Below are 121,896 nucleotides of genomic sequence, written 5' to 3' on the forward strand. Positions count from 1 at the left end.
GTGAAGGCCCTTGGGATGTTTTGATGTGTTGAAGGCACTATATAAATGCAAGCTGTTGTTTCCATTAACGGTGGGCCAGTGCCGAAATGCACCAGTCCAGTCCAGCCCAGTGCTGTCTAGTGAATAAAACAAAAAGTCAAACACGGTGGTTGCAGTGTCCTGGGGGGTGGGGAGAGGAATCAGTGTCTGGCAGTGGCTCTTGTTCTTTGAATGTTGAGTCAGGAGAGCATTCTTGCTCCTCCCGGTTCCATATTCAGGTAAGTATATTTTAAAAATGTATTTTTTTGATGGCCGGTTATGGCTGCACGTTGACCTGGTTTTCTTGAGTGCTGCCTCAAGGCAAACCAATCTTGCCCCTTATTTGCAAATGCATAGGGCTGAACGCCTGTTTTAGGCGTGGGCAATGCACGCCAATGTTTTGGCCTTTATCAATAGGTTGTACGCAACCTTCTCTTGCAAGAAAGAAGGGAGCGCGTTAGTGGCAGTCTTGTGAGCTGTTTTGAGAATGTGCTTGTCATGGCCAAATAGTTTTTATGTTGTGCAAGATGTGAGGTGTGGGGAAGTGAGGATTGCAATAGTGGTGAGAATAGGAAGTGAAGGGTGTGTGAGTAGGAGGAGAAGGAGGTGAAGTGAAGTGTGGTGCAGTGATTTTAGGAGGGTGACGGGAAGCTGAGGGGAGGAGTGATGTGAGTAGTCTGGCTGCAGGTGTGCAGGTATAAGGAGAGAGTAATTGATGTGAGAAGTAAGATCCTTACCTTGACAAATCTGGTAAGGTCGTTGAACTTTGCAGCTAAGCTCCTGATATTGACCTCCTCTGTGACCTCATCCCACTGGTGGCAGAGGTGTTGCCTGGAGGGCTTTCTGCCCGCAGGGGGAACAGGGTCTCCCTCCTCCTATCCACCACCTGGACCAGGGTCTCCAACGCTGTATCAGAGAGCCTGGGTTCTCTCTCTGTACCTCTTGCAGCCATTTCTCCACTTGCAAAATTTCCCTGCTGTCTGCAGCCCCCTTTAAGAAGTGTTGACTGCCTTTAAGTGGTGTCAGCGAAGCCCAGTTTCCTCATCGCCTCCCCCCCACCCCCACAAATGGGCATGCAGCCAATGAACAGTGAGGCTAGAGCTGGCTGCAAGCCAGACTCATTATAATGAGCTATCTGCACAAATTTCCCGTTGTCCTTGCGTCCACGTAAACAGGCGTGTGCAGCACATGCCCCACCCCCTGCCGGCCCGTTTTTACACGCGATTGAATTTCTAGGTCTCTACGTCCTATTTGAATCCCGACCGACAGTAGTGTCACCACAGGGTGATTTCGATGCACTGTCCACATCGATGTCGTTGCTGGGTACCTCCACTCACAGACTATTGCATTAACTTTAAAAATCCGCTATGAAGTGAACTGGAATGATCAAGAGGAGCTGTAGGTTGTTTATCTGCTCTAAATGGCCTGTGCAGGCTTTCAACATAGCATTTGCCTCTGGGTGAGTGCAATAAAATGCAGACACATCAATTGCACTTTACAAAAATCACAAAATAACCCAATGCCAAAGTTAGATTTAACAGTGGAAAAATCGATTTCTTCTAATCTCGATCTGTATTTAGAGATGACACATCTGTAAATCTTATTAGTTTTGGTGTTGTCTGAGTGTTGAGGCATCCAACCTTCCAACCCCGGCCATACTTAGAGCTGAAAACTGTTGAAATATAAAGCGCAGAGAACATGACGAGATGGCAAATTTCTTTAAACAGTTCATTGTTTGGTCTTATTAATTTTAGAGTATTTCATAGTTTGTCCACATTCACCTGCAGACCCCTTGGCAAAGCTTAGTTTCCATTTCATAGGCCTAGGGTTAGGTTAGAGAAAGGTAGAACAACATTGCAAGGTTTTATGGGAAGAAAATTGTGAAGAAAAACGTTGCCCTAATTCTAGCTGTGGTTAAGGTGAAAGGTCACTTTCAGTGGTAGTTTTCTTTATGGCTCACTGAGCAAAAGTGTTGCTCAGCCTTTGAGGCCAGAATTTCATAATCACTATCCCTCCATGCAAAAATTGCATGTGTGCTCAGTGTAAGTGAAGTGGATTCCAAATCCTTCTCATGGCCACCAGGAGGAACTGTGACAAAAGAGAATAAATTCCATTTATCATTGAATGCACACATTGTATATCCTATCATACAATTTCCTGATTTTTTTTATGTAGGAAGAAATAAGCCGACCTAAGAACAACAAAAAGATATTTTTATCTGTGAGGAAAGATTAAAGGAGCTTAAGCTCTACAATCTAGAGAGAAAGTGGTAAAAGAGCAACCTCACTCTAAGTGTGGAGCAGATCGACAGGCAACACATTGTGACAGGGAATCTTGGGCCTTCTATCTGCTACTGTTATTAGTTTTACCTCACCAGATTCCTTAAAGTGCACCGTTTTCTAATTCTAATCCTAATAGGGATCGTAATCAAAATAGGGATAGGGCCATTAGGGATGCACAAGATAAACTCACAGGTAACGACAGTGAAATGGCAGGTTTGCCTCAGTATTCACCAGGGAGACTAACAAAGTGGGCATGATATTAAAAGAAGAGATCAAATAAGATATAAAACATTTAAAATAGAAAGGGAGGAGATAATTGATAAACTAATCAAACTTAGAGAGGATAAAACCCCTGGTCCGGATGGACTGCATTCGTGAATATTAAAAGAAGTTAGGGAGGAGATAGCAGAGGCACTATTATATATATATAAAATTCATTAGAAAAGGGAATAGTGCCAGAAGACTGGCGGACAGCTAATGTTATTCCTATGTATAACAAGGGAGATAGGACAAGTCCAGGGAACTATAGACCCTTAATGTCGGTGGTAGGAAAGATAATGGGATCTTTATTCAAAGATGTAATGGAAAAACATCTAGAGAAATAAAATATAGTAAAGAATAGTCAGCACAGATTTCAGAAAGGAAAGTCATGCTTGACCAACCTTATTGAATTCTTTGAAGAAGTAACAGAAAGAGTAAACAAGGGTAATGTAGTAGATGTAATATATTTGGATTTTTAAAAAGCCTTTGATAAGGTACTGCATTGTAGACTCATGATTAAGGTCAAAGCATGTGGAGTGAGGGGACAGGTAGCAGAATGGATAACAAGTTGGTTACAAAACAGAAAACAGAGAGTAAGGGTTAGGGATAACTACTCAGACAGGCAAAAGGTAGGAAGTGGTGTTCCACAGGGACCACTATTGTTCACAATTTACATTAACAATTTGGATTCGGAATCAGAAGTATAATTTCAAAATTTGCGGATGACACCAAATTGGGGGGAATAGTTAATACAAAGGAAGAATGTGTCAAAATGCAAGAGGACATTAATAAACTTGCAGAATGGGTGTCTAATTGGCAAATTAATTTCAATATAGATAAGAGTGAGGTGGGAAGAATAAGGAGGCACATACTACTTGGATAATAAGCATCTAAATGGGATAGAGGAGCAAAGGGATCTAGGGGTACAGATACACAAATCATTAAAAGTAGCGACGCAGGATAATAAGGCCATAAAAAGGCAAACTAAGCACTGGGGTTCATTTCTAAAGGGATAGAAGTGTAAAGCAGAGAAGTTATGTTAAACTTGTATAAAACCATGGTTCGACCACACTTGGAGTACTGTGCACAGTTTTGGTCTCCATATTATAGAAAGGATATAAAGGATTTGGAGGGGGTGTAAAAAAGATTCGCAAGGATGATACGAGAACTGAGAGGATGTCATAGAATCATAGAAAGGTTACAGCACGGAAGGAGGCCATTCGGCCCATTGAGTCCATGCCGGCTCTATGCAAGAGCAATCCAGCTAGTCCCACTCCCCCCCCCCTATCCCAATAGCCCTGCAAATTTTTCCTTTCGAATGCTTATCCAGTTCCGTTTTGAAGACCAATTTTGACTTATCAGGAAAGGCTAAACAGTCTGGGCCTCTTTTCTCTATCAGTGGGCTAATGTTCAAAAATGAGCATCCACCGAGATGGGATGTGTAGTTACATTATTCCCACTTTATTTGTATGGGATATCCATGTATGTCCCTGTTGTAGGTGCAATCATCCCCATCCCAGGAAATATCCTGGGTAATGCAAAGGGGTAGAGACCTAGCTTAACAGGTCTCCACTCCTTTTTTGCCCTTCTTTGTGCCTGGGAACTGAGGATGCCCTGAGCACAAAAACAGAAGAAAATTGTCCCTCTCTTTTGACTCATTTGTAATCCAGTTGCAGGAAGCCAGATGGGGTCATTCATTAAGATGTTTGCGAGTCACATTAAATAAATGTTCAGTGATGTCACTGATGCAATTGACATTAACCTGCCAAGACTCTGCGCTACCATGGCAACAGCAAAGGTTGATGAGATTAGACTTCATCTCACCTGACTACACTGGGCAGATTATAGGGTGAAAGCATAATGAAACTCATAGACCTGGAGGGGAGTTTTCATTCACACTGGAATTCTTACAAAAGACAACAACTTGCCATTATATAACACGATTAACGTAGAGAAACACCTCAAAGGGCTTCATAGAAGTGAAATAAAAAAACTACGGCCTAGAAATTTGGTCACGCAGCGCCCATTTATCGGGTGCTAAATGGCCTCCTAACCCCCCAGTAAGACAAGCAGGAAGTGCACGTTCGTTATGAGCTGGAAGTACACTGCCTGCCATATTGGTAAAGGCCAAAATTGGCATGCAGTGCCCACACCTGAAACAAGCGTTAGACCTTTTGCATATGCAGATAAGGGGCCTAACGCCTGTTTGAGACCTCCACTGCAAGATTAGTTTGCCCTGAGGCAGGCTGGACTCAGGAAAACCAGGCCTCCATGCTAGGAGTGCTCCTCCCGACCTCACATGCAAAGAACGTGGGCAGCTGCTTGTCACCTCTCCCCCATCCGATCACCGCTGGACCCCCCCAATCACCGCCGCTCCTCCCCCCGGATTGCTACTGTTGCCCCCCCCCCACCACGATCGTCACCCCCCGCCCCCGATCGCCGTGCTCCCTCCTGATCCGGTCGCCACCCTTCCTCACTTACCTGAGGCCCGTTGCAATGCCAGCAGCAGCCCGCTTTCCGATCACATTTTGCCAGTGAGTTGCCTGCTACTCTCCGCAGCTCACCAGCTCGATGGAAGTGAGGCCTGAGGTGTACTATCGGGATGACTTGGGCCTCACCATTCAGGCATGTTCCCTGTGCGCCCCACCCCCTCGCGCATCCAAAAACTTCTGGGCCAGCATCTGAAAGGATAAGGAGATGGATTCTTCACCTGAAGTGGGTGAGGACACAAATTTTTGTCAGCCAATAATATTCTCCAGTTGGGGTGGTTCTAGCCTGGCTACATCAGACCAGGCTAAAGTGGTCCAGATTACTGAGGACCCTGATCTTTTTTTCAAATGGTAGATTTTCCTACCTGTGCTGCTCAGGAACTTGAAATTGTTCTACTATAGCATGGATAAGTACACCTACCATTTGCATGTACATGCCATGTGCTCCATAGCACACGTGTTTGCATTTACATTAATGAATGTGATTAACTGCTATACTGCATCAAGCTGAAGATTAATATTCAAGAGTTTGGGGTAACCCAGCTGTGTTGTGAAAAAACAAAAATAAACCAAATCAGGTTCTAAATGGTGCAGATTAGAGGAAGTCTAAGAAGTGTTCCTGGCAATGGTGATGCATAAATGGGCTTTTGTATTCATTCTCACTTTCCCATTGACTTTAGCACTGCTGTTAGAGAGCCACCACTGCTGCTTAGGGTCACTGGGCCAAGTCAATCTAAAACGATAAGAGCATCTGTAACTCACCTATTGATCTCAACCTTTCAATCCCAATTCTAGCATCCGTTGGGAACAGGCGGATTTTATTCACAGGACAGCAGTGCTTCCTGCTCCATGGGTTCTGGTTCCATCATCAGTGTCGGCTTCACTCTGTTAGTAAAACAAAAGAAAGAAAAGACTTGCATTTATATAGCGCCTTTCACGACCTCAGGACGCCCAAAGCGCTTTACAGCCAATGAAGTACTTTTGAAGTGTAGTCACTGTTGTAATAATTCGTGCAGGGTTCTAGTTCATGTTGTAAGTTTTATTCTGGATCAGAAACCACACTGCTTACACTCCAGAATGGAATTGGTAGCCCATTATTCCAACCGTATCTCAGATATAAAATGTATTCTTTATGGCTCAATCTCTAATTTAGAAATCATACAAGACCAAGTCATTCTGAAGCACTTTTTGTACAGTTCCCAAAGAACACTATGGAGAGTCATGTGTATAAATGGAGAGTCATGTGTATAAATGGACCTTTTGTAATATCATCTGTTGCAATTGGGAATATGCAAAGGCTCCTTGGGGGCATTTAATCTTTATACTCAAAAGACAGTTTGGGACTAAAGTTATTCCATTCTTTGAGAACTGTAACAGTATGTCTGTGCTGTGGCCAAAAGTCAAAACTAATGGAATTCAATTAGAACTGGAATTTTTTCAAAGGACATGTCATGCATCTTCTGTACATTGTTCTCAGTCGACAGTCAGCTCCTGTTAAATGAATAACCCATTTTACACAACACATATTTAGATATTTTCCTCTGATATTCACAGTAAAATATTCGTAAGAATGTCCTGAGATACAATTTCTTAGATACTGTTAATTGTGATGGCAGATTTCCAAGAATAGAAGCCAATTCATGTTACAATAACTTTCAGCTTGTTAGAATTTGGTGGAATGTGGAAATAATGTAAGCCATGCAACATTTCAGAAAGATGCCTGTGTGTGAGTTGGACTTAAAGCTTGGTAAAATGTGTAATATGGCTAAACAAAAAGAGTAAATGTTCCTGCAGGAAATATAATGGGTGCAGAGTGAAAATTATTTGGAGTTTTCAATTTCTATTCACTTCTCAGATATTCACTTAAGTGGAGTTGCCTGGGTTTTGATTTTATGCTTTTTCGGAATATCAGTTTACAAGAAAAACATTGATTAATGGGAAAAAAATGGCAGTTTGTCAGAAACCAAAACACCCCTTTGGTCCTCAGAGAGCTAAAAGCTTTTCCAAGTGGACAGCCATGAACTGAATGTTTTATGATAACTTGACATGAAATCTTTCACCCACGGAGTAGCCCTTAAATATTTAGCATAGTTTACTTTCAGGGTTCTTAGTGGATTTGAAGAATTTAAGTTGCACAACTTAAAAGGAGAAGATAAAACAGTTACATTCGTGTTTCTCAAAAGTTGATAAGAATGTGATTTTTTTTCCCCATGTAGGAAAATATTAATTTAAGTCTGTACTCATAATTATTTAACATATTGATTTGCTTGTTAGTCATTTTGATGATACAGGGCAATTACTCAAAATTTGGCAATAACTAAATCACCAATGTTTCTCATTAATTCTGAAACGAGTGATATTGGTAACCCTAGACTGGAGACCTCCCAAACAGTATCTGACTATTATATCTTTAACTCTTGAGACTAAGTTGCTGAATTATGTTAAATTATGGATTGGCTCTTAATTACACATTTTCTGTTATGTTTGGGTTCTGTGAAATGGCTACAAAGCCAGCTGAAAAAGTATTGGGGAAATGGCTTCAATCTAAGGTGTAATCGTGGAGTTGGGAACCCCACTTGCAGCAAAGTGAAGTTAGAGGTCTACAGCGTTGAAGAGGGAGATGCCCAAGAAACTTAAAAAGATTAGGGAGACTGTAATTGGCACTACTAAAATTTGCAATTTTGACAAGAATGCCTTGTATTGAGCATTTTGGAATGCTTAGGTTTGAAAACACAGACATTTAAACCCTCTGCAAGCTATAAATGGGGCATAACTATAGCATTTTTTCAAAAAAAACATATTCTTCTCCCTCTTGCAAAGGGAGTGACTTATTGTGGGGCACAGTTGTACAAGGTCTGCCTACCCGCCAAACCTTGACTAGGTGACCATTCTTCAGCTGCGAGCCTGGATAATGTGGATCAACAGGCTATTTTCCATGAAAGACATAAAAATTGAGCCCGATCCTGTTCTCAGTTGACATACGTACATGTGCAATTTCTGTCAACGGTCACTGGATATCGACGAGGATTGGTAATTCTGTTCTCCACCCCCCCTCCCCCCCAGTTAATTGTTGTGCCCCACTGTTTTTTTGGTTGAAACCAACTAACTCAGCGCAGGAAGGGAACTTTGGATCTTCCTGGTCAGTATGGTTTAGTGCATTTATTTGCTAAACCATCAGGGAAGCCACGTGAGGTCTTTTTAACCGAAGGCGTCCAAGAGCTGGATCCACGAATAACTGGACAACCTAGATATTTATAGTTGCGATTTCAAGAACCAAGTCTTGTTAATGTTTAAAATGTACGACACTGTAAAGAATTATTTTAAGTATGTTCATGATTTTGAACAAATCTTTGAAACCTCCCCTTAACCTTCTCTGTTCTAAGGAGAACAACCTCAGCATCTCCAATCTCTCCATATGTCTGAAGTCCCTCATCCCTGGTACCATTCTAGTAAATCTTTTCTGCACCCTCTCTAAATCCTTGACACCCTTCCTAAAGTGTGGTACCCAGAATTGAACACAATACTCCAGCTGAGGCCTAACCAGTACTTTATAAAGGTTTAGCATAACTTCCTTGCTTTTGTACTCTATGCCTCTATTAATAAAGCCCAGGATCCCATATGCTTTTTTAACAGCCTTCTCAACTTGTCCTGCCACCTTCAAAGATTTGTATATGTACACCCCCAGGTCTCTCTGTTCCTGCACCTCCTTTAAAATTGTACCATTTAGTTTATATTGCCTCTCCTCATTCTGCCTATCAAAATGTAGTTGATCAAATATAGTTCCTTTAACTTAAAGGTTTGAAGATAAATCTACCAAAGTGGCAACACAATGACACAAGTTATTGGGGCACCAAATTATGAAACTTCAGCTTGATTTTACCCCGCTCTGTTAATTCCTTGATCAAAACTTCTTTTATACTAGAGGAGTGCAGCTGACAACATACATTTGGTTCTCCCTCTGAAAGCTGGACTCCATCATATAAATAACCCAACGTTCAGGGAACTGATGACATTGCAGACCAAAAATATGTGAATTCTGTCTGCTTGTTTTAGTAAAGTAAACAAGAGGTGCTGGTCTCTCATGTTGGACATCCAGATCTCTGCATTACACAGCAGAGTCCAGCATGCCTACAGAGACCAACCCCTGATTAAGAATAGGAAACTAAAGTACAGAGGTCATGCTTCTAAAACAGGATCAATTAGTCAGTGCATAAGGACCAAAGTTGCATTGCTCTGGAGAAACATGGGGATAGGAATTGGTCCTCATGGCATATGTTTTCCAGGTGGAAAAACAGGGGCAAAAAAACCAATGTTTGTTGCAACGTCCCGCGCCCGATCTGTGCCTGCGTTACAGGCACTACCATAATGGTAAAGGCGACTTTGCAGGCATCCCGGGTGGCCGCCGAAAACAGGGGTTAGGCCCACTGCATGGAGGTGATTTTAAACCCCAAAAACGGGTGGGTTGGGGCCAGGGGGGAGTTGAAAACAGTTGTTTTTTGGGTTGCGTCTGCAACCCGGCTTTATTTCTGGGTTTAACGTCGGTGTGGAAAAGTACAGGCTTCCCACTGGGAATGCCAAGTCCAAAAATGTTGGGGTCTCCCCTCCTACAGTACATAGAATCATAGAAAATTTACAACACAGAAGGAGGCCATTTGGCCCATTGTGTCCCGCCGGCCAAAATGAGCCACCAGCCTAATCCCACTTTCCAGTGCTTGGTCCGTAGTCTTGTAGGTCACGGCACTTCAGGTACACATCTAGGTTCTTTTTAAATGAGTTGAGGGTTTCTGTCTCTACCACCCTTTCAGGCAGTGAGTTCCAGACCCCCACCACCCTCTGGGTGAAAAACATTTCCTCAGCTCCCATCTAATCTTTCTACCAATCACCTTAAATCTATTGACCTCTCTGCTGAGGGAAATAGGTCCTTCCTATCCACTCTATCTCGGCCCCTCACAATTTTGTACACCTCAATTAAATCACCCCTCAGCCACCTCTGTTCCCAGCCTATCCAAACTTTCCTCATAGCTAAAATTCTCCAGTCCTGGCAACATCCTCGCAAATCTCCTCTGTCCCCTCACTAGTGCAATTACATCCTTCCTGTAATGTGGTGACCAGAACTGTACGCAGTACTCAAGCTGTGGCCTAACCAATGTTTTATACAGTTCCAGCACAACCTCCCTGCTCTTATAGTCTATGCCTCGGCTAATAAAAGAAAATATTCCATATGCCTTTTTAACCACCTTTTCTACCTCTCCTGTTACCTTCGGGGATCTGTGGACATGCACTCAAAGGTCCCTCACTTCCTCTACACCTTTCATTATCCTCCCATTTATTGTGTACTCCCCTGCCTTGTTTGCCCTCCCCAAATGCATTACCTCATTCTTCTCCGGATTGAATTCCATTTGCCACTTTTCTGCCCACCTGACCTGCCAATTGATATCTTCCTGCAGTCTACAGCTTTCCTCTTCACTATCAACCACACGGCCAATTTTTGTATCATCAGCAAACTTCTTAATTGTGCCCCCTACATTTAAGTCCAAATCATTAATATATATCACAAAAAGCAAGGGACCTAATACTAAGCCCTGTGGAACCCCATCGGAAGCAGCCTTCCAGTCACAAAAACACCCGTCGACCATTACCCTTTGCTTCCTGCCACTGAGCCAATTTTAGATCCAACTTGCCAATCTCCCTTGGATCCCATGGGATTGTATTTTTTGACCAGTCTGCCATGTGGAACCTTGTCAATAGCCTTGCCATTACAACATCACATGTTGTAATGCATATGGGGGGAAGAGGTGATCATTTTTCATTCTTTTTATCTCTTCCTTGACATGATTTTCCCCTTATCTTATTTTCTCCTGCTGCATAAGTGATGTTGTCCAAAAGTACATGGCAGACAAATTTAAAGAGGCATCTCCATCCTGGCATAATTAGCTGCATTTTATCAAGTTTGAAAAGAAAGATGTAATTGTGTCAGTGGCCAATATGTTGACTTTGAAACTATATTTTTGGATCATGCTGTTCCAGAAATGAGCCTGCCGGTAAATCCCACCAAAATGCCCCTTTAAGCAAAATAAACATAGTGTAAAATTAATGAAAACCGAAGTTCATTAAACTCACCATAGTAGAAGCCTTTCAAAACAAATTATTTTATTACCCAATTTTACCTGATGGTCCAGTTATCTGCCTGCTAGTGTCCCACTTGTGCTTCACTCCATCACCAAGACCACCTACTTCCACCTCCTTAACATCGCCCATCTCCGCCCTTGCCGCAGCTCATCTGCTGCTGAAGCCCTCATTGATTCCTTTGTTACTTCCAGTCTTGACTGTTCCAATGCTCTCCTGGCTGGCCTCCCATCTTCCACCCTTCATAAATTTTTAGATCATCCAAAACTCTGCTGCCCATATCTTAACTTGCACAAAGTCCCATTCACCCATCACCTCTGCGCTCACTGACCTACATTGGCTCCTGGTCCGGGAAGGCCTCGATTTTAAAATTCTCATCCTTGTTTCCAAATCCCTCCATAGCCTCACCCCTCCCTATCTCTGTAAACTTTCCCAGCCCTACAACCCTTCGAGAACTCTACTCTCCTTCAATTCTTGCCACTTGCGCATCCCCGATTTTAATCGCCCCACCATTGGCGGCCGTGTCTTCAGCTCTGGAATTCCCTCTCCGCCTCTCTACCTCTCTCTTCCTTTATGACGCTCCTTAAAACTTACCTTTTTGACCAAGCTTTTGGTCACCTGTCCTAATATCTCCTTATGTGGCTTGGTTGTCAAATTTTGTTTGATAATGCTCCTATGAAGCACCTTGGGATGTTTTACTACGTTAAAAGTGCTATATAAATGCAATTTGTTGTTGTTTGGAAAGAAAGAAATCAGGGATTTTTGCTTGAACTTAATTTTATAATTCAAATAAACAGGGACAAAGTCACAGGATAAGGGGTCGGCCAATTAAGACTGAGATGAGGAGGAATTTCTTCACTCAGAGGATTGTGAATCTTTGGAATTCTCTATCCCAGAGGGCTGTGGATACTGACTCATTGAGTATATTCAAGGCTGTGATGGATAGATTTTTGGACTCAAGGGGAATCAAGGGATATGGGGATCGGGCAGGAAAGTGGAGTTGAGGTTGAAGATCAGCCATGATCTGACTGAATAGCGGAGCAGGCTCGAGGGGCCGTATGGCCTGCTCCTGCTCCTGTTCCATATGTTCTTATGTTCTTAAACCTCACTGCAGTAAAAACAAACAGTTTCTGCGTCCATTAAATCAGTCAGTGTTTTACATGTCTGCACACACTTGATGTGTTTGCTCCCTGACCTGGAAAGCTCGATATGGGAGGTCACTCAGTTACTTGCAGCGTTCTTTTGTTTAACTAAGCAGTAATGAAGATTTATGCAAAGGGTAAATAATGCATACAAATCACTTGTCTCACCAAATGGGTAAAGGAAGGACTGAACTTTGTGTCACGCAAGGTTTACTATTGAAATTTTGTGTCCAATAGACTGATATTTTATTTATATTTGAACACAACAGGGTAAATTCACTGATCCTGTGTTCCCAGTGGGAAACCGCACTCAAAAGGAGCAGGGTTTGGAGAGTTGGTGCCCTTCTTCAACTTGTACTCCCTTCAAGTGTGGCTCACCAGTGAGATCTTGAGACCTGTGATTTTACCCTAATCACTTGCATTGCATTAATTGTTTCCTAAAATATCAAGTAATCATGTACAATAATGTATCACAGGACAAGAGGTAGTGTATGAATATGGTAGTGTAATGTTTATCGTACTGGACTAGTAAGCCTTAGGTCATGAGTTCAAAGGCCACCAAACGAGGCAAGTTGTGAAATTGAATTCAATAAGTCTGATAATTTGTGGACTTGCCCCAGGAAAATGACAATGTTGTAAAAACCCAAAGAGGGAAACCTGCCATCCCTACCTAGTCTGGCCTACATGTGACTCCACTCCCACACTACATGGTTGACTAAATGCCTTCTGAAGTGGTCTAGCAAGCCATTTAATTATAAAAACAATTCCTAGATGAAGATCCACTGCTTTCTCAGGGCAACTATGTATGCACAATAAACGAAGCCTTACCAATGCCTCTTGAGACCGAATAAAAAGAGCAGGCACAATATTAGCAAGCTTCGGTACAAAAGAAGTATAGTTAAAAGAGTGCATGAGGAAATTTGATCTGTTAAACTAGTGAGGTGAAAATAACATATAAACAAATTTCACCCTGATTTATATATCAAAAACGTAGGCACATCTTATCAGGTTATTTACTCCATTGTATTTATAAACGGTCCTGATCATCTGACCCTTGCTAAACGTAGGTGATGCTGACAATGTGGAAACGTTCCATATCCCTCACTTCGATGAGCAAAATTATAAACTCTCTTTAGAGCAGAGAAGGTCAAGGGGAGATTGAATAGAGGTGTTCAAAATTATGAGGGGTTTTGATAGAGTAAATAAGGAGAAACTGTTTCCACTGGCAGGAGGGTCGGTAATCAGAAGACACAAATTTAAGGTGATTGGCAAAAGAAATATAAGGAGAATATTTTTTATGCAGCGAGTTGTTCTGATCTAGAATGCACTGCCTGAAAGGGCAGTGGAAGCAGATTCAATAGTAACTTTCAAAAGCAAATTGGATATATACTTGAAAAGGAAAAAAATTGCAGGGCTATGGGGAATGAGCAGGGGAATGGGACTAATTGGATAGCTCTTTCAAAGAACCAGCACAGGCACGATGGGCCGAATGGCCTCTTTCTGTGCTGTATTATTCTATGATTCTTTGAACTTCTGGGGAGTATCATAACTTAGTTGTGAAAAAATGTTAAAGTAGAAAATGTAACAGGGACAATGTTAATGATGAGTTTCAAAGTTGTTTCTGAATCCAAAATGTGACATTTGGATTCTTTATCCCTAGAATTTATTCAGTTTAGACTAGCTTGGGGTTTGGACATTACCTCTGTCCAGGTAACTGCAGAGGTAGGTGTTGTGACAAATAATGCTAGAAACTTTCTGAGAGACTGACACCAGTAACTCTCAAAATCAAAACTTTTGAATATTGAAAGCTAAAAATTGAGTGTGGCAAGTCTAAATCCAATCTGAATCGAATCTTCATCCAATCTGAGTTTAAATTTAAACTTTGGGTTCAGAGTTTTCTGGTGCTTTGATACGAAGAAATCAGACTTTGGCAAATACTGGTGGATGACAATAATTAAAATCTGTCATGTGGTCTGGGCTGAATTAGATAGTAGGACTTCTGGCTCTGTGTACATACTGGACATCAGGAAATTCTGGGATTAGGCAATTTTCTATGGTTAGTTAATATTTATAGACAAAAACAAAACATTCTGCTTCAAGCCAGCAAAAAATGTTACAGTTAGCTAAGGCCACAAGTGACATTACTAGATGATTCCAACATAGACAGCTTTTGACAAGATAGACACAGATGAGGAAGGCTATTTATATATCTCCATGAGCACCCCTCTCAGTGGCTTCATTTCAGAACTGAAAAGCCTATGTATTTCCAGTCTTTCCTCATAACTTTGTCCTCTAGCAACAAGGATCAGCCTCTTGGCTCTTCTGTGTATCACCCCTGCGGCATGAATGTCTCCTCCTGGCCCCACAAAAAAAGCTTACCATTCTGGGGCCTCTTTGGCTGCATTGCCAGTAAAACTGGTCGGACAGTGCATGGCCCACGATCTGACCAGTTCTGCTCTAAAATGGCAATCGGGGCTCTATGTGTCTCATAGGACTCGGATTTGCGCATTAAAAGGGGCCGAGTGCCTGAAACAGGTGGGCACTTTGACCGCCCAGCTGTAGGCCTCTGTCAAAATGTCGGAGGTGGAAGCATCAATGTTAATGGGATGGTAAGTCTACTAGCTCCATTTTGAGAACGTTACTATCCTGTTGATGTCGATATCGTGGAATTAAAATCGACCCCAATGAGTGAACAGAGCAATGATTACAATGGATTATGACTTATTTCGTAACGCTGCTTGTAAAATAGAAAATAAGAAACATGTTCTTGTTAGTGGGCTAAACATAACATTTATGACCAGTAGTTCCTCTGAACTTGATTGGCAGTACCTTAACAAGAAACTGATTCACGCCTCCCTCACGTCCCCAGGCATCTCCGGTGAAGCGAGGGTAAATGTCAGACCACTGCCACACCAGCAGCAGGCCTCAGCTAGGTCCTGGGAGGAGGGCTTTCAATCAGGGAGAAATTTGATTTTATGTTATTTTCACTCCTGCTACTCCCGGTTCTTTTTTTGAATAAACGGACTTTTTTGTTGCCCTGTTGACCTGGCGCCCGCTCCCCCCAGGGATTTCTAGAATGGGTCCTAAAACAGGCGCTCGGCCTCTTATTAGCATATGCAAGGGGCCTAACGCCTGTTTCAGGCTGACGCAAGGGACGCCTGTACAGTGTTCGGACCAATACGATGTCAGATGTGCTTTTGATGCTGTTCAGGGGCAGGAAGTTGCCCCCCTAAATTGGACATGTCAAGGTCCAATTTCATCACCTCCCCCGCTACCTTTTCCCTTACGAGATCTTCCACACTGACTCAGATCATGTGTTTCTGTGTCCTTTGTTTCCTAGCTATACAGGAAGCTAAGAGCTTGACCACGGACCCGCCCCTACCTTTCCGTGTCCAGGGATTGGCCAATTGAGCTGCCAATTAATCTGACTACTGCCATCCGAGGCCAGGATTCTCTGGCAACTAAAAGCAAAATACTGCAGATGTTGAAAATCTGAAATAAAAACAGAAAACGCTGGAAACACTCAGCATGTTAGACAGCATCTCTGGAAAGTGGAAGGTAGGATTAATGTTTCAGGTTGCTGACCTTTCATCAGAGCCGGTTCTACGAAGAGGCCATAGGCAGGAAATTTATAATTGTGCACGCTCCTTCCAAATGCTGCTCTCCCCCACCTCCCTCCGTGTCCACTGGTAGTATATTTCTATGGGTTGTATATTTCTATGGGGTGTATATTTCTATGGGGTGTATATTTCAATGGGTGACACTGCAATGGAAAATTTTGATTTTTATTTGGGTTTATCCACATTCAGCAAATCAAGTAGACTACCACTTTCCCAAAAGTTAGCCAGCACTCCCCCTTCATCGATACATCCTTCCCCATCATGGAGGTATTTTTGTTTTAGCCCCATCCCCCAGTTCACAGGGGCACATTCCTCCTTAAACTTCCTTCCCCAGTTCACGAGGCCTTTTTCCCCTCTAATCTGCTCCAATTCACAGAGACTCTCTTTCCCCCAACCTGTCCAGTTCATAGAAGCACCCCCCCAACTTTCTCCCCAGTTCATTCCATCATTCTCCCTCTTCAACCCTCCCAATTCACAGAGGCGCTATCCCCATCTAACCCTTAATTCACCAGTCACTAGTGATGGGAAGGGAAAAATCTGCCAGGCTTCTTATTCCTGACTGCTATATAGTGTTCCCTACTGGAAAATGCATATGTGTGTATATCAGCTGGGGGCAGAATCAGGCTGCCTCCTAAGGTAGAATAGCCTGCTAAGAATTACTATTTATATTTACACATAAAGAATGGTGACTTGAGTGAGTACCGGAGAACTGCCAACACATATCCCAGCATGAGTCAATCCTTTTAAAAGAGGATGGGAGATGGGGGAAGAAAAGTGTCCGCATGAGTCGGGGGAGGGGAAGAACCATTCAAAATAGAAACTTATTTCACCATGAATCTGGGTGCCACAAGTTTTTTTAAAATGTGCTACAGGATTTAATCATGAACGTAAATGTAAAAGATTTGGGGTTCGAGGTGACTATATCCCCAGTGCAGCCCTAACTAAAAATCAACAAACGAAGCACAGAGTATAGGTCGAACCTGGGCCCTTTCTGGTCCATATGACTCAGTACTTCACCATCAAGTTCATTTACCCACTGGGGCTGGTCAGATATAAGGCCTTTAAACTGCCGTACATTGTTTTAATTTATCTCTTCATATCATAAACATAATATTTTTCAGGCTAAAGTGTAAATGGAAGGCCTATCACTTCTACTGAGCCCTTCTTTTCAGTTGTTGTTTCCTTGGATAACCCAGTAGAGAGGAAGATTGATGGGGAATTGGAGCCATCAGTGTTTGTGTCATCTTATTTGGTGGTACAGCACTTTGATGCACCAAAAGTACTGCTCCACCAGGCCAGCTTCAGCTGTTTGACTTCAACACAAGAGTTCTATTGTGACTTACTGCTATTTGAGCTGTTTCAAGCTTATTGTTCTCTGAATTGACTCAGCATGTTACAATTAAATGGATCCTGACTCACTCCCAATTCAGAATGGGGCTAACTGTGCATGCTGAACACAGCATCAAATACAGTTCAACAAAATCTCAGGTCAGTTTGAAAGCAAAACGGAAATGTTTGAGGTCACAAACCCACCCCCCCTCCGCCCAAGACTGAAAAATCCTTCAAATGTTACTGAACTTTTCAGAGGTTTGATGGAAACCAAATGGGCAACTTTACTTTGAAACATAAAATTCCCTCAGTATGGGAATCATGAATTATTTTGACACGTTGGCATAGTAAGCTATTTCATGTGACAGGAAACATTATACTTGTCTAACTATTTCATTACATATTGTTAATGAATAAGGTAAACATTTTTTCTAACTCTAGGTTGGTTATTTTAGAAAATATTCTATGGTACATGTTAAAAAGCACATGTTTGTGACTGAATGCCTTAATCTGGAAAATTTTCTTTCTCCAGTGGTCATTCTTCACGATGGATCAGACAGCGACTGTTAGCAGACTATTGATCACGGGATATCGCAATCAATTGCTAGCCTGTCCTCATCGATCTACACAAAAACATTTACCAGCAGAGTATCATTGGGTAGTGATTAGGAGTGGAAATCTTGGCTGATTCCTCTCCCTTTTTCTCACCAAGGCAGGGACAATAAGATGTATGTGTCCTCGCCCATCCCCAGCATAATCCTTGGCTGTGATCAACTATTTCAGTACAGCCCAAAGATTGAACTTTCAACCTTTCTGTTCTGTATATTTGCATAGTATACCAGGTAATGCATTACTACTAAGACTTTCGAGAAAACCATTTTTTAAAAATTAAGGGTTAGTTGCATTTGAACGCAAGTATTCAAATTTAATCTGAAATGCCTCAATTTAAACCACTTAAGTATCAGCTCAGCTCAGTTGGTGGTACTCTCACCTCTGAGTTAGAACCCACTCCCGGACTTGTGCATATAATCTTGGCTGACACTTCTGTGCACTACTAAGGGAATGCGGAGGTGAAGTTGCCTTGCAGATGAGACATTAAACTGAAGCATTCAGTTTAGGTGGATGTAAAAGATCCCATGGCACTATCCGAAGAAAAGTAGGGAGTTCTCCGATTCTCCTGTCCTTCCCTCAACCAACACCACCAAAGCAGATTAACTGGGCATTCATCTATTTTTTGGGACCTTGCTGTGCATAATTTGGCTGCTGAGTTTGCCGATATAACAACAGTAATTGCATTTCAAAAATAATTCATCGCTACACATCTTGAGGACATAAAAAAGGTGCTATACAAATGGAAGTTCTTTCTATTCACTTGTCGGTTCAGTTTGGCATTCAGTCGCAGGACAACCCTAGATTCTAAACTTACTTGAATTCCAGGCGGGTGTGGGTGGGATGAGGTTGACTGAATTAAATCATTCTGATTATTTGCAGGTTTGATTTGGATTTGACTTTTAGCCTTGGCACCGCCGTCACAGAACTGTGCCTCCCGGGAGTGTATCTCGGGAAAGTGCCCGCCCCATGTCCATGATTATCCATTCCGATATGTTCTCCAGGCAGTCACGCTTCTGTGATGGGAGCACTGAAACAGAAAATGTACCCTGATGTGCAATCTGATGAAGCAATTGGCACATGCTTTGGAAGAAACTCTGCAATTTTGAAATTGTTCATAAAGTGAGTGATTCTAATGTGTTTGTACAAATCATAACCACCTCGGGTCAAATGGGCGGTAGAGTCAGCCCATAGAGGGTTTTAATTCAACCAGGAGAGGCCCAAGTGATTTCCATTCAAGGAGGAATGGAAAATTGGCTGGTGAGGGATCCCTTTCTGCATTTGAAAGATATTTTTGGCATCCACACAGATGTCTGCAGGATATACCGTCTTAATAGCGTGGATGTGGAATATTTCCTTTTGGGGACTCAATGATCAAAAAAACAAAATGTGTGCTTATTGGGCACATTAGACTTTTGAATTCTTGTATTCAAAAAGGAGATTGTTCCATGTTTTCTATCATTTCATTGTTTTATTCTGAATGTTTTTCTTTTTAAAGCTATTCAGTTTCCCATGATGTTTGAAAAAATAGATTCCTTTATCACAACCTGGCTGGGGAGGGAGTTGGTGGAGATCAGACATTTCCTCACAGGGAGGAAAAGAAAATTAGAGAAGCTGACCCAGGCAGATCCTGCATCGCTCCTGCTATCCCATTACTGAGCTGCATTGGCAAATTAAAATGATTTCATATTTAAGAGTATCAAAAAGCAATTTACAATTAATGCATTTATTGTTAATTGCTAGATTAGCCTTATACATAGAGATCAAGAAGTGTCTTAATTTGCATTTTAAAAAGTCACTGATATTAGACATTGCTGCTTTGGGGTTATTTTACAGAATCATTTTATGATTTTCATTCATGATTTTATTTCTAAGAGTAATTCACGGGCTGAACAGGCTCAAGCTGCGTCTTGGTATGTCAATAGGTCTCCTGTTTCCTGCACAAAACTATTTGGGCACAATTATTCACATCGTAAAGCATGTACAGCAACAAGTGTCCCTGCTGTGCTTCCCCACATGGGCTTTTACATCTCCTCCAGTCCTTCATCCTGTGCTTTACTTCAGATGCTTATAAACAGTTCATTGTCTGTCAGTGCCTGTGTTTTCACCAGATAATGTCGTGCTAAGAAGCACTCACTATTGCTTTGCTGAATCCTTTCTTCTGTAAACAGACCAGGAGTTCATTAAGAGTGCATTTATATAGGCAATACATTACACAGTAATGTGTGACAACTGAGGTTGAGAGTGGCATTATTCTGTACTAGTTGTCAAATCTCAGTACGGCAGCTCTTAACGACTCACTTTTCCTGTAGGGATGTTCACTACACCAAGCCTGTGAATCGAGGCAATCTGAATTTGGGCAGAATTGCGGGTTTCTTATATTAAGTCATAGCTCCCATGTTCAGTGTGTACCCAAACATCCCAATGGTTCCATAGCACTCAAATCATTTTTCATTTTCTGACTTTTAGCTGATGATGTCACATTAACAACTCTCTGGCTCCACATTCGATATATTTCCACACAGACCACTTGAGATTTCTCTCTGTTCAGCTTTCTATACCATATGGTGGGCTGAATTGGCCGTTACTTATTATTGGGAAGATATTTGTTTCAAGCTGGCCTTGGATGTGCAATGTCCTGTGTACAGTAATGTGAATACTATTTGAGAACTGACGAGCAGGCGACAACAATATATGTCACCACATGTCAGTGTTTTGATTGGAAAGGAGCTGAAGAGTACCCTGAAAATAAAGCATCCAGAATATAAATTGCTAAAATTAGCATTTTTGTACATTTTGTGTGAATACTCTCCTAATGCCAATTTTTAAAGTTTTAAATCCCCTGAAGACACTGATGCATGCAGGGGTATGGGCACCAGCTACTCTCTGGTACTATAGCTAAGAAGCCGTTCTTCATGTGTAAGCCAGTGAGTGCCAGGCTATTCAACAGTTAGGGGCATCACAGCTGAACCTAATCCTGACTTAGCTAGCGTTCACACACACACACATAGGCTGGGAAATTCCTCGGAGTTGCTCCTGCTTCTCCGGCGTTATTTCACTGGAAGTGCGGCGGAAACCCCGCTTATGTGTATGAACGGGGGCATAAACTGACGCTGTAATGCTGTCGGAGCGGGAGCAGCTCTGAGGAACTTCCCGGCCATGCACTTTCCAGCAGGGGTCATTGGATAGAGATCAGGAATGGGAACGCCAGTGTTTTTCTTCTTTAGCCTAGGGGTGCTGAGACCAATTGTACTAACCTTTCTGCCTCCCCATTTGAGGGCAACTAACTCAGAACAAATCAGGGATCAAACCTGGGATTTTTCTGGTCTATATGGCTCAGAACCACACCAGGTCACGAGGCATGTAAGCAACTTTCTAAATGAATGTACAAATGGACTACAGACATACAGGTAACCTGGGGGAAAGGGAAAGAATTGTGATACTGTACTTCCAAAAAAAAATCAGCTCTCAAAAGGCAAAGCATCATGACAATTGCAGTTTTAGATTATTATTTAGTGCTAATGTACCCAAACAGCAGCATTGGTAGGGCTTGATTGTATATATGATGGACCAGGCCAAATCTAGGTCTCTCTCCCCTCTCCCTCTCCCATATTGTGCGCTGCCTGTGCTTCTGCTTATGTATGCATGATGGCTGTGAATTTTATTTGTTTGTAAAAATCATTTTTAATGTACTATAGGTATAATACATTCAAAGTACAGATATGTCCTTCCATAGACTTAGACCCAGTCCTTAAAAGTACTGAAAGTTAATTGATTAATTGAATAATTGATTAATTAATTCTGAAAGTCACTGGTGCTATTTTCATGCAAAAGCAGTACAACTGTGAAGCTTTCTACAAGATATAATGGAGTGCTTCATATCCAGATGGTCATAGGTTCAAATCCCAGGCTGACTGACTAACATTTGGATCCACCTACAGTGTTGGAAAATTCTATTCCCCAACTAGTTGAGGAGAGTTCCTTTCCAGCTTGGGCTGAACTGAAAAACAAAGCAACACTGCCAGTTTGCATATTACATCAGCCTGTTTATCTTTCCATCTCTAATCCTCCATTGTTTTTATGTCTGCTTTCATGCTGCATCTGATCTTTAGTGCCCCGTTGCAAGTCCGCTCTCTCTACTCACAAGCTCCTCATCTTATACCAGACGAGAGCAACATATCAGGCAGAGAGTAACTTTTAAATTACATGTATTCTGCTGTCCACTGTCCATGTCGTTGGGGATTTGTATTCGTTCTCGGATGGGCATTGAAACTAAATTCATGTTGGACCAAAGCATTCCACTGAGACCAAGGTAAAAGGAGATGACAATGCTTACCTTGCCATATGAGAAATGGGGGCCCTCTCAGCCAATCACAGGTTTTCACAGCAGGGAAGCCTATGGCCTGGTCTAGACCATTTTGCCTGATGGTAATGACGTGGATGGAAAGAACCTCATTGGGACAAATTCTAAATTATGCAGCAGTCTATAAAAGCAATGTCATTTTGCAAAGACATTTTCTCAAAATCAAAGTATTCCACATTATCTATGGCACTTGGAGTCTGCTGTCAGTTTTGCAATATCTATAGTCGTAGTATCACTAACTTTATCAAAGGTTTTTGTCCATCTCCAATTTTCTCCTCTCTCCTCCGCCCGTTCCTAGAAGCATTGACTGTTTTCTGTAGTATGAATGCATGGGCTCCAGTGATACCTCACTCAAATAGCTGTTATTCATGTGAGTGTCATCAGGCTTTTTAATAATTGGAGACAGCGCAGCCAAACCTGATTCTATTCTCACCTGATGTCCGTAGGTGCACACATTTCAGCATGGCTCTCTGGATAGTGATCAGGTTTGGCAGCCCTGGCTGATTTTCCCTTCCCAGATCAGGGATTCAGGCTGATTGAAGTACACTTACTGCTACCTGGGCTGAGATCAGCTAACTTAGCACAGATCGGGGATTAAACCTGGGATCTTCCTGGTCTGTATGGCTCAAGTACTCACTGGTCTGAATCACCAAGAGGGCAGAGTAAAAGGTTTAATACAATTGTTCAAGAATAAAGCTGTAATTCAGCAAAAATCATTGACCCAGACACAGGGAGTCAAAAAGAGCAAACCCTCCAGAGTGGGTGGGAAATCCGGAATGATCCAGTAGCCCTAAAATAATGTGGCCGCTTAAAGGTAAGTAGGGAGACAAAAATTCTTGTAACCTTTAAAAAAGCTGAAAATAGTTTTAAATATTTGTCAGCCTTTCTAAAGGCTGAATGAGGTGGCAGAAAGAAGTGGCATACAAAACAGAAAGGAAGATTAAACTAGTTTCAAGGCACAAAGTGGAATCTATGGGCAAGTGGCAGAGTGGCCCTTTGTACAGGTGCAACTCCTCTCTGGTATTCATCTAGGCCAAGTCCTACTCCCTGTTTGATGGTTGGCAATTTGATGTGCTGCTGTATAAGGTGGGTGCGAGGAGGGCGTGCCCTGTAGGACACTCCAGGACACCTTTCTCACAAGATGGCGGTGCATCAGAACTAGCAGGAGATAACAGCCAGGGTCTACGCAGTATCTGTAGGATCCATAAACAGATGTAGGTGAAGACAACATACTTTAAGGAACCAAGCAAAGAAAGACTACCCAACAATACCATGTACCAGGCAAATGATCCAAGATTGCCACAAAATGTTGCCCATAAACATGTTTCACACTCAATGCTCACACATGCCAAGTCATCCAGTTATTTGACTGCATCTAATACGTACCCATACTTCAGCACGACACACATTCAAGCTGCAAACTTACAATTGCCACATACTAAGGACTTTCTAATAGAAACATGGTCATTTAATAACCCTGAGATAGGCTTCAAATTGGGCTTATAACATGCAATTTTTTGAAGATGCAGCAGTGCTATGATATTGGGCAGCCATGTTATGCTTTACAGTGGGAAAAGACCTGAAAATGCTGGCAATGTTGACCGACGCATCAGTCATACGTTTAATCCATGAAGGGTAGCTCATTAGCTGAGATTGCAGTGCTAGCCAGGATTGAACCAGACTCATAACTGTTGAGGATGTGGTAACTCTGCTAACTAGTGCTGCTCCTATATTCCAAGTTGGCTGCAGGTGTCCTTGCTGCAGATCTCCTTGACATGCCTACTTTCACCTTGTACCAGCTCAAGCATGAAATAGTGTTTTTGAGGCACATTAAGGAAAAACTTACCTCAAGGAGTAAAAAGAAACTGGGCACCAATTTTTTTTTCTCACAAAAGTATTATGAATATAAATATGGAAAAAAAAATTGTTAAAATTACACTAAGCATTGCAAAAAGGATTGCAAAAGAGCACATGCAAAGACTGTTCTCGACCAGCGTGCAATCAACCAGCATGCTTCCTTTGTTCCCATTCCAAATGGGCACTGAAGACAAATAGATCAAATCTGTGGCAAATCCTGCAGAATTGTGTGTTCACATTTTAATATCAAACTTGGGCATATAATGAGATCAAAGTATACCAGGTAATGAGGGGAGTGGCCTGCCTTACCAATTTTTCAGTCCTCCTGCATTTAATGGTGAAACTGCTCTCTTGGAGATCAGGATCAGAGAATCACTGCTTTCTCCTTGCCGTCTTCATTTTTTTCCCAGGTTTTTTCCCACTGTTCCAACAAACGTGCTGACTCTTGCAGGGGTACCATTGTACAGGTGCAACTCCTCTCTGGTATTCATCCAGGCCAAATGGCTGTTCTTTGCAAGTGGTGTCAGCAAGCTACTTCACCATAGGCATCACAACACAGGGCGATCCCATCCTCACCTGATGTCCACATGTGTTTTTCAGCAGAGATCATTGGATAGTGATCAAGAATGGGATCTTTGGCTGATTTGTTCATCTCCTCTCTCCCAGAAGTGCTGATACAAACAGTATGCTTCCTCTCGTGCTATTTTAAAGTCAATTTTGCATTAGTGGCAATGCCTTTGTATCATTTTTAAAAATACTACAGAATAGACTCAGGATAAAAATATGACTGCAAATGGTAATATTTTCCACACCTTCGATCCAGTGCAAAATAAATGTGCAGCAAATATATAGGTATATACCACTTGCAAAGCAGGTATAGTACATTGCTGTGAAAGGTATGCATTTTTACAAAAACGTTTTTTAAATTATGAAAAATAAACTTAATTATGAAACATTGTTTCTTAAAAAGCATGTTGTAAACACTAAAGGGTTGATTTTTTAAGTGTTTGGGATGTGACTCAAGCCTTTCCATTTTAACTCGTGTTTTATGGTGCATTTTCACACAATCGAGATGAAGCAATCCTTTTCTTTCATTTCTAGTAAATGCATCACTGCATCGTAATTTCCATTGCTTTTCTGATTAGTCAAGTGGAACTTAATTTGCAATTTGAAAGCATGTGCAGAAAATCACCTATGAAAACACTGAGCTGAAGACTTCTAAATGATGCAAAACTGTAACATAAGAATTGTAATATTATCACAGTCATTACAAAGTGTAAGGGAGGCCCCGTGCCAGAAATAAATTGAAGTGAGTAATGTGTTCCTGTTATCTAAACATCCCTATGCAAAAAAAAAGCATCTTAGACAATCACGTTCCAGCTTGCAGAAGCATGTCTTCCAGGTGCTAAGAAACCAAGTCATTAATTCGACAGCAGCTTTCTACAATTAATATAATACAAAACAGTTGCAAAATCTAGTCATTACTATACTTTCTCTGTTTATAGAAAACACAAGGTCATAGTTGTTGTTTAAAGGAGAAGGAGATGGAAAGGTTTGTGGGAATACAAACCTTACCTTCTCCAGCCGCTTGCTAGGCTGCGTTCCTGCCCGAGGGATAAAATCGACCCTCTTATTTCAACCAAAGGATAGAAGGCTAAAAATTATTGTTGGTGAGATTAGCGGACAATTTAAGTGACATTCCCTGCCTGGTATTTAAATGCATTGCGTTTCCTTTAAAATGGTGGACAGAAGATATCCTGCAAATATCGTTGAAAGTAATTCGAGAGAATTTTAGAATATTCGTCTGAGGATTGGGAGTATTACCAGGGGTATAGTATTACAGCTTGAAAACAAACCTTCCATTTATATAGCACCTTATTATGTCTCTCAAAAACCTCTCAAAACTCTATACATAAAGTGAATTATTTGTTGTTACGTGGAGAAACACAGCAGCCATTTTCCACATAGCAAGATGAATGACAGATAATCTGTGGTGAAGGGAGAAAATGTCAACCATGACACTGGGAGAGCTTCCTCAAATAGTACAATGGGATTCTTAACACCACCTGTGCCACCAAAGGGTCGCAGTCTCTTATATCTGAAAGATAGCACCTCCGACAGTGTAGCATCTTAGTTAAGCTGTTCAAAAACTGGAATGATCTCAGAATTGGTAATGCTCTCACTTGTGACTCTGAGGTAAGAGTACTACTAACAGAGCCAAGCTGACACTGATGATGGAAGCAGGACTCGTAGAGCAGGAAGTGCTGCTGTCATGCGAATAAAATCTGCCTGTTCCCAATGGATGCTAAAATTGGGATTGAAAGGGCGAGGTCAATAGGTGAGTTACAAATGCCCTTATCCTTTTAGATTGACTTGGCCCAGTGACCCTAAGCACCAGTGGTGGCTCTCTGACAGCAGGGCTAAAGTCAAAGGGAAAGTTAGAATCAACACAAAAGCCCATTTATGCATCAAGTGGACAAAAAGACACCATTGCCAGGAATGCTTTTCCTGGTTACTATCAGTATCAGCCTCCAGCTTATTGATAGGGCAACACAGCAGAAGCTCTGTACTCCCTCTAATCTGTGCCATATGGAACCTGACCTGGGAATTTCACCAGACGGTCACTGGGTGTCACTGTCATTCCTCACCCCGATGCACAGAGCTATTCAAAAATACAGTCATTTTCAGTTTTCCTGGAGCCTTACAAAAAGATATTCATGCATTGTGTTCGTGACACCTTACAATATACTGTATTAAATGCAGTGACACAGCCCAGCTAGAAATCTCAAGCTAATTAAAACACACAGTGACATTTTGCAGCTGAATTTTTTATTTTTTGTTGTTGCTAAATGTATTTTTGTGCCTGTACTGAGTGGAAAATCCTTATTTTGCTAATGCAAAACACACTGTCACTTTTTTTAAAAGCCTTTAATGGCTTTGATGGGACACCACAAACAAATTTTGGATATTTAGGTTCTTGCCAGCAACAAAATAGATCTTAGATATTTCATCCAAGGATTGCATTGCCAGTTCATTTTAAAATAGCAGTACTTAAAAGAGATAGAACATGCTGGGACCACACAGCAGGTCAATTGGCAACTGAAAGAGAAAAGATAGTTAACCTTCAATGGAAATCACAAGAAATGTAGCAAGTGGAGTGGAGGCACTTACCTGTTGGAGAGGGGTTGGGGGGAAGATTTGAATTGAGAGTCAGTCAGGAGTGCTCTCATATCTCTGAATGGTTAGCTTAAAAATGTCAGTAACAGCAGCAGGCTCCCTGCCCCATCTTTTTGGCCCAAAAATGGTACTTAGCACAGGAAACCTATCGAAGAGGATGAAGTCTTCTGGTGGATCAGTGAGATGAGGAAAGTCATGGGTTCAATCCCCGACAAAAACAGAAAATGCTGGAGACACTCAGCAGGCCGCTCAACATCTGTGGAGAGATCAGACAAGTCAACGTTTCAGGTATGGACCCTTCCAGAAGCTTGCTACCTGAAAGGGAAGGAAAAAAAGGTTTATTGCTAAAGCGCCAAATGATATGGAACTGAGGTCTAGGACAGCTCTGAAATAAAGTGAGCCAGTACTGCTGAAGAGGTCGAGTGTGTGCATGTGACAACGCACGCTGGAGGGGGAGAACCTCATGAAACAGCGAGAGCAGTCGGCAGAGGAACATTGAATATCACGAAGATATCTGTGATCATGATTTGAAACAGAAAGGGTGAAGCTCGAGTCCATGTGGAGTGAGCCAGAGCTGGAGACAGGTGCTGAGAAACATGTGACTGTGAAAGCAAGTCTTAGAAAATACACAATCAAAAACAAGAATGGAGAGGGATAGTAATGAAGGTGAACGGGGTAAAAAAAAAGGCAAATGGAAATCATGTTGAATTGAGGAACAGCACATCTTTATTTTTCAAGTTGGGCATTCCTGATGGAGAAGTGAATTACATAGGACCAACAAAAAAACAAAACAAATGCAGATGCTGGAAATCTGAAACAAAAATAGAAAATGCTGGAAACACTCAGCAGGTCAGTCAGTCGCTGTGGAGAGAAGAGACAAGTTAACGTTTCAGGTGTGGATCTTTCAATCCCCAGCTGAATTAGCTGATCTCAATTGGGACAGCAAATGAGAGCGTGCAATAGGTCTCAGTGCCCTTGTGTTAGGGAAGGGAAAATCGGCCAGTGTTCCTGCTCCTGACTGCTATCCAGTGGCCTCCATTGGATGTGTATGTGGGTATTGAGTGAGGCTGGGATCAGTTGTGATGTCCCTTGCGTCCCCCACCCCCGGACTGTCAAAGGTGTACACATAATGGGCATTTAGGTGAGGTACAGGAGGATGCCTGACACCTGTGGAATTGTACCCAGCACAAGAAGAATGGGAGAAAGTTGGCAAAGGAAAGGAAGAAAAAAGGAAAAACCTTCACAGTTAGCAGCAGAACTTTATACTAGAACTCACTAAAAGAATTGCTTGAAGTTGCTACCAATAATATTTAAATAAAGGAATCTCTCCCTGATCCCAGATAATCAGGGTCAGTAGCAGAGGTTCCCAGAGGGGGCAGCCCAGCACTTAGCCAGGATTAAATGCTTATCGTACCAATGACAGTGACCACTAGTTCTTCTATGTGTGTGAAAGACTGTCAGAACTTATTGATGGCACTCAGGAGTTATGGGCTTCGTCACACTCACACTGCAATATCCTTCATCTCAGAATGGCGAGAAAAAGCACAGTTACCATTATCAGAAAAGCTTTAAGCAGTCTTAGGGGATAATTTTAACTTAACCCACCGGGTGGGGAAGGGATGGGTTTGGGTCAGCTGCCTATTTTACAGCCTGCCCGACTTTACGCTCCATTGAAGTCAATGGAAAGCATCATCGAGTGAAGTGTAAAACGGGAATTTAACCCAAACCCGCCCGGTGGGTTAGGTTAAAATGACCCCTTTTTGTTCTGAATTTTATAGCTAATGACATGGTGATTTTAACTTTATATCCTTGTAATGTTGTTGGTCACTACAGCTTAGGTCATCCTTTTTTGCTGCTGGAAACAACAAACTGGGAATTTGAAAACAGAACGTGATAACATCACCACAGAATTTCAATGTTATTATCTCATGCACATCTGTTACAGATGCCTCTCTGTTGGAAATGGCCTGATTCAGGGAGTTCAAACAGCATGTAACGTAAAACTTTTAAAATGAGATAAGCTTGATTTTTTTAAAAATGATTAACATTGGTAATAAAGGAGTGGACTATGGAAGATTAAATTCATTATATAATTTTGACTGGTGAAGATCTAATTTTATAATGTCACATGTATCTGTTAATAGATCATTATTCTCAGCAACAGAATTCAGAGTGACTGTCACAATAAAAGCTATATTGAAGTGAAGTGCTCTTTATCGGGATGAGTCCCAAACACAAATCAATTTGAATTGAACCAACTCAGATTTATTTGGAAAGATACAAATTTTAGCGCAGTTCAGATTAATATTAGAATGCTGCTACTCTAGTAACAAAATCGGGGCAATTTTCATCTCATTACCATCCTTATTTTTGTTCACAAATGGGGCAGTAGTGGCCTGAAAATAAAGTGGAGGCTAGTCCCGCCTACTAACCGCTGCTTTTATGTGTGGTCTGATTTTCAGGCAGAGAGGAAATATGGACGCCAGAATTCCTGTCGGAAACAGGTGGGAGCCTCATGAGTACATACTGATAGGGGTCAAGTGATGTTATTTAGACTCTGACGCCATTTTCCGCCTTCACTACTTGACTACTGCCACTTCCTGTTCCCACCTGGCACGTTGGGAGGCGGCTATTTGGAGTGATATTTAAAGGCATCCTCAGTTGCTCTCAGGTAAAGCTGTCTAGAGCTTTTGCAGACACTTTTCTTGCAGTAGGCTGTGAGTTTTGGCACCTTAAACGATTTGAAAGTGATTCTGGTTGCTGCTGCGGGTTCCGAACTCATGTTGCCTGCTACTCCACAGTGTTGCTGCTCACTCTGCCACACAGAAAATGCACTTCCCCTTTAAGCTGCTGCAGCAGCCGTTGAGGAGCAGCCGCACTGCTCGATTCCCCCCCCGCCCCCAAAATCAGCGAGCCGGTAGCTAGCCTATCGCATGTTATGGGGCAACCTGGAAAATCACGTGTCGCCTGCCAACTCCTCAGGGCAGCCGCTGCCATCGCCTCGCCCGCTGCCTGTCTGTTTAGGAACATAGGAACAGGAGTAGGCCGTTTAGCCCCTCGAGCCTGCTGTGCCATTGAATTAGACCATTGCTGATCTGCATCCACCTTTGCCCCATATCCCTTGATACCCTTACCTAACAAAAGTCTATTGATCTCAGTCTTGAAAATTTCAATTGACCCAGCATCCACAACCTTTTTGGAGGAACGAGTTCCAGATTTCCACTCCCTTTTGCATGAAAAAATGCCTCCTGATTTCACTCTTAAATGGCCTAGTGTGCACAGTCTGGTCTCCGTATTATAGAACTGGTCTCCATACTATAGAAAAGATATAGAGGCATTGGAGAGGGTGCAAAAACGATTCACAAGGATGACTCCAGAACTGAGAGGATATGCTTATCAGGAAAGGCTGAACAGACTGGGGCTCTTTTCTCTAGAAAAGGGAAGGTTGAGGGGTGACTTGATAGAGGTCTTTAAGATAATGAAAGGGTTTGATGGGATAGATCTAGAGAAAATGTTTCCACTTGTGGGGGAGTCTAAAACTAGAGGTCATAAATATAAAATAGTCACTAATAAATCCAATAGGGAATTCAGGAGAAACGTCTTTACCCAAAGAGGGGTAAGAATGTGGAACGTGCTACTAATAGGAGTAGTTGATGTAAATAGCAGGGATACGTTTAAGGGGAAGCTAGATAAGCACATGAGGGAGAAAGGAATAGAAGGGTATGCTGATAGGGTTAAATGAAGTATGGAGGGAGGACGCTCATGTGAAGCATAAACGCTGGCAAAGATCAGTTGGGCCGAATGGCCTGTTTCTGTGCTATAGTTCCGATGTAACTTGATGTGCCATCTTGTTATGGTGAGGAAATAGTTTCTGGTGAATCTATCCTGTACCCCATCCAAGGCCAGTATATCTTTCCTGAGGATCGGTGCCCAAAATTGAATGCAGTACTCTCAATGGGATCTGCCCAAGTCTCTGTACAACTGAAGCATCACTTCTACACATTTGAATTCCAACCCCCTTGAGATAAAATTTATTTGCCACTCAGACACGAAAATTGGCCCCCAACTGTCGATAAACAGACAACGTTCTGTTCTAAGCTTCTGCTGTTGGGTTGGACGTGACTGTAAAATAAATGATCCCATTATGATTTTTTCATTTATTTGTTCTATTTTAAATTGAGGTGTTTTTCTGGTGCATTTAATGTCTATACTGCTTCAATAGATTTGCATCCAAGATACCCAGTGCTTTTTGAGGGGAGGTTGGGTCAGATGTCTGATACATCTATGAACGTGCTTCCCTGGCAATGACGGAGATTGTTAACTCCACAGCATTCTTTTTGCATAGGTCATGGTGATGGAGAGGGAAAATGCCCAGCCACTCTTTCCCAGGGCCTCCTGGGACTCCTTATTTCCTTCAGTCTGTCAATCCTTCTTCAATCAGCAGGCTTTTAGAACTCTGTGTTTTTAATTAATGCCATTCTCTCTTTAGTAGCTGACAGAGGCTATAATCTGAAGCCATAGCTCATGATCCAATATTAAATTCCCCAAACTGGGCACAAGAGAGAAATAATCAGGCTCACACTACTAGAAGGGTAGTGGTAGAGAGTTCATTTGGCGTTGTAAAAACTTGCTTTTGATTTGTAGCCTTCACAAGAAGGAGACCATAGTACAGTCTTGGGAATGTCAGCAATAGAATCAATGCTTGGTGCTACTGTCATCCTTTCAGGGACAATAGTAGCAGATGGGCGGTGGAAGCAGGTGACCAATTGGACACAGAGGAATCAGGCTGTGTGGCTGCTAGAGATGTTCAGAATTTCATCTATTATCCTTAATCAGTTTTTGTAAAGGGAATTAGGCACAGCTGTCATGTGCCTCTGTGTTGTACACAGTGACAGATAAGGGTGGGTGTCATTTGTGCATGTTCTTGTACTTCTGTATTTCTGGGTACATACCTTCGTGATAAACTAAGAATGGCTATAGAAAGGGGGAATCGAATTCAATGCATAAGAAAACAATTGAAAAGAAAGAAGAATCAGAAAGATGACAAGCATCAGTTTTTGTAAAATTGTGCTATGTGAAGAAATATTAAAGCAATTCATGTTTTATATTCAATTTTTAAAAGAATATAAGATTCTTATATAGTAGGGTAATGTGGGAAGAAAGGCAGATGGTGAGAAGCTTTATTAGGGGGAATGAGGATTTAAAGAACAGTCCTATATCTAACAATATTTGTTAGAACAGACTGACAGAAACCCGGGAAACATTATATACTGGAGTTAAGTATCTGAACGTCAGCCACATGCTTTGTTAAGTACTGGTTTGAACCAGTTCTACAGATACTAGGGCTGAAAGTCTGCAGGATGGGAAGGTTGGGGAGGTGGGGGGTTTGCGGGGAGGTGGGGAGAGATCATCCTGGGATAAATCTTGTGATGCACCTGCCGGGGTTCTGTCGCTGACCCTGTCAAAGTTCATGGGGTCAGAGGAAGTCCCTTCATTACCATCCTATCCTGCTGGTGAGCAGCTGCATCACTAGGAGTGCATCAAGGTCAAATGTCTTGTCCTACAGACTGGGAAGTCTGCCACAATTTGCCAGTTCTGGGGGCAGGGGGAGGATATCCTAGTTCTCCCTTAACCCCCAGGAAATAACCTAAAAGTGGTTCTAGTGCCCCCTTTGTAAAGAGGATGCAGTTAAATGAATTTTAAAAGGTATTTTTTACTTCAGACCATGTTCCCTTCATGAACCCCCAGTTAAGGCCCAAATCCACCATTTGGCTGACCAGTATGCCTACTCTGATCAGATGTACCACCATGTTTAAGGACCTAATGAATTAGTTGAGTCAGAGACAGCATTACACTATGGTTTTATACAAAAAACAAACACACCTGATTGTCACAGTTTCTGCTTGTACTCTTTAGACCTTCCAACTTCCTCAAGTTTTAGGAGAGTGATGTGATGATAACGCTAGTGTCAAATTACATCCCTTTAAAAGATCTTTAAAAGAATCTCAAATATGTAAAAACAATGAAATAAAGAAATGGGATTTTATATTCACAAGTTAATTATATTTATAACTGTCTTTTATTTAAATCAGGTTTGAAAGTGCTTTTCTGTACCTTCGCTCCAACCCCCAACCTTGAGAACAAGCAGGTGGCCTGGTCTGGAGACTCAGCCTACGGTGCTTTTGAATCAGTCACTAACAGGTGCAGAAGGCGAAAGTTGACTTGTCCTCGGACTTTTCTTGCTCCCCCCGGGAAGCACCTTGACTCTATTCAGCACCTCCACAGTAATCTGTGTGTCTGTTCACAGCCACTTAGAATTGTACGTTGAAAGCTAAATTCCAGAACAGTTACTACAAGAGAACTTTTCTTTAGTTCACTGTAATATTTATCAGTTCTGGAGAATGCTAGCGATCGTTATCAAATATAGGCGATTGGAGAAAGAACGAAGGAGACAGATGATAGTTCAGAAATGTGAGTGGCCCACTGTAAATAAGAATGCATTAAGAGGACTGATTCTATCACCATTATTTAGTTCTGGCTGATTCACAGCACAAATGTGGTCGTACTGATGCCTTAATCCCTTGAGATAAGAGGGAAATACAAACTAATATTATCTCTCTTTGAAAATGGCTAAATCTTGCAAGAGCTATATAAAGGTTCAAGTTTTTAAAGTTAAACTCCATTCTGACCCTTCTTACTGATATTCTTTGGCCTGGTTCCAGGCTCATCCTTAATAATCATTCTTCTTCTCTTGTGATCATTTTAAACTACAATAATTATGCTACATACACAGAAAATTGGTTAAGGTGATCCATAATCCTTGTTTACTTAAAGAGACATGAGGTAAGCCATCGATACCACTGTTATTGTGTTTCTGTATCATTGCAATAAAATGTAAAGATCCCAAAGTCCATTGGGTGGGGGGGTGTTCATCCCAGTGTAAGTGCTGAGGTATGCCTGCTCACATAGTCCATCTTGGAGTTGGGGAGAAGAGCTGTGAGTAGTGAGTCTTTGGCAGTCTGGGGGTGCATCCAAGGTATCATTCCACCAAAGAGGCTAGAAATGTCAGCTGAGGCTTTATTGGACCAGAAAGGTGCAGGTTCTCCACCCCTCCCTCCCCCCACCCCAACCCAGAAAGGGAAAAGGCTGCCCTAATGCTCCCCTGTGATGGGGGAGCCACTTATAATACATGAAAAGAAATTTGGCCTCTCATCTTCAGGGGTTCAGGCCCTAATCATTGGCTGGACCCTCACATCTGACCATCAGTGAGGTATGTCCGGTCTCACCAAACGTACCTGTGTCAACCCCACTCTTGGTCATGACTGAGGGCAGGGACACTTGGGGAGTGATTTTAAATCCCAAGAACGGGTGGGTTGGGGTCGGGTGGGAGTTGAAAATAGTTGTTTTTTTGGTTGCGACCGCAACCCGGCTTTATTTCCGGGTTTAACGTCAGCGTGTAAAAGTACAGGCTTCCCACTGGGAATGCAAAGTCCGAAAATTTTGCGGTCGCGACCCAAAAAAACAACTATTTTCAACTTCCACCCGCCCCCAACCCACCCGTTCTTGGGGTTTAAAATCACCCCCTTGAACTCTCAACTTAGGGAATCTGCGTTGTTGTTTGTCCTCCCACATAAACAATTCTCCTAATGCCATTTGCCCGGTCTGTTCCCATATCCCTTTTTTACCCTTTCCTTCAACCATCTATCTAATCTATTCTCAAATGCTGGTATCGTCTCTGCTTCAACTCTTATAGTGAATTCCACAACCCCACAACCCTCTGTAAAAAAGTCTCTCCTACTCTCTGTCCTAAATCTCTTGTCCTAAAGCCTTGTGTAAAGTGGTCATGTGTGGACATCAGGTAGAGGCTGATTAAGCTTGGTTGTGATGCTCCCACATGAAGAATGGACACCAGGGTGAGATACCAGAGGGCTGCTGATACTTACGAAACCTTAACCCTAGCAAGAGTTGGCACTTTCAAGATAGGAGCAGAGAAAGCTGGAAAAATATTCAATGAACAAATACTAAAGTAAATTTCGATAGGTTTTGATCATTTTCTATAAACCGATTAGAAGATACACAGATTAGGAATGGACTCATTTCATATAATCCATTCAACGTAGCTTTTATGATGCAGTTTGTGTGTTATGAAAAGAATACATTTACTGCGCTGATTGAACCTTTTCTTTTAAAGCATCACAATAAGTCAATCTGTGCACATTTACTTTCTACTTTGAATAAACAGATGGAAGGCATGCTGTAGGTAAATAAAATCTAAAATGAAATTATTCTTCTAATTATTGATATTTTGATTGAAAATCAGCATCATTATACTTTAAAACAGCAGCTCTCTTTCAATTAAGAAAGCAACATTTGTTTGAAACGAGGTTTTAAATAGACGATAAGTTTAGTTTTCAATAACATGAGCAAATGGTCCTGGCTACATTCTTGTGAGAAATGGCAAATTTGGAGATCGGGCTGGAGTATTCATAGACTTTGACCAATTTCACGAACAGGTCTGAAAATGGGCGCAGGAGCTCCATTTCAACATTGAGATGAGGTCTGTGCTCACTTCAGGCGGCCTCCATTGTCACTTAAAATACAGCCCTGCTTAATGTAGCAGTGGCCCGAGCTCCCGCACAAATCGGGTACCGGCCTTCCCACTGCTAAATTTGACATGGCGCAATGATGACAAATCGGGCAAAATTGGGCACAACAATGCTGAACTTCTACCTCTTTGAGTGTCCAATGTTGACAATGTTAAACATGATGAATTAAAACATGGGGGAATATTTCATCTGTGTGATATGTGTAATGAAATCTTAAAACTTGTTTATAAGGGACCAGTTTATGAGTTTGTAGTACAAAGTGCACAGAGGAAATCTTCCCCCAGCGAACCTGAACTCCTTTAAATTGTCTTTACTTTGGTGGAGTTTTTTTGTAATTTCTTCCCTGAATGGGAAGAAGAGGCAACGTCTGGATTTAAACAAATCGTTCAAGTTGGGTTTTTATTTGGTGGAAGGGGAGGGAGGAGAGTGTAACTGTTCATTATCCACATGAGTTGTGGGTAAAACAATACATCCACAGACATGATCACAATGTGTGTGTATGAATGAGGAAAATATTGCATTTCACAGATCACGTTATGTATACCCTGATCACTTGGAAAGAAATCTAACCTACAGTTCTACTGTCGCTATATGTTCTTCTAGGTCTAACTGTGAGTAATGAAACTATCGGGCTTGATTTTAAAACAAAAGTGTGGGTGTTGTGGGCGGGGCGGGGGGGGTGCAAAGAAGATCTTGTTTCCCAGGAGCAGGCAGGAATCCAGTCGTGAATGGTGGTGGACAATTAAACAACTAACGGGAGGAGGAGGCTCTGTAAACATCCCCATCCTCAATGATGGCGGAGTCCAGCACATGAGTGCAAAAGACAAGGCTGAAGCGTTTGCAACCATCTTCAGCCAGAAGTGCCAAGTGGATGATCCATCTTGGCCTCCTCCCAATATCCCCACCATCACGGAAGCCAGTCTTCAGCCAATTCGATTCACTCCACGTGATATCAAGAAACGGCTGAGTGCACTGGATACAGCAAAGACAATGGGCCCCAACAACATCCCGGCTGTAGTGTTGAAGATTTGTGCTCCAGAACTAGCTGTGCCTCTAGCCAAGCTGTTCCAGTACAGCTACAACACTGGCATCTACCCGACAATGTGGAAAATTGCCCAGGTATGTCCTGTCCACAAAAAGCAGGACAAATCCAATCCGGCCTATTACCGCCCCATCAGTCTACTCCCAATCATCAGCAAAGTGATGAAAGGTGTCGTCCACAGAGCTATCAAGCGGCACTTACTTACCAATAACCTGCTCACCGATGCTCAGTTTGGGTTCCGCCAGGACCACTCGGCTCCAGACCTCATTAAAGCCTTGGTCCAAACATGGACAAAAGAGCTGAATTCCAGAGATGAGGTGAGAGTGACTGCCCTTGACATCAAGGCAGCATTTGACCGAGTGTGGCACCAAGGAGCCCTGGTAAAATTGAAGTCAATGGGAATCAGGGGGAAAACTCTCCAGTGGCTGGAGTCATACCTAGCACAAAGGAAGATGGTAGTGGTTGTTGGAGGTCAATCTTCTCAGCCCCAGGACATTGCTGCAGGAGTTCCTCAGGGCAGTGTCCTAGGCCCAACCATCTTCAGCTGCTTCGTCAATGACCTTCCCTCCATCATAAGGTCAGAAATGGGGATGTTCGCTGATGGTTGCACAGTGTTCAGTTCCATTCGCAACCCCTCAAATAATGAAGCAGTCCGTGCCCGCATACAGCAAGACCTGGACAACATCCAGGCTTGGGCTGATAAGTGGCAAGTAACATTCGCGCCAGACAAGTGCCAGGCAATGACCATCTCCAACAAGAGAGAGTCTAACCACCTCCCCTTGACAGTCAATGGCATTACCATTGCCAAATCCCCCACCTTCAACATCCTGGGGGTCACCATTGTCCAGAAACTTAACTGGACCAGCCACATAAATACTGTGGCTACAAGAGCAGGTCAGAGGCTGGGTATTCTGCAGCGAGTGACTCACCTCCTGACTCCACAAAGCCTTTCCACCATCTACAAGGCACAAGTCAGGAGTATCATGGAATACTTTCCACTTGCCTGGATGAGTGCAGCTCCAACAACGCTCAAGAAGCTCGACACCATTCAGGACAAAGCAGCCCGCTTGATTGGCACCCCATCCACCACCCGAAACATTCACTCCCTTCACCACCAGCGCACAGTGGCTGCAGTGTGTACCATCCACAGGATGCACTGCAGCAACTCGCCAAGGCTTCTTCGACAGCACCTCCCAAACCCACGACCTCTACCACCTAGAAGGACAAGAGTAGAAGGCACATGGGAACAACACCACCTGCACGTTCCCCTCCAAGTCACACACCATCCCAACTTGGAAATATATCGCTGTTCCTTCATCGTTGCTGGGTCAAAATCCTGGAACTCCCTCTATAACAGCACTGTGGGAGAACCTTCACCACACGGGTTGCAGTGGTTCAAGAAGGTAGCTCACCACCACCTTCTCAAGGGCAATTAGGGATGGGCAATAAATGCTGGCCTTGCCAGCGACGCCCACATCCCATGAATGAATAAAAAAAAATCCTGGCTCCAACATGCCTAAGAACGCATGTGACCCAGAGTCATCTGTGTGTGCACGCTGCTCCCGAACCCGGAAGTCATTTACCCGGACGATATTTAAAGCAGCAATTGAATTATTTAACCTAGTTTAAAAATCCGAAAATGCAATTAGCTATGAAGGCAAGCGATTTCAATGCTGCCTCAACGTGTTTCTCGTGCTGTGTAAAACACGCCATGGGAAACGAGTCGTGTTTCAGCCGGCAGCCATTTGGACATTTAAATCCCTGTTTGACAGGTGGAGATAAAAGGTGAGTTACTGCAGCAGGGCACTCAGTTCTCTCAGGCAAACTTCTGGCTGGGAGATCTTTGTGTTTAGACTGAAAATTCTGGTTTACACACAGAATTGTTCTATTTACACATATTTACCAACTTTTTGGACCCCCTCAAACTGACACCATCAGGATGGAGGGCACAATGGCTGCATTCACCAGTACATCCGAGGATGAGCTACATCACCATCCTCGCCAGGCACGGTGTGCACTTCCACCACTTGTAGCTCTATACACAGTGCTGTGCCACAGGGACCTGCACAATAGCATAGAGGGGAACAACAGAGGGAGCGACGGCGCAGGAGGCACTACCCTCATCAGAGGGTCTACAGACCGAGGCTCAGCCTCCTGGACCTCTCTGAGGAGTAGTGCATATGGAGGCTGAGAGTGAGTTGCCAGGTGGTCGCAGACGTCTGCAGCCTCCTTTGTGATGAATTGCTCCTGGCTGGGCCTGGCGGCATCTCATTACCCGTAGCTGTTAAAGTGACCACTGCCTTCAACTTCTTTGCCTCCGGATCATTCCAGGGTGCCACTAGTGACATCACCGGCGTCTCTCAGTCGTATGCACAAAAGTGCATAATGCAGGTCACCGATGGTTTATTTTGCAGGGCCTTGCAATACATCGACTTCCCCATGGACGACCTCAGCCAGACGGAGAGGGCAGTGGGATTCCACTCTGTGGCTGGCTTCCCACGTGTACAGGGTGCAATTGATTGCACGCACATAGCAATCGGAGCACCTCCACATGAGCCAGGACTGTTCATCAACAGAAAGGGTTATCGCTTCATCAACGCTCAGCTTGTTTGTGATCACCTCAAAAGATTTCTTCATGTGTGTGCCAGATTCCCTGGCAGCTGCCATGATTCGTTCATTCTGAGAGAATCCAACATCCCGGGCTTCTTCCATGCATCAAACAGCCTTAAGGGCTGGCTCCTCGGGGACAAAGGATAATTGAACATGCAATAGGACTGCTGAAGATGAGATTTTGTTGCCTCAATTGTTCTGGGGGAGCGCTTCAATACGCACCAGCGAGAGTGGGTCGTATTATAGTAGTGTGTTGTATCCTGCACAACATGGCGCAACAGGGAGGGGTACCGGTTGATGAGGCCCCAAGCCCACAACCAGCATCCACATCTGCAATCAACATTGAGATGGAGCAGGAGCAGCAGGTGGAGGAGGCTGAACACATGGCCAGAGCAGCGGCTCACCTGGCAGCTGGTTTGGCCAGGGAGTCACTCATATGTGAACAGTTCTCGTAAGATCAGAAAGTGAGAAGAGTCGAGTCCTCACACCACCTGGAAAGAGCAGCGCCAACACCAGCCACCCCCCCCCCCCCACCCCACCTCCCACCTCCCACCTGCACAAAACAGTCCTACAACTACACATACACCCACTGTAAAGTGACCCACTGGGTGGCATCAAGTGTCGCTGTTCATGATGAAGCACATGAAAGGGCCCTATCACAAAAGAAAGTTAAGAATGGGCAAGACGTGGCAGTAGTGATGAGAATGATAATATTTAATGTGAATATAACAAAAACCAAATATAAATGGAAAACATGACAATCTGTCAGACATCCTTGTGCATACCCTTTGTGATCACATATGCTTAACCTTTCTCTTCCTACTACTTCTACGTGGTGCATTCCCTGTGGCTGCAGCAGAGGTAGTGGCAGGTTGCTCATCCTCATGGCCGGAGTGCTTAGATGCTTTCGGCCTATGCCCCCTGGGTTTTAGAGCCCGTGAGGGCCTCTCCAAAGACTGCTCCACCTGCACCTGTGCAGGAGCTGACTCGGCCACCTGGAGAAAAGGCAGTATTGTGGGTTCTGATAGAGAGCTGGGCAACGGTTGAGACGTGGGAGCGCTTTGAGTGGCATCCCCACTTCCATGTCTCCTTTCGCCACAATCCCTCTCCTGGATCAGGCCCACATCACTCCTACCACCCTGCTGGAGAACAGTTTGGAGGACATGAATGATGCCTTGGAAATCCAGTTGTAAAGTTTCTGTCTGCCTGTTTAAGGCAGCAGAATGCTGTTCACCCTGAGTCCGAATGGCCCGTGTCAGGGCCTGAATGGATTCATTTGTGAGTCGTGCTTGAAGCTCAATGGAGGCTAGCCTTCTCTCTATCGCATACATTCCCACACTTACCTGTGACACTATCTCAGACATTTCAGCAGTTACGTGTGACACTTTCTCAGACAGTTCCTCACGTCCCTGTGACACTCTCTCAGAGATTCCCTCATGTCCCTGTGACACTATCTCAGAGATTCCCTCACATACCTGTGCCACCATTCCACTAATGCAGGAGTTGGATTCCCCCATCCTCTGCGCTATTGTGGACAGTGTGCGTGGCACCTGTTCCAGTACCTCGCAAATCTGCTGCTGTCCATGATCATATTGAATGGCGGAGCAGGCTCGAAGGGCCGAATGGCCTACTCCTGCTCCTATTTTCTATGTTTCTATGTCTCTCGATCATTCTCCTTTTAAAGGATGGCCCCCGGGGTTCAGCATCTACGTCCAGCTGAGCAGAGCCTGGATCTGCAGGGCCTCCTGCTCTGCATCTGTGAGGACCACTATTTGTTGTGGACCCCCTCCAGTCCTCATCCTCTCATGTGCACTTTGTGCTCTCTTCTCCTAGAAGGGGAGAAAGTACAGACGTGTGAGTGAGTGATGGTGAAGTGGTCAGCCGATGAATGCATTGCTTTGGGTGAGGCTGACCATGAAAGAGGTGCATCAGAGAGTGAGTATGAGAGAGAGCCATCACATTGGATGAGGATTGGGGTGAATGGTAGTGGTGGGGTCACAAGTGGGGAGGTGAGGAAGTGCTCAGGAAGTGAAGGTAATTTGAGGATGAGCCTTAAGTGGGTGTGAGGAGTGATGTGATGGAGTAATCTTGGCAGTACAGAATGAGTTGGGGGGGTTGATGTGCAACACAGAATGCAGGAGAATCAGTAAGTACTTTTGCTGACCTAGTTAGGTCATTGAACCGCTTCCTGCACTGGACCCAGGTGTGGGATATGTTGCTCCTGCTGGTGACCTCCTCCGCCAACTGGAGCCAGCCTTCTTGGTGGCAGAGGCAGGGCGCTTCCTCCTGTCAGCCGGGTAAAACAGTTTCCTCCTTCTCCTCACCTGAAGTGAGGCATCGCCAAATCCTGGAACAGCCTTGCCCCTGTGCTGCTCCATTGGGTCTTCTTGCTCTTTGCTCCAGCAAAATCCATTGGAGCAATGGCCCTTTAAATCTAGATACTCCAACTGACAGCCTGTCATGGGGGTGCGCAGTCCGCCCACTGCGCAGCTTTCGGACGGCAATTCCGGAAACAAGATTGATGGCCAACAAAATTAAGTTGGGATCGTGTGGGGAATGGTAAGTTTTAATTATTTGGGTTTGCCGCACGCCCATTGACCCCCCCCACCGCTGCCATCCCTCCGGCCTTTTAAAATCAAGCCCATCATATTTATATCACATGCTTTTAGAAGAATGTGCAATGATTATCCCTTACACTAATGCAATTACACAACTACGGGATTGTCCGTACAGCTTTTGTATTTTTTGATTTAATAGGGTAGGAAATAAAATAACTGCTTTATGTGTCACAAGTAGTAAAATGATATTGGGAATATTTGTCAGTAGCAACAGAGCTGGGAAACACCAGTCCTTTTACAATGGGCAGTATTCTGGTTTGTTAGAAATATTCAACTACCCCTTTGTTCTATTGACTCTTACTTTTGTTTCCCTTTAAATGTATTTAATCAAATCCCCTAATGACTTGTAAAATAGTTTTGTTGAAATATAACAGAAATTTAAATGTGAAACATTTCTTGTAGAGCATTAATTTCAGTACAGACCAATTTTGCAATTCGGATTTGTAAAACACAATTTTCCCTTTAATAATTGTACCAGAATCCTCGTGAGTGAGCAACACTTCATCTAGTCTGGGAATGTATGTCTTAGGTTGCATAGCTCAGGGTTAATCATTATTGCACACTGAACTTCATGTAATCACCAATCTATCTGAATGAGTGGAAATATCACATGCCAGATCAAAGCTGTACAGGCTAAAATAACTGCTGTATTTATTTATTTACATATTAAAGAATACACAGAAGCTTAAAAATTAGGCAGAAGCTTTCACAGCTCCTGGCAGTAAATTAAAATACATAAAGCCTGGTAAAATTCATATAAAGAGCCCTTTGCTCTCTCAGTTTCTCTCTAGTAGAAGAGTCTTCTGTAGTTTTAAAGACACAAAACAGTCCAATAAACATTTCTCCAGCAATATCTTTCAAGTTCTGAGCTTTCCTCCTCATGGTATATGTAACATCAGCCTGTGATATGGAGTTCTCCCTTCTGACATCTCAAGTTCAGAAGGGACGGGAGATCTGCCATCACAATCCAGCGTTAGATTAAATTTCTCCTTTGAAGTGGCCTTCCAAACAAATCTAACAACATTGTCCATGAGCAGAATAATCACATTCAAGGCTAATTCGTCCCATTGTTTTCCAGATAAAGCTCACATGAAATCATCCAGTGCATACACTAAATGCAATAATTTAGATGTCTAACCCAGTAGGATACTTTCATAAATAATACGAAATCCAGAATTATATGATTTTTTAAAAGTAATTATACCACCCTCACATCAATAACACACCATACAAAGATTAACCTTATTCAAGACAATCTATCTTCCACACATGATGTTAATGTAAATATGATACAAGAATCTGTTCTTTAACGATTGATCAAAGGTCCAAACTGACAATCTATCTTGTCATCGCAAATTAAAAGCTTTTAACGATGCTTTGTTTAGTGGTTGCACTAGTTGCTTGGCAGACTATTCGACATTGATCTGCCATCTTATCTTTCAGAAAAGAACAGAATTCATTTCAATTCTGGTTGTAAGAGAATTTAACAATATACACAATCATAGCAGCACAAAATTATTTTTTCTTGTCACAAACTGTAAAGATCCAGGGAAAGGGATACTCCATCTAAAGACTAGGTAGCTACAGGATTTTCTCAACTTGATTAGTATCTAGACTTGAACTGTGAACTACAAATGAATTTAACTACTTATAAATGCAAGTTCTTTCTTTCTTAGATCGGATCAGTCTGAGCAAGGGAGCCAATCAGGATTTTTTGTCTTTTAAAAAATTTGTCCTTGGACCCCACCAATACGACCCACGTGTACCCTTGTGGAGGATGGTAGTCCTGGTCTTTGTCAGCATACTGGCCACCAACGATACGCCAGATTGCCATGGCCTGGACTTGGAACTCTTGGTTTAGGGAGTCCTCATCCCCGGCCATCATTTGCCTTGTAAGGGATGGACAGAAATTCCACCCCTTACAAGTTGATACAAAAATTGATAGAAACAGCGGAGATCCAATGTTTCCTTGGGGTTTTCATTGGTCTTCCCTCAAGTTACAGCAGGAGGTCCAGTAGAATCCCTGTGGAGTTTTGGGGCACTTCAATTTACTTGACCTAAATCTAGTGCACTAGGAAAAAGTCAAGGTACAAAGCTTCCAAAATCACCAAAAAAAGATTAACCAGTTACTTTTTGTGGGATTTGGTTGTGTGCAAAATGGCTGCTACACTTACCTGCAGGGCTAATTCAGCAGTCCTGTACAGCTGGAAAGTAAGAGCACAACCAGTGAAGAGGGAGCGAGCAGGCCCTGTAGAAATTTCCTACTGGAAATTCAGTGCTCTTCTGAAGTGCTTGAGCCCATTTTGTGCCTTAATCTCATTAAGGACCTGGATTTGTTGCAAAAAAAATTTAACACAATTCTGTAGTATTTGCTCTATTTTCCTTGTGAGCCTATTTGGAGTGGGAGCAGGTGAAACGCCAAAGAAGAAGGAGCTCTTAAATTCCACCAGCTTTATATGTTATTTTTTGAAATGCTCGAGGAGCCTTCCTAGTGTTGTTGTTTTTATTAGAGGTTTTTACATATTAGAAGGACCAGAATATATCTGCCAATGAATGAGGACAATGCCTCAGCTTGGTCCAGATCAGTAGACATTACAAAATCCAGTCCAATAATGGTTGCAAATAGCTGGTATAAAAATAGCAGAGTGATGCAGCTTGTTGCCTGAAAAGTGATTCTTCTCTCACTGCTGGCTTCCAAATCTCCCTGTTGCAACCTTTCTTGCCTCTCTTTATTTTATCAAAATTACTGTGGTCATTGTCGCTCGAAATTTTCCTCTCTCATTTCTCCTACGCTCCAAATGTACTCTTCTATACACTCCTCCTCTTGCATACATCCTCACTGCATTGAATTCAAGAGTCATTGCACGGCCTTGTGAGCTAACTCTTTCCCAGAACCTCAGTGCTTTGAAAATGTTTATGTCCCTGAGCTTCCTTAGTCTTCCCTTCTTCCCACAATCTACAGCTTATAAAAATCAATCTTGGCATCACCCAGCCACTCCTCTCTAATTCTTTTCAACCTTAGTGGCAATCTGCACTCTGGGTCTTGGTCCTTCACCTCGGTTTCTCAATTTAAAAATGTGGAGTCAGGGGACTCTAAAACCTGGTCCTAGCTCCAAGTTCACTGAGGATTGATAAATAACATCACACCTCAAGGCCAGATCTAGTATAACTCACTTAAACTCTACAAAATGGCAAAAGCATAGTGAAATGAAGCAATAAAGATATTTGCAACATGTAAATGTTCATTCTGCAATGCTGATTGTTAAGGTAATTCATTTTCTAACCTTTGATCCTTTATGATGTCTGCTTTCTTTTAGCTAGATCGTGTGTTACCATGGTAACTCAATAATCCAACAACATTTGTTGCAAACAATTTTTTTACTGGATTAACAAGACTGCTGGGAAAAGAAAAATCAGCTCATGCTGAGTATGATCCACACATTGTTCTACCAGATTGTCAAAGCCTGCGAATAAATCCCTTTGAGGACTACAACTGCCTTTTTTCACCAAAATAAATCAAAGTAAGTTAATGCCACCAAGACACAAATAAATGAATGCTGAACAAATAAATATTCAGTTGACCAATCAGGCCCATCTCTACATTCCTAAAATGCACGATAAATTACAGTTTCAGGAATAGCACAGCTGTGAATCAACACTGATTAATGTGTATCCAGGAGTGATTACAAGACAGTAATCTCGTTAAGGAGTTCAGCATACGTTGTAAACCGCAAGAGTGAAGCTCAAGCATTTTATAATCGTCATCTAAACTCCAAGGTTAAATTACAGTCTTGCAGTCAATACTGTAAAGCTTGTGAATATTGTTTGACTTCATTTTTGATCTGGTCTTGTTGCCATGGCTGACTCTGATGGACAGCACACTCTGTGGCTTTGGTGCTCGTGATATTCAGACTGATTAACAATTTTAATATGATTACTGCAAAATTATAAGGACTTGCACAACACCAGGTTATAGTCCAACAGTTTTATTTTAAATCACAAGCTTTCGGAGCTTTCCTCCTTCGTCATCTCAGGTTATCCATCCAGAATGACCCTATATTCCCTTTACTGCAATGTCTAATTGCTTCTTAAATGATTCCAGGGTTTTTGCATCCAGTACTCTATCCGAAAGTTCATTCTATCATAGATTACTCATTGCATGAAGAAGCACTTCCTGATATCAGTCCTAATTTTTCCTTTTACTAGTTTAAACCTGTGATCCCTTGTTCAACTCTCAAAGTTTAATTTAAAGTAATTTTCTGGAGTTATCTTTTCCATTCTGTTTACAGTCTTGTACACTTCTGTAAGATCACCTCTCAGCTGTGTCCTTTCAAGGCTGAAAAGCCCAGGTTTCTCCAGTATTTCTGAGACCATTACTGTCCAGCTCAGTCATTAATTTATGAGCTACATTCTTTGATTATACTGCCCCTCCTGGTTTGGTATCATTTATAAATTTAATTAATTTGCACTGAGTTTGTGAATCCAAATCAATGAATCCAAAGCATTGATGTAAATTAGAAACAGTAGTGGTCTGTAAGATGTAGCCTAGAACACCTATGTATTCCAGCCTGCTTTTCCAGCAGGCCAAGAAGTCCTTGATTAGATCTAGCAAGCTATCAATCTCCCACAATTAGCAGCTATCAATCTCCCACGATAGCCAGACTAAAAAGATTACAAACAACAAGATAAGACAAGGTATAAAACAGCACAAGAAACTCCAAATGTTGAGGCAGAGAAGGAAGAGTCCTCCCAGCAGAACCGAATAATATTGGGCCCGATATTACCATGGCGGCAGGTTCGCAGCGGGGGGGCGATTGGGCGCGTGGGTAACACGCCCGGTGAAATCAGTCTGCCCCGCGCGCAATCGCAGGCTAATTGGATCCACTTACCTGGTCTTCCGGGTTCCCCACTGCTGAGCTGCGCGGCGGGCGGACTGCGCATGCACAGTAAGGTCTGTCAGCTGGAGGAGCTCTATTTAAAGGGGCAGTCCTCCACTGACTGATGCTGCAAGAAATAGGAAAAATTACAGCATGGAGCAGCTCAGGGGAAAGGCTGCTCCCAGGTTTAATGATACCTCACTCCAGGTATCATTGGATGGGGTGAGGAGGAGGGGGAGGACAGAGATCTTCCCCCCGGCGGGTGGGAGGAAGCGGCCTGCTTCTGCCACCAAGAAGGCCTGGCTCGAGGTGGCAGAGGAGGTCACCTGTACCACCAACATATCGCCCACCTGCATACAGTGCAGGAGGCGCTGCAATGACCTAAGCAGGTCAGCCAAAGTGAGTACACTTACTCATTCCCCTACACTCCGTCTGCCACATTACCGCCCCCACCTCACATCTCCTTCTGCACTGCCAACACTACTCTGTCACATCACCCCTCATACCCACTCAAAGCTCATCCTCATCTTACCTGCATTTACTCACCTCGCCAGTACTCATCCCGCCACTACCACTCAACCCAATCCTCATACAATCTCATGGCTCTATCTCATACTCACCCTCTCGTGCATCTCTTTCACAGTCAGCCTCACTCAACCTGCCACTACCTGTGCTGCAGCCACAGGGCATGCATCACATATGTGCAGTAGGAAGCGTAAAGCAAACGTGTCGTGAGCATGAAGGGGATGCACAAGGGTGTTTGAGGGTTTCTCATGGTTTTTATTTATATTTAATTTCTGAGCAACTCACATTACATATTATATTGGCACCACTACTGTCACGTCTTTGCGAATCTTGTCTGGTTTGTGCAATAATGCCCTTTCCTGAGGATCACAATGAAGACCCGCAACTGATGACACCCATTGTGTCACTGCAGAGTGGGTGTAGGTGTATTTGCAGGGCTCTTTTGTGCAGACAACTGAGAGACGTCGGCGATGTCCCCGGTGGCACCCTGGAAGGATGCGAAGGAGAAGTTGTTGAGGGCAGTGGTGACTTTGACAGCGACAGGTAAGAAGATGGTGCTCGGGCCAGCCGGGAGCAGCTCAGCATGAAGGAGGCTGCAGATGTCCACAACTACATGTCGAGTGACTCTGAGCCTCCGTGTGCACTGCTGCTCAGAGAGGTCCAGGAAGCTGAGCCTCGGTCTGTAGACCCTGTGGCGAGGGTAGTGCCCTCTGCGACGCATCTCTCTCTGCGGTTGCCCTCCCTCCTGCTGTGTAGGTCGATGTGTCACAGCACTGTGTTGTGGAGCTCCACGTGTCAGAGGTGGACGGCGTGGCCGGCGAGGCTGGTGATGCTGTTCGCCCTCCGAGGAGGTCATGACTGCAGCTACGGCGGCCCCCACCCGGAAGATGTACATCTGAGGGGGTCCGCAAGGTAGGTACATGTGTCTGGACACCGGGGTAAGTGTGCAAGTTGGTGAATTTTATTGTTAGGAGGAGGGTGGTGGAGGCCAAACTTTGTCCAAAGTGACAGAGCGGCCTCCTGCAATGAATGAGGGTCTCCCCCCACCCCCCCCCCCACCTGTCAAATGGACCTTTGCTGCCACAGGCTGATGGCTGCAACATGTCCATTTGAACTGGGAGTGTTTCCCCCAGTACGGGAAACAGTCCCAGTTGTTTGTAAAATCCCACCCCTCCTGACATATCTCCTTAATCAGGTCTGTTAACGACCTGAAATACCTAAATAAATAGCTTAAGTGGCACCCCGCCGGCTTTAATTGCCGGTGGGAGTCCCACATGCGGGGGCTGCGCGCGCATGTCAGCACGTCTGTGGGAAACCCGGAAGTGGGCGGGTTGGAGCTGGGCTCCCGCCCCACCCCGGGATTCCCCGATTTTCGGAGCCCCCCCCCCGCCAGGAACGCACCCGATTGTGGGTGCTAAAATCGACCCCATTGTGTCTGTTGTATTAATCGCTGTAACTTGTTGAAGTACGAGGCCGTTCTTGAGTTTAAGGATTGTGCTTTGCTAGTGAGTCAGCTTGTTAACTCTGTGACTGCTACGTGTTCTTTTAAATCTATTAATAAAATATACTTGCTACACACCATAGTGATTCGGTCTCCTTCAGAACCTCTTACAGGTCTCTACACCGATCCCTGGGATGCTCCACTCAGTATTTCCCACCATCCCAATGTAACAAGTACTCATTGTTTTTTACCTTCAGCCAATCTCTAATCTGTACCCAAAATGTGCCCTGAATCCACACAGTTTTGATCTTAACTAATTGCCTTTAACGTCAAATGCATTCTATTGTAGAGTTTACCACAGTTTGCTTGGGATGTTATTCCTTCAAATAAGTCAAGGTAAATGGTCAGGCAGGGATGATGTTTCGTCATGCATATGATGTCATTGTGTTGCATGTATATAATCCAAATTCAAAAGCTTTCCAATAAGTTTAAGAGTATGGTAATATCCTTTAAAAATATTATATATCTCTAATGGCACTTCAAAATCTCCATCTCTTTCACAAAAATCCTTTGATAGAATATTGGGAGCAGAGTGTTCAATATTAAATGATCCTTTCTTGCACTGAATAAATGTTTATTTGCTGGTGTGTATTCTCTCCCTTGAGGTTATTTCTTAATTAAAATTGAGTATTTGATGTAATTTCAGGACATTAGAGCCAATATATTATCTGATGGTGATTATAATAAAGTTCATATCAAAATTCCATATTATCACTGGATGAAATTAATAAACAAATTCGAAATGATTAAATTATGCCCAGTATTTCTTCCACAGATTGTCAGCCCAGCATCAAAAGCAGTCTGCAGCCTGCTCGCACACTCATGTTTCAAACCTTGATGAGAATACAGCTTTCTGTTTTTCCAATAAACACAACAGGAAAAAAATATTCCGGAGGGAAATATCCGAGTTCACGCTACTGGCAGGTAGCTTCGCCCACTGGCCACAAACATCAGGAAACGGTAGGCATGATGCCTAGAGTTTTCCCCTCATTAACTGAACGGAAAATTGTCGGTAGTACATCCGTGATTTCCCCATATGTGTAGCTAGTGGTCGGGGATCTCCACTATATTGTGAACTTAGTAAATTCACCCTTTTGTGTTTCTGTACACCTCTGTAACACTACTTTATATCTTAGAAACATATAGGAGACTTTTGCACCTAGGAGTGGCCTCAGATTGTTATCGAATTTCTACTTCTTTTTCCAAACATTAATCATTTTTCACTTGTGGTTGCTTCATATGTGTCTTTGAATCATCTGAAACTAGCAATGAGGTACAGGCAGTGTTATAAATTAATTGTTATTTGGAATCTTTTCACTGAGATCTCAGTTACTCACATTAGCTATAATACCTTCAGCAGAAAATAGTAAAACATTTATTACAATTCGAGTTTGTGATAATTAAGTTTTAGTGGGGAGAATGTATCTTATTTAGCCCCAGCGGCTCTGTTTTCTCCCTTTCTCTCCTTGGTAGAGCAAATTCTGGTGTTAAGTCGAAGGCTAAGATTCCTCTGGCAAGTGGATTGGTAACCAGAGGTCATAGATTTAAAATAATTGACAAAAGAACTGGAGGGGAAAACTTGAGGAGAATTTTTTTCACACAGAGGGTTGTTAAGACCTGAAATGCACTACCTGAAAGAGTGGTGGAATCAGATTCCATGGGAACTTTCAAAAGGCACTTGGACATGCACTTGAAGGGGACTAAGGGAACAAGCTGGGGTGTGGGACTAAATTAGACAGCTCTTTTAAAGAGCCGGTACAGGCATGACAGGCCGAATGGCCTTCTTCTGTGCTGTAAGATTCTATGATTCTAAGATCACAAATCTACAATGCTTCCTTTTCAGGAGTACTCAATTACAAATGAAAATTTAAATAATATTTTGGAACCAGCCTGATGGATCATAATTGATCTTTATGGTCCTGTACATTCCTTTGTAATCTGTGAATATATGTTTGGATATGCATTATTCAATGTACCGTGCAATGAGAGTTCAATCATCACCTGAATTGCCTTTGTTATTGTTGCTGATATGTTGTACAACTAATTCTGTGAATGAAATTTAATAAGGAACAAGACATGTTGATTTTTTCTTGTCACATAAAAACTAGCATTTGTTCTGTCACCTATTTAAGGGGAACTTTTCTGCTTTGGCAGTCCCAATGCATGGCAAGAGTGCATGACAGGAAATTCCACACATCTTCAGCCAATGATTTTCCGTCCATTAAAATTAATGGTCGGTAAAATCACAGGCTGGGAGTGCATAATTCCCTAAAATGAATTGGAATCCCCTTTAAGTCTCTTTTTTTTCACCCAAGTCTGTAAAAAGATTTAAGAGCGGACATTTCCGTCACGGTTTTCAGCATCAATTGGAAAACAAAATTCACTGTTGGTTTTCGATAAAAGCTGACTCGGCCTAATGTTTTTTTGGCAAGAGCCCAAGCCCCCCACTGTGGTACTTTTATACACTGAAAACTGCACAATGCTGTTAGTTGATTATTTCTAACAGAAAGAATTGGCCTCAATGCATTCCCAACCTGAATCAAGTATTTGTGTCCAAACAGGGGAGAGAACAGATTGAAATCAAGGCGATCCAAAGTCAGTTAATTTCTTTTCACAGAGATCATAGTTGTGGTTAAAATTCTTTCTATTTTTATTTACTGTTCTGAAAGAAGAAAGCTGCTTTCATTGTCTCTGTGAGGTATCCTGTGTTTAACAAATTGCAGGTGCAAGTGTAATGACAACAATACTCTCTGTTTAGCCACTGTAAATTGAGGTAAGAAAACACTAAAAGGCCAATCTTCTGTCTCCTGTTACAGCTAAATTGGTTTCTTGCCATCCTTCTGCAGAAAGATTGCTCCAGTTGCTGAGCGATACAGCTGAATGACCCCTACTGTGGCATGAAGAGTGAAAGTACCAGCCTTATTCTTTGCCTCATTCTGTGGGACCCAACCAGGTGCCAAAAAGGGTCAGAAAAGTGCATTCATTTTCCCACTTTTAAGATTTTTTTTTTAGCTGGGTTTACTTCAGGGTGTTGGTAGCCAAGTTTCACAGAACGCTATAAAAAGTTCACTGAACCAGCAAAACCATAGGTTTAGATTATTAAAAATGAACTACTTCAAACCCACAAAACAAACCTCAAAGGTACACAAAATAGAGTGCAAACTTACGACAGAAGCTGGCAGGCAAGGACTGAAGGTTGTTTTTATTGGAATCTTTTAAGTAATTTTATGTTAAAGTGATAGAAATTTCTACTAAAGCAAATGTGTAATTTGTTACAAATAGAATTAATGAAAGGAAATATGAAGAAAAGGTGAAAACAGGAACATTTATACATTATTGCCAATTCTTGTCATATTGGAAAACCCTCTTTGGGAGAACCAAATTCTTCCTTAATCCAAATCCCTCTCTCACCTTTACCTCACACCTTTGAAAACAAATAGTTCAGTCTTAAATGCAACAGGCTTACTGTTGTGTTTGGCACTGTAACTGATCTATTTTGAACTTGTGTTGCATTTTGTCTTGAAAAATGTAAAAGCAGAGCAGATATCAAAAGATATAAATCACTTTCATGAGGGGTAAACTAGCATTATTGGAAGAATCATCCCATTTTCAGTAATATTCGTGGGTGTGTTTACTTGTTTAATTTTCATCAACTGGTTATTTTGCTATAAACTACTTTTATCATTGCTGCATCTCATTAATCAGAGGCATAACTTATTAGAGCAAATAAATCATCAATTATTAAGCCAATTACTAGGGATTGGAGCTAACTAAATAAACCAACCAGACATTTTGCACACCAAATACCAATATAATGAACAATTGAATGTTTTGGTCAAGTTAATGGAACGTTCATTTCGTCAGCAACTGCCTAAAAACAGTGGAGGAATAAGAGAATGAGGTATTACCCTTTGCAAAGAATAAATACTAGCAAAGAACCATTACTTTGGCTCTAACTGGACAGCAGTGAGCAAATAATCTCAGGCTTAGAAAAGATGTTGGGCTCGATTTTACCGTCGGGTTTCCTGTGGGTTTCCAGCGGGGGGGGCCCGAAAATCCCGCTATCCAGTCAAGTGACCGGATCGCGCCACGATCCCGCCCACATCCGGGTTCCCCGATGACGTGCGGGGGTGCGTGCGTGGCCCCCGCTGGTGGGAATCCTGCAGGCAATTAAAGCCAGCGGGATGCTACTTGAGGTTATTTATTTCGCTTGTTCAGGTCATTAACTGACCTGATTAAGGGACTGTGTGTGATTTTGGGGAAACATGGGACTGTTTCACACACTGGGGGAAACAGTCCTAGTTGGACGTGTTGCAGCCGTCAGCCTGTGGCAGCTGCAAAGGTCCATTTGACAGGTGGGGTGGGGGAGACCCTCACCCATTACAGGAGGCCGCTCTGTCACTTGGGACAAAGTGTGGCCTCCACCACCCCCCTCCTGAGGGTCAAAGTCACCAACCTGCACACTCACCCCGGGGTCCGGAGACATGTGCCTACCTTGCGGACCCCCTCAGATGTACATATTGCGGATGGGGGCCGCCGTAGCTGCAGTCATGACCCCCTCGGAGGGCGAACAGCATCACCAGCCTCGCCATCCACGCCGTCCACCTCTGACACGTGGAGCTCCACAACAGAGTGCTGTGACAAATCCACCTGTACAGCAGGAGGGAGGGCTACCGCAGAGAAAGACACGTCGCAGAGGGCACTACCCTCGCCACAGGGTCCACAGACCGAGGCGCAGCTCCCCGGACCTCTCCGAGCAGCAGTGCACACGGAGGCGCAGATTCACTCGACATGTAGTCGTGGAGATCTGCAGGCTCTTTCATGCCGAGCTGCTCCTGGCTGGCCCCAGCACCATCTGCTTACCTGTCGCTGCCAAAGTCACCACTGCCCTCCACAACATCTCCTCCGCATCCTTCCAGGGTGCAGCCGGGTACACCGCCGATATCTCTCAGTCGTCTGCGCGGAATAGCCCTGCAAATACACCTGCACCTAGTCTGCAATAACACAATGGGTGGCATCAGTGGTGGGTCATCATAGTGATACCCAGGAGCGGGCATTATTGGACACAACAGACAGGATTCGCAGAGACATGGCAGTGGTGGTGCCAATATAATGTGTGATGTTTGTTGCTCTGAAATTCAATATAGGTAACACCCATGGCAGACCCTCAGACACCCTTTTGCATCCCCTTCATGCTCACGACACGTTTGCCGTACGCTGCCGACTCCACATATGCGATGCATGCCCTGTGGCTGCAGCACAGGTGGTGGCAGGTTGAGTGAGGCTGGCCGTGAGGGAGATGCACGAGAGGGTGAGTATGGGATAGAGCCATGAGATTGAATGAGGATTGGGTTGCGTGTTAGTGGCAGGATGAGTACTGGCGAGGTGAGTAGGTGGAGGTAAGATGAGGATGGGGTTTGAGTGGGTATGAGTGGTGATGTGACAGAGTAGTGTTGGCGGTGCCGAAGGAGATGTGGGGTGGGGGCAGTGTTGTGGCAGACGGAGTGTAGGGGAAAGACTACGTGTTCTCACTGTGGCTGACCTACTGCGGTCATTGGAGCGCCTCCTGCACTGTATGCAGGTGGGCGATATGTTGGTGGTGCAGGTGACCCCCTCTGCCACCTCAAGCCAGGCCTTCTTGGTGGCAGAGGCAGGCCGCTTCCTCCCACCCGCCAGGTGGAAGATCTCTGTCCTCCCCCTCCTCCTCACCCCATCTGATGATACCTGGGGTGAGGCATCATTAAACTGGGAGCAGCCTTCCCCCTGGGCTGCTCCATGCTGTAATTTGTTCCATTGGTTGCAGCATCAGTCAGTGGAGGACTGCCCCTTTAACTAGAGAGCCTCCAGATGACAGATCGTACTGCGCATGCGCAGCCCGCCTGACGCGCAGACAAGCAGCGCGGACCCCGGAGGAGCAGGTAAGTGATTCCAATTAGTGGATTGCCTGCTACGATCGCGCGGGCAACCCACTAATTTCACCGGGCGCGGAGGCCACGCACCCGAAACCCAAACCGCCGGAAACCCGCAGGCCTGCTAAAATCAGGCCCGTTGTCTCTGGCATAGGCTATCAGTTGGACGTACAGTGATTACATCAACTTTACTTGCTGCTGGGAAGGTCATTGTTGTTATGAACGTCTATGCTGCTGGTTCTATCTAAGATCCAGGGAGTGATCATGTGGAGATCTTTAATTCAATCATGTTCAACTGCACATATGAAGCCAATGAGTCTTCAGCACATAATCTAGGCTGGCACTCAGTGCAGTAGTGAGGGAGTGCTATACTGTAGGAGGTGCTGTCCTTTGGATGAGATGTTAAACTGAAGCTCCAACTGCCTTCTCAGCTGGATGCAAAAGATCCCATAGCACTATTCGAAGAAGAGCAGGGAGTTCAGCTGGTGTCCTGACCAACATTTATTCCTCACTAAAACAGATTATCCGGTCACTTATCTCTTGCTGTTTGTGGGACCTTGATGTGCGCAAACTGGCTGCCACGTTTCACTACATTACAACAGTGACTGCACTCCAAAAATACTTTATTGGTTGTTAAGGGCTTTGGAACATCCTGAGATCATGAAAGGTGCTATATAAATGCAAGTGTTCTTTCTTTTGTCTAATGATGCTGAAATTTTGAGTGAAGTTGATGTTGAAATTCTCAGTGAAATTCTATCAACTGTTTATTTGCATTACTCAGCCTGTTTATTTAATTGTCTTAAAATTCGAGCATTAATGGAGAGGAAATAGTTGTGGCAAACAAATTTCAACCAGCCACTGCACCAGCCAACTCTCTCCTGGAAGTGATTATAAACTAATTTAAGGAGTTATTTACAGAATACCACAGATGCTTTTTGGTGTTGTACATTTGTGAAAGCTAATCTTTTAAAGTACAGTCACTTATAGCGAGTGCGTTAACGCGATTTGCCTGCTATACGTGCTGGGTGGTAAAACCAAAAAAGTAAGTAATCAACATATTTTTAAAAAACAGGAAATCTCACTCAGCAACTGCCTCTCCTAATTGTTAGCAGTTGCATCCAGAATCTCATCACTAAGATAACTGCATTTTAACGAGGCATAAACAGCTGATTGAAACTGCTTGAGGACCCAACTTTGCCTGAAATCAGCAAAGCCTTTTAATGGATAAGTGCTTATTGAACTGCCCTAAATAGCCGGCGTGCTTAATACGTCATACATGGTGCCTTTGTAATAGACTCCTATGGTAATGATAAATAGTTAGCGCCATTTGCCCGATTTAGGCAGCTACTCTTGATAAGCATAGATAGTGTAAGTGGGGGGGGGACTGTATTTAGAACTGAGAAAGTCCCTGTTGCCCAGTTAGTCACCGACATGATGTGGCATCGAGTTAGGATTCAACCTCACCTTGGTACTCACACAATGGGTACCTGACATCAGCTTGAGCACATGATTAATGGAAATTTACTCAAAGGGAGGGGAAACTGGAGGCCATATCACCCCACGCAGCTCTTGCACATCTCCCAGTGACTGGTTCAGAGCAGCACTGGCACAGGTCTTCCTGATTGTGCAATGGCACAAATGTGGTATGAGGAGGAGGAAGGAGGGAGGAACAAAGATGAAAGAAGGAAAATAAAGGAGGGAAAAGGAAACATACAGAAAATTTATTTTTATGAGTGTTGTATAATTTAGAAAATTGAAGAATTGGAAAGCAGGAAAGGATGTTTCAGCACAGAAAGATTTAAGATTTGCAAGCACTGAATGCAGCCAGCAGATTGTGCAGCCCTATTTAAAAAAACAGAAAACCAAATGAGCTACAAGCTGCTATAGGAGATCTTGGCAATGTGTTGAGGCCGTGTAATCAAATGGCATAAGGTGTGACAATCCTTTGTATATCCACAGATCATTTCTTTCTACCAGCTGTAGGAATACAATAAGACCTGCATTTTCAGTATGCAGCAATAAGGAAAAGGATATAATTGCTTTTCAAAATTTGATGCTAGTTGAATCATTGTGCATTTTTTTCACGTCATTTGGGGAACACATGCTAACGCAATGAGTATAGCTGTTCATGCTTGAATAGTTTTCCACATCTGGGATCAGGATTTGTATCGACAGGGATCTGGGAGAGGATAATCAGATAAAGATGCTGGCCCTGAAGAGGCAGGACACGATCCCGCCAGAGTTTTCGGGGTCAGTGGGAGGACACCTCATTTGCATGAGGCTAACGAGCACCCAAACAGCCATAGGAACATTTCAGGCAGCCAGCTGACCTATGCTGGAAACTCTAGTGTCTGTTCATTATCGGGAGGACACCCAGGCTCCCCCTTGCCCCCGGAGATCTCGTACACCCCTCCCTAAACCCCTCTGTAAGGGGGCAGATAGTGGAATTTTTAAATAAAACAGATTTTACTCATCTTTGGGAGTGCAGACCGCTTCCCCGATCTGGAGACCCCCACCACTCCCTTCCAGTGGCGGTATGCCTCATTGCACTGGGAATACCAACCTCCAGTGTTATGCAAGGTCCTTAATGGGCCAGCATAGGGAGTCCCTGCCCTGGCCCTTCCCCCTCTGACATGGCCAGCCTACGTAAAGGATGGACGGAGGCTTTGCCTTTTACAAAACCAAGTGGGAATTCCCAAATAATGTCAGGCCCCAGGAGTATGTGGTTCCCAGCTTTTTTTCAAGCCATTCCTCAGGAGTTACAGGAGGAGTCCAGTGCAATGGCCAAAGGAATTTGGTCCCATTATATTTTGGGATAAATTCTACCCTACTCCAGATTTTTCAGTTCCTGTATCTTAGATCACTCTCATACGGGAATTCACAACTCCCTAAACCTTCCACAGTATCTGCGCTAGCCTTGCTATCTAGGTAAGCTTTTGGTAACATGCCAAAGATAACTAACAGAACAACTTTTCCATTGATTATTTTAGTTACTGGAATTATCCTGCATCTCCATAGGATCCTTCTCCCATCTTTGATAAGCAATAGAGCATTACAGCATCAAACCTCAGTTTAGGTTAAAGCTATTAAGCAAATTAACAAAAGATGAATAAGTAAATAACTAATAATAATATAATACATATGTATGTTTATAATAGAAATCCTTCTTTCATAGTCCCATGAAGGGAAAACAATAAAAGGTTACAATCTAAATGCTAAGCTATTCTTTTATAAATAACTTCTATATATGCAATGTTTCTTTTCTTAATGTATATCCCACTGCGAGAGCTGTGCTTGTCTGAACTAATTCCCTTGGAAATTCTAAACTGACCCCTCTTCAGACTGGAACAGCTACAACTCCTTAAATATCCCTCAAAACAATTAACAGGACTTCCTGGATTTCCATAACTGTCAAGCACATCCAAAAAAAAATAACTGACTGTCATACACATAATTGAACAAATCACACAATCTGTGTTTGAAAGTAACTTGGCTCTTACCTCAAGCATCCCAGATAACCAATGAAACTTGCTCACCATGGTTGAAAATGGTCCACTAGCAAGCAGAAATAGTACAGCAAAATGCATACAAAGCAATGGTTCATATCACACTGCTTATTTTTGTGCTGATTTGCGTCAGTGCTAAAGGGTTACCACGAAATATTGACTTGACAGGTTTTCATATAAAGTCATGAGAAGCAGGTGGCACATTGATACAATTACAGCAACAAGATCTCCACACAGACAATTTTCTTGTCGGGGGGGGGTGTATGTTTTCACTTCACATACTTCAAGGCTTCTCACCAAGGGACAAGGACACAAACTCTCACAAGTGGTATTGACAAATTTCAGAGACAGGCTGCGTTTACTGTCAGATGCAAGACCACAAGTCCATAAGGAAGTAAGAAAAAGAAACATAAAGCAAAATATAGCACGAGATTGATGAGCAGATGTTCTGACCGAGCAGTTCTCACAGTTGATCTATTTCCTGTGATTAAAAATTGAAAGTGTCAGTGATATTGTACCTAGGGGTTATGCTTGTGTATTTGCATGCATGTTGCGGGGAGCTGCACATTGAAATAGTTGCTCTATTTGGCAAATGTAATCCAGTTTGCAGATAGATACTGACAACGCTGCTGCAACATGTGCAGGATGGGTGGAACTGCTAGCACCAGGTGCATTGTGCTGTGCTGTGCTGTGTGGTGCAAGATGGATGATATGATCTCCACAGTTCCTATGGTATTGTGATCTTCTTTGATACAAACTGAGGGATTCATAAATTGCAAAGAAATAGAATGGCTGATAACATACTAAAGCAACAGCTGTGTAATTCATAGGGAGTAACACTGTAAAGCTTAGGAATATAACTCTGAACTTAATTTAATTGTACCAATGTAAATTATTCATCCACACTGTTGTAATATGGCCTGGCTCTAAATTTCATTGTACCTAAATGACAGATAGAGTTATAAAAATATTAATGTGATAGAAGGAAAACTGTGCAAATTTTTGCCCAATAGTACAAAATATTTCAATGCAATGTATTTAACATTTCTATATGAACCATAACATTATCTCTATGAAAGTGTAGGAGATCACATTTGCACATTTATATATGTGAATACAGATCACATTTACACTGGTGTGAGATCATATTTGCACTGTGTTTTACAGGAGATGCCCTCTGCTGTTTGTAGGAAAATATTTGCTTTATAATCACCTTTACAATTGGCAGGGCTATCGTGATAGGGGATTCAATTGTAAGGGGAGCAGATAGGCGTTTCTGCGGCCGCAAACGTGACTCCAGGATGGTATGTTGCCTCCCTGGTGCTAGGGTCAAGGATGTCACGGAGCGGCTGCAGGGCATTCCGGAGGGGGAGGGTGAACAGCCAGTAGTCGTGGTCCATATGGGTACCAAAGACATAGGTTAAAAAAAGGGATGAGGTCCTGCAAGGTGAATTTAAGGAGTTAGGAGATAAATTAAAAAGCAGGACCTCAAAGGTAGTGATCTCAGGATTACTACCAGTGCCACGTGCTAGTGAGTATAGGAACAGGAGAATAGACCAGATGAATGCGTGGCTGAAGGGATGGTGTAGGAGGGAGGGATTTAGATTGCTGGGACATTGGGACCGGTTCTAGGGAAGGTGGGACCTGTACAAGCAGGACGGGTTACACCCGAGCGGGACCGGGACCAATGTCCTCGCGGGGGTGTTTGCTAGTGCTGTTGGGGAAGGTTTAAACAACAATGGCAGGGGGATGGGAACCTGAGCAGGGAGACAGAGGAGGGGGAAACAAGGATAGAAACAAAAGACAGAAAGGGAAGAAGCAATAGTGGAAGGCAGAGAAAACAAGCGCGAGAAACAAATAGGGCCATAGTGCAAAATAATACTAAGATGACGAGCAATCTTAAAAAGACAAGTCTAAAGGCATTGTGTCTTAATGCGCGGAGCATTCGCAATAAGGTAGATGAATTAACAGTGCAGATAGATATTAACGGGTATGATATATTTGCGATTACGGAGACATGGCTGCAGGGTTACCAAGGATGGGAACTGAACATCCAGGGGTATTCAATATTTAGGAAGGACAGGCAAAAAGGGAAAGGAGGTGGGGTAGCGTTGTTAGTAAAGGAGGAAATCAATGCAATGGTGAGGAAGGATATTGGCTCGGAAAATCACGATGTGGAATCTGTATGGGTGGAGCTAAGAAACACCAAGGGGCAGAAAACGTTGGTGGGGGTTGTCTATGGGCCCCCAAACAGTAATGGAGATGTAGGGAAGGGCATTAAACAGGAAATTAGAGACGCATGCAAGAAGGGTACAACTATAATCATGTGTGACTTTAATTTACATATAAATTGGTCAAACCAAATTAGCAACAATACTGTGGGGGAGGAATTCCTGGAGTGTGTACGTGATGGATTTCTAGACCAATATGTTGAGGAACCAACTAGAGAACAGGCGATCCTAGACTGGGTATTGTGCAATGAGAAAGGATTAATTAACAATCTTGTTGTGCGGGGTCCCTTAGGAAAAAGCTACCAATACATGATAGAATTCCTCATTAAGATGGAGAGTGAAGTAGTTGAATCCGAAACTAGGGTCCTGAATCTAAATAAAGGAAATTGCGAAAGTATGAGGGTGAGTTGGCTATGATAGATTGAGGAACTTTACTAAAAGGGATGACGGTGGTTAGACAATGGCTAATATTTAAAGAACGTGTGCAGGAATTACAACAATTATTTATTCCTGTCTGGCGCAAAAATAAAACAGGAAAGGTGCCTCAACCGTGGCTTACAAAAGAAATTAATGATAGTATTAGATCCAAAGAGGAGACATATAAAATTGCCAGAAAAAGCGGCAAGCCTGAGGATTGGGAGCAGTTTAGAATTCAGCAAAGGAGGACAAAGAGATTGATTAAGAGGAGAAAAATAGAGTATGAGAGTAAACTAGCAGGGAACATAAAATCTGACTGTAAAAGCTTCCATAAATATGTCAAGAGAAAAAGATTAGTGAAGACAAATGTAGGTCCCTTACAGTCAGAAATGGGGGAAATTATAATGGGGAACAAAGAAATGGCAGAACAATTAAACACATACTTTGGTTCTGTCTTCACAAAGGAGGACACAAATAACCTCCTGGAAATGTTAGGGAACCAAGGGTCTAGTGAGAGGGAGGAACTGAAGGAAATCAGTATTAGTAAAAAAAATAGTGCTAGGGAATTTAATGGGGCTAAAGGCTGACAAATCCCCAGGGCCTGATAATCTACATCCCAGAGTACTAAAGGAAGTGGCCCTGGAAATAATGGATGCATTGGTGATCATCTTCCAAAATTCTATAGACTCTGGAACAGTTCCTGCAGATTGGAGGGTGGCAAATGTAACCCCACTATTTAAATAAGGAGGGAGAGAAAAAAAAAAAGAATTACAGACCAGTTAGCCTAACATCAGTAATGGGGAAAATGCTAGAGTCTATTATAAAGGATGTGATGACAGAACACTTGGAAGGCATGAACGGGATTGGACAAAATCAGCATGGGTTTATGAAAGGGAAATCATGCTTAACAAATCTGCTGGAGTTTTTTGAGGAGGTAACTAGTAGAATAGATAGGGAAGAACCAGTGGATGTGGTGTATTTGGATTTTCAGAAGGCTTTTGATAAGGTCCCACACAAGAGGTTAATGTGCAAAATTAAAGCACATGGGATTGGGGGGAATATACTGGCATGGATTGAGAATTGGTTGACAGACAGGAAACAGAGAGTAGGAATAAATGGGTCTTTTTCCGGGTGGCAGGCAGTGACTAGTGGGGTACTGCAGGGATCAGTGCTTGGGCCCCAGCTATTCACAATATATATTAATGATTTGGATGAGGGAACTAAATGTAACACTTCTAAGTTTGCAGACGACACAAAGCTGGGGTGGAATGCGAGCTGTGAGGAGGATGCAAAGAGGCTCCAATGTGATTTAGACAAGTTGGGTGAGTGGGCAAGAACATGGCACATGCAGCATAACGTGGATAAATGTGAGGTTATCCACTTTGGTTGTAAAAACAGAAAGGCAGATTATCATCTGAATGGTGATAGATTGGGAAAAGGGGAGGTGCAACGAGACCTGAGTGACCTTGTACACCAGTCGCTGAAAGTGAGCATTCAGGTGCAGCAAGCAGTTAGGAAGGCAAACGCTATGTTGGCCTTCATTGTAAGAGGATTTGATTACAGGAACAGGGATGTCTTACAGCAGTTGTACAGCGCCTTGGTGAGACCACATCTGGAGTATTGTGTGCAGTTTTGGTCTCCTTATCTGAGGAAGGATGTCCTTGCCATGGAGGGAGTGCAACGAAGGTTTACCAGACTGATTCCTGGGATGGCAGGACTGATGTATGAGGAGAGATTGGTTCGACTAGGCCTATTTTCACTAGAGTTTAGAAGAATGAGAGGTGACCTCATCGAAACATATAAAATTCTAACAGGACTAGACAGACTAGATGCAGGGAGAATGTTCCCGATGTATGGGGAATCCATAACCAGGGGTCACAGTCTCAGGATATGGGGTATGCCATTTAGAACCGAGATGAGGAGAAATTTCTTCACTCAGAGGGTGGTGAACCTGTGGAATTCTCTACCACAGAAGGCAGTGGAGGCCAAGTCATTAAATACATTCAAGGAGATAGATATATTTCTTAATGCTAAAGGGATCAAGGGATACGGGGAAAAAGCGGGAACAGGGTACTGAGTTAGACGATCAGCCATGATCATTCTGAATAGCAGAGCAGGCCCGAAGGGCCGAATGGCTTACTCTTGCTCCTATTTTCTATGATTTCTATGATTTCACTACATGTAGCAAACAGAGGAAATCTTCTCCCTCTGCATTTCTAAATGCAAAGCTGCCTTTGCTCTATAACTGGTCAATGTTTAAACGTTTCCAATATCGTCCAATTGCAGAATGTTTCAATAAAAATATGGCTATCAATAGACTGAATTATTATTATTTTTTAAATTACCAGATGCTGTTAGGATTGAATTGATGGTGCCATTGTAAAAAGAACAGAAAAAAAAACATGACTGCCTCAAATATGCTGCCAGGTTTCTAGGATTAGATCAGTGTGTTTTGTATGTAATTTGGACACTGTTGCTGTTACACACAACTTGAGCTGTTCCAGACACTTATCCCAAAATATCTAGCAGAAAAAAACAGAATGCATTCAGTGTGTGTCACTGTTTGGATTGAGTGGTTTCAATTATAGATTATATTAGATTAATTTATGTCGTTCATATAAAAGAACCTACACGAGAAGAAATGGGAAGGTCAGAGAATTCGTATTAAGGGATTTGCCTGGTGCTCCATCCAGTCCGAAGTCCTTGGCCATTCTTAATGCAAGGAGCAGGCACGGTACATAAACAAACATTAGAGACCACATCTGTGTGCAGTACTAAAATACCAGTGTTAAATCACTCTGATATTTTTACTCAATTAGTTTATGCGCTGGATGCCACAAGTTGATATTTAAATAAACCGCACATATCCCTCTGTGCATACATATGTAGGTTAGATGTATAACAGAGCTCACCCCTTCAGTGTTCAACTGAGAAGTGGATGGTTGGAAATGTAAAAGCCTAGTCAGCATAAACCACTTTGCCTTAATGCTGAAAAAAATACATCTCCAGACAATTCATGTAACTAAAGGTTTTTTTAAAATGTCTGAATGATGTTCAGATTTAACAGTGATCAAAATTGACAGTCTCTGCATTTAGTGTGTTAGCATGAAAAGAGATTGTGGTTCTACGTTTTATAGCCCTGCCGGGAGATTTCTGATTTAATCACTATTAATGTACTCAATGAAGATCAGTATATTATTTATGGCTAGAAGTTAAAGTCAGCTGCAAATACAGGTAACAGTAGTCAATTCCTCCTCTTTGCAGGCATTTAAAGTTTTTAGCCTTTTCCTTCTTCAGCCAGGAGAGTGTGGAATGCCGCAGCCATTGGCTTATCTTTCAGAGTTGCAAATGTGTACAAGCCTCCTAGCCCAACCCAGCCAAGTATTCTTTCTAAGCTCCCAAACCCTGCCATCTATGTTGGATATTTTAATAGCTGTCACACCACCTGGAGTCAGGTCAAAATGGAGTTGACCTATTGGACTGGACCTCGGTCCATGACTTTCACCTCATCCATGACCCAAAATAACTGGGTACTTTTCATTCTGCTTTATGGAAGCAAGACAACTCTCCTAACCTCACGTGGATCACCAGCACAGGCAATCATCCATTTCAAGGTATAAGCCGTGTACTAAAAAACTTTCCACACAGTCAATTTCTTCCGATCATATCAAAGTTGGAGTGGCCATACCTACCGTGAGTACCAATAAGAACCTTTGCTGGAACTATCAGAAAACAAATTGGCCCACTTTCACACAACTCACTGACCGTTATCACTTTTATCCCCACAACATCTCTATTGAAGAAGCTTACACGTGATTCGCAAGAGCCGTTTAGGCAGCTTGAACGCTTCTAGAAGAGGAAGATGGAAGCAAGCTACCACAAAATTAAACATGTCAAGATCCTAATCAGAAACATTGGTGCTGCTCAGAAGCCCCCAACACAGCACCATCACCCAGTCTCTCCAAATAGCATTGTTATCCACCTGATAAATGTTGCAAAGGCAGATAAGGATAAAAAGGGGAGGTGAAGAGGATATGGTAACAATAAAAATAGTGCATGCTTTGCCACTGTGGCCAGTTAAAAACTGTAGGCAATATGCTTGCAGGCTGTACCCATTGGCAAGGGCTGCCTGGTTTCTTAATGCACTTCCACAATATCCTTCACTTAGCTATTAAATGATTAGACTTTCACTCGGCCATTAAATGGGTAGACTTTCACTTGGTTATTAAATGCTTAGAATGGTTAACTATTGAACGGTTAACACTTAGACTAACATGCTTGACTTGACAGTCTATGTAAATGCATTGTAATTTAAAAAAATTATGTGACCATTCTTCATGTGTGAATCTGGATAGCGAGTGCCAGCAGACTGTATGACTGTAGAAAGCATCCCAGCTGAGTCCAATCTTGTCCTCAGCCAAGATCCACTCATGTGCACCCTCCAGCAGCAATCACTGGATAGCAATCAGGAGCAGGAGCTGTGCCTGATTTTTTCAGGAGCTCAGAGGCCAATTGTAGCGGCCCCTACCTGCTGCCTTGGCAGAGATCAGCTAACTGAGCACAGACAGGAAATTGAACTTACGACCTTCTATCTGCATGGCTTAATACAGCGCCTTTGCCTACCAGGCTAGTGGGGGAAATATCCTCTAAGACTGCATCTCTAGCCATTAAATGCATTGTAAATTCACGTCAGCATATGGGGAATACTTACTTTGGTGTGAGTTGGACAAATTGTCTGAATTGTAAGTATTAATTATTTGCTCTTGTTGGGAAAAGAAGAAAAACGTTGTTTGAAATCAGTAACATTCTGGTGGAAAACAAATTCTCCATGAAAGATAAAAATCTTATGAATCAATTTCACTACTTGTATATGACTTATATGCAGACTTTTAAAATAATCTTCAGCTACCAAAAAGATCCTAGTAATAAATTAACTAGAAGACTTTTCACACTATCTGAGGCTTTCATCAGTTACAATGAAAATGTCATTCCTCCCATTGAAGGCACTGGATAACATTGAAGGTCTTGAAGATAATTGTGACAAGTGTGATGTATTAGAGAAAGAATGTCATCATGAAACAACCTCTAGCTGTTTTCTGATAAAGTGGGAACAGGCATCTTTACATTGTAGCAGAATTTTGTAACTAATGAACATAAGTTTCAAAGCTGAAGGTCCTTGGCTCCAGGCTCCCAGAGTAGTCAGAAACGGATCACTCAAGAGCAGACTTATAGATTACAGCAAAGGGCTTTCAATGCGCACCCTTAGTAATGTAATGAAGAGTTCATTATCTGTTGAATGAGCACTTTTCAGACAGTGAGATAAGAAAATCTCATGAACTATTGGCTGGGCTTGAGGGTTATAATGGTAAACTATTGTACAAGAGTAATAGAAAGAGGGTGAAATGCCCAAAATGAAGGCCAATAATTTTCCAATTACAGTCTCATTAATTAACTCAATTCAAAGTTGCTTAATTTAAATTATCTGCTAGTTTGATTTTTTTTGGATCTAAATTGCCACTTTATTGGATAATTCAATATTTTCTTCCCTCAAAAAATGGCATAGACTCTATGGGGTAGAATTTCCTTGGGCGTTTTCCAATCTCCTGCTGTAACTTCAAAAGAAGATCAACAGAAACCCTGGAGAAATGGCTGTTTATGTTGTTTCTCTGGGGTTTCTGCCGATCTTCTGCCCAAGTTATAGTGGAAGAGCAGAAGAACCTCTGCGGAAATTACTGCTGTATAACTTGGAATTGCTGTTAGTATTTTGTTGCAGCCTTAGGCTGAAGATTTTATTTTTAACTGGGTAACGTTTTCCCTCATTTTGGCAAGAACTCAGTCCTATGCTTTGGGATTTCACCAGCTAACAATGCCAATCCTTTCTCACTTAGCTACTCAGCGAGAATTAACAACCAATCCAGGAAATTGGCCACGGAGGTGACCAGCAGGTGACTTATGGACTTTTGTGGCCTCAGACTATAGGGTGCTTTTAAAACACAGCTGGATACCACGTTGGAGAGTTAGAAAACAACAGGGATGAGCTTTTCTGGGCTAAATGGCCTTTCCTCGTCCTTGCTTTTTTCTTCTGTAGTCAATTATTGCCCACACGGAGGAATCTGCAGGCTGCAGCTACAGGGGTAACCTTTAAACAGGAACCAGATGTCTACAGTAATAAGATGTACCCATAATTCCTGGCAAAATGCCATGACAACCCCGGTAACCTAATACAGCATGCAAGAAACAACTGAAAAATGATGCCAGTAATTAGAGAATACCTCAAGGCTTTACCGCTGGGTTTGGTCCACCTTTAGGGCTGGAAAATGCAGGCTATTTCCTTTGTTCGTTTTAGTACAGCTTCACATTTGTATGTTATTTCAGAAACTGCAAAGAACACATGAAACGGACACAGTTCAGTAAATGTTACGCTGGATTTAATTCAGAAATTCAAGTCAAATAAGCATGAGCTCCGTAAATAACTAAATATTTGTCCCCCAAAAAAATATTTTTAAAGTGCAAAGCGAGCACAATGCAGCAATGAAATCGTTAAAAGAAAACAGTTTGGGAAATTTTACATTGTTCACAATTTTTCCAAATGTGCAAGGAGTATGTCGGGGCAGGAATGGAATACACGCAAAAGTGTTGGCCTGTCACCCACTCGCAGAATCAGATGCTGATATGCTTAAGCAAGATTTAAAGAGAAGGGGGAATGAGTAAGAGTTCTATTTGTATTCTTGTGAAAATGTTAAAAGCTAGGAATAATATTCTTACACTCCTCCCCAAGGAATGCTGTGGGCCAGGACTGCATTTTTCTGGGGGTGTTGATACAGCTGTGGTACTTGTGCTGGGGAAGATTTTGTAAACCATCCAGAGCTGGGTATATTTGTGTAACACAAAACTACCTTTAAACTCCCTTGTAGGTCACCACATACACTGAAAGTCAGATCACAGAACTGCTGCTGTGGTGAAGGCACCAGAGCTTCTGTTACTGGGCTTGAAACTGGTGAAATCTAAGGCACTGACCACATCAGGCGTCTATTAATTTCAATGTGTATTACACTTCCGGTTATCAGACTGGCATGTATTCAAATTTCCACTTGAAATTAATCAAGCTTCATAGATCATACCATTTAACTCAATAAATACTAACGTCTAGTAAACCAAACTTTTGAGAACCAGGATAAATTTCCTGTGTCTTGAGCTGCTTCAGGTAACCAAAGATTTAGGAAACTTGATGCCATTTTACTACCCCCTCTTATCATTAGGGAAGAAGGTGGAGACAGAACGAGAGTCAAACTCAGCAGACTTGCCAAGTACGATCAGTTTAAGTGAACTAAGTTTTGTTAGGGCTTGGAGAGGAGATTGAATGTTTTTCCAAAAGACAATGGGGGAGGAATTGGTCCTGTCGAGCCTGTTTTTTGGGCACAAAATGCATGTTGGAGGCTGCTGAAGAAGAGGTAAGTTTTTCTTTTTTCGCATACTTGAATGTGGAGCATGGAGGAGCAACCCTGATCCTGCTGGCTCCACAGCAATACTGCGGGCCACTGCCGGCCTGCCCTTGACCCCCTCCCGTTCACTTCCCCCTTCCAGGACTTACCTGCGGGCCAACTTGTTCCCGAGCTGGCCATTTTTTGGAAGCCCCTGATTGGCGTTGGCAGCTCGCCGATGTTTTGGAGATGTGATCCGGGGCCCAATCTGTAACGAGCCTCAGTCGTCCGTATTTGGGCACACGTTCTAGACACGTTGTTGATTTCGGGTCGGTTCCCAGCGATAATCGAATTTCTCTGCCATCATGGCAACACTGGAAATAAATTGAAGGGGGTATTGTGTTCATTCAGCATAGTTGAACAGCCATGAATCATTTAGTCATAAATATACCACATGCAAGAATTGCAAAAATTCTTTCCAGACTTTTAATGCAATCGTACATGGCAAAAAAACAAACAAAAAAATGGCTTGCTAAATGTTTAATGGAATTGAGCTGAATTTTCCAAACAAATTGAACTGCAAGAGGGAAACTTAGATTGAATCACATTTGGAGACCACAGATCCAAAACTTTGGATTCCAACAACTGTTTTTCAAATCTCCAAGCCCAAAGTTCCGATTCAGATTCCTTATTAATCCATTTAGAATGCAGTTTTAAGTTTCATCAGCTGTGACATCTTTTGTTGCACCTATCGAGAATGGGCAGTCATGGCATCTGAAGTTTGACTAAAGTAAATTGGATAAATTCAAAAAACAAACCCAAATGTGGATCAAGTCAAAATGAATTGGAATCTTAACCTATCATCAACATAGATTTGGATTTAATGGCAACTCTGAAACTCAATGTAAACTAGTTAAATTTACAGAGGATACCAAACTAGGAAAAGCAGTGGAATCAAAGGAGGCAGCCCAGAAACCACAGAAGGAGCTAAACAAAATGTGTGAGTGGGCCAAACAATGCTTTTAATGTAGACAAGTGTACAGTATTGCAAATAACAAGAGAGAAACAAGAGAGACATTCAAGTGGGGGAGGCAGTGCAGAGATGAGCCATGAAGCTGATCTCTCGTGTCAGGAGTTTGAGTTACGAGGAAAGATTGGAGAGACTTGGGTTTTTCAGCCTGGAAAGTTCTTGTCTGGGAGCTGATCTTATAAGAAGTAAATGGTATGAAAAAGGTGAATCCGGAATACTACTTTAAATTAAGTATAACCTAGCAAGGAGTCAACGCCTTCAGAAAAGGTAGGGAGGGGAGAAAATTGGTAAGAAAAATTACTAATAGGGACAGTAATCCTTCATCTCCACTTACAAATCCATTGAACAGCACCTCCTGGACAATTGATCTCAAACAGACTTATGAAACAGTTGGCCTGAAACATTCTAGATACGCCTCCTCCAACACCTCATCTCAGATGGGCTAGGTAATCCTCCAACAAACTCAACTTCAAATCGAAAGGAGGCCCTGATTTGCACTCAGCAGACATCAACCTCAAGCTCAATCAATGAACAGGGATTGCCAACCTTAAATTTATAGATGCCAATCAGGAGCTGTCAATCATCCCTTAACTCTCTACCATCTCAGATGGCTAGATACTCCTCCTCCAACACCTCATCTCAGACAGGCTAGATACTCCTCCTCCATCATCTTATCTCAGACAGGCTAGATACTCCTCCTCCAACACCTCATCTCAGACAGGCTAGATACTCCTCCTCCATCATCTTATCTCAGACGGGCTAGATACTCCTCCTCCATCATCTTATCTCAGACGGGCTAGATACTCCTCCTCCAACACCTCATCTCAGACAGGCTAGATACTCCTCCTCCATCATCTTATCTCAGACGGGCTAGATACTCCTCCTCCATCATCTTATCTCAGATGGGCTAGATACTCCTCCTCCAACACCTCATCTCAGACAGGCTAGATACTCCTCCTCCAACACCTCATCTCAGACAGGCTAGATACTCCTCCTCCATCATCTTATCTCAGACGGGCTAGATACTCCTCCTCCATCATCTTATCTCAGATGGGCTAGATACTCCTCCTCCAACACCTCATCTCAGACAGGCTAGATACTCCTCCTCCAACACCTCATCTCAGACAGGCTAGATACTCCTCCTCCATCATCTTATCTCAGACAGGCTAGATACTCCTCCTCCATCATCTTATCTCAGACGGGCTAGATACTCCTCCTCCATCATCTTATCTCAGACGGGCTAGATACTTCTCCTCCATCATCTTATCTCAGACGGGCTAGATACTCCTCCTCCATCATCTTATCTCAGACGGGCTAGATACTCCTCCTCCATCATCTTATCTCAGACGGGCTAGATACTCCTCCTCCAACACCTCATCTCAGACAGGCTAGATACTGCGCCAATACCTCATCTCAGACAGGCTAGATACTCCTCCTCCAACACCTCATCTCAGATGGGGTAGGTGCTCCCCTTTAGTACGTGATCTCAGACAGGCTGGGTACTCCTCATTCAAAATCTGCTCTTAGAAAGGCTGGGTACTCCCTTTCCAGCGCAACCACCCGACAGGGATCCAGGTGAACAACCATTGAGAACCCCAATGATTAAAGACTTACAAACATTATCAGGTTTTCCCTCCTCCCTTTAAGTTAACTTCAGCAAAGTGTCTTGACCATTTGCCTTCCTTAATTTCTCTGGTGGAGTACAACATGTGTCATCAGATATTTAGTAATGTGGTAATGTCATCACAGCACTGAACATATCTGTTGTTATAATGATTCATTTTATACTACCTAAGGAAGGATATACTTGCCTTAGAAGTGGTGCAACGAAGGCTCACTAGATTGATTCTTGGGACGAGAGGGTTGTCCTGAGAGGAAAGATTGAGTAGAATGGGCTTATACTCTCTGAAGCTTAGAAGAATGAGAGGGGATCTCATTGAAACATATAAGATTCTAAAAGGGCTTGACAGAGTAGGTACTGAGAGGCTATTTACCCTGGCTGGAGAGTCTGGAAATGGGGTCATAGTCTCAGGATAAGGGGTCGGACATTTAGGACTGCTATGTGGAAGAATTTCTTCACTCAGAGGGTCGTAGATATTTCGAATTCTGTACCCCAGAGGGCTGTGAATGCTCAGTCATTGAGTATATTCAAGACTGAGATTGATAGATTTTTGGACTCTAAGGGAATCAAGGGATATGGGGATCGGGCAGGAAAGTGCAGTTGAGGGAAAAGATCAGCCATGATCTTATTGAATGGCGGAGCAGGCTAGAAGGGCTGGATGGCCTACTCCTGCTCCTATTTCTTATGTTTCTTGTGACAATGAATACAGAAAATCTGCATCTACTGTGGCATGACCTTTCTCCACTGGCCAACATATGGTATTTTGGCTGAGTTTTCAGGGTGTTCCTTGAACTTGGCCTGATCCAAAACTCTTCAAAATGGCAACACTACTTATTTAATTGTTTTGTGAATTCTTAGTAGCGTGAGGAAACTATACTTCTTTGACCACAGAAGAAATTAGATATTTTCAGCTCAAATCCAGCCCCGTGTGTACTGGTTCAAAGATAACAATTGACTGGCGATTAGACAGAAAGAGTCATGATGATAAGAAATTACGACTTTTGCGCTTCCAGCCCAAGACTGAAGTCTACAACAAAGAAAAAAAAAGCCTCTTCCAACCAGAATTTGTGTCTTTCTCAGTTGAATCCTTTTAACCTACTTTACAAAAAAAAACAGATTTAAATGGTCAATCATCTCTTGCTGTTTGCTGTTTATGGAATTTTGCTGTGCACAAAATGGCTGAGGCATTTTCCTACATAACAATAATGACTGCACTACAAAAAAGTAATTCACTGGATCTGGGGTGCTTTGGGACATCCTGGGTAATGTGACAAGGTGCTATATAAATTCAAGTTCTGTTTTCTTTCTTTCTGTGTATTTCACAGATATAAAATCCAAGTCAATTTTACCCCTCCCCCAAAAGGAAATTAACTGTTTCAGTTAATTATAGTGATTGACAAACACACATGAGTTATATTGAGGATGAATTGAGCTAAATATGGTGAAATTTCCAGACGGCTTTCCACCTAAAGATAAACAAGCTAATCGAGTATTTAGCAGCCATTCACTGCCACTTAATTGCTGCAGTGAAAACATTTATTATCTGGAACTGAGTGCAGCTTTCTTTGGTTAAATATACGCCAATGACAATTAAATACACTGTTGAGGAAATGTCTGTCAGACTAATATGATTGAGAATTTTGTAATGATTATTTTTAAAAGTTTCCAAAAATAAAACTGACACCGTGAAATGTTGATTGTGTAACTGAACTCCAGTGATCAATGAATTTAACCAAACAGGCCTTTAAAAATTGACATTTTTAAAGACAGCAATATTTATATATATGGATATAATATATATCTATATCTCCAAAGGAAATAGCCTGGAGATGTTTAAGCTTGCCAGATATAATAATATTGTTACAAATAAGACTGTTTTTCCAGTTGCTTCACTTGCCTTTATTGCGATGGCCTTACTCTGAAGCCCAGTAGTCTCCATTACACAGTGGACAGATGGTGTAATTGTGACCCATGTGATACAAGCTCAACACAAAATTGCCTTAGTGTTGCCATTTTCACATTCATGAACAATTAAACGCCACAATCCAAAGGCAATGCAATTGATGATAACATTTAAAGCAATGTAGCAATCTGACATTGTCCCCCAATCATAAAAACATACTTTTTTTTGAATGCATCGCTTCATTTTCAGAATGGCTTCAAATTTAAAACTGATTGTGGCCAATTCTGAAAACATAAAAATTAAACCCTGTGATGGATCTTTAATTAATTACTAGTTTGGGATATTTCCTACCTCACGCAAAGTGCCAGTTATGTGGTGGCTGCATTCTGATCCAACTTGACTGTTGTGGTCTGACTTCCTATAAAATTGCACAATCTTGCTCCCCAGCCCCGTGTTGTAGACTGGTGATATGAACAGGCCATCTCCATGATTTCTTGTGAAATGACCACAAAAAAATGAAAAAATTGCCATTGTAACTATCTTGCTGCAAACGTTAGTTTTTGTTGATCAAGTAATAAGTTTAAGCAATAGGCTGGAATGTTCTTTTTTAACAACAACAACTACAGCTTGCATTTATATAGCGCCTTTAGCGTAGTAAAATGTCCCAAGGCGCTTCACAGGAGCATAAACAAACAAAATTTGACACTGAGCCACATAAGGAGATATTAGGACAGGTGACCAAAAGCTTGGTCAAAGGGGTAAGTTTTAAGGAGCGTCTTAAAGGAGGAGAGAGAGGTAGCAGAGAGATCTTGGCCAAGGCAGTGGCGTGGGCACGACAACTGACCAAAGTATAGATCTCCATTGGCCACATGTGATTTCCTAGTTAGGAGGCTGAGGATTAACTTTTTCCCAGGTTTTTACCATTGTCACTTTTGATTTATTTGCTACGAGACACATGGACGTGGTCTGAGGTTACCTGAGGTTACTTGTCCTCTGGGCCCTGAAATTCTGCATGGGTTCTCCCAATCTGCTGCCATAACTTTAGCAGATGATTGGCAGAACCTCTGGACAAAGAGCTAAAAATGGCTGTTTACCCTGTTTCAGGATCAGGAATCCAATCTACATCTTCCTAGTCTATATGATTCAGTACTACAGTAGGTTAGCATTTTTAATAGGAGGACTCCATTTTTAATGACATTTTTTCATGTGATTTTTGTATTAATCAAGGTAAGGGATATTAGTCCATTCCATTTTGTGAATCTAGTGTCAGCATGAAGTACTCTCAGATCAGGTATGGCATGGTTAGATGCAGACTACAGCTCCCTATACTTTAGGTTGATAATGTGCTTCAGCGCTAATCTCAAGCAGCACAGTTACTGCACCAGGGTGACATTCTTCCATTTCCCACTCCAACCGTCCTATTGCCTCTGTGAGTGAAATTGTTAATTTGTGCTGAATTAAGGACAGTTATGAGCCCACTGGAAACTGGATTGAGATTGAGATTGCTGGAACAAAGAGTGTTCAAACACTGTCTTGGCTTGCGTCAAGTGTACCTTCTGGTGATACCGTGCATGGTGGCATATCCATTAAAACTGTGGAGAAATCAGTGGCTCCCGGCAGCAAACTGGAAAAAAACGAAACAAGGTGAACAAAACCAGCCTGTCATTTTCCCTGCTTTTGGGGTCTCACACTGACGATATTGGAGAAGAATGGCCTGCCTGCGGCTCTGCCAGGATTTCCTGCCATTGAATGAAGGGCAGTGGGTCAAGCCACAGGCTGACATTAGAGCAACCACATATCAAATGAGACATTACTGAAAGGAAAGGGAAAACTGATAACTAGGCCTTGGACTCTGCACAGACTCTGCGACTCTGATTTCTGTCATAGTCTCCATTCTCAAAAGAATTCCTGCAGGAGGTTTCCTGAAAACACCAATACTTCTCAAAGTGAAGACAGATGATATTTAGGGCAAGGACGTTGTGACTTCAGGCATTGCTTGGAATACATCCGCTGAAATTTGGCACCTTATACATCTTCAAAAGTGCAAAACAATCCAACAGATATAAATGTTAATTCTGAGATTTCCCTACAAAAGTATCTTTAAATATAAAAAGATAGTAAAAAATTCAGGTTAGTCCAAATTTATTAAAGTCAGCATCTTTGACAAAAGTACTAGATAGTGACCTTTTTATCACTGCATAATAGTTCCCAGGTATGTACTTTCTAGTAGGATATGTACTTTTCAGATACAAAACCCTATCTCACTACACTGTTGAACAAGCAGTGCAACAACAAGGTGTGCTTGTCCACTTGAAGTACTTTTCGATCTCAGTAGATAAATGAATACTTGCATTTATGTAACATATTATCACGTTGAAACATCTCAAATGAATTACTTTGGAATGCAGTGACTGTTATGTCGGCAAATGCAGCCATCATTCTGCTCAAGTAATGTCCCACTAACAGCAGTGATCAGTGCTTGGGCCTCAGCTGTTTACAATACATATCAATAACTTAGATGAGGGGACCGAGTATAATGTATCCAAGTTTGCTGACGATACAAAGCTAGATGGGAAAGCAAGCTGTGACGAAGCCACAAAGGGATATAGACAGGTTAAGAGAGTAGGCAAGAAGGTGGCAGATGGCATATAATGTGGAGAAATGAGAAATTATCCACTTTGGTGGGAAGAATAGAAAAGCAGAATATTTTTTAAAAGGTGAGATACTAAGAAATGTTGGTAGTCAGAGGGATTTGAGTATCCTTGTACACGAGTCACAGAAAGTTAACATGCAGGTGCAGCAAGCAATTAGGAAGGCAAGTGGTATGTTAGCCTTTATTATAAGGGGGTTGGAGTATAAGAATAAGGATCTCTTGCTGCAATAATATAGGGCTCTGGCGAGACCATACCTGAAGTACTGTGTACAGTTTTGGTGTCCTTACCTAAGGAAGGATATAGTTGCCTTAGAGGGACCGCAACGAATGTTCACTAGATCGATTCCTGGGATGAGAGGGTTGACTTAAGAGGAGAGATTGAGTAGAATGGGTCTATATTCTCTGGAGTTTAGAAGAATGAGAGGTGATCTCATTGAAATGTATAAAATTCTTAGAGGGCTTGACAGGGTAGATGCTGAGAGACTGTTTCCTCTGGCTGGAGAGTCTGGAACTAGGGGTCATAGTCTCACAATAAGGGGTCAGCCATTTAGGACCGAGATAAGGAAAAATTTCTTCACTCAGAGGGTCGTGAATCTTTGGAATTCTCTCCCTGTGAATGCTCAGTCGTTGAGTATATTCAAGACTGAGATCGATAGATTTTTGGACACTAAGGGAATCAAGGGATATGGGGATAGGGCGGGAAAGTGGAGTTGAGGTAGAAGGTCAGCCATGACCTTATTGAATGGCGAGTGGGCTCGAGGGGTCTACTCCTGCTCCTATTTCTTATGTCAGGTACATGCCCAGTTATTCTGTTTTCAGGTGGTACTGGTTGATGGATGAATGTCCACAGGCTTAAAAATGCTCACTTTAATGTAGTAAGAAATGATTAGTGGGACCAAAACAAATAGTGGGATAATGTTCCAAGGAAGCAACATAACTTGAGACATACCTGAACCCCTTCAATGTGGTATTGCCTTATAACAGCCTATTTGTTATCTTCTAAATAATGTACATTGAATGTGTACTTTCCCTGTAATCTGCTACAGGAACACGACACTGTACTGGAAAATACTAATCACATGATGCTGTTTCTCTTAGGTTAGTTTCATCAAATGTGGTTATACCCTGAAACCTGGACAAACAGGTTAGTGCTGGAACTGTGTCATTCCATAACTGTGCTGGAATGCTGCGCTAAAGCACTACTGGAAATAGCTACCTTTTAAAAGGTGAAATAATTTCAGCAATTTTGGCGTGCAGCCTACATATTCTATATACTGTACCACCATTGGCCAGTGTGGGGACTCCAAGGTGGTGGCAAACATGCAAATATATTATAACCCTTTTTTCTCATGATACCATTGGCCCTGAAATCCTGTGAGGGAATCTCCCGTTCACACGGTTTCTCTGGAGGTTCTGCCGACCTCAGTTAAAGTGAGAGACTGTGAGAACCCACACAGAATGCCATTGTTTTTGAATAGGTCTCAAGGACATGGAGCTAAATTTCATTGTCCTTCTGACACTGAAAAATTGCATTTGGACAGCACTACTGGAAGTCAATTGGGAAACGATTTTATTAGGGCTGACATAGTTTTGTGTTGTGCTGCGACACAGAGGGTAGGGGCAGGATGAGTATTCATTTGGTGCCAGAGGCATCTTGACTAGGATTTTGGTGCCATGCTCTCCTCTGCACTCTGCAGAACATGGTACTTCACTGCCATTATCTTGATCCTTTTGGCAAGTAATTTATATAAACATTGTGTGACATCCACCCTGCATCCCATGGTTCAGGGTTGTAAACACATAAGTGCCATTTTCAGCAGCATTGTTTGTTTGTTGTGATCACTTTAGAGTTGGGACGAAAGCATCCTCTTGAAGATTGTTGCATTGTGAGAGATCATTTTCTCCCAGCGAAGAGATAAAATGAACTTAACTTTTCACAGTCATTTCAGCAGCGCAAAATGGGGCTTTACCTCTTCAAATAGAATGCAAATATTTGACCCACAATCCATCATCACTGGCATTAAGAAAAAAGGTAAAATAAAATTAAGGTCACAGCCTTCATTGAATATTTTATTAAAATTATACCTTTGAAACTGCTCAGATGCAAGTTATTGTTGAAAAACAGTATCACTGGAAAGTTTGTGTCAGATATACGTTTCTGCTCCTCGTCCCCGTTCCTATAGTTTGTATACAGTAGACAGATTAGTGTTGAGACAATCTCTTTATCATTGCTGTCTTTGCCATCTCTAGTGTTGAGGTCATTGTAGTTCACAGTTTCCATTAGGGGTAAGCAGCAAATCAATACCTGAATTTGTATGGGATTAGAGTTCAGATGCTTAAATGAAACCAGAATTTTTGTCAAGTTCAGATATACAGTACACCGAAATCTTGGCGAGTGAACGGCCTCACCCTGCACAGCAGAGTCAAACAGGCAATTTCCTTCCTCACTGGGGTCATGCATTTCACAAGATGGTGAAGGTGAAATTAGTATGTTTTAGACCTTCTGCACATCAGCAGTGTTGCATATTTTTCTGATATGGATCTCCATGGTTTGATAGATGGAGCTGGAAGGCGGTTTTCAAATTATACATAATCATTTTTTGTCATTGTCGATTTATCAAAGTTCTTTGCCAATCACATGGGAGGCCTATGCTGGGTTTTGTGACAGATTCAAATTCTCGGGTGGTCAGTATTTGTGAATGTATTTAAAGTCCCTTTTGCCTAGGCTTTAGAATACATTTGAATTCCTGTAATCTTGGGAATATGCTTAAGTTCCTGGCATATTTGGTTTGGGAATACATCCGAGTTTCTGGACTGGCTGGACTGGAGAGTATGCCTGAGTTCCCTAGTGGCCAATGTAAGGTTTTTCTGTTAATAACCAGGCCTTTATTTTAAACTTTCAATTCAGGTTTAGACCATCTCAATTTTGAATGGAATCAATTGGTCTGAGTGCTCACCCATTGTTCCCATTAACTTCAAACATTAAAAGTCCATGTCTTCCACTCATCCCCATTCCATCCCAACCTCAGTTTGGGGGAATGCCTTTGAGGTTCCCGAGCTCCCTCTGAAATCTCGCTAAATATGACCCTTTTATAGTTTTGTACAAATACAAGGCCACATGTGGTCCCACCAAGCAGACATCCAATAGCAATCGATCCCAGGGGGATCATTTGCCGTTAGAACTGGGCTCTTTATTGATGAAGCAACTCTAAGTTATTTCCTCGGATCTTCAGCCAGACTGGCCTGTTGTCATCTCTCTACAGAACAGCAAGGAGCTACGCTAAAATTCTGGCACTTCCACAGGATGGTCATCCATATAATGTTGCTACTGGTGCAAGTGGCTACCCCTAATTTTTAAATGACCCCATCATCGGGATTTGGGATGGAGTTAAGGAGAGGACAAAGCAGTGGGCATAAATTGTGCCCTTCCACATTTCCGGCTGTGCCTTCTACCTCTGTAAATCAAAAGTAAAGTGTTAAATAAAAAGTAGCATAAAATGTATGTTCTAGTGTTATTCATTATGGTGGAATACACAATGAGCAACAATCCAGTATTAAAATGTTTAAGAACTGTAAAGCTAGGACAATTATAAGACTAGAAGTAGAATTCTTACCTTGTAAAAGGCCTTGGTTCAACCAGATCTAGAATAGTGTGCCCAGTTTTGGTCCCCTTACATAGTATGAGATATCGAGGCCTGGAAAAGCTCCAGAGGAGGGGGAGCTGATTGGCACCTAGTTTAAGGGCTCTTAGTTAACAGGACAGGCTTAGGGAACTGGAGCCTTTTATTCTGAAAGCATAGACATGAAGAGATATGATTGAAGTCTTTAAAATAATGAGGGGATTTGATTCTGACAGGTTATTTGAGCTAGATAGACAGAGGAGGATGAGGGGGCATCAGTACAAGTATGAAAGCACAGAGTTAGGGTAGATGCCAAGAAGTATTTCTTATTGCAGAATGTTGTTGATTTCTGGAATAGGTTGCCGGTACATGCGGTGATTGTGGATTCATTGCAATCCTTCAAAAGGGAAATGGACAAGTTCCTGCAAGTGGAAGGCATATCAAATTATAAAAGGTGGGTGGGTTAACTCAAAGAGCAATTTCCCAGAGCTTTTTCCTAAATTGGCCAAAGTTTTTTTTTCTTTCTTTACTCTCCCAGGAGATTGCATGACTGAAGGGAGGGGGAGTTAATGGGGTTGATTTTAGCACCCGCGATCGGGTGCGTTCCTGGCAGAGGGGCTCCGAAAATCGGGGATTCCCGGGGCGGGTCGGGAGCCCGGCTCCAACCCGCCCACTTCCGAGTTTCCCACAGACGTGCTGACATGCGCGCGCAGCCCCCGCATGTGGGACTTCCGCCGGCAATTAAAGCCAGGGGGGTGCCACTTAAGGATTTATTTTGGTATTTCAGGTCAATTACAGACCTGATTAAGGAGATATTTCAGGAGGGGTGGGATTTTACAAACAACTGGGACTGTTTCCCGTACTGGGGGAAACACTCCCAGTTCAAATGGACGTGTTGCAGCTATCAGCCTGTGGCAGCTGCAAAGGCCCATTTGACAGGTGGAGGGGGAGACCCTCACTCATTGCAGAAGGCCACTCTGTCACTTTGGATAAAGTTTGGCCTCCACCACCCTCCTCCTAACAATAAAATTCACTAACTTGCACACTTACCCCGGTGTCCAGACACATGTATCTACCTTGCAGACCCCCTCAGATGTACATCTTCCGGATGGGGGCAGCTGTAGCTGCAGTCATGACCTCCTTGGAGGACGAACACGATCACCAGCCTTGCCGACCACGCCGTCCACCTCTGACACGTGGAGCTCCACAACACAGTGCTGTGACACATCCACCTGCACAGCAGGAGGGAGGGCAACCGCAGAGAGAGATGTGTCGCAGAGGGCACTACCCTCGCCACAGGGTCTACAGACCGAGGCTCAGCTTCCTGGACCTCTCTGAGCAGCAGTGCACACAGAGGCTCAGAGTCACTCGACATGTAGTCGTGGACATCAGCAGCCTCCTTCATGCCGAGCTGCTCCCGGCTGGCCTGAGCACCATCTTCTTACCTGTTGCTGTCAAAGTCACCACTGCCCTCAACAACTTCTCCTCCGCATCCTTCCAGTCGTCTGCACAAAAGAGCCCTGCAAATACACCTACACCCACTCTGCAGTGACACAATGGGTGGCATCAGTTGTGGGTCTTCATTGTGATCCTCAGGAAAGGGCATTATTGCACAAACCAGACAAGATTCGCAAAGACGTGGCAGTAGTGGTGCCAATATAATATGTAATGTGAGTTGATCAGAAATTAAATATAAATAAAAACCATGACAAACCCTCAAACACCCTTGTGCATCCCCTTCATGCTCACGACACGTTTGCCTTACGCTTCCTACTGCACATATGTGATGCATGCCCTGTGGCTGCAGCACAGGTAGTGGCAGGTTGAGTGAGGCTGACTGTGAAAGAGATGTATGAGAGGGTGAGTATGAGATAGAGCCATGAGATTGTATGAGGATTGGGTTGAGTGGTAGTGGTGGGATGAGTACTGGCGAGGTGAGTAAGTGCAGGTAAGATGAGGATGAGCTTTGAGTGGGTGTGAGGGGTGATGTGACAGAGTAGTGTTGGCAGTGCAGAAGGAGATGTGGGGTGGGGGCGGTGATGTGGCAGACAGAGTGTAGGGGAATGAGTAAGTGTACTCACTTTGGCTGACCTACTTAGGTCATTGCAGCGCCTCCTGCACTGTATGCAGGTGGGCGATATGTTGGTGGTGCAGGTGACCTCCTTTGCCACCTGGAGCCAGGCCTTCTTGGTGTCAGAGGCAGGCCGCATCCTCCCGCCCGCCGGGGGGAAGATCTCTGTCCTCCCCCTCCTGCTCACCCCATCCAATGATACCTGGAGTGAGGCATCATTAAACCTGGGAGCAGCCTTTCCCGTGGGCTGCTCCATGCTGTACTTTTTCCTATTTCTTGCAGCATCAGTCAGTGGAGGACTGCCCGTTTAAATAGAGCTCCTCCAGCTGACAGACCTTACTGCACATGCGCAGTCTGCCCGCCGCGCAGCTTAGCAGCGGGGAACCCGGAACAAGAGGTAAGTGGATCCAATTAGCCCGCGATTGCGTTCGGGGCAGACTGATTTCACCGGGCGCGTTACCCACGCGCCCAATCACCCCCCCGCCGCGAACTCGCCGCCCTGGTAATATCAGGCCCAATGTGTGTGTAGGTTGCACCATGTCGGGATAGGACAGATTTAATGGATCAGTTGATCTTTTCCTGTCCTTTTCCGTTTGTTGGTATAATTCGAGTAGTATTTAGCGTAGAAGGTAGGCTATTCATACTTTGAGGTAGATGAGAACAGAGGAAACGAGGAGATACTTTCAAATAATCAACATTTCATTAAAATGCCAGCAAATGACTGAGAGTAGAGATGATGATTCCTGCCCACAGGATTATGATAAATCAATGCCACTTTATGACATAGAATGTACTGATTATGTGCAGATGGAGGTTACAGCATAGTTATGAATTGGACAAGTATTAATGTTGTGCTGTTTCTGTTTCACAATAAAGGCAGTACTGAATTTCAATCAGTACCCATCAAGTGATTTTTCCAGTAGATGTTACTAAATGTGTACATAAATCCAAGCCCTTCTATAAAAACATATACCTCGTTAACCAGCTAGCTGATATTTTTGTCTGTGACAAATGGGGTTACATAGAAACATAGAAAATAGGAGCAGGAGTAGGCCATTCGGCCCTTCGAGCCTGCTCTGCCGTTCAATATGATCATGGCTGATCCTCTATCAATACCATATTCCCACCCTCTCCCCATACCCCTTGATGCCTTTTGTGTCTAGAAATCTATCTATCTCCTTCTTAAATATAATCAGTGACTTGACCTCCACAACCTTCTGTGATAGAGAATTCCACAGGTTCACCACCCTCTGAGTGAAGAAATTTCTCCTCATCTCAGTCCTAAATGTCCTACCCCGTATCCTGAGACTGTGACCCCTCGTTCTAGAACCCCCAGCCAGAGGAAACATCCTCCCTGCATCCAATCAGTCTAGCCCTGTCAGAATTTTATACGTTTCAATGAGATCCCCTCTCATTCTTCTAAACGCTAGTGAATACAGGCCTAGTTGACCCAATCTCTCCTCATATGTCAGTCCTGCCATCCCGGGAATCAGTCTGGTGAACCTTCGCTGCATTCCATCAATGGCAAGTATATCCTTTCTGAAGTAAGGAGACCAAAACTGCACACAATACTCCGGGTGTGGTCTCACCAAGGCCCTGTATAACGGCATTAAGGCATCCTTGCTCCTGTCCTCAAATCCTCTTGCAATGAAGGCCAACATACCATTTGCCTTCCTAACTGCTTGCTGCACCTGCATGCTTGCTTTCAGTGACTGGTGTACAAGGACACCCAAGTCCCTTTGTACCTTAACATTTCCCAATCTATCACCATTTAAATAATACACTGCCTTTCTGTTTCTCCTTCCGAAATGGATAACTTCACATTTATCCATGTTATACTGCATCTGCCATGTATTTGCCCACACACTCAACTTGTCTAAATCGCCTTGAAGCCTCTTTGCATCCTCCTCAAACTCACAGTCCCACCTAAGTTTTGTGTCGTCAGCAAACTTGGAAATATTAGATTTGATTCCCTCATCCAAATCATTGATTTATATTGTGAATAACTGGGGCCCAAGCACTGATCCCTGTGGTACCCCACTACTCACTACCTACCACCCTGAAAAAGACCCATTTATTCCTACTCTCTGTTTCCTGTCTGTTAACCAATTTTCAATCCATGCCAGTATATTACCCCCAATCCCATGTGCTTTAATTTTGCACACTAACCTCTTAAGTGGGACTTTATCAAATTATCACATTGGACTAATGAAGCGTGAACCTATGACATTATTTTACTGAAGTTTAACAAGCACTGAATGCTGCAGTTTATTATTGAACTAAGTTGCATTGTAGAGGTCAGACACATGGCTAAAATGGATTTGAAAATCTGTGATCAGTGCAGTGTTTGGTGTGGTAGAGCTATGACGACTAATTTATGTGGTAATCAAACTGCATTGATTATTTTAATAATTACAGTAATTAACTACCCACATACAATGTTGAAGGCAGCTGTGGAAAACTTTGTGGTGCAGACTGGTCTGCCCTCTTGGCTGCGAGAGGAAGCATGACAGCATGTAAAAGACAGCTGTGTGGATCCTACAGGGGGAATAGGGGAAGATATAAACAAAGGAGCAATGACACGTCATACACTGTCCCTCATTCAAAGCTGGGTAATGGTCACGTTGCACAAGAAACAAATAATATTATAACCCTTGAGCCCAGGAGCATTTTGTTAAATCTGTGGAAATAGCCAGACCATGTGAAAAACTACTCCATACTTTGGCTGAAAAATAATAAATGTAAATGCCCAATTCCATGAATGGGTGTGTACAATATTTAAGCGACAAGTTTGTGCTGTGCAGCTGCCTGACCACATGTCCAAGGCTTTACGTGGTACAGTATCAGACATTATGGGAGGGATTTTAACCCCCCAGGACGGGTGGGAGGGGGCGGGGGGGGTGTTAAATTCTGAAAAATCAGAAACCCGACCCCAACCTGCCTCAAATGCATCCACTTCCGGTTTAACTGGGGCGGGTTGGGGGGCGGGCGAGTGACATGTTCTCGAGAGGCAGGTCAGTTATTTTAAACATGTTAATGAGGCTGTATGCCGCAGATTTTAACAGATTTTTACATTTAACGGCTGTGGGCCGGATTTCCCAGGGCCTGGGAAACTCAGCAGCTGATTCAACCGGATTCAGCAGGTAAGTGCCCTTTATAGCACTGCTTATGGGCCAGGAGGAGCAGCAGTGGTTCTCCTCAGCCCCCCAAGCAAACCTGCCACGGTCGGCCTCCCTCCCCACGATCCGCCGACCCCCCGATGATCCAAAGCCCCCTCCCATCTCCAGGCCAACCTGCGATCCAATGCCACCCCCCTCCCTCCCTTCTCTCCACTCCCTGGCTGCAGCCTTCCAGCGCAGGCCTATTCATCCGACTGCCAGCCAGCCTCTCAATCTGGTTGGCTGTCAGCTGGGAAACGGAGAGAAAAAATTCAAATGAGGTCCTGCCGTTAAATTCGCCAGGACCGCTGCGTTCCTCGTATTTACGGGTTCCCCGGCTGCTACTACTGCCACCTCCCCCCTGCTCCCTCCCTGCCTCCCCTTAAATATCGGGGCCTGTTGTTGCCTGATCTGGAGAAGTACAAGATTTGCAATCAGAGCCCAGAAATTCCTGGGCAGTCTGGTATTAAGCGGCTCTGGGACGGGATGCAACTTGTGTCCACTCCGTGTATGTGTTCCTGACTCGGTCCAAAATTCCCAGGATCAAACTCGTTTTCACATTTTGGGTGGGTGCCTGCACAATTTACAGTGTAACTGGGGTGCTTACCTGAGCTGGTGGGGTGAGGGATATCACCACAGCACCTTCACTGTAAGTGAACCCATGTCAGTCGATAAAAGTCCCGCTTTAAATTTGCTGCTACCTCAACTGGAAAACAGCACTTAAAGTAAAAACAGACCCCACTTTTGCCAGGGTGAGGTCCTGGAACCCTACTCTCCCTACTGATGCAATCATATGTAGCGTTGTGGGCAAGGGAGGCACAACTAGTGGGATTTCTAGTGGATGATATCATGCCGCCAGTCCAGCCTCTTGGTCAACGAGACAGACGTGTGTAAAGCCCACTCCACCACCAGTCCGCAGGACACCTACTAGATTGGAAAATCTAGGCCTCCGATTTTCCATTCCCTGCTCCCATCTGATGAGGCTCTGCTCCAGGAGTGCAGCCTCACTGAATTTGTTCTACAGCTTTCTCAGTCTATGCACTGTGGATTCTTTTGCCTGAAAACTCTTGACTCTGTTCACACAGAGGGCAGCTAAAAGTGGTAGAAGTGCCTGTAACAGACCTACAATGGCAATAGGTCATTGTTGCTCGGTAGAGTACATCTTTATCAATGGCATTGTAAGTCAATATGCATGAGATAATTTTCTTTGTGTATAATATACACACACACACACACACACACGCACGTACACATTTACACATATATTTATTTCCTTTTGTAATTTGGCTGGTGAGGCAGTATTGATTGTCCATCCCTAGTTGCTCTGAGGGGATTGAGTGTTAGCCATGTACTGCAAGTAAAAGGTTTTCCTTCCCTGAAGGACATTAGTGAACCAGTTGGGTTTTTACAATAATCCCGCAACTTTTATTGATCATCTGATGCCAGCCACAAATTATGAAATTTATTGAATTCAATACATATTTAGAGACAGAGAGAGAGAGAAAGAGTGTCCCTAGTTTGTAAAACATCTGTAACATCAGTGTAAAGGAATTCTTTCAGATTTGAGAGGGCAGTCTTTACTGCTTACTCTTGGGGGAAAACACTGCTCACTTAACCCAACGCAGTTGTATAGGAATAAAACCGTAAGAAATATGGAAAGAGAAGAGACAGATCTAGAGCACTTCACCATATCACGGAGTCTGATCAACATAATTAACCTATTGGGAAGAGGTGACTAATCAGGTAGGTTTGAGTGAATCTGGAGACCGCACTCACAAACCTGAGCGATCTGTTCCCCTTAAAAGTAACTTGGTCTCATTGTTTTCTTGAAGTGGAAAATCTGATAAAAGTGAGGATTTTCCAACCAGAAGGAAATGACCTGGAGGCGATCGTTTACTTTGTTTTTTCAGTGCAGGATTTGGATGAAAATGGAAAGAAAACAGAGACCGTAGACTTCCTTCATCCAGAAGACAGAGGCAGGAAAGGGCTCAGGTGGCAGGGTCAAAGTTCATCCTGAAGTGACGCGAACAAATGCAATCAGTGGAAGGAAGAAAATGGACAACCTTTCTCAAAAGGTTTTAACTCTGAAATAGATGGGAGACCTTTTTGCAAGGTACTCATAATTACAGATGATATTGGATATGGCACAATATTATTACTAGGTTAACTGAAAAGTCTCATTTGTAACATTTTAAACCAGCTTGTTTATTACTCTTGTTTAAAATCTACTTAAAGTAGTCAAAATATATTAACCAAGTGTAATGCAGTCACCCAGTGGCCAGTGCTATTTACACAGCAAGGGCCAGGTTAGATTACGGTTCAAATAATAGTCAGAGGTGGAAATAGCAATCATAGACACAGTCTAATTATTTACACACATTGAATTGACTCTCTTCTGAAAATGCTATCACACTTACAATATACACCCTGGGGTGAACTGACAATGTTTTTCCAGGGTTTCCACGGCTCTTCTGCCAAAGCTACGGCCGATGAGTTGGAGACCTCTGTGGAAATTCCACACCCCCCTCCCAATCTTATGCTAACTGAACACATCTACACATCAGACACCAATCAGAATAGACACTAAGGGAAAAGTAGCCTGATAAGATTTTCTGTTGAATACATCTCTCCTTCCCCCTCTGGGATTAACCTTGAATGGCCCACTGTCAGCCTACCACTTGGGCTTTGGGTTACTTCCCCACCAATTTCACATGGTCGGTCGGCTTAGCTTCAATGGAGAAAGAATGCTGAGCATGCAGCTCTTCTCACATTCCCATCCCCAGGTGTGCTTGTGGCAACCTCAGAAGAGGTTAAAGGCTTTGCTGCCTTCACAAGGCCATTCTGCATTAAGATATGGACACTCTCAGTGTTCTGCGTGGTTCTAATATTTGGGATTCTTTTCCTTTTTTGTTTTTTTTGGTCTTCCCCGCCATGGTTGTTGAGTCATTCTACTTCATTAATCTGTGCTTTCCCACTCCCTCCAACCCCCAAGAGAAAATTATTATCTCACCTTAGGGTCTCCTTTTGACCCACTGAGGGCCCATTCAACATTAATCCACCATGCTGCCATTTTAGAGGGATCCATTTGGTCTCAGATTAGAACATAGATTTTTGTGGCTGCAATAAATACTGGGGTTGAATAATGGTCAGGGGGAGAGGGAGGGGGGAGAAAGGTCAGTTCCAATCAACTTTACAGGCTCAAATGTTCAGATATTTACAATTTTCAAAGCCAAAGATTAATAACCAATGCCAGTGTGCAAGTCTGTCTCGCCTGCTGGAGAACATAGGTATAATTCCCCATTTCCTCACAGAATTGGTTGTGAACGGATGCAAGTTTCCCCCTGAGCTACCAAGGATAACAGATACCATGGGGGTGATTTTAACCCAAACTGCCCGAGGGGAAATTCAAAATAGCAAAAATTGACTGACCTCCTGTTTCTGTCGGAAACCTGCCGACCACCATTTTAACTCAGGAGCCGACTGTGGTGGCAAATACACCCGCTAGAATCAAACCGGTGTCCCATTAATAAATGTGAATCGGAGTCCTATTATGTAATTGCACTTCCATCCGGTGATGTGTGCGTGCTTCCTGCCTGCCATATTGGGGCCTTATTAGGCCCGTTAGCACATGAAAAATGGGTGGCCGAATTTCTAAGCCCTCATGTCTTCTTAAGAATACCCATTTTGTTTCAAATTGGCCTGATAGAAGCAGTAATACAGCCTTTTTTTTGTTCATTTTATTTTGCCAATAGCTATATTGGATTGAAAATGTCTCTGATTGCAGACTCTCCTTCAGAGCCGCTTGGATGATACTAAAATCAGTATTCACAGCATGCTGGCGATCGCTGGCTGTAATTGTCTCTGAAACTGCTATTAGAAAAGCAATTTCTGACCAATTCTGAGGGATTCCTCAGCTTCATTCTATTTTTTTTTTAAACAATGCTTGGATTAGGCGGAACATTCAAGTGTAATCTGTCACGGCCTGCTGGTACTACAGTGTGCGCACGGAGGAACCGACAAATCTTCAGAAGCTCTCTGAAGCAAACACGGGCAATTTGGGGTTTGAACCTCGAAATCTAATTGGAAAGCTCTTGACATAAATCAATGAAAATTCAGATATGGGGAATTTACTGCAAATCCCTTTGCCTGTGAACAGATTCTTGGCTCTACCTCTGTACAGATCAACTGGACTTGAATTAGAGAACAAAGAATGATGATCTGTATGCTTGCAGGTGGCTCTAGTAAAGCAGATCTGTTCTGGATAGTACCGATGGAGCTTGTTTGTATATTTTTTTGTACTAATGCCTACAGGCTCCTTCCACGTCCCGCATATTATCCTAAAACCAGGTTAGAGCTATCGATCGTAGACCTGGGTAATGAGCCATCCCATCATTTATCATTATGTATTCCGTATTGTGCAGATGTCCTATTTGAAACCAATGTCTTAGACTAATAGGATTAACACTAGCGAAATATTAGCTGTTTTTGATCAATGGTGATGGAAACACAGTTGGACACTGAAACAGTATCCGATCCTCTGCTGGCTGGCCGGTCTTTGTGAGGCAGAGGTCAGAGGTCAGGGTCATGCCACCACTTATCAGACAGTGTGTGAGCAGTGCCATTTTACAACACAATTCTGTTCGGAAGCACAGAAAAGTTAATAGGCTACAGCAAAAATAACCAACTAACAACAGCACACCTCTCCTGGCGTCTCTAAGGATTTCAAACAAGAAAGCAAAGCAAACATTATAATTACATTCAGTAGAGTCTAAATAATGAACACATAGAACAAATAAAAGACTAGCAAATTGTTTCTACATTTAAGTAAGAGCCCCTGACTACATAACATGAAGTCACAAGTCTGTTATGTTCTGTTTGTCCCAAAGTTATTTAAATGTGGTATCACACAGCTCCCCTGCTTCAGTAATGAATAGCTGAGCCATACAGACCAGGAAGGATATTGGTCTAATCCCTAGTCTGTGCTGGGTTAGCTAATTTCAGTTTCCGTGATGGAGGGGTTGCTACAATCAGTTTCAGACCCCCTAAGGTAGGAAGAGGGAAAATCTTTCAAGTTCCTGCTCCTGCATTGTATCCAACGATCCCTGCTGGGTGAGGATACAGCTGGCCTGGCTGTCCCAAGTAGCCTAAAGAGGCTGTAGATGCAGACATGAAGAATGGCCATTACTGGAGAGTAATCTGTTCCCATGTAACTGTACCACAGCAAAATCCTTGACGAAGGTGGGGGAGAAAATTAGTGGGAAAGGATGAAACAAGAAAGAAAAGTATCACACCTGGGACCCAAATAATGCACTATTTATACAATGGGCAAGGAACTTGATCGTTCAGTAAAGTTCATGTTCAAATGCTTAATGCACTCATACTACGTTCTCCTGTGTGCTATTTTTAGATGGGCAATAACCCATTTAAAATAAACAGTTAACACCTGCCTAAAAATAAAACAGGGGAACATAGTATGATTATGCAAAGTGTTCATACGTGAACTTTGTCAATCAAAACACATGGGCTGAGATTTACTTTAGTAACAAAGGCGGATAAATGGAATTAAGATACAGATCAGCCATGATCTAATTCAATGACGGTACAGGCTCGAGGGGCTGAATGGCCTACTCCTGTTCCTATGTTGTCCTAACACCCACCAATGTGAAACCACTGCTAACCCACCACAATTCCTTCTCAGAACCCTCATTAACCGTGTTGATGGTTTGAAGGTCAGAAAGCTGCCCTTCATTGGTTTACCACCACTGTCCCAATCTGCCCAAAAATAGAAAGCCATTTTAGGAGGTGGAGAGAGGGGAGATCAGAGGAATGGTATTGGGGGGGGGGGGGCGGTGGGGAGAAGCCAAGACCAGCACTTTGGGAAACAGGGGTGAGAGAGAAGTCACGGGAGCACTTGTGGGGGAGGGACTGAAAGAGAGAGGAGAAGCTAGCTTACCGAAGGGGGTGGGGGGAGGGGAAGGGGAAGGGTGAGAAACCAGGAGCAGCACTATTGAAAGGTGGAGAAGCTGAGAGCAGAGCTTGTGGGGAGAGGCGAAACCCAGGAGTAGAACTTGGGGGAAGCAGAAAAAAACTGGGAGCATTGCTCCAGGGAAGCTGAATCTGGTTGGTCTGTTGAATGCCAGAATGCCAAACTGTTTCAAATTAACCAGAGTGCAACCTTTCTTATTATAAAAATTCTAAATTTTACAGGGGAACATACCCTTAGAAATGTACCTTCAGTTGGAGGGCAACATTTCGAAGGATTGTTACAATTCTAAATTTGCTGTCGACACCCTGATTGGACTGTCCTGTAGTCAATAAAATCAAGCTTGAATCCCTTGTTTGCTTTTAGGTCTTGCTTTTTTGAAAAAAGAAAATGATTTATAGTTTTTCTCCCACTAATAGGTTAAGTTTTACAATATCAAGAAAAATCGTTAATTCCCAAAAATTTCATTTTCACATCGTTCACCTGAGGAAGGAGGTAGCCTCCGAAAGCTTGTGAATTTAAAATAAAATTGCTGGACTATAACTTGGTGTTGTAAAATTGTTTACAATTGTCAACCCCAGTCCATCACCGGCATCTCCACATCCCAAAAATAGCAGCTAGGGAGTAGTTTTTCAATTTCAATAAAATTGAGCAGCGATCCTTTCCTTCTTAGATGAAAAATATGCAATGTCAATATCCACTGTAGATTGTAAAATTCTGGAAAATGAACCAAATAAAGTGTCAAAAAATCTAAAAGGCCCCCAGACACCCCAAGGAGCAAGAGGCAATCTTGTAGTTGTTGCGTGTAAAACCATTACCATTGTAATAGTAAAACTATTAAACATTACCTGGTTCCATTCTTATCTATCCAGTTGTAGCCAGAGAATCACCTCCAATGGCTTCTCTTCCTAACCTGGAGTCCTCCAAGGATCTATCGTTGGCCCCCTCCCATTTCTCATCTACATACTGCCCCTTGGTGACATCATCCGAAAACACAACATCAGATTCCACGTGTATGCTGACGACACCCAGCTCTACCTCACCACCAACTCTCTCGACCCCTCCACTGTCTTTGATTTGTCACAATGCTTGTCTGATGTCAAGTACTGGATGAGCAAAAATTTTCTCCAGCCACAAATTTCGTTCCCTAGCCATCGACTCCATCCCTCTCCCTGGTCACTAGGGCTGAACCAGACCATTCGCAACCTTGGCGTCCTATTTGACCCTGAGATGAGCTTCCAACCACACATCTGCTCCATCACCAAGACTGCCTACTTCCACCTCCGTAACATTGCCTGTCTCCACACCTGCCTCAGCTCATCTGCTGCTGAAACCCTCATCCATGCTTTTGTTACCTCTAGACTTGACTATTCCAATGCCCTCCTGGCCAGCCTCCCATCTTCTACCCTCCATTAGCTTGAGGTCATCCAAAATTCTGCTGCTTGTATCCCAGCTCGCACCAAGTCCCATTCACCTATCACCTCAGTGCTCGCTGACCTAAATTGGCTCCTGGTCCGTGAATACCTCGATTTTAAAATTCTCACCCTTGTTTTCAAATCCTTCGACGGCAGTGCCCCACCCTATCTCTGTAACCTCCTGCAGCCCTACAACCCTCCGAGATCTCTGCGTCCCTCCAATTCTTGCCCTTCTGCAGCCCCGATTTTAATCGCTCCACCATTGGCGGCAGTGCCTTCAGCTGCCTTGGCTCTAAGCACTGGAATTCCCACCCTAAGCCTCTCCGCCACTCTACCTCTCTCTCCTCCTTTAAGACGCTCCTTTAAACCTACCTCTTTGACCAAACGTTTGGACACCTATCCTAACATCTCCTTATGTAAGGAGTCTTACAACACCAGGTTATAGTCCAACAGCTTTTGGACTATAACCTGGTGTTGTAAGACTCCTTACATTTGTCCACCCCAGTCCATCACCGGCATCTCCACATCATCTCCTTATGTGGCTTAGTGTCAAATTTTATTTGATAATCGCCCCTGCAAAATGCCTTGGGACGTTTTACTACATTAAAGGCGCTAAATATATGCAAGTTGTTGTTGTTGTTGAGTGTGTGAAGAGTTCAATACAAATCTTAATAATAAGATATGTCACATTTGAAGAAGTCATTCTGGTCAAACTAGTTATTCAGATCACATCAATCAACTGCGCCTAACAAAAGGTAAAGACTTGAGGCCATCAATGTGGTTATTTGGTGTCCTATTTCCTACATTTCACTCCATACCCAGAGCTGGAAATATTAATCCTTTTACCCCTTTTCGGTGATTCATGGAATTCTGAAGGCGCTCTCTGTAGGGCTTTAAATTATACTTATTGAGATATCATCCTTTTTTTTGTTTTTGCCTTGCCCACCCCCCTCCCCCACCCACCCGACCCATTGTGCCCATATCGTTCCCTGACCAAGAGGACAGATTCAACCAGCTTTTGGGAGGTGTGTGAAAGTGGCCTGCTGTGACTTGCTCTTTGATCTTTTTTTCTCTTCCCTTCCCATGGGGAAGTGCCTGGTGTCTACTCCCAACAAAACTAGGAACTCACTACGTGGAGGCATGTGCAGAAGTGAACCTGCATCCAACCCTGTGTGGTGCAGCATGTGGATACACAGACACACTACACACTGCCAGAACACCTTCTGAATCAATGCTATGCTTTCATTTACTGGCATCTGTTCCATGTACAGTTATTCATAGCGTGGCACACCAATTTTACTAAAATTAAAAGCTGACTGTATTAACAAGCACGAATTATCCGCAAACTGCTTTTCTTTGGCCCGTTCACATTCATTTTCGAATATCCAAATGATATTCCAATTCAGACAATCTGAAAGCACCTGTTTCCCTTTAGGAAAATTACACCACAGACGCTCAGGAATTAAACTGTGTGCTGTTTCGGTTCAATCTGTGCGTGTGTAAGGCTGTTTTGGCAACTAATGCGGTAAAATAAACTCCACACCTACATCTTTCTCTCTAAGGCTGAGGCAGATGGTTAATACATTTGAGTTTTATTTTCTCCAAATTTTGTGCTTGTTTCTGACTATTTGCCTGTGGTACCTTTACTCATTTCTGCTTTATTTTATTCATTCTCAGGATGTGGGCATCGCTGGCAAGACTGGGTTTTATTGCCTATCCCCAGGCAAGCCCTTCTACTTGAAACACTGGTAGTGGTTTGATAAAACTGAATGACTTGCTGGGCCACTTCAGAGTTAACCATGTTGGTGTGGAACTGGAGTCACAAAGAAGCCAGACTAAGTAAGGACGATAGTTTTCCTTCCCTAAAGGACTGTAGTGAATTTGTTGGGTCTTTACGACAATCCGACAGCTTCATGGCCACTTTTTACTGAACCATCTTTTAAACAAATATTTACAGATATTTTTTTAAAATTCAGTTCAAATTCTCAAACTGCCATGGTGGGTTTTGAACTCATGTTCTCTGGATTATTAGTCCAGTAACATAACCACTACACCAATGTACCCAGTAATTTGCTGTAATACATATATTTATCCAGGATGATGTTCTAAGAGAGCTTGTTAGTGTCATATTCACGTCAACTAATTGATAGAAAAAAGACAGAAAAAGCTGGAAATGGATAGCCGGTCAGTCAGTACCTGTGGAGAGAACAGTCAATATGTTGGCCTCATGCCCTTCATCTGTTTTTCTTTCAGATTTCCAACATTTACAATATTTTGCTTTTGTAAATCTAATTTAGAGTTTGTTTGCGGACCTATGGATCTGATTACACATTGGGAGTTTAGCTAGTCTATCTTACACACATAATAACTCACAAACTTACACAAACAAGACATCAATGTGAAAGGCAAACGAATGAATACAATTTATAAAAATTGAACTCAAGGGGTGGCGTAGGTAGAGGTGTCCTGGTGGCTCAATGGGGAAATGCACTCCCCGTGTGGTTCTGCATCATCCTGAGAACGTTCGATCATGGTTTGTGCTGATAGCTGATGTCAGCTGGGAAAGTGATAATATTACTGCAATTGGCCTCAATGTCCCTGAGCTAGCAAGGGGGAGAGGAATGGAAAATCAGCCTCTTGATTGCGACCTAATGGCTATCCTGTAAAGACAGGATCTAGATGTGCTGTGGTGGTTGCCATTGTCAAATAGCCTATTGACATTTACGGGGAAACTTTCTAAGACCCTGTGGTCCTGGCAGGGCCTTGCATGCAGACAGCGCTGGTCAGGAAACTGCAGGCATGCTCACCGCACCCCCCTACCGACTTTCAAACCATCTTGGCAATACCAGGATTCTTGCAAAATCTCGGCATTATTGTCTAAGTTCAGGTGCAAGGATTACCCATTAGCTGAAGGGCTGAGCACGGTAGGCATCTGTGGAGTTGTATCTTAGCACGGATCCCCGCCTTCAGAAGAGACATGGGTCACTGCCCTCAGGAGAGATGGGGTAAGGGGAGAGGAAACATGGGTCACTGCCCTCAGGAGAGATGGGGTAAGGGGAGAGGAAACATGGGTCACTGCCCTCAGGAGAGATGGGGTAAGGGGAGAGGGAACATGGGTCACTGCCCTCAGGAGAGATGGGGTGAGGGGAGAGGGAACATGGGTCACTGCCCTCAGGAGAGATGGGGTAAGGGGAGAGGAAACATGGGTCACTGCCCTCAGGAGAGATGGGGCAAGGGGAGAGGAAACATGGGTCACTGCCCTCAGGAGAGATGGGGTAAGGGGAGAGGGAACATGGGTCACTGCCCTCAGGAGAGATGGGGTAAGGGAGAGGAAACATGGGTCACTGCCCTCAGGAGAGATGGGGTAAAGGGAGAGGAAACATGGGTCACTGCCCTCAGGAGAGATGGGGTGAGGGGAGAGGGAACATGGGTCACTGCCCTCAGGAGAGATGGGGTAAGGGGAGAGGAAACATGGGTCACTGCCCTCAGGAGAGATGGGGTAAGGGGAGAGGAAACATGGGTCACTGCCCTCAGGAGAGATGGGGTAAGGGGAGAGGGAACATGGGTCACTGCCCTCAGGAGAGATGGGGTGAGGGGAGAGGGAACATGGGTCACTGCCCTCAGGAGAGATGGGGTAAGGGGAGAGGAAACATGGGTCACTGCCCTCAGGAGAGATGGGGTGAGGGGAGAGGGAACATGGGTCACTGCCCTCAGGAGAGATGGGGTAAGGGAGAGGAAACATGGGTCACTGCCCTCAGGAGAGATGGGGTGAGGGGAGAGGGAACATGGGTCACTGCCCTCAGGAGAGATGGGGCAAGGGGAGAGGAAACATGGGTCACTGCCCTCAGGAGAGATGGGGTAAGGGGAGAGGAAACATGGGTCACTGCCCTCAGGAGAGATGGGGCAAGGGGAGAGGAAACATGGGTCACTGCCCTCAGGAGAGATGGGGTGAGGGGAGAGGGAACATGGGTCACTGCCCTCAGGAGAGATGGGGTAAGGGGAGAGGAAACATGGGTCACTGCCCTCAGGAGAGATGGGGCAAGGGGAGAGGAAACATGGGTCACTGCCCTCAGGAGAGATGGGGTAAGGGGAGAGGAAACATGGGTCACTGCCCTCAGGAGAGATGGGGTAAGGGGAGAGGGAACATGGGTCACTGCCCTCAGGAGAGATGGGGTGAGGGGAGAGGGAACATGGGTCACTGCCCTCAGGAGAGATGGGGTAAGGGGAGAGGAAACATGGGTCACTGCCCTCAGGAGAGATGGGGCAAGGGGAGAGGAAACATGGGTCACTGCCCTCAGGAGAGATGGGGTAAGGGGAGAGGGAACATGGGTCACTGCCCTCAGGAGAGATGGGGTAAGGGAGAGGAAACATGGGTCACTGCCCTCAGGAGAGATGGGGTAAAGGGAGAGGAAACATGGGTCACTGCCCTCAGGAGAGATGGGGTGAGGGGAGAGGGAACATGGGTCACTGCCCTCAGGAGAGATGGGGTAAGGGGAGAGGAAACATGGGTCACTGCCCTCAGGAGAGATGGGGTAAGGGGAGAGGAAACATGGGTCACTGCCCTCAGGAGAGATGGGGTAAGGGGAGAGGGAACATGGGTCACTGCCCTCAGGAGAGATGGGGTGAGGGGAGAGGGAACATGGGTCACTGCCCTCAGGAGAGATGGGGTAAGGGGAGAGGAAACATGGGTCACTGCCCTCAGGAGAGATGGGGTGAGGGGAGAGGGAACATGGGTCACTGCCCTCAGGAGAGATGGGGTAAGGGAGAGGAAACATGGGTCACTGCCCTCAGGAGAGATGGGGTGAGGGGAGAGGGAACATGGGTCACTGCCCTCAGGAGAGATGGGGCAAGGGGAGAGGAAACATGGGTCACTGCCCTCAGGAGAGATGGGGTAAGGGAGAGGAAACATGGGTCACTGCCCTCAGGAGAGATGGGGTAAGGGAGAGGAAACATGGGTCACTGCCCTCAGGAGAGATGGGGTAAGGGAGAGGAAACATGGGTCACTGCCCTCAGGAGAGATGGGGTAAGGGAGAGGAAACATGAGTCACTGCCCTCAAGAGAGATGGGGTAAAGGGAGAGGGAACATGGGTCACTGCCCTCAGGAGAGATGGGGTAAGGGGAGAGGGAACATGGGTCACTGCCCTCAGGAGAGATGGGGTAAAGGGAGAGGGAACATGGGTCACTGCCCTCAGGAGAGATGGGGTAAGGGGAGAGGGAACATGGGTCACTGCCCTCAGGAGAGATGGGGTATGGGGAGAATAAAATTACAATCACATAAAAATAATTTGGAAATTTAAGCGAAACCAAGGAATAAAACTTCACAAGCCTCTTTGTGAAATGTGAGGGATACACCGTTTAATTCTTTGCTACTATTAATGTCTCTCATCTTCCACCAAGAAATGATGGAACATCTGACTTAAGAAAAAACATTACGCTTCAAATTCTATCCTTTCTTCAAGCTGCTGCAAATGAATCTTCCTCAAAGCACTTCTTTGTAATTATTATCTAAGAACTATCTTCAAGGTCCTTTTTTGAATCAGTTCTAATTTTCTGTTGGCCTTGACTGATAAATTGGAATTCCAGGCCTGGCAAGTTTATTCCAGGCAGAGCCTAGTAATGGTTTAGTAAAAATATAACTCTGTTTCATTAAGATCAGTTCCATTTGAGCTATGGAGATAAACTAGTCTATTATTTGCTTTCCTGCACCATGAATTGATACAAGAGTTTCATTTTAAATCGTTGGATGCCAAGATGTCCAATGTGTTCTAATAATTAAGAAGAAATAGCACTTTTTGAAATGTTTGAAAAGGACACATTCTGTGCAAACGCACAAAAAATAATGGAACATGTTTTGATATGTGCATACTTACTGTAATATTTCCCTGTTTTATAGATGCTCTTAGCTACTTTAATTAGAAATGTACACCACCTTTGTATTGTGCACTGATTTTTCTAAATCGGGCTAACTCCTTACCTGTGTAACTAAACATTTCATTTCATTCATATAGTGTGGATATGGCAGTAGTTAACTCCTGCTTTTGATTTTTCTACAGTTCAGAAGCTTGCTGATGCTCACTGTCCAAGCTCGTACATAAGAATTGGACACTTAGGCAAAATAACTCCAGGCTATCAATTCATCCTGTGCCTGCCCAAAATTACCCTTTTTTCCCGTCTTGATTTTCTACCCATGTTCTTTTCTTTTTTGAAGGAGGTGACTCATGGCAACTGCATACCACCGACAGTCTGGCACCTTTCTCAAGACCTTGCTGAGTGACTATGGGCAAGCTATTCAACTATGAGGAGCATCACATCCTACCCTCACCAAACACCCACAAATACTCTTCCATCAAGGGTTATTGGATAACAACTAATAGTGGGAATAAAAATAGAAAATGCTGGAAACACTCAGAAGTCAGGCAGCATCTGTGGAGAGAGAGACAGAGTTAACGTTTCAGGTCGATGACCTTTCATCCAAATAGTGGGAATCCTGGCTATTTTTATTCCTTCCCACAGCCCAGGTCTGCTGAGATGAATTGTAACACTCCATATACTGACGCTTCACCTGGGAAAGGCTAGTAGAGAATAAGAAAGCTGCTTGTATTGCACATTTTGGTTTGCCTGTGTTTCAACAAAAGGTATCCCTGGAGATATGAAAACCATGACACGTGCTGAAAAAATTGAAAGAGAGAGCTGAAAGATTCGGAATGAAAAATTAGTGTGAATGTATCAGCACTCTCAAAAAAGCCTGAAGAGGATGAGAAGAAGAAGGAATGGGTTGGAATTAGGACCAATTCAGTGGGAGCTGGTGATGTTGTACAAGCAAAGAAGAGGAAAAAAGCAGAGTGAACCTATGAGCTATATTTTTTTAAAACTGCAAATACTGGAAATCTGAAATAAAAACAGTAAATGCTGGGAATACACAGCAGGTCAGTCAGCATCCGTGAAGAGAACGACGGGTTACGATGCTTCAGGATCTCTGATGACGAGTACACATCTGAAACGTATTGTTTTCTTTACAGAGGCTGACTGACCAGCCGTGTATTCCCAGCATGTTGTGTTGTTATTTTAAATCTGGGACCTTCTTTATCCATATGCCTCAGTGCCACAACCCAAGTACATTTAACAACCGAGCCATCGGAGGAGCTCCCAACAATGTGTCACTGTTGTACAAAGGTCCATATTTGCTTTCTCCATATCCACTTGAATTGAGCCTCCTCCTGCCTTTGCTAATTGTTCAGGATGATATGAGCAAGGTTGTCCTATAATTTGAAACCTGAAATTCGCACAGTCAGACATGTAATTTAGCGTCCTCAGCACATGAAGCACGCACAAAAAAGAAAAAGTTCAAGGAGACTTGGAAAGATACAGTGATGGGACATGCTTCAAAATTGGATTTGAAGGTTCCTCTGGCCTGTGAGTCTATTTCTTAGCTGAAGTGTTGTTATTTTTTTCTTTATCTTGTAAAAATGATTTCCAAAAAAAGAATTATTGGAAAGTAAAAAACAGAAAATAGCGAGAAAGGAAAAGACAAAAAAATGATAATCTCTACCAGAGTGGTGATGGGGCACTATCATTTTCCTCAGTGTCCCCAAGCTACTTGGTAGGGTGGGGAAATTCAGCCCAAATTCCTGATCACTGGTAGTGATCCTCGCTGGGAATTGCACATCTCTGTGTGTTGGGTGAGGACAAGATCAGATGAGGCAAGGTATTAAACTGTGGATTCTTCCTCCCACCCTCATTTTTGAAAAGTTAGCTGACACTCACTGCCCCGGCTTGCACCTGAAGAATGGACACTTGGACAAAACATGAGAGATCTGCCAATATCCATTGAACCATATGGCAGCACAGGAAAGGAGGAAAGACAAGTGGTAAGAAAAAAGTTAAAGAAAATGTTTATTGTATTTAGTGACTAAGCTTAAATCCTATAGTAAGACTTGCATTTATATAGCACCTTTCATGACCTCAGGAAGTCCCAAAGCACTTTACAGCCAATGAAGTACCTTTTGATGTGTAGTTACTGTTGTAATGTGGCAGCCAAATTATGCACAGCAAGCTCCCACAAACAGCAATGTGATAATAACCAGGTAATCTGTTTTAGTGATGTCAGTTGAGGGATAGATATTGGCCAGGATACTGGGGAGAACTCCCCTGCTGTTATTCAAATAGTGCCATGGACTCTTTTACTCCACCTGAAAGGGCAGACAAGGCCTCGGTTTAACGTCTCATCTGAAAGACAGCTCCTCTGACAGTGCAGCACTCTCTCAGTAATGCATTGGCATGTCAGCCTCGATTTTGCATTTCTGCAGTGGGACTTGAACCCACAACCTTCTGAGTCAGCGGCGAGAGTGTTACCACTAAGCCACGGCTGACACTTGAGACAGCTGTTATATGAAATAATTGAAATGTATTTTTAAAAAGCAGTACCCGAACTATTAATTATTGATAACAGATGATGTTACCACATGGTTGTCCAACATACAATTCTGAAAAATCATTTTTACAATTGCCAAAAGAATCACTTAGATCCAAATGGATCAACTATTCCAGACAGCCCTTTCTAACCCTAGTGGATAAACCAGACTTCCAGTGCTCTCCGCAGTAACAAAGGTTTCTGAACTCAACCTTCAAGTGCAGGATTATTACAGAACACCATGGACTAATATGTAACTCACATTCAGAATTACAAGGGTAGTAATTATTAAAAATTCCCAAGAGAAAGCCTTATATTTAAAAGACAGTTCTGACCTGCTGGGTTGGGGAGTAGGACTGTCATCAACTTCAGGACTGACAAGAATGATTAAAGGCAAGATTTTCTAACATGGTAAAACTGCTTACAGCAGACAACTATATGCAACCTTTACTGTCATCTGGTCTTTGAATTTGGGACTGCTAGTTTCCATCTTCAGTGAAATCCCCTTGTTTATATTCCAAACTCCCCATGGAGAAGTCTCTATCCTGTGTATGTGAATCCATGCATGTTGCATTTAGCACACCCATACAGCTGCTGCCTGCATCTGTGCATGTCCACATAAATCAGTTGCCATGGAGACGCAGAGGCTGTCAGAAATGACATGTCAGCTTGATAGCCAGGATGTATCCAGTATTTTTTAAACTCCAAAGGCACAAAATCTATTCCCAATAGTGATGTTTCCTGCTGATATGAATGCGGGGTGCAAGATTGCTTATCCTACTCAAAGTGTGCCAGATTCCAACAGGCATTGTTTTTAATCCAACATTAAAATGCCAGGGTAAATAGGGCATTTTCTGTAGTCAGTCTAACAAACAACAACACATTTCCAATGGCCCAATTGCTAAGGCAACACGTATGAACAATGCAGACCAGGCAGCCCCTATTTCAATGCGGATCTGTGCTGAGCAAACTGATCTCAGCTGAGGCAGTGGTCGGGACAAATTAATTGGCCTCAGTGTCCCTGAGCTGGAAATGATCAAATTCAGCTGTTGGTGCTGCTTCTGATCACTGTCCAGTGATTCCTGCTCGAAGGTGCATGTGTGAGGACTTTGGATGAGAACAGGATCAGGCTTATACATGATGCCCCCAGAGTTTATGAACCTGCTGATACCATTTAAGTTTACACTTGGGGTAACTTATCAGAGGCTGGCTGGTGTCCGTTCAATTTACCCCAGCATGAGCCTATACTTTTAGGAGAAAAGGAAAAGAACAGGGAGAGAAAAAATTCACATTATCTATGCCTTCCTCATCGGTACAAACGTCAGACAAAATCCTTTCTTAATATCATGTCTTCAATATATCACCTCTTTTATAAACTTTTAAAAACAGCTTGAAATAGAAAGGATCTGCTGTGCTGTTAATACAGATTTTACATTTAGTGTAATACATACCTTTTCTCTAAATGATGAATTATGCAATCCAGTTTCTATAAATCAAGCACTCCCTGGAGGTTAGATGTTTTTCGTTCCAATAGTGTGAGCTTTAATGCACATTCACTGGTCCCCAGTGAGAAGGATAAACTTGTTGTACTTGACATCTTAACCCACCGCTCCAATGAACCTCTGCTCGTCCTATTGGTACAGCAGATACTTTGTGCTGTTGTGAATGACATGCAATCCTATGATATTATTCACAGTCAACTGCATTCAGAGTACATTTCTTTTGAACCTATATATTTTTGTGTTGGGGAATTGATAACTGCTTACATTTATTGTGGAAAGGCAAAGGTTTGAATGGACCATCCATTCCCGGCACATTTGTGGAAATGGTGTAAAAAGGTCCTAGTTGAGTAAACGTAAATGGAAAGCTGGTGTTCTGATTAAATATTGCATGTACTATTTACGAAATGGACACAATGCTTACACCAGTTAGTCCATTCATAACTGATAGAATTAATTATTGGACACATTTGTCCCTATGTGTCAACCATGGCTCAGTTGGTAGCACTCTCGCCTCTGAGTCAGAAAGTTGTGGGTTCAGAGTCCCACTCCAGAGATTTAAGCACAAAATCTAGGCTGACACTTCAGTGCAATACTGTTGGAGGTGCCGTTTTTCAGATGAGCCGTTAAACCGAGGCCCTGGCTGCCCTCTCAGGTGGTCATAAAAGATCCCATGGCACTATTTTAAAGAAGAGCAGGGGAGTTCTCCCTGGTGTTCTGGTCAATATTTATCCCTCAACCAAAATCACCAAAACAAATTATCTGGTCATCATCACATTGCTGTTTGTGGGACCTTGCTGTGTGCAAATTGGCTGCCGCGTTTCCTACAGTACAACAGTGATTACACTACAAAAGTACCTCATTGGCTGTAAAGTACTTTGGGACATCCTGAGACCATGAAACGCACTATATAAATGCAAGTCCTTTTTTTGTGTAGGTGACTGAAAATATCTGTTCTTAAAGGGGAAGTATTTTTCCGATCTCACTGGAAAAAATAGAGCTCTAAAAAATATCTGTCATCATTCATAGCATTTCCTTGATTTTTTTTTTGAGGATTCGTGGAGATCAGTCAATTTGGGTCTTCCCTTCAGAGCTACTCCAGCGATATCACTCGTGGGGAAGAGCTATCTGTGTCCCAAAACAGCTCCCTTCATTTCTAACGGGGGTCACAACTTCAGACCACTTTAGGAACCGATTTGGAGCCATCTGATTCTGGAAGATCATTCTACCAGCTAAGTATTGCTTCACATCTGGCCAGCAGTAATTTTCTCAGGGTTGGGTGACTCCTAGGTTCCTGTTTCCGATCACTATACAGTGACTCTTACTAGAAGGTGCTTACGTCTGGATGTTAGGGAGAGCCTTGAGTGTGATACCCCCATGGGGTAATACCCTGCTAATGCTCACTATCTATGTTCACACATGAAGAATGGCCACCTGGGCAAGGAACTGGAAGGCTGCTGGTGAACCGTGCCCCAGTAACAGTCAATGAGAACTAAATTTGTTAGCGCCCCAAACTGGGTGCGAGGCCTGAGGACCAAAGTAAATTATTCTTCAGGCCTTATCAGAATAAATCAGGCGAGCTGCAGGTGCCCGACACAGCTTGCCTGTTGGGGCCTTACCAATTTCACCCTGGGCTGAGGCCCAGAGGTATGTCAGGAGGGGTGAGGCGATCAAAAGGAGGGTGAGGGTGAGCTGACAGCAACCCACAGTTGTTTGGTGGAGTCAGGAGGAGCATTCTTGACTCCTCCACAAAATACAAACCTTTTCAAAGTTTTTTGGCCTTTTTCAAGCAGCCTTCAGTGGTTCTTTAAAGGTAAGGCTGGCACCAAATCTGCATGGGTGTTTAGGCCATGACTAAATTGGCCGGGGCCTTCTTTTAGGCGGCCCTAGCAGCTGCCTGAAATGAACCACTGGTTCTCAAAAACAGACGACTGATTAGGCTGCTCAAGACCCGGAAATGCCAGTGCCAACCAGTGCAAACCAATTTACCAATCTGGATCGGAAATGAGCACTGGAGTCTCATTTCAATATTAAACAAGGCCTGTGTTCATTTCAGGCGGTTGCTAGGGCCGCCTAAAAAAAGGCTGTAACCAATTTAGTGATGGCCCGAACACCCTTGCAGATTGGGTGTGGACTTCTGCTCTGCTAAATTGGTCATCGTTGTGATCGTTTGAGGCTCATAAACATTTGCAATTATGTTAAATTTAGACACCAGTGATGTCTTGAGAGGGAGAGGGTAGGAAACTTGGAAGAAAAATAATTTCCTTGTTCCCTTTAAAGAGCAGTAGTGAGACATTACCACCTGATTGCTGAAATTTTACTTCAAACATCTCCTCCCAAACTCTCCGTTATTCTTACTCCAACCTCTTGTGCATCTCCCTCCCTTTGTCCCACTACTGGCAGCCAAAGCTTCAACTGACAAAGCCCCGTAATTTGGAATTTCCACCCTTAATCCCACTGCCTCTCCAGATCCCTTTCTTCCTTTAAGACCATCTTTAAAACCAAGGTTTTGATCATCTGTTCAAATCTTTCTTGACTCGGTGTCTATTTTTCTTACACCTCTGTGAATCACCTTGAGATGTTCTCTCTCTGTTAAAAATGCAGTATAAATGCAGCTGGTACTTGTTTTAGAAACTGTGCAGCTTTGCACTTATTTCCAAATTTTTATTGGTTAAGATCAAATATCTTTAAAATAATTTTGTTTTGTGTTGAATTAACAGTGAAATGCTGTTAATTCCAAGATTAAAAACCAGACCTGGCACAGTACAAGTGAATGCTTTACTCTGTCTCTCTGCTGTCAGTACTGATGTCACTATGAGATGAGGATGCTAAAATCAGTAGATATATCAGCAGATAAACTCCTTTCAAGGAAGCTATTTTCAAGCAGCTTTTTACGGTTCAATAATCAACCATCTATTAAAAATCTCACATCCTCTAAGCATCACTCTTACTTTCTGTAACATTTTAGCCGTCACAGTTCAATGTGTCCTCTGGCCCACAATGAGCAACATCATGGGAAATCTGTTTTTAAAAAAATTATTTTTTAAACAACAATAAAGGAAAATGAAGGAGTCTATGCATTGAAACAATGTCAATAAAATGTATTTTATTAAAAAAATAATAGTTTACAGCTACATTCCCCCCACCCCCATGAGACCACTGATCAAGCCCCATTACAGGACCAGGGAATCGGGTTTGTAAGCTTCAACCAACTACATCACCGTTATTAGCCATTACACCTCAAGGTAATAATATACATAGATTTGTAGTCACCGGACCACCAAAGAAAGCATGAACTTATCTTATGTAATTTTCTCCTTTCAAGCTATTGGCATTCTTGAAACATTAGAAAGAAAGACAGACAGACAGACAGACAGACTTGCATTTATATAGTGCCTTTCACGACTTCAGGACATCCCAAAGCACTTCACAGCCAATGAAGTACTTTTGAAGTGCTTTCACTATTGCAATGTAATGTCATTACGGATACACGGACTGGAAAACAGTTTTGGAGCTCACATGGCATTTTTGACTACTGTTTTTATTTGATTCCCTCCTTTAATAACTCTCCTTACTTCACAGAATTCTCCAACTGAGAGGGGTGCAAAGGGCTTATGCCACTCTGTAATTGCCACTGGAAGCCAGGCAGGTACAGTCTCTGAATTTTAATATTTTTTTCTCCATTCCTAAAGGAAAAAGCTCAGGGATTCCCCAGTGGCTCACTAAGAATCTTACCTACGGATAGGCACGATTCCTCCTTTTCATTAGCATAATGTACACCAACCAACCCTCCCTCTGTCAGCTGCTTACAGTGTGGCATTTTCTTAAAGGGATAGAGGCAAATAAATCTGAATTGTCAAAGCTATCCACAAGTATACTTTTTCTTCAGGTTTTTGAATTTTGACCTAAATTGGGAATGAGTTTGGATCTGCAAATGCTTTGGTGATCATCCCATTTATTAGTAATATAGCAATTCATAAACAATAATGTATTTGTAGAAGCTAAAAGAAACCTCAGCAAAGTGAACACCAGGTGAAAAGCTTTTACGGAAAAGTTAAATAGCCCAAGAGTGACTATTATGCCTGTAACTGCCTGGAGGGCCTCTGTGTGATAGAAAACATATGGAGGCTGTGGTGAATTATATCTCGAGATTTTAGCATAATCATTTAATCTGCCCAAAGCCTGAAGGCTATACAATCGTAAACAGTAAACTCCTTGATTATTTTGAAGAGTTCAAAATAATTTGATTTGACATTAACAACCCAGAACAAGAGAAGACTCAGCTTAAGCATTGGGCTGCACGTTATGGGTACATTTCCCTGGCCAAGACTGAGATGTGTGTCCTGTGTGGTGAGCGTTCAGTTCAGGCTGAGCTGTGTAAAAGCTAGTAATTAAGCAACAAGATTAGCTGCAAGAAAATAAACAGACTGCGTACGTTGAGTCAAACAACGATGGAATGCATTTCATTTTTTGATTGGAGTGTTGTAATCAACAGCCATATACTTGACTTCAGAAGACAGAGCTTGCTTTAATTCTTTAAAGAACAGATTATGAGTAATTAATCTGTGCTCCACAGTTGCTATATTGTTCATGGATTCATTTTCAATTTAGGATTCTGTTTGTTTTCTTTTTGTCTGGATATACCTGGTGGCCTCGGGTGACACAATCTGTGGTGTTAATTTGTTTGCAATTGAATAGTGCACCATATTGCTGGGTTCACGTGTACACCTAATATTGTCATTCCAGTTTTAGTTGACATTCCAAGATTAGTCAACAGTTTGCAATTGAAAATTCTGTCAACCTCAGATTATTTGACAAAGAAGGCTTCCTGGCCTCTAGTACATTTAATATGTGGTTACAATGTGGTTTGTGCCACTCGAGATGGTCATCCAGCTGGGATTGGGAATTCACATCTAGGAACTGTGGATATCAACCACTTCCTTACGCAGCATTTAGGCACACTAAGGTTCCACCCCTCCCCTTCCAAAAAAGAATTATAATCAGAGTTTTAGGAGATCTATATGCAATTTAGATTCATTATTAGGGAAGAAATAATTATCTATTCTTGCCATAATGAGGGGTTGAAATTTGACCCGGTGGTTCTTCAAATGGGCTGAAAAAATTAATAAAATATTCAAACAATATTTAATTTGAATTGTTATATTACATTTATATGTATTATTCCATTCAGTCAAAAATACATCTTTGAAGAATTTTAATTGTTTCTAGTTACATTGCAGCAGGTTGCTTAGCAACTCACTGCCATAAGGCTAGCTGCCTATTGATTGTACCTGGGTAATTGTTGCAGCACTATAGCAGTCGATTGGATGCTCCTCAGCAGATAAACATTACAGCTTTGATTCCATGCACATAATCAATTAAACATGTTCTTTTAAAAAAATGGTTATTATTTAACACCTGACAAATGATGAAAATGAAGAGTAAAAGGGCAATATATTTCTTACACCAGAGAAATTGTTGGTTACATTTCAATGGTTTTTAATAAAGTTTCTTTACTTGCTATATTTGAATTGGATTTCGTCTCACCATTCCCATGTTTGTGCTCACCAAACCAAAGAAAACAATGTCTCCTGTAGACCTGTCTCAGCCAGACACAGTTCCCGTGGAAGTCGAAACACATAAAATGAATTCCCTACTCTCTTCTATAGTCAAGGCAGGCACCAGCAGAGCAGCAGAAATCATTCATATCCAGTGAGCAATAGATCACCGTTTTTAACATTTTCCACAAACATTAACCCTTTAAGGACTGCCACACAAATAATCTAGGATTATACAAGGTTGTCTGTATATCTGGAAACAGTTATGAATGAATAAATGTTTTGTGGTTCACAGAGAAACTTGCTAGCCCTTCCAACCAGAGGGTCATAATGAGTTCAAATCCCAACCACGCTGTCTACTCAAATGCCCTCACTGGATAAAAATGGACAGTTCTCAGCCGTTCAGCTAGATGGAGCAGTAAGCAATCCTAGTTGACAGAAGGACATGTCCATTTACTCAGCCACAGAATAGGATGACAACAGCCATCTTGCCTGCTTGATTTAAATAGGAAGAATAATGGCAGGAACTGAGAAGCAGCAATGGGGGATCCAGGGATGGGTGGGTGGATGGGCGGGAGAGATGAGGAGTGGGGGGCAGTTAACAAGCAGGACGAAGAATGAAGTAAAAGAAAAAAATGTTCAGTTGTACTTCATATATTCAACATCACAAATCTATAAAAAGATCAGTTTTGCAAATGACACGTGGGCCAAGATTTCCCTCTTCAGCACTTCTGGCTCGACTGGGAGTGATATCAGGAAATTCTTCACCTCCAGCTTGTGATTTTATGACCTTTAAAATTCAGTGCCCAGCCATGATTATTTAAAAAAAGGTGTATATTTTGAGAGTTGCAAAAAGACAGTTCCCCTCTGAGTGTGTCAGGAAGGGACAGAGTGTTTAACAAAGGTGATAGGGCAATCGTGACTAAGGGCACATCAGGGAAAAATAGTAAGAAGTTAAAATTAAAGGCACTATATCTGAATGCATGAAGCATTCGTAACAAGATAGCTGAATTAATGGCACAAATAGAGATAGATAAATGGATTTGATCCAGTAGCCATTACTGAGACATGGTTGCAGGGTAATCAAGGTAGGGAACTAAATATTCCAGGGTACTTGACTTTTAGAAAAGATATGCAAAATGGAAGAGGGAGGGTAGCCCTGATAATGAAGGATGAGATAAAAGCCGTTGTGAAAAAGGATATTAGCTCAGAAAATCAGGATGTAGAATCAGTATGGGTGGAGCTAAGAAATACAGGGGGCAGAAAACACTGGTGGATGTAGTTTATAGCCCCCCTAACAGTAGTTAAAGTATTGGACAGAGTATAATTCAGGAAATTAGAGTAACATGTAACAGTTAGAGGAGGGTAATGCAATAATAGTGGGGGACTTTAATCTTCAGCTAGACTGGGCAAACCAAATTGGCAAAAGTAGTTTGGAGGACGAGTTCATGGAATGCATTTGAGACAGTTTTCTAGAACAATATGTCAAGGAACTAACTAGGGAACAGGTTATTTTAGATCTAATACTGTGTAACGAGACAGGGTTAATTAGTAATCTTATAGTTAAGGATCCTCTGGGGCAGAGTGATCATATGATAGAATTTTATATTGAGTTTGAGAGTGATGTAGTTAAGTCCAAAATTAGGGTCTTAAATTTAAACAAAGCCAATTTCGTAGGTATGAGGGGTGAGTTGACTAAGATAGATTGGGAAATTAGATTAAAAGATATGATGGTAGATAAGCAATGGCGAACATTTAAAGAAATAATTCATAATTCTCAACGAATATACATTCCATTGAGGAATAAAAACTCCACGGGAAAAATGATCCAACCGTGGCTGACTAGAGAAGTTAAGGATAGTATTAGATTAAAAGAAGAGGCGTACAATATTGCCAAAAAGAGTAGTAAGCCTGAGGATTTGGAGGGTTTTAGAATCAGCAAAGGATGACCAAGAAATTGATAAAAAGGGGGAAATTGAATATGAGAGTAAACTAGCAAGAAATATAAAAACAGATTGTAAGAACTTTGACAAGTATGTAAAAAGGAAGAGATTAGCAAAAGTAAACGTGGGTTCCTCACAGGCAGAGACAGGAGAAATTATAATGGGGAATAAGGAAATGGCAGAGACGTTAAACAAATATTTTGTACCTGACTTCACAGTAGAAGACACAAAAAATATATCGGAAATAGTGGGGAATCAAGGGTCTAATGAGAATGAGGAACTTAAAGCAATCAAGATTAGTAAAGAAAAAGTACTGGAGAAATTAATGGGACAAAATCCCCTGGACCTGATGGCCTACATCCTAGGGTTCTAAAAGAGGTGGCTGCAGAGATAGTGGATGCATTGGTTTTGATCTTCCAGAATTAGAAGGTAGTAAATGTAATCCCCCAATCAAGAAAGGAGGGAGAGAGAAAATGGAACTACAGGCCAGTTAGCCTGACATCAGTACTAGGGAAAATGCTAGAATCTATTATTAAGGACATAGTAACGGGGCACTTACAAAATTATAATATGATTAGGCAGAGTCAATACGGTTTTATGAAAGGGAAATCGTGTTTGACAAATCTATTAGAGTTTTTTGAGGGTGTAACTAGCAGGGTAGATAAGCGGGAACCAGTGGATGTGGTTTATTTGGATTTTCAAAAGGCATTTGATAAGGTAAGAACATAAGAACATAAGAAATAGGAGCAGGAGTAGGCCAATCGGCCCCTCGAGCCTGCTCCGCCATTCAATAAGATCATGGCTGATCTGATCCTAACCTCAAATCTAAATTCATGTCCAATTTCCTGCCCGCTCCCCGTAACCCCTAATTCCCTTTACTAGTGAGACACAAGAGGTTGTTACACAAGATTAGGGCTCATGGGATTGGGGGTAATATATTAGCATGGATTGAGGATTGGTTAACAGACAGAAAACAGAGAGTAGGAATAAATGGGTCATTTTCGGGCGAGCAGGTTGTAAATAACGGGGTGCCGCAAGGATCAGTGCTTGGACCTCAGCTGTTTACAATATATATCAATGATTTAGATGAGGGGACCGAGTGTAATGTATCCAAGTTTGCTGATGATACAAAGCTAGGTGGGAAAGTAAGCTGTGAGGAGGACATGAAGAGTCTGCAAAGGGATATAGACAGGTTAAGTAAGCGGGCGAGAAGGTGGCAGATGGAGTATAACATGAGGAAATGTGGGGTTATTCACTTTAATAGGAAGAATAGAAAAGCAGCATATTTTTTAAAAGGTGAGAGACTAAGAAATGTTGGTAATCAGAGGGATTCTGGTGTCCTTGTACATGAATCACAGAAAGTTAACATGCAAGTACAGCAAGCAATTGGGAAGGCAAATGGTACGTTAGCCTTTATTGCAGGGGGGTTGGAGTATAAGAGTAAGGAGGACTTGCTGCAATTATATAGGGCTCTGGTGAGACCACACCTGGAGTACTGTGTACAGTTTTAGTCTCCTTACCTAAGAAGGATATACTTGCCTTAGAGGGGATGCAACGAAGGTTCACTAGATTGACTTCTGGGATGAGGAGAGATTGAGTAGAATGGGCCTATAATCTCTGGAGTTGAGAAGAATGAGAGGTGATCTCATTGAAATGTATAAGATTCTAAGAGGGCTTGACAGGGTAGATGCTGAGAGGTTGTTTCCGCTGGCTGTAGTGTCTAGAACTAGAGGTCATAGTCTCAAGATAAGGGGTCGGCCATTTAGGAGTGAGATGAGGAAAAATTTCTTCACTCAGAGGGTTGTGAATCTTTGGAATTTTCCACCTCAGAGAGCTGTGGATGTTGAGTCATTGGGTATATTCAAGATTGGGATCGATGGATATTTGGACTCTAAGGGAATCAAGGGATTTGGGGATAGGGCGGGAAAGTAGAGTTGAGGTAGAAGATCAGCCATGATCTTGTGAATGGCGGAGCAGGCTCGAGGGGCCATTTGGCCTACTCCTGTTCCTATTTCTTATGTTCTTATGTTCTTACTTGGTATGCTCCCAATTGCCTGATGGATTAGGGTGTCTGTTGAAACATTAAGGATCACAATAGCAACGAGCATAGGTTTGTTGTTAAGAAATAGCCAGCCTTAGGGCAATGGCACCAGAGAGATTGAGGCATTGTTTGTGTAAATGCAGTAACAGCTTGGAACAGTTACAGGACATTACTAAATCTAGACTGTCACAATACAGAGCAGTACTAATAACCCAACATAACCCAAACAAAACCACGAGTCTGTCGTAGTATGTCAAAAAACTGTTCCTTCCCAATGCAGTTGGCAGTATTCTATACTTTGCAAATTGGTCGTCAATAGGGAATTAAGTTGTAAAATGTGGTAGTCTTGCGATAGTTTTGGGGATAAGAAACCTTGCTTCATAACCAGAACATTCATGCAGTCTTGCTTTGTACGTTGCATTTTATCAGGGTGCATAACTGTCATTGTAAGTAGAGATAATTGTAACAAGAATACGTGTCTCACAAATTGACCCTGGTGGTTATTGGGGACACTAAAAGAGGAAGTTGTACTAGTTACCAATCGGCAGATCATAGCAGAGCAAAATTCCTCATGTTGATCATTTTAGTATAATCATAAATGAAAATAAAATTAATCGATCGGAGGAATTTCACCCCCAAATGGTATACATCAACATGATACATAAATGGATGGGAATCATGGAATAAAATCCCCATAACAGCAGTAAAAATTTTGAAAAATCCTGCAATTGCATGTAATAAAAATGGAATTTCACTTATTTGATCAGCGTAAACATTGGCTCTAGAATAGTTAACTCTATGATCAAACTAATGCGTACAAGAGACAAAGTTCTCATTCCACATTGTCTGAGAGAGACTCAGGCACTGGCAGGAAAGGGTTTATGCGAGGTTTCATTGCTGATATACCAAGTAGACATCTTGGATTGATATATAACATAAATACGGAGGTTTAGCTTTTGTGCTTGTTTGCAATTTTTTTATCATTTGCTGTTTTGGCTAACATGTTTTCTGCATGTCCCGCTGCCAGGGCAATGGCAAGTGCAAACATTACTGCTATTTAAGTCAGATTTGTTGACTGAGCTGAATCCAATCTCTTGGTGTATACAAGCGAATAGACAAATGATAGCTTAAGTTTTGTGGTCAGGTTAAAATTGCATTCCAAACCCTCAACATCATAGCAATATTTAAACATCTTTAGACTGGCTGCAGCGTCAGATAACAGACCTTTGCCAGTTGCATTATCTTAGGGTGTTAGTCTGAGATGGGGATGGTGCATTGCAGGCTGTTAAAGAAAAGGATCACACATCTTGTCTATTTTCTCCGCAACTGTTGCCTGTTCTGCTGAATGTTTCTGGTTTGGTGTTTGAAGTGTATTAACCTGTGCTTGAGCTCTACTCAAGTTCTTAATAGACTGGCTAATCATATAATCTTATAAATATTAAAAAGAAACCAAAAGATTAATCATGCATTATTAATCTAAAGTCATATTTACATCTCTTAACTGAGTCTGAGTTAGGTTTCTCCAATTCATGTGGTAGTTAGATAAATGAGATCAACTTAGACAACTTAGCACTTTCCACAGACAACTAGTCCCCCATATAGAAGGCATCTAAATACAATATATTATTTACACACATATGTTGGGAATTCTGGGCAGACATAGGTCATGTGAGGTATCAAGAAACTGTATCAGCAAAGGCTGATGGGACAGGAGTATCATCCCCTAAGGTTTTATACTTCCCAGGCATCAGTACAAAAGCTGCCAAAAAGCCAATTTCCATGTTGATTACCTAATGGGTTTACACATAGCAACCTTCAGTGAATTGGCCTCCATAAAAATTATTCGTGTTGAAGTTGCTGGTGGCATAGGCCAGTGGAGAAACACTTTGGTGAACCAGTGGATTGTACCGTGTGGTATACAACATGGATTCAGTAAATTCCCAATTGCAGTTGAGCTGTTGTGAATGGGAGGTAGAGGAGATTATAGGAGAGATAAGGAGCGGTGGCAAAGAAGAAGGGGAAGCCAAAAGTGAGTGAGAATGGCATTGATGATGTTTGTAAAAAGGGCATCTGTCTAGGTTCTCCAGATAGTAATAGTGTGTGATGAATGCAGAGGAATGGATTTCCAAAAGAGGGGCGGAAAATGTCGGTCCAATAATATGGAACTTTTTTTTAGAAAAAAACTGTAAATGGGACTTAATCAGAGTATGGCAACTTTACTTTAGGAAATATAAAATACAACACCTCTGGTTTTGGTGCAAAACCATAATACTGAAGTGTTAATGATGAACATTATAGCTGAGAATATACTTGTACAATCTACTCTATCACAGCGCATATATTGATCAACTGTACAACCCTGTTGTATGTGAATTTATACAAGTTAATTTTTTCTTCTATTCACTTCTAAGCAACCGGTTACTGAGAACATTAAACTGCCCTAATTAAGTGTAGTTTTGTAGTTAATAATCACATTCCCACTATCTGTTAATTGTTCATCTGTTTGCTATTGTTAAGCCGATGTAAATAATGATGAAGCTTTTAAACTATTCAAAAGTCCTAGTCATTTCCAAAGCCTTGATTTCATACTATGCATTCTTTATATCAACTCCGCCCAAATGTATAAACATCGTGGGATCTGTTATACAATTAACAGTGCACTGTACGATGCATGCCAATTGTTCCAGAAGTAGTTTTCAGCTGGTAGTTTACAGTGCAAGAACAATGAGGTCTTCTTGTAACAGTCAAATATTACAGCCTTATTAACTGATTGCAGACAAGGCTTCTGCCTCAACATGTAACAATTATTTATTTTAATATTTTATTTGTAAACATACTGTGCAAAAATTTACATAGCTCAATGAGTTTAAATACTGCAGCTTCTCCTCAGGGACCTGTGTTCAAGTCAAGTCAAGACTGATGGAATGAATGTCTCCTCTCTGTAAGGAATCTTAAGTAAACGGGGTTAGGTGGACTCAACCCAGCTTCCATGGATATGAGTCAACAACAGAAAAGTGCCGAAATATGACATTGGTTTGTTAAGCTCACTCAGGGAAAGCATAAGGATGGGAATGCAATTGTCATACTGGGGCATCAGAAGCTTTTGAGGATGGAGTTAAAACACCTAATTGTTGAGGTAGTGCATTGGGAGAGCAACATGGATTCCATCCTATAGTATACCCGACCCAGGACTGCTCCACATGCTCATTAGGTACAAAGAGAAACAATACTCTATTACTGAACACAATTGTATAATAAGGATAATTTGATGGGACCATTTTTTTAAAGAAAGTGCACAATGAAAGTCAATGGTTTATGTGAAATGCTAACAGTACCTTGTAATATAATTAGTTTTCACAGTGGCATTTTGGTTATGTGGTTTAATGACAGTTCTTCACCATTTGGCACCTTTGTACAGAAAAAAGCCTTATTACATGACCTTTAATATGATTAAAAAAGTAAACCCCAATGCCCAGTTTAGTCACACATAATTTCCAGAAGTTGGTTAATCACAAATAGAATTGTTAGCAAATGTAGGACATTTTAAATTATGTGATTTTGACAGTGATGTGGACTTTCACTAAATTCTTTTTGAATCCCGCAAACTGGAGATGCAGCACTGGACAAACATTAGGTGGGAGAGGATCAATGTCATCACTGTGCTAAGCAATGTCAATTTGACTCTATCATTAATAAGAAATAAAAACAGAAAATGCAGGTCAGGCATCATCTGTAGAGGGAGAAACAAAGTTAATGTTTCAGGTCGATGACTTTTCATCAGAACTGGAAGGTGCTACAGATTCTTTTGTTCTATCATTAATTGGCTCAATGGTTAAAGCAAATATTACATTGTACATATGACCAATATATATACCATTTAATTTTTTTCCTCTGCACTTAAAATTAGCTGGGGTTATCACACTCTACCGAGAGTGAAATCTGAACTTAATCATTTAATAGCCATGTTTTTCCTTTGTTTTATCTGGCCTAAACTGAAATTTTAAAAATCACATCTCATATTTTCATCAGATTTGAATTTCTTCACAATCCATGACAAAATCAAACGAGAAGACAAAAGATTTCAAGCAAAGTGAAGTATTACTGTTTTTTTAAAAAATCTAAGAACCAAAGGATTGTTATTTAAAGGAGTAGGTCAAATCGAAAGAGCTCAGTCATAACTGACTGCATTCTCCTCAGCTCTTTGGACGAATTCACAGTTCCTGCATGTTCCATCAATGCCAATTCTGATAAGGACTGAACTTTTGATCTAGAATCCTGGTTCCAGACCAGTGCATCTACATGGTGCACAATTTTGACCGGCCGAGTTCCTCTGCTTAGTTTAGTGTATGTGTCTGTTAATGAGCAGAAGAAAAGAGGTATCCCGAAAATTAACAACACAAATTGCAATATGGGCACCTAAAAGAAAGCAAAATATTTTTTGTCAATTATTTGAATAACTGTAAATAAATAATCAATGTAAAAAAAAGTCATTATTAACTTCTTTTGACTCTCCCTATATTACTTTCCCTCTCTTTTAGATCACCCAAAGGGTTGCACAATTTTCAAGCCAAGAGGATGAGTTGATGGCCTGCTCCAGGCTTCTGCCACTGTTGCCCTACGATACTGAGAACGGTCTGTGTGGATTTTCCTTAAATCCTTTTTGGAGGCCATTTCACTTCTGCTCAGCGATTCCAACGAATAACTCAGCTGAGATCTGCAACTCAGATTTAAATTGGCTTCTGGTTCTTTAAGTTTCCGACTTTGTTCTAATTTGGGACAACCAAAGCAGCTACGGAAGTGACACAAGGTGAACTGAGATATGGAAGAAACAAGCTAGATGACCATAAAGACCATCACTCAACTGAGTGTGAAACTGACTAGCAACCAAGGAAAAAGACATTTCCAAGAGCTAATGGTTAGAACGTTGATTTCTGCACAATTACCCAATCAATTGGTCTTTATTTAGTGCTTGTTCATAATTTTATACTCTTTTGCTTTTTAAAAGGTCCGTGATTTGCAGGGAGTTTTACAACTAAGCATAATTGTTGAAACAATCAGAAACACCCATTATTGTGAACTGCCCTTACTCACTCTGCACAGAATCATCAGTTTCACACTGATGCTGTTATTACTTCCACGATAATACTGCTCTATCATCAGCCGACAGGAAGCATATTTGTTAAGGATATGTCAGTTATGTTACTTCCATCGCTCTACCTGGCCACTGTCTGAGGCTGAACCAGACCGTTTGCAACCTTGCCATTCTATTTGACCCTGAGCTGAGCTTCTGACCCCATATCCTCGCCATCACCAAGACCGCCCACTTCCACCTCTGTAACTTCGTCCGTCTCCACCCCTGCCTCTACTCATTTGCTGCTGAAACCCTCATCCATGCCTTTGTTACTTCTAGACTCGACTATTTCAATGCTCTCCTGGCTGGCCTCCCACCTTGCACCCTTTGTAAACTTCAGCTCATTCCAAAACTCTTGGGACATTTTACTATGTTAAAGGTGCTATATAAATGCAAGTTGTTGTTGTTTTTTTCTTCAGTTCCCCCTCCACGGATCTACCATGAGATATACCCACCAACCTTGCAAAGAAAATTAAAATTTGTTGCCAATGCGCTTGCCTGTGCAGCAGTAAACAGAAGGTTCTACCAGTTGACTTTCTCACCATAATGTTGTGAAGTAACCATCTCAACCATTTAGTGCCAAGTTACAAATATGTGGCAGAAAATAATGTCTACTTGTTTGCTGCTACAGCTACTTTAAAATTCAAACTGTTTATTTATTTTTTCTCTCCCCTGCAATACATATGCCTTTTCTCTGACATTTCACTTAAACTGACTTCTCTAAAAGCCTAACAAAATGGGTTTTGAGTCCATAAAAAAGAAGGGCTAGAAACGACCATCGGGACCAGCAATGCTTACCCTTATCTGTTCGCTGTAACTGTGAGGATTCTGACTTATCTGGAGGGTTCTGCAGGTCACCTGGTTTTTCATGTGAGCACGCTTCATTTCAGAGGTCAATATTTAAGTTAACCTTTTCTGGGCCCATATTTACTTAAGAATGTTTAAATTCTGTGGCATTTTTAAGTTGAACACAATATTTACAAAGTAGCCTGGTGCAACACACTTACAGCAATGCATAGTTGTTCGAGATTAATGGAATTGTCAGGAATAACTTCTCATAACCGTGGTAACCTGTAGTCAATCAGGTGGGTCTGAGGAAACTTTGTGTAAAATCTACGAGAAGATTTATTTTTGCAAAAATCCACGGGGCATTTTGCTGAAGGCTATGTGTGTTTTTCCCACATTGTCATCAATAAAATTCCCAACCTCACATCAAAAATACACAAGAGGAACTAATAGAGAGGGAACAGCATTATGCAATGAATTCCCCTTCACTGCTTTTTTTTTAAATTAATGGTTTGTTAAAAATTGAAACTTAACAGTAACAACATGGTGTTTCTTTTTACGAGAATAATCACACATCTTTTAGAAGTCATGGAACTCAGAACAAACTTTCTGTGCTGACCTGTGACATAACAATATAACTCAATGTGCTTTCTGTGTGGCAACTGGCCCTGATTTTAAAATTGTAGCACAGAATCCTTACTAAGTTTGGGACACGAGTAGCGCATAACACAATACGTCCTCCTTCTCCTGACAACAAATGCAATCAGTGATTCTAATTGTGGCATCCTGCCTAACTCTATCATTCTTTTATGGTGCAGCATGATGACTGACTATTGCAAAACCCTTCATTATTAAAATAGTAATAAAAGAATTGGGGAGATAATAAAATCGTGGTAGTTAAGCTGCTTCTTATAAAGTGAAGAAACTTTAATTTTTCCATTGAAAAGGAGTTCTATCACATTACTCAGTTGGGTGCAGAAAGAAAAGCAATCAAATCTTATTAACCTTGCAAGGAAAATAAATAAAAAATAGTTGACGCGGCATAATCATAGAGCTCTACAAAGCACTGGTGTTGAAACATATTTTAAATTGTAATGGCCTATCTGTTTGGATTTGCTGATTACAGATAGTGGGCCTAACATAAACAGAAAGAACAAGGTAGCCTTTGTTCATTTTAGTCATTATAATGTATTAAAGTGTTCTCGGGATTGCTCAGAGCACTGCTGGTGGTTCCAAAGAATAATAAAGCTCGTTGAAACCTTCAGAAGTTTCTTGCAGTGCTGCTGTGAGAATTATTTGACCTTTCAGAACACTACAATAATTCAATTTGCTTTGTGCTTTGCAGTAAGACCAAGTTTGGTCAAATTTTCAGCTACAATTGCCCTGATTTAACAATGTGTGATGAGGTTGCATTTGACCAGAAATTGCAATTTAGTATTCTTTTCCTGCCATTGCACAGTGCACCCCAGCACTCTCTGCACACGCTGTGCTGCGTATCACAACGGTTTTGCTCCTGCGGGAATATGTCCTTTTTTGGACACATGGCACCGTTCAAGGTGGAGGAGGGAGTCTGCCAGTGTCCTGGCCAACATTCTTTCCTCAACCAACACGATTGAAAACAGAATATCTGGTCATTCATCATTTGCTCTTTGTGGGAGCTTGCTGTGCACAAATTGGTTTCCAGATTTACCCACATAATAGCAGTGACTACACTTCAAATATAATCCATTGGTTGAAAAGCACTTTGGGGCATCTTGAGAATATCATGCTAAAAAGTGCAAGTTCTTTCTTTTTGCATGGGGGTAGGGGAGAAGGTTAAGATTAATGGAATACATTTTAATCTGTTAGGAAAAGAAAACTTTCCCCTGTGTAGTTTTCAAAATTTTAACAGCTGCCAATCAAATTGGCATAAATTTGAAAGCAACAGAGGCAGGTTAGATTTATAATGCAGGTTTACAGTTTACTAAATATGCAGTGTTACTGCACTATTACACTTCTGTCGTAATGACTGAATGGTGATAATAGCAGGTTCAAATTGCAGTAGTGCTTCTCCCAACCCCACATTTAAAGAAAGCTCACCGCAGCTCCTCCCCACACACTCCAATCACCACTGATCCTGAACACCGACCTCCTATTTGGACCCCCAATCCTCCCCCCTCCCCGAGGCTTCCTGTCCTTGACCCCCGGCCTCCTCTTCCAATCCTGGTCTCTGATCCTCCCCCTGGCTTCACTTACCTGAGTGCCGCAGCGACATTAGGAGTGTCCTGATCTTGGATTCCTCTTTGCAGGCTCCTGTTTGCGTCACGCTGGCTCCATTGTAATGAGGCTCGAGGCCCAATATCGGGGGCACCTCAGGCCTCACCATGCAGGCGCAGGGGATGTTACCCTGCAACCCCCCCACCGTCTGCCCAAAAATGGGTGAGCCCAAATTTCTACCCCAATATGTTCTTGTTCCCTTTTGTTGAGATCTTGCAAACCCCATTGTCACGGAGACACCTATTAAGAGACACCTTTTAAGTGGTTGCTGCTAAAAAAGATATTGACTTTTCATTAATCATACTCCCTTTCTTTCCTAGAAAGAGTCCCCACTAAAAGAGAGTGCCTCAAGTAACTGATTAATATTGACATTTTGGAGACACTCTTCTTCACCTTAGCTATGATTGCAGTTAAGTTGAAATGTCACTCTTCTTTATAGCATGGTTAGCGCTATCTGTATCCAACTGAAATAGCTGCCATTTATAGTGCTCCTGTGTCTATCTCTGACAGTAGGCAAATGAACACAGGCTTCTCTGTCACCAACAAACAGTTCCTTTCCTTCTTAGATCAAGAAATAATAATGGTTGTCCTTCATGACAAGAATTCTGCCTCAGTGAACTTGTCTTGTCGTTTGATCCATATTATCGAATGCAGGTGCAATTTGTTCAGTTCCTTCATGTGGTACCCATAGCAAGTCTCTGCTTCACAGCCTTACAAGAACGTTGGCATCATAATTTTGCCCTCAAGGTGATGAGCTCACCTTTTTAATACGTGCTTCTTGATCACTGAGCATATCATTAGAAAACTCACTTCTCACATAGTGAGACACAACAATCAGCTTTTCCATCATCAGCACAACTTCTCCCACTGATACCAACTCCTCCATCACTAACACAGCTGTCAAATACTGGCTCCTCTGCCTTCAACGTAACTTTTTCCCTTCTCAGGGACCAGCTACTCCATCACTGAACACAGCCTCTCTCAATCTCAGGTGCATTGAAAACAAAACAACCTTGGTTGCTGTGGCTCCAGCCAGAGAATGCACAAATAGAAAGAAAGAACTTGCCTTTATATAGCTCTCCACGACCTGAGGATGTCCTAAAGTGCTTCATGACTAGTGAAGTGCTTTTGAAATGTAGTCACTGTTGTAATGTAGGGAAACGAGGTCATCAGTTTGTACACAGCAAGGACCCACAAACAGTAATAAATCACCAGATTATATGTTTCAGTTGTGTTGGTTGAGGGATAAATATTGTCCAGGAAAACAATAGTGTTCCATCTGCCTTTGGTCACCATCTTTTTCACCATTTACATGGTAACCCTTCAGTGATATTATCTGGAAGCATGAGTCAGCTTCCACGTGCAAGCTGACAACATCCTGCTCTACCACTCTGCCTTCTCCATCAATCCAAAGTTTGTTGCTTTGTTATCCAACTGCCTGCAAAATGTAAAACATTGGATCAGCCAAAATTTCTTCCAGGTTAATGTGGGAAATATCAAAGCCATCATCTTCAGATCCAGCCAGCACCTGTTTCTGGCCTTGGCTCCAATAAGCTCCTCAGTTGCCATCTCAGGTTGAGTCAGGAGGTGCAGAACCTTGCTGTACTTCTTAACTCGAAGCTCCACTACCAAGACTACTTTCTCATTCCCCTGCAATATTGCTCACTTCCACCCCTAGTTCTCCCTCACTGCCTTGAGGCTTGAATTCTCTAATGCTATTACAGTCTGCATCCCACCTCAACCCTCCACAAGTTGCAACTCATGCAAAACATCCTCAGCTGCACGCTCACTGCTATTATCCTCTCCAAGCCCCATTGGCTCCCCATGCCCCAACAAGTTGACGTCAACATTCTCATCCTAGCTTTCAAATCTCTTGCCCCACCCTAATTTAGTTATCTCCTCCAGCCATATGTCTCCTCTCACATTTTTTGCTTCTCTATCACTGTGGTAGTCCTTGTGTTCAACCCTCTAAGCTCCAACATGGGTAGCTGCTCATTCAGCCAATACGCTCCTGTCCTTTGGAACTCCCATCACAGTTCCTTTTGACCTGCCTTCTCCATCCCTGCTTTCAAAAACCTCCTCAAAGCCCTTTTCCCTTCATGCTAAGCATCCACTATATTCCCTCCTTAATGTAAAGCATTTGAGGCATCTTCCTGCATGTGACGAGCACTATAGAAATGCGAGTAGTTGTTTTGAGACATACATGTAACTCCACTGTTTTTTCCAGTAAAAAAGCTACACTGAATATGCCATCTCAATTGGACAAAATATAAGCATTTGCT

General features: G+C 42.6%; 1 long non-coding RNA gene across 1 annotated transcript; it reads right to left on the reverse strand.

The window, feature by feature from the left end:
• Positions 1-42,975: 42,975 nt before the first annotated feature.
• On the reverse strand, positions 42,976-120,345 carry LOC137342839 (uncharacterized). The gene is made up of 4 exons (XR_010967361.1): positions 119,594-120,345; positions 68,707-68,910; positions 67,388-67,493; positions 42,976-43,163 (listed from the first exon to the last, which is right to left on the reverse strand). It is a non-coding gene; the product is annotated as an uncharacterized lncRNA (long non-coding RNA).
• Between the last annotated feature and the right edge of the window lie 1,551 nt (positions 120,346-121,896).

The sequence above is a fragment of the Heptranchias perlo genome, chromosome 26, assembly GCF_035084215.1.
Source record: "Heptranchias perlo isolate sHepPer1 chromosome 26, sHepPer1.hap1, whole genome shotgun sequence".
NCBI classification, from domain to species: domain Eukaryota; kingdom Metazoa; phylum Chordata; class Chondrichthyes; order Hexanchiformes; family Hexanchidae; genus Heptranchias; species Heptranchias perlo.